Source organism: Tinamus guttatus, unplaced genomic scaffold, assembly GCF_059628265.1.
Source record: "Tinamus guttatus ecotype Peru unplaced genomic scaffold, ASM5962826v1 Tinamus_guttatus_pri_ptg001318l, whole genome shotgun sequence".
NCBI lineage: Eukaryota > Metazoa > Chordata > Aves > Tinamiformes > Tinamidae > Tinamus > Tinamus guttatus.
Window position 1 is genome coordinate 1 of NW_028289852.1, and position 139416 is coordinate 139416.

The 139416-nt window shown below is 63.0% G+C and overlaps 9 protein-coding genes and 2 non-coding genes across 11 annotated transcripts; 4 read left to right on the forward strand and 7 right to left on the reverse strand.

Moving 5' to 3' along the window:
• Positions 1-485: 485 nt before the first annotated feature.
• LOC148590469 (multifunctional procollagen lysine hydroxylase and glycosyltransferase LH3-like) lies at positions 486-23962 on the forward strand (the record flags this gene model as incomplete). The annotated part of the gene is made up of 14 exons (XM_088539008.1): positions 486-549; positions 2622-2719; positions 5200-5301; positions 8557-8679; positions 9914-10035; positions 11181-11285; positions 13412-13537; positions 14626-14767; positions 16873-16986; positions 17688-17753; positions 18361-18462; positions 20520-20642; positions 21737-21850; positions 23701-23962. Coding segments are annotated over 14 exons (1557 nt in total), but the record flags the coding sequence as incomplete, so codon positions are not given.
• Positions 23963-28876: 4914 nt separating this feature from the next.
• LOC148590470 (vesicle-associated membrane protein 1-like) lies at positions 28877-33736 on the reverse strand. The gene is given in 6 exon segments (XM_088538998.1): positions 28877-28924; positions 29598-29649; positions 30703-30861; positions 31833-31901; positions 31903-31957; positions 33657-33736. Coding segments are annotated over 6 exon segments (354 nt in total). The 5' UTR covers positions 33659-33736; the 3' UTR covers positions 28877-28907.
• A 3490-nt stretch (positions 33737-37226) lies between these two features.
• Positions 37227-47317, reverse strand: LOC104576827 (aurora kinase C-like). Its single transcript, XM_088538999.1, is given in 9 exon segments — positions 37227-37394; positions 38378-38552; positions 40079-40227; positions 42042-42180; positions 44064-44255; positions 44801-44858; positions 46108-46228; positions 46339-46387; positions 47238-47317. Coding segments are annotated over 9 exon segments (1131 nt in total).
• On the reverse strand, positions 47258-47382 carry LOC148590471 (U8 small nucleolar RNA). Its single transcript, XR_015914301.1, has one exon. It is a non-coding gene; the product is annotated as a U8 small nucleolar RNA (small nucleolar RNA).
• Positions 47383-48449: 1067 nt separating this feature from the next.
• On the reverse strand, positions 48450-54320 carry LOC104569626 (transmembrane protein 107-like). The gene is made up of 6 exons (XM_088539006.1): positions 54267-54320; positions 53525-53612; positions 52273-52340; positions 50268-50368; positions 48627-48723; positions 48450-48519 (listed from the first exon to the last, which is right to left on the reverse strand). The coding sequence occupies exons 2-6, from the start codon at positions 53609-53611 to the stop codon at positions 48450-48452; spliced, it is 423 nt and encodes a 140-aa protein (XP_088395132.1). The 5' UTR covers position 53612; positions 54267-54320.
• A 14305-nt stretch (positions 54321-68625) lies between these two features.
• On the reverse strand, positions 68626-69384 carry MBLAC1 (metallo-beta-lactamase domain containing 1). Its single transcript, XM_088539002.1, has one exon. It carries the CDS (start codon positions 69358-69360, stop codon positions 68626-68628), a length of 735 nt encoding a protein of 244 aa, XP_088395128.1. The 5' UTR covers positions 69361-69384.
• Positions 69385-73708: 4324 nt separating this feature from the next.
• TAF6 (TATA-box binding protein associated factor 6) lies at positions 73709-91300 on the forward strand. Its single transcript, XM_088539000.1, has 14 exons — positions 73709-73870; positions 75309-75395; positions 78204-78357; positions 79663-79719; positions 80729-80845; positions 82545-82687; positions 85039-85116; positions 85196-85297; positions 85385-85567; positions 86575-86649; positions 86841-86966; positions 87700-87873; positions 88811-89017; positions 90974-91300. Exons 1-14 carry the CDS (start codon positions 73715-73717, stop codon positions 91289-91291), a joined length of 1977 nt encoding a protein of 658 aa, XP_088395126.1. The 5' UTR covers positions 73709-73714; the 3' UTR covers positions 91292-91300.
• A 1995-nt stretch (positions 91301-93295) lies between these two features.
• TRNAT-AGU (transfer RNA threonine (anticodon AGU)) lies at positions 93296-93369 on the reverse strand. Its single transcript has one exon. It is a non-coding gene; the product is annotated as a tRNA-Thr (tRNA).
• A 3302-nt stretch (positions 93370-96671) lies between these two features.
• On the forward strand, positions 96672-101335 carry VGF (VGF nerve growth factor inducible). The gene is given in 5 exon segments (XM_088539003.1): positions 96672-96682; positions 98731-98867; positions 98870-98933; positions 100310-101316; positions 101319-101335. Coding segments are annotated over 5 exon segments (1236 nt in total).
• A 1073-nt stretch (positions 101336-102408) lies between these two features.
• Positions 102409-109702, reverse strand: AP1S1 (adaptor related protein complex 1 subunit sigma 1). Its single transcript, XM_088539007.1, has 5 exons — positions 109556-109702; positions 107781-107959; positions 105805-105913; positions 103760-103897; positions 102409-102464 (listed from the first exon to the last, which is right to left on the reverse strand). The coding sequence occupies exons 1-5, from the start codon at positions 109556-109558 to the stop codon at positions 102417-102419; spliced, it is 477 nt and encodes a 158-aa protein (XP_088395133.1). The 5' UTR covers positions 109559-109702; the 3' UTR covers positions 102409-102416.
• A 17038-nt stretch (positions 109703-126740) lies between these two features.
• LOC104567724 (mucin-17-like) lies at positions 126741-129106 on the forward strand. Its single transcript, XM_088539001.1, has 9 exons — positions 126741-126848; positions 126976-127034; positions 127449-127594; positions 127713-127778; positions 128185-128347; positions 128454-128619; positions 128699-128795; positions 128940-128995; positions 129071-129106. Exons 1-9 carry the CDS (start codon positions 126753-126755, stop codon positions 129104-129106), a joined length of 885 nt encoding a protein of 294 aa, XP_088395127.1. The 5' UTR covers positions 126741-126752.
• The last annotated feature ends 10310 nt before the right edge of the window (positions 129107-139416 follow it).

Genomic DNA, 139416 nt, shown 5'->3' on the forward strand with positions numbered 1-139416 from the left:
AACATGTTGAGCGTCACCCAACGCGTGAGCGTCACCCAGCGTCTTGAGCATCACCCAGTGTGTAGAGCATCACCCAATGCATTGAGTGTTGCCCAACGCGTTGAGCGTCACCCAACGTGTAGACCATCACCCAATGCATTGAGTGACACCCAAAATGTTGACAGTCACCCAACGTGTTGAGCATCACCCAACGTGTTGAGTGACACCCAGCGTGTTGAGCGTCACCCAATGCATTGAGTGTTGCCCAATACACTGACTGTTTCCCAATGCGTTGAGCGTCACCCAATGCGTTGAGTGACACCCAAAACGTTGAGAGTCACCCAATGTGTAGAGCGTCACCCAATGCGTTGAGTGTCGCCCAACGTGTTGAGCGTCACCCACCATGTTGAATGTCACCCAATGCTATGGGGAGCACCCAAATCCTGCTGACTCATTGGGGGGCGCCCTGGAGACCCCCCCTCAAATATTCCTGACCCCCCCCCCAGGCAGAGCTGGGCCTGGCCCTGGATCACGGCTCCCAGATCTTCCAGAACCTCAACGGGGCCATCGGTGAGGGGGGTCCCCAAGGTGGGGGGGACATTGGGGGCCCCCAAGGTGAGGGAGGGACATTGGGGGTCCCCAAGTTGGGGGGGGACATGGGGGTCCCTAAGTTGGGGGGGACATTGTCCCCAAGTTGGGGGGGACATTGGGGTCCCCGAGTTGAGGGGGACATTGGGGGTCCCCAAGGTGGGGGAGGGACATTGGGGGTCCCCAAGTGGGGAGACATTGGGGGTCCCGAGTTGAGGGGGACATTGGGGTCCCCAAGTTGGGGGAGGACATTGGGGGTCCCCAAGGTGGGGGGGGACATGGGGGTCCCTAAGTTGGGGGGGACATTGTCCCCAAGTTGGGAGGGACATTGGGGGTCCCCGAGTTGAGGGGGACATTGGGGGTCCCCAAGGTGGGGGAGGGAGATGGGGGTCCCCAAGTGGGGAGACATTGGGGGTCCCCGAGTTGAGGGGGACATTGGGGGTCCCCAAGGTGAGGGAGGGACATTGGGGGTCCCCAAGTTGGGGGAGGGCATGGGGGTCCCTAAGTTGGGGGGACATTGTCCCCAAGTTGGGAGGGACATTGGGGTCCCCGAGTTGAGGGGGACATTGGGGGTCCCCAAGGTGGGGGGACATTGAGGGTCCCCAAGGTGGGGGGGTCATTGGGCATCCCCAAGGTGGGGGAGGGACATGGAGGTCCCCAAGTGGGGAGACATTGGGGGTCCCCGAGTTGAGGGGGACATTGGGGGCCCCCAAGGTGAGGAGGGACATTGGGGGTCCCCAAGATGGGGGGGGGCATGGGGGGTCCCTAAGTTGGGGGGGACATTGTCCCCAAGTTGGGGGGGACATTGGGGGTCCCCAAGGTGAGGGAGGGACATGGGGGTCCCCAAGTTGGGGGGGACATTGGGGGGTCCCTGAGTCGAGGGGGACATTGGGGATCCCCGAGTTGAAGGGGACATTGGGGGTCCCCAAGTTGGGAGGGACATGGGGGTCCCCAAGTTGGGGGAGGACATTGGGGGTCCCCAAGGTGGGGGAGGGACATTGGGGGTCCCCAAGTTGGGGGGGGACATGGGGGTCCCTAAGTTGGGGGGGACATTGTCCCCAAGTTGGGAGGGACATTGGGGTCCCCAAGTTGGGGGGGACATTGGGGGTCTCCAAGGTGAGGGAGGGACATGGGGGTCCCCAAGTTGGGGGGGACATTGGGGGGTCCCTGAGTCGAGGGGGACATTGGGGATCCCCAAGTTGAGGGGGACATTGGGGGTCCCCAAGTTGGGAGGGACATGGGGGTCCCCAAGTTGAGGGGGACATTGGGTCCCCAAGTTGGGGGAGGACATTGGGGGTCCCCAAGGTGGGGGAGGGACATTGGGGGTCCCGAGTTGAGGGGGACATTGGGGGGTCCCCAAGGTGGGGGAGGGAGATGGGGGTCCCCAAGTGGGAGACATTGGGGGTCCCCGAGTTGAGGGGGATATTGGGGGTCCCCAAGGTGAGGGAGGGACATTGGGGGTCCCCAAGTTGGGGGGGACATTGGGGGTCCCTGAGTCGAGGGGGACATTGGGGATCCCCGAGTTGAGGGGGACATTGGGGGTCCCCAAGTTGGGAGGGACATGGGGGTCCCCAAGTTGAGGGGGACATTGGGGTCCCCAAGTTGGGGGAGGACATTGGGGGTCCCCAAGGTGGGGGAGGGACATTGGGGGTCCCCAAGTTGGGAGACATTGGGGGTCCCCGAGTTGAGGGGGACATTGGGGGACACGGTGACATCATCGTGTTGGAGGGGGACATTAGGGGACACCTTGAAATGGGGGGGGCCATTAGGGGCCATTTAGGGGACAAGTGGGGGGAGGGTCTTCGTGCTGGGAGGACCCAGAATCGGGGGGGGGGGGGGGTGGTGACAGAGGAGGGGACATTGGGGGACATGGGGGGGGACCTTGAATTGGGGGGGGGAAAGGAGGGGACATTGGGGACCTGGTGGCATCTGGGTGCTGGGGGAAGAACATTGGGGGGGTGGGGACAGCAGAGGGGACATGGGGGGGGGGTGACCGTGTTGAGGGAGGGGGAGGGGACGTGTTGGGGACACCCGTGTCACCCCCCCCCCCCCAGATGAGGTGGTGCTGAAGTTCGAGCCGGGCCGCGTGCGGGCCCGAAACGTGGCCTACGACACCCTGCCCGTGGTGCTGCACGGCAACGGGCCCACCAAGGTACCCCCTGCACCCATGGGACCCCCCAGAACCCTCCCGGGACCCATGGGACCCCCCTGCACCCATGGGACCCCCAGAACCCCCTGGGACTCCCTGCACCCATGGGACCCCCCCCACACCCTGCCCGTGGTTGCTGCATGGCAACGGGCCCACCAAGGTACCCCCTGCACCCATGGGACCCCCCAGAACCCCCCCGGGACCCATGGGACCCCCCCTGCACCCATGGGATCCCCTCAGAACCCATGGGACCCCCCCCACACCCTGCCCGTGGTGCTGCACGGCAACGGGCCCACCAAGGTACCCGTGGGACCCCCAGAACCCCCCCGGGACCCATGGGACCCCCCAGAACCCCCTGGGACCCCCAGCACCCATGGGACCCCCTGGGACCCATGGGATCCCCCTGCACCCATGGGAACCCCTCAGAACCCCCCCGGGACTCCCTGCACCCATGGGAGCCCCCTGCACCCGTGGGACCCCCCAGAACCCCCCCGGGGCCCCCAGCACCCGTGGGACCCCCCCACACCCTGCCCATGGTGCTGCACGGCAACGGGCCCACCAAGGTACCCGTGGGACCCCCCTGCACCCGTGGGACCCCCCCAGAACCCCCCTGGGACTCCCGGCACCCATGGGACCCCCCTGCACCCATGGGACCCCCCCACACCCTGCCCGTGGTGCTGCACGGCAACGGGCCCACCAAGGTACCCCCGGCACCCATGGGACCCCCCCAGAACCCCCCCGGGACCCATGGGACCCCCCTGCACCCATGGGATCCCCTCAGCACCCATGGAACCCCCCCCACACCCTGCCCGTGGTGCTGCACGGCAACGGGCCCACCAAGGTACCCCCTGCACCGATGGGACCCCCCAGAACCCCTCCGGGACCCATGGGACCCCCCAGAACCCCCTGGGACCCCCAGCACCCATGGGACCCCCTGGGACCCATGGGATCCCCCTGCACCCATGGGAACCCCCCAGAACCCCCTGGGACTCCCTGCACCCATGGGACCCCCCTGCAACCCATGGGACCCCCCCCCACACCCTGCCCATGGTGCTGCACGGCTACGGGCCCACCAAGGTACCCGTGGGACCCCCCTGCACCCGTGGGACCCCCTGCACCCATGGGACCCCCCAGAACCCCCCTGGGACTCCCTGCACCCATGGGACCCCCCAGCACCCATGGGACACCCATGGGACCCCCCCAGAACCTCCCTGGGACTCCCTGCACCTATGGGACACCCCTGCACCCATGGGAGCCCCCTGCACCCATGGGATCCCCTCAGAACCCCCCTGGGACCCCCTGCACCCATGGGACACCCATGGGACCCCCCAGCACCAATGGGACATCTCCCAGTACCCGTGGGACCCCCAGAGCCCCCCGGGCCCCCCCTGCACCCATGGGATCCCCCAACACCCATGGGATCCCCTCAGAACCCCCCCTGGGACCCCCCAGCACCCATGGGACCCCCCAGAGCCCCCTGGGACCCCCCAGCACCCATGGGACACCCTTGGGACCCCCCTGGTACCCATGGGACATCCCCCAGTACCCATGGGACCCCCCAGAGCCCCCTGGGACCCCCTGCACCCATGGGATCCCCTTAGAACCCTCCTCCACCCGTGGGACATCAGGCTGGGAGTCCCTGGAACACTCCGGGACCCCCCTGCACCCATGGGACACCCAAGGGATCCCCCTGTGCCCATGGGACCCCCAAGAACCTTGCAGGAGCCCCCCACCCATGTGACCCCCCCGGGACCCATGGGACTCCCCCAGGACCTGGGGGACCCTCCCCCACCCCTCTGCACCCATGGGACCCCCCCAGCACCCATGAGACCTTCCAGAACCCATGGGGAACCCATGGGGAACCCCCACATCCCCAAACATCCATGGGACCCCCCCCAGCACCCATGGGACACCCCAGGACCTGGAGAACCCCCCCTCACCCCGCAGCACCCATGGGACCCCCCCAGGACCTGGGGGACCCCCCAGCACCCATGGGACCCCCCCAGCACCCATGAGACCCTCCAGAACCCATGGGGAACCCATGGGGAACCCCCACATCCCCAAACATCCATGGGACCCCCCAGCACCCATGGGACACCCCCAGGACCTGGGGGACCCCCCAGCACCCATGGGACCCCCCCAGCACCCATGAGACCTTCCAGAACCCATGGGGAACCCATGGGGAACCCCCACATCCCCAAACATCCATGGGACCCCCCAGCACCCATGGGACACCCCCAGGACCTGGAGAACCCCCCCTCACCCCGCAGCACCCATGGGACCCCCCCAGGACCTGGGGGACCCCCCAGCACCCATGGGACCCCCCCAGCACCCGCCGTCACCCATGTGGGGACAACCCCGGGGGGCCCAGCAGGCGCAGAGGGTCCCAAGGGGGCCATAGGGGGCCTGGGTGGGGGTCCGGACACCCGTGGGTCATGGGTGGGGGGCACCCATGTCCCCAAACACCCCCCATGTTCCCCCAGCTCCATCTCAACTATTTGGGCAACTACATCCCGGCCGGTTGGACCTACGAGGGCGGCTGTGGGGACTGCGACCGCGACCTGCTGCCCCTCGAGGGGCTCCCGGTAGGGCTGGGGGCACCCTGGGGTGCCCGGGGGGGTGGCACGCCATGGGGCGCCCCACGGCGTCCTGTGGGTGCTGCTCCGTAGGGTCTTGGGTTGATCCGTTGGGTGGTGGTTGGGTTGGGGGTGGTTTCTGGGGGTCCCATGGGTGCCCCAGGGTGTCCAGGGTGGCAGTGGGTGCTGGATGTGGGTGGGGGTCCCATGGGTGATGCTCGGGGGTCTATGGGGTGCCCCATGGCGTCCTATGGGTGCTGCTCCGTAGGGTCTTGGGTTGATCCGTTGGGTGGTGGTTGGGTTCGGGGTGGTTTCCGGGGGTCCCATGGGTGCCCCATGGTGTCCAGGGTGGCAGTGGGTGCTGGATGTGGGTGGGGGGTCCCATGGGTGATACTCAGGGGTCTATGGGGCACCCCACAGCGTCCTATGGGTGCTGCTCCGTGGGCTCTTGGGTTGATCCATTGGGTCATGGTTGGGTTGGGGGTGGTTTCTGGGGGTCCCATGGGTGCCCCATGGTGTCCAGGGTGGCAGTGGGTGCTGCACGTGGGTGGGGGGTCCCATGGGTGATGCTCAGGGGGTGTTTGGTGGTCTATAGGGTCTATGGGGCGCCCCATGGCGTCCTATGGGTGCTGCTCGGTAGGGTCTTGGGTTCATCCATTGGGTCTTGGTTGGGTTGGGGGTGGTTTCTGGGGGTCCCATGGGTGCCCCATGGTGTCCAGGGTGGCAGTGGGTGCTGCACGTGGGTGGGGGGTCCCATGGGTGATGCTCAGGGGGTGTTTGGTGGTCTATAGGGTCTATGGGGCGCCCCATGGCGTCCTATGGGTGCTGCTCGGTAGGGTCTTGGGTTCATCCATTGGGTCTTGGTTGGGTTGGGGGTGGTTTCTGGGGGTCCCATGGGTGCCCCATGGTGTCCAGGGTGGCAGTGGGTGCTGCACGTGGGTGGGGGGTCCCATGGGTGATGCTCAGGGGTCTATGGGGCGCCCCACAGCGTCCTATGGGTGCTGCTCCGTAGGGTCTTGGGTTTATCCGTTGGGTTGTGGTTGGGTTGGGGTGTTTTCTGGGGGTCCCATGGGTGCCCCAGGGTGGCAGTGCGTTCTAGATGTGCGTGGGGGGTCCCATGGGTGATGCTCAGGGGTGTTTGGGTGTCTATGGGGCGCCCCACGACGTCCTATGGGTGCTGCTCCGTAGGCTGTTGAGTTGATCCGTTGGGTGGTGGTTGGGTTGTTGGTGGTTTCTGGGGGTCCCATGGGTGCCCCATGGTGGCAGTGGGTGCTGGATGTGGTTGGGGGGTCCCATGGGTGATACCTAGGGGTGTTTGGGGGTCTATGGGGCGCCTCATGGCATCCTATGGGTGCTGCTCCGTAGGCTGTTTTGTTGATCCGTTGGGTGGTGGTTGGGTGTGGGGGGGTTTCTGGGGGTCCCATGGGTGCCCCATGGTGGCAGTGGGTGCTGGATGTGGGTGGGGGTCCCATGGGTGATACCTAGGGGTGTTTGGGTATCTATGGGGCGCCCCATGGCGTCCTATGGGTGCTGCTCCATAGAGTCTTGGGTTGATCCATTGGGTCTTGGTTGGGTTGGGGGTGGTTTCTGGGGGTCCCATGGGTGCCCCAGGGTGTCCTATGGAGTTTTGGGGTGTCCTATGGAGTTCTGGGGTGATCTGTGGGGTTCCGGGTTGTCCCATAGGGTTCCGGGGTGCCCCGTGACATTCCAGGGTGTCCCATGATGTTCCGGGTGCCCCATGACGTCCCGGGATGTCCCACAGGGTTCCAGGATGTTCTACGGGGTTCTGGGATGTCCTGTGATATTCCAGGTGCCCTGTGACGTCCTGGGATGTCCCATGGGTTTCCAGGGTGTCCCACAGGGTTCCAGGGTGCCCCGTGATGTCCTGGGATGTCCCACGGGGTTCCAGGGTGTCCCATGACACCCCAGGATGTCCCAGGGTGTCCCGGGATGTCCTGTGACGCTCCAGGGTGCCCCGTGACGTCCCAGGATGTCCCACGATGTCCCAGGATGTCCCACGGGGTTCCGGGATGTCCCAGGGTGTCCCAGGATGTCCCATGGGGCTCCAGGATGTCCCACGGTGTCCAGGGTGCCCCATGATGTCCCAGATGTCCCACGGGGCTCCAGGATGTCCCGTGATGCTCCAGGGCGCCCCATGACATCCCAGGATGTCCCAGGGGTTCTGGATGTCCCACGGGGCTCCAGGATGTCCCACGATGTCCCAGGATGTCCCACGATGTTCCAGGATGTCCCATGATGTCCCAGGATGTCCCACGGGGTTCCAGGATGTCCCAGGGTGTCCCGGGATGTCCCAAGATGTCCCACGGGGCTCCAGGGTGTCCCATGATGTTCCAGGATGTCCCATGATGTCCCGGGATGTCCCACGGGGCTCCAGGATGTCCCACAGGGTTCCAGGATGTCCCAGGGTGTCCCATGATGTCCCAAGATGTCCCACGGGGCTCCAGGGTGTCCCATGATGTTCCAGGATGTCCCATGATGTCCCAGGATGTCCCACGGGGCTCCAGGATGTCCCAGGGTGTCCCAGGATGTCCCATGATGTTCCAGGATGTCCCATGATGTCCTGGGATGTCCCACGGGGTTCCAGGATGTCCCACAGGGTTCCAGGATGTCCCATGATGTCCCAGGATGTCCCATGATATTCCAGGATGTCCCATGATGTCCCGGGGTGTCCCACAGGGCTCCAGGGTGTCCCATGATGTCCCGGGATGTCCCACGGGGTTCCAGGATGTCCCAGGGTGTCCCGGGATGTCCCAAGATGTCCCACGGGGCTCCAGGGTGTCCCATGATGTTCCGGGATGTCCCACGGGGTTCCAGGATGTCCCACGGGGCTCCAGGGTGTCCCATGATGCTCCAGGATGTCCCATGATGTCCTGGGATGTCCCACGATGTCCCAGGGTGTCCCGGGATGTCCCACGAGGTTCCAGGGTGTCCCACGATGTCCCACGATGTCCCAGGGTGTCCTGGGATGTCCCAAGGGGCCCAGGGTGTCCCGGGATGTCCCACGAGGTTCCAGGATGTCCCACGAGGTTCCAGGGTGTCCCATGATGTCCCGGGATGTCCCAGGGTGTCCCGGGATGTCCCAAGATGTCCCACGAGGTTCCAGGGTGTCCCAGGATGTCCCGGGATGTCCCACGGGGTTCCAGGATGTCCCATGATGTCCCAGGATGTCCCAGGATGTCCCGGGATGTCCCGTGCCGTTCCGGGCCCCCCCGTGACGTCGCACTGTCCCCGCTGTCCCCGCAGCTGCCGCGGCTGCTCCTGGGGGTGTTCGTGGAGCAGCCGACCCCCTTCCTGCCCCAGTTCCTCGAGCGCCTCCTGGCCCTGGACTATCCCCGGGAGCGGATGGGGCTCTTCCTGCACAACGCCGTGAGCCTGACCCCTGACCTTGACCCCTGACCCCACCCCCTGACCTCTGACCCCACCCTCTGACCTTGACCCCTGACCCCGCCCGCTGACCTCGACCCCTGTCCTTGATCCCTGACCTTGGCCCCTCACCTTGATCCCTGACCTCGACCTCTGACCTTGACCCCTGACCTTGGCCCCTGACCCCACCCCCTGACCTTGACCCCTGACCCCGCCCCCTGACCCCGCCCCGACCTCTGACCTCAACCCCTGACCTTGACCCCTGACCTTGATGCCTGACCCCCCATATCTGACCTTGACCCTGATCCCTGACCCACCTAAGCCTTGATCTCTGACCCCTGACCCTCAACCCCGACCTTGACCCCTGACCTCTGACCTCAGCCCCTGACTTCTGACCTTGCACCCTGACCTTGATACCTGACCCCCCCCATCTCTGACCTTGACCCTGATCCCTGACCCCCCTAAGCCTTGATCTCTGACCCCTGACCCTCAACCCCTGACCTCAACCCCTGATCTCTGACCTCAACCCCTGACCTTGACCTCGGACCCCCAGCTCTGACGTTGACCCCTGACCTCTGATCCCTGGCCCCCACCTCTGACCTTGACCCCAACCCCAGATCCCTGACCCCCCCCCAACCCCTTGTTCTCTGACCCTTGATCCCTGACCTCTGACCCCACAGTCTGACCCTGACCTCTGGCCCCCACCTCTGGCCTTGACCCTGTTCCCTGACCCCTGACCTCGATCCCTGACCTTGACCCCTGACCCCAACGTCTGACCTTGACCCTGATCCCTGACCCCTGACCCTAATCCCAACCTCTGACCCACAACCCCCAATCCCTAGCCCTGATCCGTGACCCCTGACCCCAACCCTTGACCCCTGACCCCCAACCCCTGACCCTTCACCCCCAGGTTTGGGGCGGGGGGTGTCCCCTGACCCTTGACCCCTGCCCTGGGACACCCTGATGCCCCTTTGACCCCCTTGTCCCCCAACCAGAGGGGGTCCTGGTTGACCCCTGACCCCCAGGTGCCCCCTTGACCCCAACCGGGGACACTGGGGTGACCCTTGACCCCCAGGAGGTCCCACGTGTCCCCTCGACCCCCCAGCCCATCCATTGGGGGGGGGGGGGGTCCCTTGACCCCCAACCCAAAGAGTGGGGGGACCCCAAGGCGGGGAGGGGGGCTGACCCCTGACCCCATGACCCCCTGACCCCTTGACCCCTGCCCCTTGACCCCCAGGAGGTGTGTCACGAGCCCCACGTGGCAGCCGCCTGGCCCCGGCTGCGCGAGGCCTTCGCGACGCTGCAGCTCGTGGGGCCCGAGGAGGCGCTGGGGCCGGGGGAGGCGCGGGACATGGCCATGTGCGTGGGGACATGGGGACAATGGGGACACAGGGACATGGCCATGTGCGTGGGGACATGGGGGGACATGGGGGGGCATTGGGGACATGGGGGGATATGGGGGGACATGGGGGACATGGGGGGATATGGGGACACAGGGACATGGCCATGTGCGTGGGGACATGGGGGGGATATGGGGACATGGGGGACATGGGGACATGGGGACATGGGGGGATATGGGGGGACATGGGGACATGGGGGGATATGGGGGACATGGGGACATGGGGACATGGGGGGGCATGGGGACATGGGGGACATGGCCATGTGCGTGGGGACATGGGGACGTGGGGGGATATGGGGGGATATGGGGACATGGCCATGTGCGTGGGGACATGGGGACATGGGGGGATATGGGGACATGGGGGTCATGGGGACACAGGGACATGGCCATGTGCGTGGGGACATGGGGACATGGGGGGATATGGGGACATGGGGACATGGCCATGTGCATGGGGACATGGGGACATAGGGGAAAAGGGGGGACATGGGGGACATGGGGACATGGCCATGTACGTGGGGACACAGGGACATGGGAGGATATGGGGACATGGGGACATGGGGACATGGCCATGTGCGTGGGGACATGGGGACATGGGGACATGGGGGACATGGGGACATGGGGACATGGGGGACATGGGGACATGGGATATGGGGACATGGGGACATGGCCATGTGTGTGGGGACATGGGGACACGGGGACATGGGGACATGGGGGGGATATGGGGGGATATGGGGACATGGCCATGTGCATGGGGGGATGGGGGCATGGCTATGTGCGTGGGGGGACACGGGGGACATGGGGGACATGGCGATGTGCGTGGGGACATGGGAGGACACGGGGACGCGGGGGGACATGGGGACATGGGGGGGGTATGGGGCGATTTGGGGACATGAGAAATGGGGGGCGGGGAGACATGGAGGGCCATGGGACAGCGGAGAACATAGGGGGACATTGGGGACATTTTGGTGGTATGAAGAGGACATCATGAGCATATGGGGACATAGGGAGGACATGGAGGGACATGGGGGACACGGAGGGACATGGGGGACATGGAGGGACATGGGGGACACGGAGGGACCCGGGTGACACCGGTCGTGTCCCGCAGGGACGTGTGCCGCCGGGACCCGCGCTGCCAGCTCTACGTGTCCCTGGACGGGGACGTGTCCCTGCGGCACCCGGGGACCCTGCGGGCGCTGCTGCGGCAGAACCGGTGAGGGGGGACGGGGACCCCCCGGGACACCCCTGGGACACCCGTGGGACACCCCCGTCCCCAAGACACCCGTGTGACACCCGTGGGACACCCCCGGGACACCCCCGTCCCCAAGACACCCCTGGGACACCCGTGTGACACCCCGGGACACCCCTGTGACACTCCTGGGACCCCCCAGGACCCCCCCAGGACACCCCTGGGACACCCGTGTGACACCTCTGTGACACCCGTGTGACACCCCTGTCACACCCCTGTCTAGCCCTTCTCTAGCTCTCTCTAGCCATCTCTAGTCCTCACTAGCCCTCACTAGCCCCTCCCCATCCCTCACTAGCCCCTCCCCCTCCCTCCCTAGCCCCTCCCCATCCCTCACTAGCCCCTCCCCATCGCTCCCTAGCCCCTCCCCATCCCTCCCTAGCCCCTCCCCATCCCCCACTAGCCCCTCCCCATCCCTCCCTAGCCCCTCCCCATCCCTCCCTAACCCCTCCCCATCCCTCCCTAGTCCCTCCCCCTCCCTCCCTAGCCCCTCCCCATCCCTCCCTAGCCCCTCCCCATCCCTCCCTAGCCCCTCCCCATCCCCCACTAGCCCCTCCCCATCCCTCCCTAGTCCCTCCCCCTCCCTAGCCCCTCCCCATCCCTCCCTAGTCCCTCCCCATCCCTCACTAGCCCCTCCCCATCCCTCCCTAACCCCTCCCCATCCCTCCCTAGCCCCTCCCCATCCCTCCCTAGCCCCTCCCCATCTTCCCTAGCCCCTCCCCAGCCCTCAGTAGCCCCTCCCCGTTCCTCCTTAGCCCCTCCCCATCCCTCCCTAGCTCCTCCCCATCCCTCACTAGCCCCTCCCCATCCCTCCCTAGCCCCTCCCCATCCCTCCCTAACCCCTCCCCATCCCTCCCTAACCCCTCCCCATCCCTCACTAGCCCCTCCCCATCCCTCCCTAGTCCCTCCCCATCCCTCACTAGCCCCTCCCCATCCCTCCCTAACCCCTCCCCATCCCTCCCTAGCCCCTCCCCATCCCTCCCTAGCCCCTCCCCATCTTCCCTAGCCCCTCCCCAGCCCTCAGTAGCCCCTCCCCGTTCCTCCTTAGCCCCTCCCCATCCCTCCCTAGCCCCTCCCCATCCCTCCCTAGCCCCTCCCCATCCCTCCCTAGCCCCTCCCCATCCCTCCCTAGCCCCTCCCCATCCCTCCCTAACCCCTCCCCATCCCTCACTAGCCCCTCCCCATCCCTCACTAGCCCCTCCCCATCCCTCCCTAACCCCTCCCTATCCCTCACTAGCCCCTCCCCATCCCTCATTAGCCCCTCCCCATCCCTCATTAGCCCCTCCCATCCCTCACTAGCCCCTCCCCATCTTCCCTAGCCCCTCCCCATCCCTCCCTAGCTCCTCCCCATGCCTCCCCTAGCCCCTCCCCCTCCCTCACTAGCCCTTCCCCATCCCTCACTAGCCCCTCCCCATCCCTCACTAGCCCCTCCCCATCCCTCCCTAGCCCCTCCCCATCCCTCCCTAGCCCCCTCCCCATCTTCCCTAGCCCTCCCCAGCCCTCAGTAGCCCCTCCCCGTTCCTCCCTAGCCCCTCCCCATCCCTCCCTAGCCCCTCCCCATCCCTCACTAACCCTTCCACATCCCTCTCTAGCCCCTCCCCATCCCTCCCTAGCCCCTCCCCGTTCCTCCCTAGCCCTCCCCAGCCCTCAGTAGCCCCTCCCCGTTCCTCCCTAGCCCCTCCCCATCCCTCCCTAGCCCCTCCCCATCCCTCACTAACCCTTCCACATCCCTCTCTAGCCCCTCCCCATCCCTCCCTAGCCCCTCCCCATCCCTCCCTAGCCCCTCCCCATCCCTCATTAGCCCCTCCCCATCCCTCCCTAGCCCCTCCCCATCCCTCCCTAGCCCCTCCCCATCCCTCACTAACCCCTCCCCATCCCTCCCTAGCCCCTCCCCATCCCTCCCTAGCCCCTCCCCACCCCTCACTAGCCCCTCCCCATCCCTCCCTAGCCACACCCCACCCCTCACTAGCCCCTCCCCATCCCTCCCTAGCCACGCCCCACCCCTCACTAGCCCCTCCCCACCCCTCACTAGCCCCTCCCCATCCCTCCCTAGCCACGCCCCATCCCTCACTAGCCACGCCCCCTCCCCGCAGGCCCATCCTGGCCCCGCTGCTCTCGCGCCCCGGCAAGCTCTGGTCCAACTTCTGGGGGGCCCTGAGCCCCGAGGGCTACTACGCCCGCTCTGAGGACTACGTGGACATCGTGCAGGGCAAGCGGAGGTGAGCCCCGCCCCCCCGCCCGGGACACGCCCCCTTTCGCGAGGACACGCCCCCTTTGGCGAGGGCACGCCCCTAAATGAGCTCCTCCTCCCCCCCCCCGGCTACTCCGTTCCCTTCCTGGGAGCCGCAGGGCTTTGGAAGCCCCGCCCCCGACCTGACACCCCCCCCCCGACCCTGGACACGCCCCCTTTGGCGAGGGCACGCCCCCTTTGGCGAGGACACGCCCCCAAATGCGCTCTTCCCTCCCCCCTGCCCCGGGCTGCTGCTTCCCCATCCTGGGAGCTGCAGGGGCTTTGGAAGCCCCGCCCCCGTGCCAGGACACGCCCCCGACCAGAGACACGCCCCCTTTGCGAGGACACGCCCCCAAATGAGCTCTTCCCTGCCCCCGGCTGCTCCATTCCCCTCCTGGGAGCTGCAGGGGCTTTGGAAGCCCCGCCCTCTTTTTGCATGAAGCCCGCCCCCAGTGAGGCCCCGCCCCCAGCTGCTCTCTACAGGCCAATGAAGGAGGAGATGGGGCTGGTGTGGATGGGGCGGGGCCTGGTGAAGAGTGGGCGGTGCTAATGACTAGGGGAGGGGCCTGGCAGAGTGGGCGGGGCCTGGTGAAAAGTGGGTGGTGCTAATGAATAGAGGAGGGGCCTCACAGAGTGGGCGGGGCCTGGTAAAGAGTGGGCGGGGTCTGTTGGAGAGTACAGGGGGCGGGGCTAGCAAAGAGGGCGGGACCTGTCAGAAAAGCCGGGGGTGGGGCCTGGCAAAGAGGGGGCGGAGCTAGAGCCGAGTGGGCGTGTTCGTGTGGAGGGGGCGTGGCCCATTGTGGGGGGTAGAGGGGATTGGTGGCAGGGTGGGCCGGGGGGGGCGTGGGTGTGGGCGTGGCTAGCACCGAAGTGGGCGGGCTAACGGCGCGGGGGCGTGGCTAACACCTCAGGGGGCGGGGCCTGCCTAGCCTATTAAGGGGACAGAGCGGGGGGTTAGCGGCAGGGCTGGCCCTAGGGGAGGGTGGCCTTGGGTGTGGGCGGGGCTAACTCCGCTGTGGGCGGAGCTAAGGCCTCGGGGGCGTGTCTAACGCCTCGGTGGGCGGGGCCTCCCCGCAGGGGCGTGTGGAACGTGCCCTACGTGAGCCAGGCCTACGCGGTGCAGGGGGGGACCCTGCGGCGCCAGCTCAGCGCCCGGCGCCTCTTCGCGCTCGAGGACACCGACCCGGACATGGCCTTCTGCCGCAGCGCCCGCGAGCGGGTACGTGTCACCGAGGTGTCCCCAAGGGTCACCTGGTGTCCCCAACGTGTCACCCAGGGTCACCCGGTGTCACCAAGGGTCACCCGGTGTCCCCAAGGTGTCCCCAAGGGTCTGTGACCCCGCTCTTGGGGACCCCGACCCCGACATGGCCTTCTGCCGCAGCGCCCGCGAGCAGGTACGTGTCCCCAAGGGTCACCTGGTGTCACCAGGGGTCACCCGGTGTCACCAAAGTGTTCCCAAGGGTCCCTGACCCTCCTTTTGGGGACCTCAACCTCAACATGGCCTTCTGCCGCAGCGCCCGCGAGCGGGTACGTGTCACCGAGGTGTCCCCAAGGGTCACCAAGGGTCACCTGGTGTCACCAAGGGTCACTCGGTGTCCCCAAGTGTCCCCAAGGTGTCCCCAAAGTGTCCCCAAGGGTCCCTGATCCTCCTTTTGGGGACCTCAACCCCAACATGGCCTTCTGCCGCAGCGCCCGCGAGCGGGTACGTGTCACCAAGGTGTCCCCAAGGGTCACCCAGGGTCACTCGGTGTCCCCAAGTGTCCCCAAGGTGTCCTCAAGGTGTCCCCAAGGGTCCCTGACCCTCCTTTTGGGGACCTCAACATGGCCTCCTGCCGCAGCACCCGCGAGCGGGTACGTGTCACCAAGGTGTCCCCAAGGGTCACCTGGTGTCACCAGGGGTCACCAAGGGTCACCCGGTGTCACCAAAGTGTCCCCAAGGGTCCCTGACTCCCCTTTTGGGGACCTTAATCCCGACATGGCCTTCTGCCGCAGCGCCCGCGAGTGGGTACGTGTCACCAAGGTGTCCCCAAGGGTCACCCAGGGTCACTCGGTGTCCCCAAGTGTCCCCAAGGTGTCCTCAAGGTGTCCCCAAGGGTCCCTGACCCTCCTTTTGGGGACCTCAACCCCAACGTGGCCTTCTGCGGCAGCGCCTGCGAGCAGGTACGTGTCACCGAGGTGTCCCCAAGGGTCACCTGGTGTCCCCAAACTGTCCCCAAGGGTCCCTGACTCCCCTTTTGGGGACCTCAACCCCAACATGGCCTTCTGCCGCAGCGCCCGCGAGCGGGTACGTGTCACCAAGGTGTCACCTGGTGTCACCAGGGGTCACCCGGTGTCCCCAAGGGTCACCTGGTGTCCCCACAGTGTCCCAAAGGGTCCCCAAGTTGTCCCCAAGGGTCCCTGACCCCTCTCTTGGGGACCCTGACCCCGACATGGCCTTCTGCCGCAGCGCCCGCGAGCGGGTACGTGTCCCCAAGGGTCACCTGGTGTCACCAGGGGTCACCAAGGGTCACCCGGTGTCACCAAAGTGTCCCCAAGGGTCCCTGACCCTCCTTTTGGGGACGTCAACCCCAACATGGCCTTCTGCCGCAGCACCCGCGAGCGGGTACGTGTCACCCGGTGTCACCAAGGGTCACCTGGTGTCCCCAAGGTGTCACCCAGGGTCACTCGGTGTCCCCAAGTGTCCCCAAAGTGTCCCCAAGGGTCCCTGACCCTCCTTTTGGGGACCTCAACCCCAACATGGCCTTCTGCCGCAGCGCCCGCGAGCGGGTACATGTCACCCGGTGTCACCAAGGGTCACCTGGTGTCCCCAAGGTGTCACCCAGGGTCACTCGGTGTCCCCAAGTGTCCCCAAAGTGTCCCCAAGGGTCCCTGACGCCCCTCTTGGGGACCCTGATCCTGACATGGCCTTCTGCCGCAGCGCCCATGAGCGGGTACATGTCACCCCATGTCACCAAGGTGTCACCAAGGTGTCACCCGCTGTCCCCAAGTGTCCCCAAGGTGCCCCCAAGGTGTCCCCAAGGGTCCCTGACCCCCCTTTTGGGAACACCGACCCCGACATGGCCTTCTACCGCAGCGCCCACGAGCGCCTGAGTGTCACCTGGTGTCACCAACGCTTACCCTGTGTCACCACAGTGTCCCCAAGGGTTACCCGGTGTCATCACGGTATCCTCAGGGTGTCCCCAAGGGTCCCTGACTCCCCTTTTAGGGACTCCAATCCCGACATGGCCTTCTGCCGCAGTGCCCATGGGCGCCTGAGTGTCACCTGGTGTCACCAAGATGTCCCTAGGCTGTCCCCAACCCCCCCTCACTGTTGTCCCCCCCCAGGGCGTTTTCCTGCATGTCACCAACCGCGAGGACTTTGGGCACTTGGTGGCCACAGCCCAGTACAACGTGTCCCGTCTGCACCCGGACCTGTGGCAGCTGCAGGACAACCCCCTGGTGAGTCCCCGTGTCCCCAAGTGTCCACTGTCACCCCCCTCTGCCACCTCTTCAACCCCCTGGGGAGTCCCCATGTCCCCAAGTGTCCCCTGTCACCTCCCCCTGCCACCTCCCCAACCCCCTGGGGAGTCCCCATGTCCCCAGGTGTCCCCGTCACCTCCCCCTGCCACCTCCTCAACCCCCTGGTGAGTCCCCATGTCCCCAAGTGTCCCTGTCACCTCCTCCTGCCACCTCCTCAACCCCCTGGTGAGTCCCCATGTCCCCAAGTGTCCCCTGTCACCGCTCTCTGCCACCTCCTCAATCCCCTGGTGAGTCCCCGTGTCCCCAAGTGTCCCCGTCACCTCCCCCTGCCACCTCCCCAGGCCCCTGGTGAGTCCCCATGTCCCCTTGTGTCCCCTATTATCACCCGCTGCCACCTCCTCAACCCCTTGGGGAGTCCCCATGTCCCCAAGTGTCCCCTGTCACCACCCTCTGCCACCTCCCCAACCCTCCGGGGTGTCCCCATGTCCACCCGAGTTCCCTGTCACCTTCCTCTGTCACCTCCTCAACCCCTTGGGGAGTCCCAGGATCTCCCAGTAATTCCCAGTAACTCCCAGTGCCCCCCAGTTGTCCCAGTGCCCCCTGGTTGTCCCGGTGTCCCCAATCATCCCAGTGTCCCCCTCAGTCGTCCCGGTGTCCCCAGTGACGATGTCTGTCCCCAGGACTGGGAGGACAAGTATCTCCATGAGAACTACAGCCGCATCTTCGACGAGGATCTCTACGAGGAGGTACCCCTGGGGACAGGGTGACACCTTGGGGACAACCCCCCCCCAAACCTCGGCATGTCCCCAGACCTGGGGGAACGTCCCCAAAAGTCCTTTGGGCCTTGGGGACCTTCCCCAGAGTTGGGATGGACCTTAGGGACCTTCTGGGGACCTTCTGGGGACCCCCTAGTCACAGAGATGGACCCAAGGGACCCCCCCAGATCCAAGGATGGACCTTGGGGACCTTCTGGGGACCTCCAAGACCCAGGGATGGACCCAAGAGACCCCCCCCAGATCCAAGGATGGACCTTGGGGACACCCAAGGGACCCCCCCCCAGATCCAAGGATGGACCTTGGGGACACCCAAGGGACCCCCTAGATCCAAGGATGGACCTTGGGGACCTTCTGGGGACATTCTGGCCCCCCCCCAAGACTCCAAGACGAATCTTGGGGACCCTCAGGACCTCCCCAAATCCAGTGATGGCCCTTGGGGACCTCTGGGGGGACTCAGGAATGGACCCTGAGGACCCAGGCAGGTCCCATAGTCCGTGTCACCCTAGGGGGGGACAGTTGGCATCCCCAAGGTTTCGGTGTCCCCTCCAGCCCTGTGTTGTCCCTTCCTTGTCCCCAGCCCTGCCCAGACGTCTACTGGTTCCCGCTCTTCTCCAAGCACCTGTGTGACGAGTTGGTGGCCGAAGCGGAGCATTATGGGAAGTGGAGCACGGGCAATGAGGTGACGACACACATGGGTGTCCCCCACCCCGGTACCCAAAATATCCTGGAAACCCCCCAAAAACCAGGATGGAACCGGTGGTGGCCCAGGGGTGGATGTGGTGGTGGCCCTGGGTTGGGCATGGTGGTGGCATCAGGATGGACATGGTGGTGGCTTCAGGATGGACATGGTGGTGGCCCCAGGGTGGTGACACCGGGATGGACATAGTGGTGGTGGCCCCAAGGTGGCCATGGTGGTGGCCCCAGGAGGACATGGTGGTGGCCCCAGGGTTGTGACACCAGGATGGACATAGTGGTGGGGGCCCCAGGGTGATCATGACGGTGCTGGCCCCAGGGTGACCATGGTGGTGGCCCCAGGAGGACATGGTGGTGGCCCCAGGGTTGTGACACCAGGATGGACATAGTGGTGGGGGCCCCAGGGTGATCATGACGGTGCTGGCCCCAGGGTGACCATGGTGGTGGCCCCAGGAGGACATGGTGGTGGCCCCAGGGTTGTGACACCAGGATGGACATAGTGGTGGGGGCCCCAGGGTGACCATGACGGTGCTGGCCCCAGGGTGACCATGGTGGTGGCTTCAGGATGGACATGGTCGTGGCCGCAGGGTAGTGACACCAGCATGGACATAGTGCTGGTGGCTTCAGGGTGGCTATGGTGGTGGCCATCTTGGGGTTACCATTATGGTGGTGGCCCCAGGAGGGACATGCTGGTGGCCTCAGGGTGGTGACACTGGGATGGACATAGTGGTGGTGGCTCCAGGGTGGCCATGGTGGTGGTCATCTCAGGGTGACCATGATGGTGGTGGCCCCAGGGTGACCATGGTGGTGGCCTCAGGATGGAGGTGGTGGTGGCCTCAGGGTAGTGACACCAGGATGGGCCTAGTGGTGGTGGCCCCAGGAGGGACATGGTGGTGGCCCCAGGGTGGTGACTCTGGGATGGACACAGTGGTGGGGACCCCAGGGTGACCATGATGGTGCCTTCAGAATGGACATAGTGGTGGTGGCCCCAGGGTGGTGACACCAGGATGGGCCTAGTGCTGGTGGCTCCAGGGTGGCCATGGTGGTGGTCATTTCGGGGTTACCATAATGGTGGTGGCCCCAGGAGGGACATGGTGGTGGCCCCAGGGTGGTGACACCGGGATGGACATAGTGGTGGGGGCCCCAGGGTGACCATGATGGTGGCCCCAGGATGGACATGGTGGTGGCCCCAGGGTAGTGACACCAGGATGGACATGGTGGTGGTGGCTCCAGGGTGGCCATGGTGGTGGTGGCCCCAGGCTGACCATGATGGTGGCCCCAGGATGGACATAGTGGTGGCCCCAGGGTGGTGGCCCCAGGGTGGCCATGATGGTGGCTTCAGAATGGACATAGTGGTGGTGGCCCCAGGGTGGTGGCCCCAGGATGGACATGGTGGTGGCCCCAGGAGGGTCATGGTGGTGGTCCCAGGGTGGCCATGGTGGTGGCCCCAGGGGGGTGGCTCCAGGGTGACCATGGTGGTGGCCCCAGGGTGGTGACACCGGGATGGACATAGTGGTGGGGGCCCCAGGGTGACCATGATGGTGGTGGCCCCAGGGTGACCATGGTGGTGGCTTCAGAATGGACATAGTGGTGGTGGCCCCAGGATGGACATGGTGGTGGCCCCGGGGTGGTGACACCAGGATGGACATAGTGGTGGTGGCTCCAGGGTAGCCATGGTGGTGGCCCCAGGAGGGACATGCTGGTGGCGCCAGGATGGACATGGTGGTGGCCCCAGGGTGGTGGCCCCAGGGTGGCCATGATGGTGGCTTCAGAATGGACATAGTGGTGGTGGCCCCAGGGTGGTGGCCCCAGGATGGACATGGTGGTGGCCCCAGGGTGGTGACACCACAATGGACATAGTGGTGGTGGCCCCAGGGTAGCCATGGTGGTGGCCCCAGGAGGGACATGCTGGTGGCGCCAGGATGGACATGTTGGTGGCCCCAGGGTGGTGGCCCCAGGGTGGCCATGGCGGTGGCCCTGGGCTAGACGAGGTGGCCCTGGGTGCCCCCTTCCCGCCCTGGTGACACTCTGGTGACAACCCAGGGGACACCAGCGGGGGAGACGGTGGCCCTGGGGCTATTGGGGCTGGAGGGCACCTGGCAACGGGCCCTGCGGCGCCACGTGGCCCCCGTGGCCCAGAAGCTCTTCCCGGGCTACCACACCAAGGTGGGCGGGGCCAGGGGGCGGGGCCTGGAGCCGGGGGAGGGGCCTGGTGCTGTGGGCGGGGCCAGGGGGTGGGGTTACATGGAGGGAAAGGGGCTGGCAACTGGGAAGGGGGCGGGGCTACAGGGAAGGGGGCGGGGTGAAGGGGGCGTGGTCTAGGTGTCTGCGGGGCGGGACTAGATGGGGCTGTAGGAAAGAAGGGCTGGAGGGGGGGATTATGGAGAAAGGGGGTGGGGCTATGGGAAGGGGGCGGGGTCAGGGATGGGGCGGGGTGTGAAAAGGGCGGGGCCGAGGGAAGGGGGCGGGGCCAATGGAAGGGGGGCGGGGATCCGCACAGTGAAGGAGGGCGAAAGCTTGGCGTGTGCTTAGCGTGTTCTTGTGTGTGCTGAGCGTGTGCATGGGGGGCATGAGCTTAGCGTGTTCTTAGCATGTTCTGGGCCTGCTCCTGGTGGGTCCTTGTCCCATCCTTGCCATGTCCTTGGCGCATCCTGGCATGTCCTTGGCGTGTCCTTAGCGTGTCCTGAGCACGTGCAGTGCCCAGCACCATGGGGGACATGAGCTTAGCATGTTCTTAGCATGTTCTGGGCCTGCTCCTGGTGGGTCCTTGTCCCATCCTTGCCGTGTCCTTGGTGCATCTTGGCATGTCCTTGGCGTGTCCTGGTCACGTGCAGTGCCCAGCACCATGGGGTCATGAGCTTAGCATGTTCTTAGCATGTTCTGCACCTGCTCCTGGTGGGTCCTTGTCCCATCTTTGCCGTGTCCTTGGCCCATCTTGGCGTGTCCTTAGCGTGTCCTTAGCGTGTCCTGGTCACGTGCAGTGCCCAGCACCATGGGGTCATGAGCTTAGCATGTTCTTAGCATGTTCTGAGCCTGCTCCTGGTGGGTCCTTGTCCCATCTTTGCCATGTCCTTGGTGCATCTTAGCGTGTCCTTGGCATGTCCTTGTCACATGCAGTGCCCAGCACCATGGGGCCATGAGCTTAGCATGTTCTTAGCATGTTCTGTGCCTGCTCCTGGTGGGTCCTTGTCCCATCCTTGCCGTGTCCTTGGCCCATCTTGGCGTGTCCTTAGCGTGTCCTTAGCGTGTCCTCCCCGCAGGGCCGCGTGGTGCTCAGCTCCGTGGTCCGGTACCGACCCGGGGCCCCCCAGGCCCCCCAGGCCCCCCCGGCCGCCACCGTGGCCCTCAGCCTGGCCCTGAATGGGGACTTCCAGGTACGGGGACGGGGGGGGGACGCAGAGGGGACGGGGGGGGACCCAGGGGACAGGGAGGGATGGGGGGGGGGACCCAGGGGTCAGGGGAGACCAAGGGGGGACCCGGAGGGGACAGGGGGGACCCAGGGGACGGGGCGGGGGGGCAAGGGGGAGTTGGGGGGGGACCCAGGGGACAAGGGGGACCAGGAGGGGACCCGGAGGGGACAGGGGGGACCCAGGGGATGGGGGGGACAGGGGGACCTGGAGGGGGAGACCAGGAGGGGACCCAGAGGGAACAGGGGGGACCCAGGGGACAGGTGAGACTGGGGGGTGGCCCAGAGGGGACAGGGGGGGACCCAGGGGATGGGGGGGACAGGGGGAGCTGGGGGGGGACCCAGGGGACAGGTGAGACTGGGGGTGGCCCAGAGGGGACAGGGGGGACCCAGGGGACAGGGGAAGACCCAGGGTCAGGGGGGGACCCAGGGGTCAGGGGGATCCTGGGGGGACCCAGGGGACAGGGGGGACCCAGAGGGGACCCAGGAGATGGTGGGGGCTGGGGGGACCTGGAGGGGACCCAGGGGATGGGGGCGACCTGGGGGGGACCCAGGGGGGACCCAGAGGGGACCCAGGGGATGTGGGGGACCTGGGGAGACCCAGGGGACAGGGGGGACCCGGAGGGGACTGGGGGGGCTGGGGGGACCCATGGGAGACCCAGGGGATGGGAGGGGACCCGGAGGGGACCCAGGGAATTTGGGGGGGGGGATTTGGGGGGAGAGGGGGACCCAGGGGACAGGGGAGGACCCAGGGATGGGGGGGGCGACCTGGGGGGGGACCCAGGGGACAGGGGGGAACCCAGAGGGGACCCAGGGGACAGGGGGGACCTGGAAGGGACACAGGGGACAAGGGGACTTGGCGAGGGGGGGGACCCAGAGGATGGGGGGAGATTTGGGGAAATTGGGAGAGACTGGGTCCACCCACGTCCTCACGGGGCTATATGGGGTCCATACTGGTCTATATGGGTCCATACGGGTCTGTCCTGGTCCCTATGGGACCATACGGGTCCATACGGGACCGTCCGCGTCCACTCGCGGCTATATGGGGGTCCATACTGGTCTATATGGGTCCATACGGGTCTGTCCCGGTCCCTATGGGACCATACGGGTCCATACGGGACCGTGTGGGTCCATCCTGATCCATCTGGTTCCACACGGGGCTATATGGGGTCCATACTGGTCTATATGGGTCCATACGGGTCTGTCCCGGTCCCTATGGGGCCATACGGGTCCATACGGGACCGTCCGCGTCCACTCGCGGCTATATGGGGGTCCATACTGGTCTATATGGGTCCATACGGGTCTGTCCCGGTCCCTATGGGACCATACGGGTCCATACGGGACCGTGTGGGTCCATCCTGATCCATCTGGTTCCACACGGGGCTATATGGGGTCCATACTGGTCTATATGGGTCCATACGGGTCTGTCCCGGGCCCTATGGGGCCATACAGGACCGTCCACGTCCACTCGTGGCTATATGGGGTCCATAGTGGTCTATATGGTTCCATACGGGTCTGTCCCGGTCCCTGTGGGACCATACGGGTCCATACAGGACCATGTGGGTCCATCCTGATCTGTCTGGTTCCACACAGGGCTATATGGGGTCCATACTGGTCTATATGGGTCCATACGGGTCTGTCCCGGGCCCTATGGGACCATACGGGTCCATAAGGGACTGTGCGGGTCCGTTCTGATCTGTCCGCATCCCCACGGGGCTATATGGGGGTCCGTACTGGTCTATATGGGTCCGTATGGGTCTTTCCTGGCCCATATGGGTCCATACGGTCCATATGGATCCATACGGGTCCATCCCGCAGGGCGGCGGGAGCCTCTTCCCGCGTTCCGGCTGCCGCGCGGAGGGCGCCCGGCCCGGCTGGGCCCTGCTGCACCCGGGACGCCTGACCCATCACCCAAGGGTGCTACCCCCGACCACGGGCACCCGCTACGTCCTCGTCACCCTCATGGACCCCTGAGACCCCCCGGGCACCCATGGGTGCTGCTGGATGGGGACACGGCACCCGCTGCGGCCTCGTCACCATCATGGACCCCTGAGACCCCCCGGGCACCCATGGGTGCTGCTGGATGGGGACACGGCACCCGCTGCGGCCTCGTCACCATCATGGACCCCTGAGACCCTCCAGGCACCCATGGGTGTCACCAGCCATGGACTGACCACCCATGGGTGCTACCAACCATGGACACGTCACCTATGGGTGCTACCAACCATGGACCCACCACGTATGGGCACTACCAGCCACGGAATGAGCACCCATGGGTGCTACCAACCATGGACACGTCACCTATGGGTGCTACCAACCATGGACCCACCATGTATGGGCACTACCAGCCACGGAATGGGCACCTATGGGTGCTGCCAACCATGGACACGTCACCTATGGGTGCCTGCAACCTATAGACACGTCACCCATGGGTGCTACCAGCCATGGAGCCACCACATATGGGCACTACCAGCCGTGGAGTGAGCACCTGTGGGTGCTACCAATCATGGACTAAGCACCTATGGGTGCTACCAGCCATGAACACGTCACCCATGGGTGCTACCAGCCATGGAGCCACCACATATGGGCACTACCAGCCACGGAATGAGCACCTATGGGTGCTACCAACCATGGACTAAGCACCTATGGGTGCTACCAGCCATGAACACATCACCTATGGGTGCCTGCAGCCTATAGACATGGCACCCATGGGTACTACCAGCCATGGAGCCACCACATATGGACACTAGCAGCCACGGAATGAGCACCTATGGGTGCTACCAACCATGAACACGTCACCTATGGGTGCCTGCAGCCTATAGACACGGCACCCATGGGTGCTACCAGCTATGGAGCCACCATGTATAGGCACTACCAGCCACGGAATGAGCACCTATGGGTGCTACCAACCATGGAGTGAGCACCTATGGGTGCCGCCAGCCACGGACACGTCATCTATGGGTGCTCTGGGCCAAGGACACGTCACCTATGGGTGCTATCAGCCATGGATACACTACGTTTGGGTGCTCCAACCCATTGACCCACCTCCTATGGGTGCTACAACCCCATGACCCACCTCCTATGGGTGCTCCGTGTCATGGACATCCCACCTACGGGTGCTGTGACCCACGGATCGCCACCCATGGGTGCTCCAAGCCACGGACCCACCACCCATGGGTGCTGTAACCCATAGACTCAGCACCCATGGGTGCTGCAACCTATAGACACGTCACCCATGGGCGCCAGCAGCCGTTGACCCCCCACCCATGGGTGCTGCCGTCCGCGGAGTATTAAGTGCATTAAATTATTGGGGTCCCCCCTTGGGATCCCTATTTTTTACTCAAAAAATGCCTTTTTTACCCCAAAATGTCTCATTTTTCGGTGCGGGGGAGGGGGACGGTCCCGGACGCCTGGGCCCCAGGTTCGTTGTGGACGGGGCGGGGTCAGGGGCGCTTTGACGTCACGTCGCCATGCCCCACCTCCCCCCCGTGACGTCACGAACCCTCCCCCTCCCAGCCCGTTTTTCCACCTCCCCGTTTTGGGGCTGTTTCTCCCAGTTTGGGGTCGCCCCAATTCTCCCCCTTTTGGGGCAGATTCCCGCAATTTTGGGGTTCTCCATTCCCCCCTCCACCCATTTGGGGGATGATTCCCACCCCCCCCCCAATTCCCTCCCCCTCTTTCACCTTCCGGGCCCCATTTTGGGGCAATTTCCGCTGCTTTTGGGGCCAGGCGGCGCACGGGACAACGGCGGTTTTTATTCTACACGTTTCACATCAGGACTCGGGGCCCCCCCCCCCGGGGCCCCCCCAAATTTGGGGACCCCCCCCAAAACCCCCCGGGAGGAGGGGGAAGGGGGAGCCCCCCCCGAACCCCCCGATTTTGGGGACGCTGCCCCAAAACCTCCCCCCTGGAAAGTAACATTTTTGTTAGCGGCGGGGGCGGGGGGGAGCAGAACATCCTCCCCAAAGTGCGGCATTTTTGGGGTGAATCCCCCCAGTTTTGGCTCCAACGACGTCTTCGCCCCCCCCCCCCCCCCGGGGGGAGGGGTCTCGGTCTGGCGCGGATTTTGGGGGGGAAAAATGGGGAAAACGGGGTTTTTGCCCCCCTCCCTGAAACAGGCACACGCACACACACGGCTCCAAGCGGGGGCACCCCAAAAACGGACCCCCCAAGGGGGAAAATTGGGGGGGGGGGCACGAATTTTGGGGGGGATTCGCATCATTTTGGGGGTCCTTCTTTTGGGGGAATTTCCCTCTTTTTGGGGGGCTCCCTAGATCACTTATTGGGGAAAAAAAAATCACCCTTTTAGGGGGTCTCCGTCTTATAGGGGTGATGCCCCCTTTTGGGGGGGGTCCCTCTTTTGGGGCTAATCCCCCTGGTTTTGGGGTCTCCACCCCCTTCTTCCACTCTGAGACTCCCTGTTTTTGGGGGGAATCCCCCCCGTTTCGGGTCAGCCCAAGGGAAATAAAGGGGTGTCGCCCCCCCTCCTTTTGGGGGTATTTCCCCTCATTTTGTTGCCCCCCCACTTTTTGGGGTCCCCCTCTCTTTAGAGACCCCCCCTTAAGGGATTCCCTCATAAAACCCCCAAATTTAGGGTCACTCCCCCAAAAAAGTGTCCCCCAACTTCCCCAAATCCCCCCTTTTTCTCAGATTTCCCCCCATTTTTTACCAATTTCCCCCATTTTTGGGGGGGAAATCTCACTTTTACCCCTCCTCCCGTCAGCATTTGGACACTCCTAAATCTGAGCTTTTGCCCAAATATCGGTTTTTATCCCCCAAATTGCTCCTCTTTCCCCATTTTGGTTCACTCCGAAGGGGGGGCACCCCAAATTGGGAGGATTTCGGGTTCCTTCATATTTCAAGGGAGCCCCTTTTTTGCGGGGGGAGTCCCCAGAATTTCAGGCTTTTGCCCTCAAATCGCTGCTTATCCCCTCAAATTTGTAGCTCAACCCCCTTTTTGGAGACCCCCAGCACCCCAAAACACCAAAATTTAGGGAGTTTGGACCCAAATTTGGAGATTCCCCCACTTTTGAGGGCCATTTCCTCTTATTTTGGGCCGATTCCCCTCTAAATTTCCACCTGCACCAAATCCACCCCCCCCAAAATGGGGGTCCCCCAAAATATCCCAGTTCCCCCCAAAATGGGCCTCCAAAATCTTGTGGCTCCTCCAAAATACTGCAGATTTTGCCCCCCAAAACAAGTTTTTTCCCCCAAATCGTGGTGTTCAATCATTTTCCTGATTCCTCCAAAATCTGGGGGTTTTCCCCCCAATTTGGGGTCCGACCCCCCCGACATCTCCTCTACTGTCCTCCCCCCCCCGAGGGGGAACCCCAAAAAAGGGGGGGGGGGGTCTGGAATGTCTTGGGGGTGCCAAATTGGGGCATTTTCACCCCAAATAATATTTTGGAATGGGGGGGGAAAGGATTTTGGGTGGAAAAAAAGCAATTTTGGGGGCAGGATCCCAAAATAAAGAGGGGGGGGGAAGTGGCTCCTTTTGGGGATCCCAGTTTGGGGGGAACCTCTTTTTTTTTGGGGGGAGACCCCCCTTTGTGCTCAGCTCGGGGTGGGAACCCCAAAAGTCTCCGATTTTTGGGGTGAAAAAAACAAGTTTTGGGATCAGGGTGCAGTGAGGGCCCCCCAAAACCCAGAGGGACCCCCCCCAAAATGTCCCTGTTGGGGGGGGCAGTGACGCTGGGTGGGTTTTAGGGTGCAAGGAAGGATTTGGGGTTGAAATTGGGCAGAATTGGGGACATTTTGGGGGGGGAGTGGAGGAAAAATGGGTTATTTGGGGGTGCAGAGGGAATCCAGTGCATTTTGAGGATAAAAGGGGGGGTTTTGGGATGCAGGGAAAGATTTTGGGGTGCAGTGGGGATCCAGAAATTTGGGGGGGAAAATGAGAATTTGGGGGTTTCAGGGGGTCATTTTGGGATACAGCAGAATAATTTAGGGTGCAGGGAGGTAAATTTGTGATTTTTGAGGAGAAAGCAGAGTATCTGGGGAGATTTTGGGGTGCAAAATGGGATTTTCGGGTCGGGGGGTCTACGTGCAATACAGGGGGCTTTGCGGGGGGCAGGGAGGCGATTTGGGCAGCGTTTTGGGGTGGAATGTTGTGGTTTGGGGTGCAGGGACTCATTTTGGGGTAGAAAGTCTGATTTTGGAGTGCGGGGGACATTTTGAGGTACAATGTTGGGTTTTGGGGTGCAGGGGGGTCCTTTTGCAGTGCAATGATAGATATTAGGGTGCAGGAGGATCATTTTGGGGTGGAATGTCAGATTTTGGGGTGCAGGGGCTCGTTTTGGGGTGGAATATCGGCTTTTGGGGTGCAGGGGCTCGTTTTGGGGTGGAATGTCAGGTTTTGGGGTGCAGGGGCTCGTTTTGGGGTGGAATGTCGACTATTTGGGTGCGGGGGGGGGTGGCATTGCAGGGGGTAACCGGGTGCAATGGGGGGGGTCAATGGGGCTATTCTGGGGGGTCCGGGGACCATTTTGGGGGGGAGGGAACAGCTGGGGGGGGGGGTCCGTCTTGGGGGTGCTGGGGGGGGGACACCCACAAAAAAAAAACAAAAAAAAACTAGTAATAAATCTACAAACTGACAAAATAGAGCTATGTGTAGTGTATAAATAGGGGTATTTACAGCCAGGCACAGCCACACACGCACAACGGCGGGGGGGGGCACCCGGGGGGGGGGTCTTGGGGGGCACCCATGGGTGCTGGGGGGGGGGGGGATGGGGTTTGGGGGGCACCTTTGGGTGCTGGGAGTTGGGGGGGGGCTCCTTGGAGGGGGGGCACCCATGGGGGGGGGGGGGGGCAGCGATGCGTCCGGCGGGGGGGGGGGGGCACCCCTGGGTGCTGGGGGGGGGGGGCAGCGATGGGTCCCGGGGGGGGGGGGTCCCCTGGGGGTTGGGGGGGGGGGACACCGATGGGGGGGGGGTTGGTGGCACCCCGGGGGGGGGAGGGGGCGCCCATGGGTGACGGCTGGGGGGGGGAGGGGAGGGGGGGGGGCGCTCGGCTCCAAGGCCCCCCCGTTAGGTGCTGAAAGACACTGGGGAGAGAGGGGGAGGGGTCAGCGGGGGGCGGGGCCTCCTCCGGCCACGCCCCCGCCCACAGGCCACGCCCTCTATGCCCCCCTCCCCTTTCACCTATCAGCGCCATATATGGGAGCAAGGGGCGTGGCCTACTCCAGGTCGCCCTTTGCATGCCCCACCCCTTCATTGGAATACACCCTGCCCTCATTTGCATGCCCCGCCCTTCATTTGCATGCTCCCCTCCTCACCACCCTGCCCATCTCCACCATTTTGTCGCCCCGCCTCCTAGCAGAATGGCCCGCCCCCTTCATTTGCATGATCGCCGGCATGCCACGCCCCTTCATTTGCATGTCCGCCCCCTCACTGGAGCACATGACCCCTTCATTTGCATACCCGACCCTCCCCAGAGCAGCCAGCCCCGTCCTTTGCATGCCCGTTTATCCTGGCAACGCCCCGCCCCTTCATTTGCATATGCACCCCTCATTGGAGCATGCACTGCCCCTCATTTGCATACTGGTCCCTCATTTGAATGCTTGCTTCCCCTTCATTTACATGGGGGGGGGTCCTCATTGAAGTAACACCCCTCCCGTTCATTTGCATGCAGACCCCTCATTGGAGCTACGGCTTTCATTTGCATGCCCCGCCCTTCATTTGCATGCCACGCCCCCTCATTTGCATGCGGGCACTCACCGATGATGATGATGAGGACGATGACACATATCACCCCCAGGATGATCATCATCTGCGGGGGGGGGACAGGGGTCACTGGGGGGGGGGGACACAGGGTCACCCCCCCCCACATCCCCCCCCCCAAAAAATGGGGCATTTGGGACACTTTAGGGGCTACTTTTGGGTTTATTTCAGGGGATTTTGGGGCTTCCCAGTGCAGCAGATTTGGGCTTTTTGGGAGAGGTCGGATGGGGATCTGGGGCCATTTGGGGCATTTTAGGGGTTCCCGTATGCTGAGCTATGTAGATTTTGGGGGTTCCAGGATGGATTTTAAGGTGAAAATGCAGATTTTTTGGGGGAAAAATAATAAAAAAACGTGGATTTAGGGGCATCAAGGTCAATTTAGGGTTTTGGAAGGGCCGGGGGGGATTTTTGGGGTGCATTTGTGGATTTTGGGGTCATCCTTGTGGATTTTGGAGTCACCAATTTCAAGCTTGAGGTTCCTCAGCTGGATTTGGGGCTCCTAGGTTGGATATTTGGGGTATGATGGAGGATTTTTGGGGACATCGATGTGGATTTTTGGGGTCACCAACATCAATTTTGCTGTTTCGGAGAGGGTTTTGGTAAGTTCCAAGCTGGATTTTTGGGGTGCAGTGATGGAACTTTAGGTCATAATGTGGGTTTGGAGCCACCTATGTCACTCTTGGGGTTTCTGGGCTGAATTTGTGGGTTCCAGGGTGGATTTTGGGCTGTCCAAGCAGAATTTTGGGGTCCCCAATACCAATTTTGAGGTTTCTGGGCCGGATTTGGGGCTTCCAGGATGGATTTTTAGGGTGTGGTGGTGGATTTGGAAGTCAGGAATTTCAATTTTCAGATTTCTTGGCAATTACAGTGGTTCCAGGCTGGATTTGGGGGGGTCAGTGCTACATTTTGGGCTCATCCATGTGGATTTGGGGGTCTCCAACGCCAATCTTGATGTTCCTGGGTTTATTTGCTAGTTCCAGGGTGGATTTTGAGCCGCCAAAATGGAATTTTGGGGTCCCCGATGCCAGTTTGGGGTTTCTGGGTTGCGTTTGGGGCGTTCGGGGCTGCTTTTTGGGGGGATTTTGGGGTGTTTTGGGGGTACCTTGAGGTTCTTCCACCAGTACTTGCGCTTGAGCTTGGCGGCGCTGGTCTCGAACTGGGAGGCGCCGGCCTGGAGCGCGTCGGCCCGGTCGTCCAGCTCCGAGAGCTTCTGGTCCCGCTCCAGCACCTTGTCCACGTTGACCCGCATGATGTCGACCACCTGCGGGCCCAGGCGTCCGGGGACGGGGGTCAGAAAGGGCCCAGGCGTCCGGGGACAGGGAAGGGGGTCAGAAAGGGCCCAGGCGTCCGGGCTGGGGGGGGTCAGAAAGGGCCCAGGTGTCCGGGCTGGGGGGGGGGCAGAAAGGGCCCAGGCGTCCGGGGACGGGGGTCAGAAAGGGCCCAGGCGTCCGGGCTGGGGGGGGGCAGAAAGGGCCCAGGCGTCCGGGGATTGGGGGGTCAGAAAGGGCCCAGGTGTCCGGGCTGGGGGGGGGCAGAAAGGGCCCAGGCGTCCGGGGACGGGGGTCAGAAAGGGCCCAGGCGTCCGGGCTGGGGGGGGCAGAAAGGGCCCAGGCGTCCGGGGATTGGGGGGTCAGAAAGGGCCCAGGCGTCCGGGGACGGGGGGGGGGTCAGAAAGGGCCCAGGCGTCCGGGGATGGGGGGGGGTCAGAAAGGGCCCAGGCGTCCGGGGAGGGGGGGGTCAGAAAGGGCCCAGGCGTCCGGGCTGGGGGGGGGGTCAGAAAGGGCCCAGGCGTCCGGGGATGGGGGTCAGAAAGGGCCCAGGCGCCCGGGGATGGGGGGGGTCAGAAAGGGCCCAGGCGTCCGGGACAGGGGGGTCAGAAAGGGCCCAGGCGTCCGGGCTGGGGGAGGTCAGAAAGGGCCCAGGCGTCCGGGGAAGCAGGGGTGGGGGTCAGAGGGGACCCAGGTGTCTGGGGAGGGGGGGGACCCAGGTGAAAGACCCCCCCCCCAAGGGGGAATGTCACTCAGGCCCCGCCCCCTTTAGCCCCTCCCCATTTCGCCCCGCCCATTCACCCCCCCCCACCTTCCTCTTCCCCCTTTACTCCCCCCAGCACCGCTTGGCTCCACCCCCCCCCCGCCACTAGCCCCGCCCCTGCATATAGCCCCGCCCCCGCGTATAGCCCCGCCCCCGCGTATAGCCCCGCCCCTCCAGGTATAGCCCCGCCCCCTTCGTGACCTCATCCACTTGGGCCTGGGTCTGCTGCAGCCGCCGGTTGCTGGTCAGGTTGGGGGGGGGCGCGGGGGGGGCCCCCCCCCTCGGCGGCAGCCGGGGGGGGCGCGGCGGGGGCGGCGGGGGCCGACCTGGGGGGGGGGTGGAAGGGGGAGGGGTCAGCGCCGCCAGGCTCCGCCCCCCCTCCCGGTCAACCACGCCCCCTCCCCACCAAGCTCCGCCCCTCTCCTCCGGGCTGCAAATAGAGCCTGACACCCCCCCCCCCCCGCCCAAACCCTCCCAGGGGGCCCAGGCGTCCGGCACCCCCCCCCCCCCATCCAGTCCCTTATTGGAGGGGGGGGGGTACGAGGCCACCCAAAGTGACAGAGCCGGGGGGGGGGGGTCACCCGAACGCCTGGGCCCCAACCTACCCCCCCCCCCCCCCACGACCTTCCTGTCCCCTCTAGGCCAGCAGGATTTGGGGGAAGGGGACAGCAGTGGGGGGGGGGGGCACCGGCTGCCCCCCCCTCCTTCCAGAATATCCCCCCACAAGTGCCCCCCCCCCATTCTTTCTATGGCCCCCCCCCCCATTTCAGTCCCATCCTGGGTGTGGCCCCTCCCCCCCATGAAGGTGATGGCGGGGGGGGGGGGGGGCACCCCAGGAAAAGAGCTCCCCCCTCCCCCCAAAAACAACAGCCTCAGCCCCCTGCAAGGGGGGAGCATTGCCCGGGGGGGGGGGTCTGCATGGACACCCCCCCCCCCCCAAATTGCACGAGCCCAGTTTGCCCCGGGGGGGGCCTCGCGGGGGGGGGGGGGGCTCATGCACGGGGCCCTTTCCAACATGGGGAGCATTGCACGGGGGGGGGCGGTCTGCATTTCCCCCCCCCCACACACAGAACGGATCCGTTTTGGGTGTTTTTGGGGGTGACATAAGGGTCACACCCCGGTCCGTTGCACCACGCAGTGTGCACCGAGGGCCCCTCATTGCATGGGCCCGGTAACCCCGGCGGGGAGGGGGGGTCCGCGGTTAGTGCATGGCGGGGGGGGGGGGGGGGGCCAATCCTGGCACGTTCCTGGGGTGTTTTCCAACGCGGGGAGCATTGCAGGGGGGGTGCCGCTTTGCATTGACCCCCCCCCGCATTGCACGGCGCCCGCTTATCCGGCGGCCTCTCAGCGGCTGCGAGTCACCGCAGAGGCCTCGCCCAGTGCCCGCGCCGGGGCCTTTCCAACGCGGGGAGCATTGCACGGGGGGGGCCGCTCTGCATTGACCCCCCCCCGCATTGCACGGGCACCGTTTGGCCCGGGTACACACGAGACACTGCGGGGGCAGCTCCCGGGGCCCTTTGCAACGCGCGGAGCTTTGCACGGGGGGGGTGTCACTCTGCAGGGCTCCCCCCCCCGCCCCTGCATTGCACGGGATCAATTTGCCCGGGGACACTTCAGGGACTGCGGGTGACACCAGGGGCAGCGCCCGGCACCTGGCGCGGGGTCTTTCCAGCGCGGGGGACATTGCACGGGGGGTGTCACTCTGCATCGCGCCCCCCCCCGCATTGCACGGGATCAATTTGCCCCGGGTCACTTCAGAGATTGCGGGTGACCCCCGCGGCAGCGCCCAGCACCTGGCGCGGGGTCTTTCCAACGCGGGGGACATTGCACGGGGGGTGTCACTCTGCATCGCGCCCCCCCCGCATTGCACCGGCTCGCTTCGCCCGCGGGCGGTTTGAGCGGCGGGGGGGGGGGAAGGCCGCGGGGGGGGGCATGCACCCGAGCCTTTCCAACGCGGGGAGCATTGCACGGGGGGTGGGGGGTTGCATTGAGGCGCGGGGGGGGGCGCGGGGGGGGGTCACTCACATGTCGGGGCAGCGGCGGCGGCGGCGGCGCGAGCGGTGCGGAGCTGGCACGGGAAGATGGCGGCCGGGGCGGCTCGTGCATCCGGGCACCGGGAGCGGGGGGGGGGGGAGAGGGGGGGGGCAGGGGCGGGACTTGGGGTGTCATTTTGGGGGGGGGGGGGATGTGGGTGCATTAGGGTGCAAGGGGAGCCCCTCTGGGGGGGGGAAGTGGGGGGCACCCATGGGTGCAAGGGGGGGCACCTTGGGGTGCAATGGGGGGGACCCCAGGGTGCAATAGGGGGGGATATGGGGTGCAAGGGGGGCACCTTGGGGTGCAATGGGGGGGACCCCATGGTGCAATAGGGGGGGATATGGGGTGCAAGGGGGGGGCACCCATGGGTGCAAGGGGGGCACCTTGGGGTGCAATGGGGGGGACCCCAGGGTGCAATAGGGGGGGATAGGGGGTGCAAGGGGGGGGGGCACCCATGGGTGCAAGGGGGGCACCTTGGGGTGCAATGAGGGCTGAGGGGGGCAATGGGGGGGATGTGAAGGGGGCACCTTGGGGTGCAATGGGGGGGGACCCCAGGGTGCAATAGGGGGGATATGGGGTGCAAGGGGGGGCACCCATGGGTGCAAGGGGGGCACCTTGGGGTGCAATGGGAGGGACCCCATGGTGCAATAGGGGGGATATGGGGTGCAAGGGGGGCACCTTGGGGTGCAATGGGGGGGACCCCATGGTGCAATAGGGGGGATATGGGGTGCAAGGGGGGGCACCCATGGGTGCAAGGGGGGCACCTTGGGGTGCAATGTTGGGGACCCCATGGTGCAATAGGGGGGATATGGGGTGCAAGGGGGGGGCACCCATGGGTGCAAGGGGGGCACCTTGGGGTGCAATGGGGGGGACCCCAGGGTGCAATAGGGGGGGATATGGGGTGCAAGGGGGGGCACCCATGGGTGCAAGGGGGGCACCTTGGGGTGCAATGAGGGGGACCCCATGGTGCAATAGGGGGGGATATGGGGTGCAAGGGGGGGCACCCATGGGTGCAAGGGGGGCACCTTGGGGTGCAATGGGGGGGACCCCATGGTGCAATAGGGGGGGATATCGGGTGCAAGGGGGGGCACCCATGGGTGCAAGGGGGGCACCTTGGGGTGCAATGAGGGGGACCCCATGGTGCAATAGGGGGGGATATGGGGTGCAAGGGGGGGCACCCATGGGTGCAAGGGGGGCACCTTGGGGTGCAATGAGGGGGACCCCAGGGTGCAATAGGGGGGATATGGGGTGCAAGGGGGGGGCACCCATGGGTGCAAGGGGGGCACCTTGGGTGCAATGGGGGGGACCCCATGGTGCAATAGGGGGGGATATGGGGTGCAAGGGGGGGGCACCCATGGGTGCAAGGGGGGCACCTTGGGGTGCAATGGGGGGGACCCCATGGTGCAATAGGGGGGGATAGGGGATGCAAGGGGGGGCACCCATGGGTGCAAGGGGGGCACCTTGGGGTGCAATGGGGGGGACCCCATGGTGCAATAGGGGGGATATGGGGTGCAAGGGGGGCACCTTGGGGTGCAATGAGGGGTAAGGGGGGCAATGGGGGGATGTGAAGGGGGCACCTTGGGGTGCAATGGGGGGGACCCCATGGTGCAATAGGGGGGATATGGGGTGCAAGGGGGGCACCTTGGGGTGCAATGAGGGGTAAGGGGGGCAATGGGGGGATGTGAAGGGGGCACCTTGGGGTGCAATGGGGGAGACCCCAGGGTGCAATAGGGGGGGATATCGGGTGCAAGGGGGGGCACCCATGGGTGCAAGGGGGGCACCTTGGGGTGCAATGGGGGAGATATGGGGTGCAAAGTGGGGGGGGCACCCCAGGGTACAGTGGGGGGGGCGATATGGAGGGCACCCCTGGGTGAAATGGGGGGGCACCCTTGGGTGCAATGGGGGATACTGAGGGTGCCTAAGGGCACCCAGGGGTGCACAACCACCCCACCCCCACCACAAAGAAAATCACACGATAATAAATGATAATAATAATAATAAAAACACCAACTTTATTGACAAGTAACATGGGGGCACCCATGGGTGCTGCCCCCGCAAGGAAGGGGACGCGGTTGCAGCAGATGGGGGGGGGGGGCAACACCCAAGACCCGCCCCCCCCCCCCCAAAAAAAAACAGCTTGGGGGGGGGGGGGGTCACCCAGGGACCGCTGTGGGGATGCAGCACCCTGGACCCACATACACATAGGGGGCAGCACCCAAGGGTGCTATGGGGGTCCCTGTGCAAGGGGGCAGCACCCAAGGGTGCTATGGGGGCCCCTATGGGGGGCAGCAGGGGGGCAGCACCTAAGGGTGCTATGGGGGGGTCCCTATGCAGGGGGTGCAGCACCAAGGCCTCCCATACCCATAGGGGGCAGCACCCATGGGTGCTATGGGGGTCCCTATGGGGGGTCCCGCACCCATGCATGGTCTGAGGGAGGTCCCTATGGGGGGCAGCACCCATGGGCACTAGGGGGTCCCCTATGGGGGGTAGCGGGGGAGCAGCACCCATGCGTGGTCCAGGGGGTCCCTATGGGGGGCAGCACCCATGGGTGCTATGGGGGTCCCTTAGTGGGGGGGGCAGCACCCATGCGCGGTCCGGGGGGTCCCTATGGGGAGCAGCACCCATGGGGGCTAGGGGGTCCCTATGCAAGGGGTGCAGCACCCAGGCCCCCCATACCCATAGGGGGCAGCACCCATGGGTGCTATGGGGGTCCCTATGGGGGGTCCCGCACCCATGCATGGTCCGGGGGGAGTCCCTATGGGGGGCAGCACCCATGGGCACTAGGGGGTCCCTATGGGGGGGTTGGAGGGGAGCAGCACCCATGGGCGCTAGGGGGGCACGTAGGTGGGGGGCAGCACCCAGGCCCCCCATACCCATAGGGGGCAGCACCCATGGGTGCTATGGGGGTTCCTTAGTGGGGGGGAGCAGCACCCATGCGCAGTCCGGGGGGGGGGGGTCCCTATGGGGGGCAGCACCCATGGGCGCTAGGGGGGTCCCCTATGGGGGGTAGCAGGGGAGCAGCACCCATGCGTGGTCCAGGGGGTCCCTATGGGGGGCAGCACCCATGGGTGCTATGGGGGTCCCTTAGTGGGGGGGGCAGCACCCATGCGCGGTCCGGGGGGTCCCTATGGGGGGCAGCACCCATGGGCGCTAGGGGGGCACGTAGGCGGGGGGCAGCACCCATGGGTGCTATGGGGGTCCCTATGGGGGGCAGCACCCACGGGCGCTAGGGGGGTCCCTATGGGGGTCCCTATGGGGGTCCCTATGGGGGGCAGCACCCACGGGCGCTAGGGGGGCACGTAGGTGGGGGGGCAGCACCCATGGGTGCTATGGGGGTCCCTATGGGGGTCCCTATGGGGGGCAGCACCCACGGGCGCTAGGGGGGTCCCTATAGGGGGCAGCACCCATGGGTGCTATGGGGGGTCCCTATGGGGGGCAGCACCCACGGGTGCTAGGGGGGTCCCTATGGGGGTCCCTATGGGGGTCCCTATAGGGGGCAGCACCCATGGGTGCTATGGGGGTCCCTATGGGGGTCCCTGTGGGGGGCAGCACCCACGGGCGCTAGGGGGGCACGTAGGCGGGGGGCAGCACCCGGCGGGAGTTGCTCTGCACCCAGGGGTGCTCCATGACCCCCCGCAGCGGCAGCCGCTCGGCCGGGCTGTGACGCAGGAGGCGCCCGATGAGGTCGCGGGCGCCCGCGGGCACCGTGGGCGGGAAGTGCAGGTCAACCTGGGGTGGGGGGGAAGGGACACGTTAGGGGGGCCCAGGCGTCCGGGGGAGGAGGGAGGGGGGGAACCGGGGGCCCACCCGGACGCCTGGGCCCACGGGGTTGGGAGGGGGGCACCGTTGGGGGGCGCTGTGCCCGGATGCCGGGGCCCACAGGGGTGCCCTGGGTGGACACGTGGGTCCCTGGGGGGCACCGTACCCGGACGCCTGGGCCCCTGAGGGCACCGTGCCCGGACACCAGGTCCAACAGGGGCACCATGCCCGGACGCCTGGGCCCCTAGGGATGCCCTGGGTGGACACAGGGGTCCCTGGGGGGCACCGTGCCCGGACGCCTGGGCCCCTGGGGGCGCCCTGGGTGGACACGTGGGTTCCTGGGAGGCACCGTGCCCGGACGCCTGGGCCCCTGGGGGGTGCAGGGTCACCATGCCCGGACGCCTGGGCCCACTGGGGTGCCCTGCCCAGACGCTGGTGCCCTTCAGGGGTGCAGAGGTGCCATCCCTGGACACCAGGACCAACAGGGGTGCCATGCCCGGACGCCTGGGCCCCTGGGGATGCCCTGCCTGGACGCCGGGGCCCACAGGGGTGCCCTGGGTGGACACCTGGGTCCCTGGGGGGCACCGTGCCTGGACACCAGGTCCAACAGGGGCACCATGCCCGGACGCCTGGGCCCCTAGGGATGCCCTGGGTGGACACAGGGGTCCCTGGGGGGCACCGTGCCCGGACGCCTGGGCCCCTGGGGATGCCCTGGGTGGACACAGGGGTCCCTGGGGGGCACCGTGCCTGGACGCCTGGGCCCCTGGGGATGCCGTGCCCGGACGCCTGGGTCCCTGAGGGGCACCGTGCCCGGACGCCTGGGCCCCTGGGGATGCCCTGGGTGGACACATGGGTCCCTGGGGGGCACCGTGCCCAGACACCAGGTCCAACAGGGGTGCACTGCCCGGACGCCGGGGCCCCTGAGGGCACCGTGCCCGGACGCCGGGGCCCACCTTGATGATGCGGCGGTAGGTGTCGGTGTGCGAGGCGCTCTCGAAGGGCGGCTGCCCCACGAGCAGCTCGTAGCACAGGATGCCCAGGCACCACAGGTCGACCTTCTCGTCGTGCGTCCGCCCCTCCACCATCTCCGGGGGCAGGTAGTCCAGGGTGCCGCACATGGTCTTCCGCCTGGGACACGGAGGGGGGACAACCGCCATGGGGACGGGGACCCTCCCCTGGGGACCGGGGACCCGCCTTGGGGACAGGGAAACCCCCTTGGGGACAGGGAACCTTCTATTGGGGAGGAGGAACCTTCCATTGGGGCCCATCTCGGTGTCCCACCAGCTCTGGAGGCACCTTGGGGTGCTGGGGACACCCCTAAGATTTGGGGACACCCCAATGGGGACAAGGACCCTCCCCTGGGGACTGGGGACCCGCCTTGGGGACAGGGAACCTTCCATTGGGGAGGAGGAACTGTCCCCAAGGGCCCATCTTGGTGTCCCACCAGGTTTGGAGGCACCTTGGGGTGCTGAGGACACTTGTAAGATTTGGGGACACCCCGGTGGGGACGGGGACCCTCCCTTGGGGACAGGGAAACCCCCTTGGGAACAGGGAACCTTCGATTGGGGAGGAGGAACCTTCCATTGGGGCCCATCTCAGTGTCCCACCAGCTCTGGAGGCACCTTGGGGTGCTGGGGACACCCCTAAGATTTGGGGCACCCCGGTGGGGATGGGGACCCTCCACTGGGGACCAGGGACCCGCCTTGGGGACAGGGAAACCCCCTGGTGGACAGGGAACCTTCTATTGGGGAGGAGGAACCATCCCCAAGGGCCCATCTTGGTGTCCCACCAGGTTTGGAGGCACCTTGGGGTGCTGGGGACACCCCTAAGATTTGGGGACACCCCGGTGGGGATGGGGACCCTCCCTTGGGGACAGGGAAACCCCCTTGGGGATGAGGAACCTTCCATTGGGGAGGAGGAACCTTCTATTGGGGCCCATCTTGGTGTCCCGCCAGGTCTGGAGGCACCTTGGGGTGCTGGGGACACCCCTAAGATTTGGGGACACCCCAGTGGGGATGGGGACCCACCTTGGGGACAGAGAGCCTTTTATTGGGGAGAAGGAACTTGCAATTGGGGCCCATTTTGGTGTCCCACCAGGTTTGCAGGAGCCCTGAGATTTGGGGACATGCCCTTGGGGACAAGGAACCTTCTGTTGGGGACGAGGAACCTTCTATTGGGGAGGAGGAACTGTCCCCAAGGGCCCATCTTGGTGTCCCACCAGGTTTGGGGGCACCTTGGGGGTCCCCAACCCTGTGACACCCACATGGTCCCCATCACCCCAGGATCTTCTTCAAGAGACCCCATGGGACCCATTGACACCTCTTGGGGTCCAAAGGTGTCCCCAACCCTGTGACACCCACAGAATGCCCTCTGAGGAACCCATCCCCACCTTTTGGGGTCCCTTTGGGTCCTTGGGAGGTCCTTGAGCACCCAAAGGTGTCCCCAACCCAATGACACCCACAGAATGCCCCCTGAGGGACCCATCACCAACTTTTGGGGTCACTTTGGGTCCTTGGGAGGTCAGCAGGGACCCCAAGGTGTCCCCAACCCATGATACCCACAGGATTCCCCTCAAGGGACCCATCAAGACCTTTTGAGGTCCCTCATGGCCCTTGAGGGGTCCCCGAGCACCCAAAGGTGTCCCCAGGACCCACCTGAGTGAGGGCGCGTGCACCGACCACCCGAAGTCGGCGATCTTCAGCTCGCCCTTGAGGCCCATGAGCAGGTTCTCGGGTTTGATGTCGCGGTGGATCACCTTCTTGCTGTGGCAGTAGATGAGCGCGTCCGCCAGCTCCTCCATCACCTGCGCGAGGGTGGCACCCCAAAACTGTCCCCGGGGCACCTCGAGGTCCCCTAAGGTCCCCCCATAGCCCTCCGTGGTCAACATTGGCTCTTCGAGGCGCCCTGTGGTACTCAGGGGCTGGTGATCTTGGTGGAACGTGTCTATGAGGTTCTCTAGATGCACTCCAAAAGTGATGTAAGGTCCCCAATGTCACCCCGAGGTCCCCAATGTCACTATGGGGTCAACATCATCACCCCAAGGCTCCCAATGGGAGCAATGCTGTCAACCCAAGGTACCCAGCAGCACCGAAAGACCCCACATCCTTGGTAGAACAGGTCTACCAGGTTCTCCAGAAGTTCAGTGAGGAGAAATGTGGGGCCAGGAGCACCCTGAAAGTGTCCCCAGTGTCACCCCGAGGTAACTATCATCACCCCAAGGCTCCCAATGGGAGCAATGTTGTCACCCCAAGGTCCCCAATGGCACTCAGTGTCCCATGTCCTGGGTGGAACATGTCTATCAGGCTCCCCAGAACCCCATGGCAAGAGGAAATATGGGGTCAGGAGCACCCCAAGAGTGTCCCCAATGTCACCCTGAGGACCCCAGCGTCACCCTGAGGACCCCAATGTCACCATGAGGTCAATATCATCACCCCAAGGTCCCCAACGGCACTCAGTGTCCCATGTCCTTGGTGGAGCACGTCTACCAGGCTTCCCACAACCCCATGGCAAGAAGAAATATGGGGTCAGGAGCACCCCAGAAGTGTCCCCAATGTCACCCTGAGGACCCCAATGTCACCATGAGGTCAATATCATCACCCCAAGCTCCCCAACGGCACTCGGTGTCCCATGTCCACCAGGCTTCCCAGAACTCCATGACAAGAAGAAATATGGGGTCAGGAGCACCCCAGAAGTGTCCCCAGTGTCTCACTGAGGACCCCAATGTCACCATGAGGTCAATATCATCACCCCAAGGTCCCCAACGGCACTCAGTGTCCCATGTCCTTGGTGGAGCACGTCTACCAGGCTTCCCAGAACCCCATGGCAAGAAGAAATATGGGGTCAGAAGCACCCCAAGTGTCCCCAATGTCATCCTGAGGACCCCAATGTCACCATGAGGTCAATATCATCACCCCAAGGTCCCCAACGGCACTCGGTGTCCCATGTCCACCAGGCTTCCCAGAACCCCATGGCAAGAAGAAATATGGGGTCAGAAGCACCCCAAGAGTGTCCCCAATGTCACCCTGAGGACCCCAATGTCACCATGAGGTCAATATCATCACCCCGAGGTCCCCAATGGCACTCAATGTTCCATGTCCTTGGTGGAACACATCTATCAGGCTTCCCAGAACCCCATGGCAAGAAGAAATATGGGGTCAGGAGCACCCCAAGGTCCCCAATGGCACTCTGTCCTATGTCCTTGGTGGAGCACGTCTACCAGGCTTCCCAGAACCCCATGGCAAGAAGAAATATGGGGTCAGAAGCACCCCAAGAGTGTCCCCAATGTCATCCTGAGGACCCCAATGTCACCATGAGGTCAATATCATCACCCCAAGCTCCCCAACGGCACTCGGTGTCCCATGTCCACCAGGCTTCCCAGAACTCCATGACAAGAAGAAATATGGGGTCAGAAGCACCCCAAGAGTGTCCCCAATGTCATCCTGAGGACCCCAATGTCACCATGAGGTCAATATCATCACCCCAAGCTCCCCAACGGCACCCAAAGGCCCACGTCCTTGGTGGAACATGCCCACCAGGTTCTCCTGGTGGAAGGAACGTGGGCCACGGAGCGGCCCGGCAGTGTCCCCGGTGTCCCCGCGAGGTCCCCGCGCCACTCACCGTGGCGCTGCGCTGCTCGTCAAAGTGGTGGCACTTCTGGAGCTCCTTGTAGAGCTCCCCGCGCGGCGCGTACTCCAGGATCAGGTAGACCCGCTTGCGGTCGTGGAAGTAGTTGTAGAGACGCAGCACGTTGGGGTGCCTGGTGGGGTGTCAGGGTGACGGGGGGCACCCTAAGGACCCCCCCGGGCAGCCATGGGGGGTGCTGAGCACGTGGGACCCCCAGGAGCACCCAGAGACCCTCCTGGGAGGTCACCAGAAGCCTCCTGAGATGCCCCCCAGCACCTCAAGGACACGGGCAGCACCTTGAGCCACCTCACAGGGACCCCTCATGTCATCCCCATGTCCCCAGGGTGTCCCCATGTCCCCAGGGTGTCCCCTCACCTCAGGTGGGACGGGATCTCAATCTCATATTGCAGCTGCTGTCCCCATGTGCCATCTCCACGTCCCACCACCATGTCCCCAGGGTGTCCCCATGTCCCCGGGGTGTCCCCAGCGTGTCCCCTCACCACAGGTGGGACTGGATCTCGAGCTCATATTGCAGCTGCTGTCCCCATGTCCTATCTCCATGTCCCACCACCACCTCCCCACGGTGTCCCCAAGTCCCCAGGGTGTCCCCATGTCCCCAGGTGGGACTGGATCTCGACCTCCCACTGCAGCTGCTGTCCCTGTGTCCCATCTCCACGTCCCACCACCACCTCCCCACAGTGTCCCAGTGTCCCCAGGGTGTCCCCTCACCTCAGGTGGGACTGGATCTCGATCTCATGTTGCAGCTGCCATCCCCATGTCCCATCTCCACATCCCACCACCACATCCCCGGAGTGTCCCCATGTCCCCAAGGTGTCCCCATGTCCTCGGGGTGTCCCCAGCGTGTCCCCTCACCGCAGGTGGGACTGGATCTCGATCTCATGTTGCAGCTGCCATCCCCATGTCCCATCTCCACATCCCACCACCATGTCCCCAGGTGTCCCCATGTCCCCAAGGTGTCCCCAGCGTGTCCCCTCACCACAGGTGGGACTGGATCTCGATGTCCCACCGCAGCTGGTGTCCCCATGTCCCATCTCCACGTCCCTCCACCACATCCCCAGGGTGTCCCCATGTCCCCAGAGCATCCCCATGTCCCCAAGGTGTCCCCATGTCCCATCTCCACGTCCCACCATCATGTCCCCAGGGTGTCCCCATGTCCCCAGGGTGTCCCCAGCGTGTCCCCTCACCGCAGGTGGGACTGGATCTCGATCTCCCTCAGCAGCTGCTGTCCCCATGTCCCATCTCCACGTCCCACCACCATGTCCCCAGAGCGTCCACATGTCCCTAGGGTGTCCCCATGTCCCCAAGGTGTCCCCAGGGTGTCCCCTCACCGCAGGTGGGACTGGATCTCGATCTCCCTCCGCAGCTGGTGTCCCCACATCCCCAGGGTGTCCCCATGTCCCCGAGGTGTCCCCAGAGCGTCCCCATGTCCCCAGGGTGTCCCCATGTCCTCAAGGTGTCCCCAGGGTGTCCCCTCACCTCAGGTGGGACTGGATCTCCATCTCGCGCCGCAGCTGGTGTCCCCATGTCCCATCTCCACGTCCCTCCACCACATCCCCAGGGTGTCCCCATGTCCCCAGAGCATCCCCATGTCCCATCTCCACGTCCCACCACCATATCCCCAGGGTGTCCCCATGTCCCCAGGGTGTCCCCTCACCGCAGGTGGGACTGGATCTCGATCTCCCTCCGCAGCTGGTGTCCCCACATCCCCAGGGTGTCCCCATGTCCCCAAGGTGTCCCCAGAGCATCCCCATGTCCCCAGGGTGTCCCCATGTCCCATCTCCATGTCCCACCACTACGTCCCCAGAGTGTCCCCATGTCCCCAAGGTGTCCCCATGTCGTCCCCTCACCGCAGGTGGGACTGGATCTCGATCTCCCTCCGCAGCTGGTGTCCCCACGTCCCCAGGGTGTCCCCATGTCCCCAAGGTGTCCCCAGAGCGTCCCCACGTCCCCAGGGTGTCCCCATGTCCCCAGGGTGTCCCCATGTCGTCCCCTCACCGCAGGTGGGACTGGATCTCGATCTCCCTCCGCAGCTGGTGCTCCACTCCCTCCTTCTCGATCTGCGACTTGAAGAGCACCTTGAGGGCCACGATGAAGCGCGACGTCCGCTCCCGCGCCAGGTACACGTTGCCGAACTTGCCCTTGCCCAGCGGCCGCCCCACCTCGAAGTCCTCGATGGACAACGTCCTCCTGCGGCCACCGCCGCGCGTCACCCGCGGGGACGGCCCCGGTGACGCGGTGACGCCGACCGGGGTCATCTCCGGGGGGTTCCCGGTGTCCTCCAAGAGGCCATTGGGTGTCCCCTTCCCACCTGGGGGGTCCCGTTGTCACCAGGGTCCCCTTTGGGGCAATTGGCATCAATGGGAATGGGTGTCACCCCCCGCCCAGGTCCTGACACCATCAGTGCGGTGTCACCAAGGCCCTCCTGGGGACACCCGGGCGTCGCTGCTGCCCGTTGTCCCAATGTCACCAGAGTCCCCTCAGGGCCACCGGCAGCACCGCGGGGGGAGGATGGGGCCACCCACTGTCCCCCCAGGAAGTCACCAATGTCCCCTGCCATTAGGGTGACTAGTGTCACCAAGACCCCCCCCAACTGTCACTATGGGGGGGGGGGCAGTGTCACCCAGAGGGTGCCCAGGGGACCCCCCCAATGTCACCAGGGTGTCCCCAAGGGTGACGCGGGTGTCACCAACACCCGATGTCCCCGTCCCCCCCCCCCCGGCGCAGGGACTCACTGTGGGTGCTGGGGGGCCATTTGGGCACTGGGTTCCAGGGGCACCCGCCCCGGGAGGGCTGCGGGGGGGGGGGGGGGGGGGGTGAGGGAGGGGCCCAGGCGTCCGGGACCCCTCCCAAACCCCACCCCGGTACCAGGGACCCCCTTGGACCCCAAACACCCACCCCATGGGGCCCAGGGACCCCTCCCCAAAATAGGACCCAGGGATCCAGGTTCTCCCCCCTCAATAGGACCCAGGGGTACCCCCAGCCCACCCCCCATAGGACCAGGTGACCCCCCCCCATGGGGGGCAGGTGTCCAAGGGGATCCCCCCCCCCCAAAACGGAACCCAGGTTCCCCCCCACAATAGGACCCAGGGGTACCCCCCCCAGTCCCCCCCACAGGTCCCAGGTGCCCCCCAAGAACCGCCCCCAATGGGGTCCAGGCACCCAAGGGACCCCCCCAAAATTGGGAGCCAGGCTCCCCCCAAGGGGCCCAGGCGTCCGGGACCCCCCCCTCCCAAACCCCCCTGGTACCCAGGACGGGGACAACCCCCTTGGACCCCAATATCCCCCCCCAACACCCTCCCAAGGGGCCCAGGCGTCCGGGAACCCCTCCCCAAATGGGACCCAGGGCTCTGGGTACCCCCCAACAGGACCCAGGTGCCCCCCAAAAACCCCTCAATGGGGTCCAGGTACCCAGAGGACCCCCCCAAAATGGGAGCCAGGTTCCCCCCAAGGGGCCCAGGCGTCCGGGACACTCCTCCGGTACCAGGGATGGAGACAACTCCCTTGGACCCCAATATCCCCCCCCCATGGGGTCCAGGCACTCGGGGGACCCCCCCAAAACTGGGAGCCAGGTTCCCCCCAAGGGGCCCAGGCGTCCGGGAACCCCTCCCCAAACGGGACCCAGGGCTCTGGGTACCCCCCCTACATGACCCAGGTGTCCCCCATGTCCCCCCAATGGGGTCCAGGCACCGGGGGGACCCCCCCAAAAAATGGGAGGCAGGTTCCCCCCAAGGGGCCCAGGCGTCCGGGAACCCAACCCCAAATGGGACCCAGGGCTCTGGGTACCCCCCAACAGGACCCAGGTGCCCCCCAAAAACCCCTCAATGGGGTCCAGGTACCCAGAGGACCCCCCCAAAATGGGAGCCAGGTTCCCCCCAAGGGGCCCAGGCGTCCGGGACACTCCTCCGGTACCAGGGATGGGGACAACCCCCTTGGACCCCAATATCCCCCCCCCCATGGGGTCCAGGCACTCGGGGGACCCCCCCAAAACTGGGACCCAGGTTCCCCCCAAGGGGCCCCGGCGTCCGGGCGCCCCCCGTACCCAGCAGGGGGCAGGTCCTGGCCCCCGCTCGCTGCAGCAGGAGGGTGTCCGAGGGGGTCCCGGTGCCGGGGGGGTCCTTGCGCAGCACCCGCTGGGGACCCGGGGGGGGCAGCGCCCCGAACTGGGGACAGATCAGGGGGGGGTGTCACCTGGGGAGTGCCCCCCCAAAAGGGGGTTCTTTGGGGGTGGGTGCCCCTTATGGGGGTATTTGGGGGTATTTTGGGGTGTCACCTTGGCGAAGCTGTAGGCGCTGGGGTTCACGTTCTCCTTGTAGGCCATGCTGGGGTGGGGGGGACACGAGTGTCACCCCAGGGCTCTGCACCCCCCATTTACCCCCCGGCGCCCCCCTCCCCAAGCCTTAATGCCCCTAGAAGCCCCCAGATCCCCCCATTGCCCCCTGCCCCCCCAATACCCGCTGCCCCCAGCCCCTTATTGGCCCCTAGATCCCCCCCATGCCCCTCGCCCCCCAAAAAGCCCCCAGCCCCATAACTGCCCCCGGGGTTCTGAGAGGCCGTTAATGCCCCTTTTAGCACCCCCCGGGCCCCCATAATCACCTTGACCACCCTAATTACCCCAGACCCACCCTAATTACCCCTAATTAAGCCCCCCCCTTTCCCCACTCGGGCCGCGGCCTCACCCGCCGCCTCCACGCGCGCTCTGGGCGCCCGCCCGCCTTCAAATCTGCCCCGCCGCTCTCCCATTGGCCGCCGCTCGCCGCGTTCCGCGCGCCCATTGGCTGCCGCGCCGCGGCGGGGCGGGGCCGAGAGCCTCCACGCTCCTCCTCCCCGCTTGCGTCACGCCGGCGGAGCGCACGCTGGCCGCGCATTGGCTGGCTGCGGAGCCCAGGGCGGCGCTGATTGGCGGCCGCGCCCGCAGGGCGGGGCCAAGCGCGCCGTTTGGGTGGGTGTTTAGAGCGCTGGGGTTTGCAGCCAATCAGAGTGCGGGGCGTGGTGCAGACGGAATCACGTGCGCGACGGCCATTTTGCAGCAGCGCTCTGCCTGGAAACAACGCCCGCCGCCAACCAATGAGGAGGCGGCGCCGTGGCACGAACAGCCAATCCGGCAGCAGGATTACAATCTCGGGCAGCCAATCAGGGCCCTCAGCCCCCCCACCCCGGTGCGGTACAGGCCTGCCCCGCGCGGCTGCGCAGTCAGAGGGAGGCGCGGGCGGTTGCAGCGCCCGCGCCGCGCGACTCTAATCACGCGTCATCACACTCCGCTCATCACGTGCTGCCCGCCGAGGGCGGGGCAGGTCAGGATGTACCGCACTGACGATTGGCGGGAACCGCCGCCGCGCGCGCGCGCCCCTCCGCGCCGCTGCTCCCCACGTCACGGCGAGACCCTCTCCCTCCCCTCCGCGTTCCCGGTTTGGGATCCCCTGAGGCTTCCCGGGAAGCCCCACGGGTCCCGAGTGGGCGCGCAGTCCCGAAGTGCCTGCGGCCCTGCGGATATGCCCGTCGCGGCTCTCCCAGGGTGCCTCGCGCGTCTAATTTGCATAGGGGCGGAGCGCGCCCGCGAGCCGCTCTCTAATGCCGTCGCAGTGCCGTATTGGCGGGAGGAGAGGCGCAGTGCCGTATTGCGGGAGCAGAGGCGCGATACCGTATTGCCTGCAGTAGAGGCACGGTACCGTATTGTCAGGAGTAAAGGGCGATACCGTATTGTGGGGAGCAGAGGCGCACGCGGTTTTTACAGATGTGTGTTCCTACACGGGTGTATCAGCGTCCGATTGTGTCCCAGCAGCACAAGCGACCCCAATGGTGCCTACAAAACCATTTATTTTGAGTACAAAAAAGCTTTCATTGGGCGTGACAGAGGCGTTGCGGTCCCCATGCCCATCCCAGGGCCTTCTGGGAGGAAATACGGACATTTTGGAGTCTCTCCATCTGTCCACATCATTTTGGGGGTGTCACACCGCTTTTGGGTGTCCCCATTTGAGCCTTTTAGGGATGTCAAGGTAGTTTCGGGGTCCCTCATCCATCCCACTCCCCTTGGGAGGAAATCACAGTAATTTGGTGGGTCCTGTCCAGGTCCTTTTGGAAATCATCCAGATTTCAGGGTCCTAATTTTAGGCATTTTTAGGGTGTCACGTAGGTTTTGGGGTCCCCTCGGGGTCCTTCTCAGGGTGTCGCACCGGTTTCAGGGTCCTTCTTGGGGTGTCACACTGATTCTGGGGTCCTTCTCGCAGTGTTACCTGGGTCCCAGGGTCCTTTTTGGGGTTGTCACCCGGTTCCGAGGGCCTTTTTGGGGGTGCCACGCGGTTCCGAGGTCCTTTTTGGGGGTGTTAACCGGTTCCGGGGTCCTTCTCGGGGTGTCCCCCAGTTCGGGTGTCCTTTTCGGGGGTGTCACAGCGCTTTCCTCTTGCACCCCAACACGATGCCCATGATGAGGAGCTCGGTGAGGGCTGGCAGGGCGCTGGGTGGGGGGGGCAGAGAAAACAAGGCAGTTTCAGGGTTTTTGGGGTGTGGGGCAGGTTGGGGTCAAGGGGGGGGATTTGGGGACACGGGGGGGACCGTCCCCACCTGCCGGTGCCCAGGATACCCCAATAGGCGCCGCAGCCCCAGCGCTCGAAGACGAAGAAGCCGAGGGCCAGGCTGGACCCAACGTGAGCTGTCGCCGCTGGGGGGGGCGTCGGGGAAAATAACGAGTTTTGGGGTGTTCCCCCCCCCAAAAAAAATGCAGGGTCCCCCCTAAATTCCCAGGACCCCCAAAGTGATCCCCAAATCCCTAGGAAGGGGTAGGATCCCCCCCCTTCCAAAAAGGCCCCTGAGGATGTGGTGGGATCCCCCCCCAAAAGCCCCAGGGGGGACCCCAACCTCCTCCCGCCCCCAAATGGGGGTGTCCTGGGTCTGGGGGTGTCCTGAGTTTGGGGATGCCCCTGGTTTGGGGTGTCTCAGTTTTTTGGGGGGGGTCCCAGTTTGGGTTATCCCAGTTTCAGGATGTCCCATGTTTGGGGGTCCCCAATTTCAGGGTGTTCCAGTTTGGGCGGGTGTCCCAGGTTTGGGGGATCCTCAGTTTCAGGGTGTCCCCAGTTTGGGGGTGTCCCAGGTTTGGGGGTCTCCAATTTCAGGGTGTTCCAGTTTGGGGGGTGTCCCAGGTTTGGGGGATCCCCAGTTTCAGGGTGTCCCCAGTTTGGGGGTGTCCCAGGTTTGGGGGTCCCCAATTTCAGGGTGTTCCAGTTTGGGGGGATCCCCAGTTTCAGGGTGTCCCCAGTTTGGGGGTGTCCCAGGTTCAGGGTATCTTGATTCAGGGTGTTCCCAGTTTGGGGGTGTCCCATGTTTGGGGGGATCCTAAGTTTCAAGGTGTTCCAGTTTGGGGGTGTCCCAGGTTCAGAGTATCCTGTTCCAGGGTGTCCCCGGTTTGGGGTTGTCCCCAGTTTTGGGGGATCCCCAGTTTCAGGGTGTCCCCGGTTCGGGGGTGTCCCAGCTTTGGGGTATCCTGTTTCAAGGTGTCCCCGGTTTGGGGGTGTCCCCAGTTTTGGGGGATCCCCAGTTTCAAGGTGTTCCAGTTTGGGGGTGTCCCAGGTTCAGGGTATCCTGTTTCAGGGTGTCCCTGGTTCGGGGGTGTCCCAGTTTTGGGGTATCCTGTTTCAAGGTGTTCCCAGTTTGGGGGTGTCCCCGGTTTGGGGTTGTCCCCAGTTTTGGGGGATCCTCAGTTTCAGGGTGTCCCCGGTTTGGGGGTGTCCCAGGTTCAGGGTATCCTGTTTCAGGGTGTCCCCGTTTGGGGTTGTCCCCAGTTTTGGGGGATCCCCAGTTTGGGGGTGTCCCCAGTTTGGGGGGATCCCCAGTTTCAGGGTGTCCCCGGTTTGGGGGTGTCCCAGGTTCGGGGTATCCTGTTTCAGGGTGTCCCCAGTTTGGGGGTCCCCAGTTTCAGGGTGTCCCTGGTTTGGGGGTGTCCTCAGTTTGGGGGGATCCCCAGTTTCAGGGTGTCCCCAGTTTGGGGAGATCCCTAGTTTCAGGGTGTCCCCAGTTTTGGGGTATCCTGTTTCAGGGTGTCCCCGGTTTGGAGTATCCTGTTTCGGGGTGTCCCCGGTTTGGGGGTGTCCCCGGTTTGGTGTTGTCCCCAGTTTTGGGGTATCCTGTTTCAGGGTGTCCCCGGTTTGGAGTATCCTGTTTCGGGGTGTCCCCGGTTCGGGGGTCCCCCCGGTTTGGGGGTTCGGATACAGAGCAGGGCCTGGGGCCGGTGGAACATGGAGAGCCCCGAGAAGAAGCCCCCAAGCTCCAGGGCCAGCAGCCCCAGCGTCACCCCCAGCGCCACCAACAGCCTGCGGGGACACGGTGACGTCACGGGGGGGACGGGGACACCGAGGGGAACGGGGGGACGGGGACATCGGGGGGACGGGGACATCGAGAGGGGACGGGGACACGGTGACGTCACGGGGGGGACGGGGACACCGAGGGCAACGGGGGGACAGGGACATCGGGGGGGACGGGGACATCGAGGGGGGACGGGGACACGGTGACGTCACGGGGGGGACGGGGACACCGAGGGCATCGGGGGGACGGGGACATTGAGGGGAATGGGGACATCGAGAGGGGAATGGGGACCCAGGAGGGAACAGGGACATCGAGAGGGGAACGGGGACCTGGGGACATCGGGGGGGACAGGGACATCGAGGGGAATGGGGACATCGAGGGGGGAACGGGGACCTGGGGACATCGGCAGGGACGGGGACATAGAGGGGAATGGGGACATCGAGGGGAACGGGGACCCGGGAGGGAACAGGGACATCGAGAGAGGAACAGGGACCCGGGGACATCGGCGGGGACGGGGACATTGAGGGGAATGGGGACATTGAGGGGAATGGGGACATTGAGAGGGGAACAGGGAGCTGGGAACATCGGGGCGGGGGGGACATCAAGGGGAACGGGGACATCGAGGGGGGAACGGGGCCCTGGGGACATTGAGGGAGACGGGGACATTGAGGGGAATGGGGACATCGAGGGGAACGGGGACCCAAGAGGGAACAGGGACATCGAGAGGGGAACGGGGACCTGGGGACATCGGGGGGGACGGGGACATTGAGGGGAATGGGGACATCGAGAGGGGAACAGGGACCCAGGAGGGAACAGGGACATCGAGAGGGGAACGGGGACCTGGGGACATTGGAGGGGACGGGGACACCAAAGAGAACGGGGACATGGGGACATCAGGGGGCACAGGGACATGGCGGGGACGGGGACATGGGGACACTGCGGGGGACACACAAGGGGATGGGGGCTCAATGAGGGGACATGGGGACCCGTGGGGACCCTGGGAGACATGGTGGGGGGGGCAGGTGACATGGGGGGACGCAGGGGGACATGGGGGGCCCTAGGGGCTGGATTTGGGGTCCCCGCTGGCTGGGGAGGGTCCCATGGGTGGGTTTGGGGTCCCGGGGGGTGTCAGGGTCCCATAGGTGCCCCTGGCGGGGGCGGGGGGCTGGTTCAGGGTCCCATGGGTGGGTTTGGAGTCCCGGGGGTGGGTCCCATGGGTGGGGGGCAGGTTCAGGGTCCCATGGGTGGGTTTGGGGTCCCGGGGGGGGTCCCGTGGGTGGGGGGCAGGTTCAGGATCCCATGGGTGGGTTTGGGGTCCCGGGGGGGTCCCACGGGTGCCCCTGGGTGGGGGGCAGGTTCGGGGTCCTGTGGGTGGGTTTGGGGTCCCGGGGGGGGTCCCGTGGGTGGGGGGCAGGTTCAGGGTCCCATGGGTGGGTTTGGGGTCCTGGGGGGGTCCCATGGGTGCCCCTGGGTGGGGGGAGGTCCAGGTTTGGGGTCCCATAGGTGGGTTTGGGGTCCCGGGGGGTGTCAGGGTCCCATGGGTGCCCCTGGGTGGGGGGCAGGTTCAGGATCCCATGGGTGGGTTTGGGGTCCTGGGGGGGTCCCATGGGTGCCCCTGGGTGGGGGGCAGGTTCAGGGTGCCATGGGTGGGTTTGGGGTCCTGGGGGGGTCCCACGGGTGCCCCTGGGTGGGGGGCAGGTTCAGGGTCCCATGGGTGGGTTTGGGGTCCCGGGGGGGGTCCCATGGGTGGGGGGCAGGTTCAGGGTCCCGTGGGTGGGTTTGGGGTCCCGGGGGGTGTCAGGGTCCCATAGGTGCCCCCTTGGGGGGGGAGGTCAAGGTTCGGGGTCCCGTGGGTGTTTTTGGGGTCCCGGGGGGTCCCACGGGTGCCCGGGGGGTCCCGGGGGGGTCTCACTCCGTGTCCACGCGCTCGTACTCCTCCGGCGAGAACTCGAGCGGCAGCGACGCCAGGACGTGCGGCTCCTGCGGGACGGGGCCCAGGCGTCCGGGGGATGCTCCGGGTATCCCCCCTTGGCGTGTACTTGGCGTGTGCTCGGTGTGTGCTTGGCGTGTGCTTCCTGCACACTTGGCATGTGCTTGGCGTGTTCCCCATGTGTGTTTCCCCATGCTCTGTGTGTGCTCCCCGTGTTCTTGGCGTGTTCTCCACGCGTGTTGCCCCACATGCTGTGTGTGCTCCACGTGTTCTTGGCGTGTTCCTCATGTGTTGCCCTCATGCTCTGTGTGTGCTCCCCATGTTCTTGGCATGTTCTTGGCGTGTTCCCCAAGCGTGTTGCCCCATGCTCTGTGTGTGCTCCCCATGTTCTTGGCGTGTTCTTGGCGTGTTCTTGGCATGTTCCCCACGCGTGTTGCCCCACATATTGTGTGTGTGCTCCCCGTGTTCTTGGCGTGTTCTTGGCATATTCCTCACACGCGTTGCCCTGTGCTCTGTGTGTGCTCCCTGTGTTCTTGGGGTGTTCCTCATGTGTTGCCCTCACGCTCTGTGTGTGCTCCCCATGTTCTTGGCATGTTCTTGGCGTGTTCCCCAAGCGTGTTGCCCCATGCTCTGTGTGTGCTCCCCATGTTCTTGGTGTGTTCTTGGCGTGTTCTTGGCGTGTTCCCCAAGTGTGTTGCCCCATGCTCTGTGTGTGCTCCCCGTGTTCTTGGCGTGTTCTTGGCATGTTCCCCATGTGTGTTTCCCCATGCTCTGTGTGTGCTCCCCATGTTTTTCACATGTTCTTGGCATGTTCCCCACGCGTGTTGCCCCATGCTCTGTGTGTGCTCCCCATGTTCTTGGTGTGTTCTTGGCATGTTCTTGGCATGTTCCCCACGCGTGTTGCCCTCATGCTCTGTGTGTGCTCCCCATGTTCTTGGCATGTGCTTGGCGTGTTCCCCAAGCGTGTTGCCCCATGCTCTGTGTGTGCTCCCCATGTTTTTCACATGTTCTTGGCATGTTCCCCACGCGTGTTGCCCCATGCTTTGTGTGTCCTGTGTTCTTGGCATGTTCTTGGCATGTTCCCCACGTGTGTTACCCCATGCTCTGTGTGTGCTCCCCATGTCCTTAGCATATTCTTGCCGTGTTTCCCACATGTGTTGCCCCACGCTCTGCGTGTGCTCCCCACGTCCTTGCCGTGTCCTTGGCGTGTCCCCACGCGCGTCCCCGCGCTCACCCGCGCCCACAGGACCGTGAGGACGATGACGAGATGGGCCGTGAGGGCCAGGAACCGGGCGGGCACCAGCACCCCCAGCGACGACATCCTGCGTTGGGGGGGGACAGAGGGTCACGTGGGGACGGTGACACCCCCATGGGGTCCCTCCCCCGGCCCTGCTCCCCCCAGGGCCCCCTGACCCTTCCCCCCTCCCCAATGTCCTTCCAGGAACCCCCCAATGATCCCCGAGGACCCCCCCGTACCCCCCTCCATTGTCACCCCCAATGATCTCCGAGGACCCCCCCGTGCCCCCCTCCATTGTCACCCCCAATGATCTCCGAGGACCCCCCCGTACCCCCCTCCATTGTCACCCCCAATGATCCCCGAGGACCCTCCCGTACCCCCCTCCATTGTCACCCCCAATGATCCCCGAGGACCCCCCCGTGCCCCCCTCCATTGTCACCCCCAATGATCTCCGAGGACCCTCCCGTACCCCCCTCCATTGTCACCCCCAATGATCTCCGAGGACCCCCCCGTACCCCCCTCCATTGTCACCCCCAATGATCCCCGAGGACCCCCCCCGTGCCCCCCTCCATTGTCACCCCCAATGATCCCCGAGGACCCCCCCGTACCCCCCTCCATTGTCACCCCCAATGACCCCCCCCCTCCTGGACCTCAGTCCCCTCTCCCGGGACCCCCCCCCCAGCCCCAGGGACCCCCTCCAATCCCCTCCCCTCCATGTCCTGCCCCCGGCCCCGCGCACCCCCCGCCGGCTCCGCAGGCTCGGGCGGCCGCGCTAGGCCGCGCGTCGCCGGGGCAACGGGCCTGGCCCCGCCCCCCGGCGGCCACTGCGCGTGCGCGGCGGCGAGGGGCGGGGCAACGGGCGGGAGGGGCGGGGCGAGGGGCGGGGCAACGGGCGGGAGGGGCGGGGCGAGAGGGACTCCCTAGAACCCCCCTGTAGGGCCACCCTGCCCCATAGGGACGCCCTTGGGGACATTCTGCCCCGCAGGGACATCCTGCCCCATAGGGACCCCATAGATCCCCCCCCATAGGGACATCCTGCCCCGTACGAACTCCCATGGAGCGCCCCCCTTGGGACATCCTGCTCCATAGGGACATCCTGCCCCACAGGGACCCCGTAGAGCCCCCCCATAGGGACATCCTGTCCTGTACGAACCCCCATGGAGCCCCCCCTTGGGACATCCTGCCCCACAGGGACATTCTGCCCCATAGGGACCCCATAGAGCCGCCCCATAGGGACATCCTGCCCCGTACGAACCCCCCCATGGAGCCCCCCTTTGGGACATCCTGCCCCACAGGGACATTCTGCCCCATAGGGACCCCATAGAGCCCCCCCATAGGGACATCCTGCCCCGTACGAACCCCCCCATGGAGCCCCCCTTTGGGACATCCTGCCCCATAGGGACATCCTGCCCCACAGGGACCCCGTAGAGTCCCCCCATAGGGACATCCTGTCCTGTACGAACCCCCATGGAGCCCCCCCTTGGGACATCCTGCCCCACAGGGACATTCTGCCCCATAGGGACCCCATAGAGCCCCCCCATAGGGACATCCTGCCCCGTACGAACCCCCCCATGGAGCCCCCCTTTGGGACATCCTGCCCCATAGGGACATTCTGCCCCACAGGGACCCCGTAGAGTCCCCCCATAGGGACATCCTGTCCTGTACGAACTCCCATGGAGCCCCCCCTTGGGACATCCTGCCCCACAGGGACATTCTGCCCCCTAGGGACCCCATAGAGCCCCCCCATAGGGACATCCTGTCCTGTACGAACTCCCATGGAGCCCCCCCTTGGGACATCCTGCCCCACAGGGACATTCTGCCCCCTAGGGACCCCATAGAGCCGCCCCATAGGGAGATCCTGCCCCGTACGAACCCCCATGGAGCCCCCCCTTGGGACATCCTGCCCCACAGGGACATTCTGCCCCATAGGGACCCCATAGAGCCCCCCCATAGGGACATCCTGCCCCGTACGAACCCCCCCATGGAGCCCCCCTTTGGGACATCCTGCCCCATAGGGACATCCTGCCCCACAGGGACCCCGTAGAGTCCCCCCATAGGGACATCCTGTCCTGTACGAACCCCCATGGAGCCCCCCCTTGGGACATCCTGCCCCACAGGGACATTCTGCCCCATAGGGACCCCATAGAGCCCCCCCATAGGGACATCCTGCCCCGTACGAACCCCCCCATGGAGCCCCCCTTTGGGACATCCTGCCCCATAGGGACATTCTGCCCCACAGGGACCCCGTAGAGTCCCCCCATAGGGACATCCTGTCCTGTACGAACTCCCATGGAGCCCCCCCTTGGGACATCCTGCCCCACAGGGACATTCTGCCCCCTAGGGACCCCATAGAGCCGCCCCATAGGGAGATCCTGCCCCGTACGAACCCCCATGGAGCCCCCCCTTGGGACATCCTGCCCCATAGGGACATTCTGCCCCATAGGGACCCCATAGAGCCGCCCCATAGGGACATCTTGTCCTGTACGAACTCCCATGGAGCCCCCCCCTTGGGACATTCTGCTCCATAGGGACCCCGTAGAGTCCCCCCATTAGGGACATCCTGCCCCATACGAACCCCCATGGAGCCCCCCTTTGGGACATCCTGCCCCATAGGGACCCCCATAGAGTCCCCCTCATAGGAACATTCGAATACTTCAAATTCTGTATTTAAATTCAGAGTATTTCTTCTGCAGAAATCCAAGGGAAAAAAAAGGGGGGGACAAAAAATACAAAATATTACAGGAATGGGGTGGGAGGGTGGAAGTTATAATAACAAGTAAACAAAAAAAATATTTCCCATAGACACCCCCCTTTCCACCCCTTTTACCCCCAAATTTTGCAGCAGGGACTGGCTGGGCCCCCAAGGCTTTGCCCATAGCAGGGAAAAAAAAAGTGTTAATGGAACCCCAAAATTCCCTTTTTTCATCCCAAAGCCAACCCCAGGAGCCCCCAGCCACCCCCATGATCCACCCCCCTCCCCAGAGCCCTTCCCAGTTCTCCCAATTCCCAACCGGGACCGGGATCCCCCTCAGGGAGGGAGAAACCTCCAGGATAGGAGGAATCCGGGGCAGCGTTTTGAGGAAAAAAACCCCATTTGGAAAATCTGAATTTATGCCAGGTCTGGGGTGAAATAAGGGCAGCTCCGGAGTGGGAAAATCCCTCATCCTCCCAGGATGCCAGTAAGAAATATCCCATTTTCCCACTAGATTAGTTAAAATGGGGTCATTCTCCCAGTAGTCCAATTAAAAAGTGTCTTTTTCCCAACAGGCCACTAAAAAAGGCCCATTCTCCCAGCTGACCAGTTCAAAGTCCCCAATTTCCCAGTATACGGGTAAAAAAGGGTCTTTTTCCCGCTAATCCAGCTCAAATTTCCCCTTCTCCCCATAGACCAGTTCAAAGCCCCAAATCTCCCAGGATCTCCCAGTAAAAAAGGGCCCGTTCTCCCCTGGGACCCCTTTGAGGTCCGTGTTTTCCCCCGGACCAGTTGGAGCCTCCGATGCCCCCATTCCGCCTCCCGCCCCGTCCCCGTGCCCAGGGGTCAGGGCCAGGGTCTCCAGACGCTCCGGGGTGGCCCCGGCAGCCCCCCGGCCCCGGCCTGGCCCGCTTTGGCGCACCCCGAGTCCTCCTGGCCAACGTGGCCGTCATGGCCGACGCGGGTGTCATGGCCGACGCTGTGGTCGGGCCCGAGACTAGGCCCAAAACTAGGCCTCAGGTTAGGCCTCGCGCTAGGCCTCAGACTAGGCCCCAGGCCAGGCCCGTAACCATGGCAGGCAGGGTACATGGGGGCGTCTCCAGGGCAACCAGGGCTGTTGCCTGGGCAACCCGGGCTGTCGCCGGGGCAACCGGGGCCGTCACGGGGGCTGTTGCCACTGTCAGGCCTGTGAGCAGGCCCGAGAGCCGGCTGGTAACCAAGGTAACTGGGGCCGTCGCCAGGGCAACTGAGGCTGTCTCCAAGGTAACCGGGGCTGTCGCCGGGGCAACGGGGGCTGTAGTTGTTGTCAGGCCTGTGAGCCAGGCCGAGACTAGGCCGGTAACCAGGGTAAGCAGGGCAAGCTGGGCCGTCTCCAGGGCAACCGGGGCTGTCTCTAGGGCACTGGGGGCTGTTGCCGGGGTAACCAGGGCCGTCTCCAGGGCGACCGGCGCCATCTCCAGGGCGCCGGGGGTTGTCGCTGGGGCAACGGGGGCCATCCCCGCAGCCGGGGCCGCCATTGGGCCTAGGCCCCGGGGTAGGCCGGTAACCAGGGTAACCAGGCCCGTAACCCGGGTAACCGGGGGACGCGGAACAGACGGAGCCGGCCCGCAACAACGGGGCCGTTCCGTGGCGGGCCGGGGGCGAGCGGGGGCTGCCGGGGGCGTCCGTGGGGCCGGCGTCCGTGGGGCCGGCGGCCTGTAGGAAGCGGGCGGCGCGGGCCAGGCACTCCCGGTAGCCGCTGCGGTGGTAGCGCCGCAGGAACAGCTCCGCCGCGGCCGACGGCTCTGTGGCGGAGAAGAGACACCGTGAGGGCCCGCGCCGCCCCGCGCCCCCCTGCACAGCCCCATAGCGGCCACCCGAGGAGCCCCACCAGGCCCAGGGGTGCCCCATGGAAGGGTGTAGGGCAGGACACAGTCCCTGCACAGCCCCATAGCGGCCACTTGAGAAGCCTCATGGGGCCCTGGGTGCCCCACAGGGCAGGATGTGACCCCTGCACAGCTCCATAGAGGCCACCTGAGAAGCCCCACGGGGCCCTGGGTGCCCCATGGAGGGGTGTAGGGGAGGATGTGACCCCTGCACAGCCCCATAGTGGCCACTCGAGAAGCCTCATGGGGCCCTGGGTGCCCCACAGGGCAGGATAGGGGCCCTGCACAACCCCACAGCAGCCACCAGAGAAGCCCCATGGGGCCCTGGGTGTCCCATGGGGCAGGACATGGCCCCTGCACAGCCCCATAGAAGCCACCCGAGAAGCCCCAGGAGGCCCTGGGTGCTCCATGGAGCATGACATGGCCCCTACACAGCCCCATAGAAGCCATCTGAGAAGCCCCACAGGGTCCTGGCTGCCCCATGGGGCAGGATAGGGGCCCTGCACAGCCTCATAGAAACCACCCGAGAAGCCCCACCAGGCCCGTGGGTGCCCCATGGAAGGCTGTAGGGTAGGACATGGCCGCTGCACAGCCCCATAGAAGCCACCCAAGAAGCCCCACGGGGCCCTGGGTGCCCCATGGAGGGGTGTAGGGCAGGATGTGACCCCTGCACAGCCCCATAGAAGCCACCAGAGAAGCCCTATGGGGCCCTGGGTGTCCCACGGGGCAGGATAGGGGCCCTGCACAACCCCATAGCAGCCACCAGAGAAGCCCCATGGGGCCCTGGGTGCCCCATGGAAGGATGTAGGGCAGGACATGGTCCCTGCACAGCCCCATAGAAGCCACCTGAGAAGCCCCATGGGGCCCTGGGTGTCCCACGGGGCAGGACATGGCCCCTGCACAACCCCATAGAAGCCACCCAAGAAGCCCCACGGGGCCCTGGGTGCCCCATGGAGGGGTGTAGGGCAGGATGTGACCCCTGCACAGCCCCATAGAAGCCACCAGAGAAGCCCCATGGGGCCCTGGGTGTCCCACGGGGCAGGACATGGCCCCTGCACAACCCCATAGAAGCCACCTGAGAAGCCCCACGGGCCCCTGGGTGCCCCATGGAGGGGTGTAGGGCAGGACGTGGCCCCTGCACAGCCCCATAGAAGCCACCTGAGAAGCCCCATGGGGCCCTGGGTGTCCCACGGGGCAGGATAGGGGCCCTGCACAACCCCATAGCAGCCACCAGAGAAGCCCCATGGGGCCCTGGGTGCCCCATGGAAGGATGTAGGGCAGGACATGGCCCCTGCACAGCCCCATAGAAGCCACCCGAGAAGCCCCATGGGGCCCTGGGTGTCCCACAGGGCAGGACATGGCCCCTGCACAGCCCCATAGAAGCCACCCGAGAAGCCCACCCCGGGCACCCACCTGGCAGGGGCTGCTCCCGCAGGAATTGCACCGTCTTCTGCAGGATCTCGGCCTTCTCCACCTTGGGGTTTCGGAGGCGCTGGGTTGGGGGGTCGGGGGGGAAGCGAGAGAGAGGCGGGGGGGACACATGTAACACCGCGATAGTGCGGGGCGGGCGGCGGTATCGCGATAGTGTCGCGATAGGGCCCCGATAGGGCTGCGATAGTGCCGCGATAGGGTTGTGATACAGCTGCGATATTGCCACGATAGGGCCCCCGATAGGGTTGCGATACAGCCGCGATAAGGTTGTGATACAGCCGCGATAGTGCTGCGATAGCGTCACCATCGGGCTGCGATAGCGTCGTGATAGTGTCGTGATAGGGCCCTGAGAGCATTGTGATAGTGTCGTGACGGGGCTGCGATATGGCCACGATAGGGGCTTTGAAGGGGAGGATAAAAGCGCGGCGTGACAACAAGGAAGCCTAAACGGGAGGCAACAGGCTGGATAACGAGGCGCTCACGGCGACTGACCCCCGATAGTGTCGCGATAGTGTCGCGATAGGGCTTCGAGGGGGGAAAAGTGGCCATAGAAGCGCGGTGAGACACCAAGAAAGCCTCAAGGGGAGGCGACGGGCGCGATGACGAGGCGCTAACGGCGACGGAGCCCCCGGCGGCACCGCGACATTGACGACAGTACCGCGACATCGACGCTGGGAGGCGACAGCGACCACAGAGTTGTCGCAATGGGATGGGAACAGCCCAAGGGAGGAGCCGGCGGGTGGGACAAAGAGGCGCTGCCGGCCGCGGAGCCGCGACAGAAGCCCGATAGCGGCGATAGAGCCGCGACAGAGCCGCGATAGAGCCGCGATAGTGGCGATAAAGCCGCGATAGACCCGCGATAGTGGCGACAGAGCCGCGATAGTGGCGATAGAGCCTCACCTCGTCGCGGGTAGCCGAGAGCAGCAGCAGCCGCAGCCGGTCCAGGCTGCGGTTCATGCGGTCGCGGCGCCGTTTCTCCATGAGCGGCTTCAGGAGCTGCCCGGGATGAAGGAGGAGGAGGGACAGAGCCGGGGGGTGGCATTCAGAGCCGGACCGGGGCACAACCGAACCGAAGCGGGTCACGTGGGGCTAAACTGGGTCAGCATGGGGCGAAACTGGGCTCAACTGGGCCCAGGTTGGGATGGGGCTCAACCAATGGGTTGGGGTTGAAGCAAGTTGAACTGGGCTGGGGATAAAGGGGACCGGGATGGGGCCAAAGTGGGCCAAGTTGGGTCAAATGGGCCAAATGATTGAGAGGGGGGTGAACTGGAGTCAACCGGGCTGATTGGGCCTAAACTGGGTCAAACTGGGACAGGTTGTGTTGGGTTCGGATTGGGTCAGCCTGAACCAGTTGAACCAACCCTGGGCCAAATGGGGAAAATTCCAGAGCAAACTGGGGTAAACTGGGCCAAAGTGGATCAAACCAGTTTGACCTGGGCCAAACTGGGCTGAACTAGTTCAAACTGATCTAAAACAGGTTGAACTGGGTCAAAACAGGCCCAAGAGGGCCAAACTGGGCTGATCCAGGCTGAACCTGGATAGGACCAGGGTCAGGGCTGAATTGGGCCAAACTGGGTTCAGTCTGGGTTGATTCAGACCAAACCTGATCCAGGTCAAACTGCACTGGACTGGAACGAGGCTGATCTGGGTCAAACCCAGACTGAACTGGTCCAAACTGCCTCAAACTGGGCAGAACCGGACCAAGGCTGATCCAGGCCTTGGATCAAACTGGACCAAGGATGAACTGGGCCAAACTGGGCTGAACCAGAGCAAGCTGGATCGGGACCGAAATGGGCCAAATGGACCAAGGCTGATCCAGACCAAAGTGGGTCATAGTAGACCAAGCCTAATGTGGGCCAAACCGGGCCAGGATTGATCCAGGCTGAACCAGACCAGGGCTGATCCAGGCCAAAGCGGGTCAAACCACACCAAGCCTAATCTGGGCCAAACCGGGCCAGGATTGATCCGGGCTGAACCGGGCCAAGGCTGATCCGGAGCGATCCCGTGGGGCGCGGGGGGGTGGCCATTACCTTCCTGTCGCCGTGGGGCTCGGCGGCGCTGCTCATGGTGCTGATCCGGGCGGATCCGGGCCGAGCCGGGCCGAGCCGGAACGGGTCTGAGCCCCCCGCCCGGCGCTGCCGCTTTATGGAGCCGGGAGGCTCCGCCCACCCGGGCAGGGGGCGGGGCTATGGAGCCGGGAGGCTCCGCCCACCCGGGCAGGGGGCTCGGACGCCTGGGCCCGCTGTGGGGGGGGTGGGAGAGATGGGGGGGATTGGGAGAACCGGGAGGAATGGAGGGAATTGGGAGGAATGGGGGGGTCTTGGGAGAACTGCGGGAATTGGAGGGACTGGGGAGAGTGGGAAAGACCGGGAAAGACCGGTGGGAATTGGGAAAATCCATGAGGGACTGGGAAAGACTGGGAAAGACTGGTGGGAATTGGGAAAATCCGGGAGGGACTGGAAAAGACTGGTGGGAATTGGGAAAATCCGGGAGGGACTGGAAAAGACTGGTGGGAATTGGGAAAATCCAGGAGGGACTGGGAAAGATTGGGAAAGACTGGTGGGAATTGGGAAAATCCATGAGGGACTGGAAAAGACTGGTGGGAATTGGGAAAATCCAGGAGGGACTGGGAAAGACTGGGAAAGACTGGTGGGAATTGGGAAAATCCATGAGGGACTGGAAAAGACTGGTGGGAATTGGGAAAATCCAGGAGGGACTGGGAAAGACTGGGAAAGACTGGTGGGAATTGGGAAAATCCGGGAGGGACTGGGAAAGACTGGTGGGAATTGGGAAAATCCATGAGGGACTGGAAAAGACTGGTGGGAATTGGGAAAATCCAGGAGGGACTGGGAAAGACTGGGAAAGACTGGTGGGAATTGGGAAAATCCATGAGGGACTGGAAAAGACTGGTGGGAATTGGGAAAATCCAGGAGGGACTGGGAAAGACTGGGAAAGACTGGTGGGAATTGGGAAAATCCGGGAGGGACTGGGAAAGACTGGTGGGAATTGGGAAAATCCATGAGGGACTGGAAAAGACTGGTGGGAATTGGGAAAATCCAGGAGGGACTGGGAAAGACTGGTGGGAATTGGGAAAATCTGGGAGGGACTGGGAAAGACTGGTGGGAATTGGGAAAATCCATGAGGGACTGGAAAAGACTGGTGGGAATTGGGAAAATCCAGGAGGGACTGGGAAAGACTGGGAAAGATTGGTGGGAATTGGGAAAAAAAACAGGGACTGGGAAAGACTGGTGGGAATTGGGAAAATCCATGAGGGATTGGAAAAGACTGGGAAAGACTGGTGGGAATTGGGAAAATTTGTGAGGGACTGGAAAAGACTGGTGGGAATTGGGAAAATCCTTGAGGGACTGGAAAAGATTGGGAAAGACTGGTGGGAATTGGAAAAATCCATGAGGGACTGGGAAAGACTGGGAAAGATTGGTGGGAATTGGGAAAAAAACAGGGACTGGGAAAGACTGGTGGGAAATGGGAAAATCCATGAGGGACTGGAAAAGACTGGGAAAGATTGGTGGGAATTGGGAAAAAAAAATCAGGGACTGGGAAAGACTGGGAAAGACTGGTGGGAATTGGGAAAATCCGTGAGGGACTGGGAAAGACTGGTGGGAATTGGGAAAATTTCTGAGGGGCTGGAAAAGACTGGTGGGAAATGGGAAAATCCGTGAGGGATTGAAAAAGACTGGGAAAGACTGGTGGGAATTGGGAAAAAAATTCAGGGACTGGGAAAGACTGGTGGGAATTGGGAAAATTTGTGAGGGACTGGAAAAGACTGGTGGGAATTGGGAAGAAACATGAGGGACTGGGAAAGACTGGGAAAAAATGGTGGGAATTGGGAAAATCCATGAGGGATGGGCGGATTGGGGAAAACTGGGAGGAATTGGAAGGATGTGGAAGAGCTGGAGGGACTGGGAAAGGCTGCAGGGAACAGGGATGGACTGGGAGGAACTGGGGGGAATTAGGAGGAACTGGGGGAAACTGGTGGGAATTTGGGGGAATGGGAAAGACTGAGGAGGAACTGGGAGGATCTAGGGGGAATTGGAGGAAATGGGGGAAAATGGGAGGAACTGGGAAAAACTGGGGGGATCTGGTGGGGCTGGAAGGGATGGGAGGAAATGGGGGAACTAGAGGGACTGGGAAAGGCTGGGGGGATCTGGGAAAAATTGGGGGAACTGGAAGGATCTGGAGGGATTGGGAAAGACTGGGGGGATCCGGGAGAAACGGGGGGAACTGGAAGGATCTGGAGGGATTGGGAAAGACTGGGGGGATTCGGGAGAAACTGGGGGAACTGGAAGGATCTGGAGGGACTGGGAAAGACTGGGGGGATCCGGGATAAATTGGGGGAACTGGAAGGATCTGGAGGGACTGGGAAAGACTGGGGGGATCCGGGAGAAACGGGGGGAAACTGGAAGGATCTGGAGGGATTGGGAAAGACTGGGGGGATTCGGGAGAAACTGGGGGAACTGGAAGGATCTGGAGGGATTGGGAAAGATGGGGGGATCCGGGAGAAATGGGGGGGATCCAGGAGAAACGGGGGGAACTGGAAGGATCTGGAGGGACTGGGAAAGATGGGAGGATCCGGGATAAATTGGGGGAACTGGAAGGATCTGGAGGGACTGGGAAAGACTGGGGGGATCCGGGAGAAACGGGGGGAAACTGGAAGGATCTGGAGGGATTGGGAAAGACTGGGGGGATTCGGGAGAAACTGAGGGAACTGGAAGGATCTGGAGGGACTGGGAAAGACTGGGGGGATCCGGGAGAAATGGGAACTGGAAGGATCTGGAGGGACTGGGAAAGATGGGGGGATCCGGGAGAAATGGGGGGGATCCAGGAGAAACAGGGGGAACTGGAAGGATCTGGAGGGACTGGGAAAGATTGGGGGGATCCGGGAGAAACGGGGGGAACTGGAAGGATCTGGAGGGACTGGGAAAGATGGGGGGATCCGGGAGAAACGGGGGGGATCTGGGAGAAACTGGGGGAACTGGAGAGATTTGTAGGACCTGGGGGCACCGGGAAAGATTGGGAGAGAACTGGGAAAGGCTGGGAAAACTGGGAGGACCTGGGAAAACTGGGGGGCGCTTGGGGGATATTGGGGACACTGGGGGAGTAAAGGATAATGGGAGCACTGGGGACACTGGGGACATTGGGGACACCGGGACGGGAGCAGCCCGGACGCCTGGGTCCCCTGCGGGCTGGGGGAGGGGGGGGGGGGAGGGCACACGCGGGGCCTCCCGGACGCCTGGGCCCCCCGCGGCCCCCTTTGATCCCGCACGTGTCCGGCACCCGCCGGACGCCTGGGCCCCTTCCCCGTGGGAAAGGCGGCGGGCGCCGGGGGGAGGGGGAGCCTGGGAACCCGGACGCCTGGGCCCCTCGCGGCCTTGGGAAGGGGGTGCGAAGCGGCGGGGGGGCCCCTGGGAGCCCGGACGCCGGGGCTCTCCCACCGGGAGGGGAGGGGCGGCCTTTTGGGCTCGTTTCACGGCAATTTGGGGCTGCCGGGAGCCTCCCCCCCTCCCCCGGACGCCTGGGCCCCCGGTGCAATGTGGCCATGGGACCCCCCCCTCCAAACCCACTCGGACGCCTGGGCCCCCGGTACAATGTGGCCATGGGACCCCCCCCTCCAAACCCACTCGGACGCCTGGGCCCCTGGTGCAATGGGGGTGTTGCCCCCCCCCCCCCAAACCCACTCGGACGCCTGGGCCCCCAGTACAATGTGGCCATGGGACCCCCCCCCTCCAAACCCACTCGGACGCCTGGGCCCCTGGTGCAATGGGGGTGTTGCCCCCCCCCCCCAAACCCACTCGGACGCCTGGGCCCCCGGTGCAACGTGGCCATGGGAACCCCCCCTCCAAACCCACTCGGACACCTGGGCCCCTGGTGCAATGGGGGTGTTCCCCCCCCCCCCCAAAACCCACTCGGACGCCTGGGCCCCCGGTGCAACGTGGCCATGGGACCCCCCCCCTCCAAACCCACTCGGACGCCTGGGCCCCCGGTACAATGTGGCCATGGGACCCCCCCCTCCAAACCCACTCGGACACCTGGGCCCCCAGTACAATGGGGGTGTTTTGCCCCCCCCCCCCAAAATCCCACTCTGATTCCTGGATCCCTTATGGAATTCTGGGAGGGAGGGGGGGGATATGACTCATTATGCAATAGGGCCCCCTCACCCCGAGTTCCCCCCGGACTCCTGGGCCCCTTTGGTGGGGGGGGGGGGCAGCGTTGACCCCCCCCCCCAACCTCAAAAGACCCATTTGGACACCTGCCCCCCACCCCCGGACGCCTGGGCCCCCAGTACAATGTGGCCATGGGACCCCCCCCCCCCCCAACCCCACTCGGACGCCTGGGCCCCAGGTGAATGTTGTGGGGGGGGGGGGAGGGATGTTCCCCCCCTCCCCCCCCGGACGCCTGGGCCCCGCTGGGGGGCGGGAGGTGCCAAATGGCCCCGGGGCGGGGGGGGGAGGGGGGGAAGGTGACAAACGGGCCGGAGGTGGCGAGGGGGGGAGGGTCGAGGTGTCACCTGTGCCTGGGGCCACGTGTCCCGCCCGGACGCCTGGGCCCCCCGGGGGCGGGAATGGAGAGAATGGGGGGGAAATAGGGGGAATCCGGAGGGAATGGGGGGATCGGGGGCCAAAGGGCCTCAGTGTCCCCGTGTCCCCCGTGTCCCCCGGGGCTGGTTGTGCCCTGGGAGGCCCCAGTCCTGCCTGCGGGTGCCTAAAGCAAAGCTCCGTTTTGCGGCAGGATGCAGCCCTAAAAAGGGTGTTTTTATTGGATTTTTCACTAAAACAGGGTTCTGAAAGGTCCCTTGGGACATTCCCGGGGTTCTGCCATCCCACGGGGGCCCTTGGGGACACCCCGGGCTCTGTCCCCTCTTTAGGGGATGTCTCTGTCCTTTCCCTCCGAGGACGCCTCCGTCCTCCCTGCCTTGGAGACATCTTTGGGAAGGGGGAAAAATCCCTCTGTCCCATCCCTTGGGGACATCCCTGGGCTCTTCGGGATGTTCCTGGGTCTCTCCCATCCCTTAGGGACATCCCTGAGCCCCTCCAGGACGTCCCCGAGCCTCCCCCATTCCTTGGGGACACCCCGGAGCCGCTCTGGGATGTCCCCAGGTCTCCCCCATCCCTGGGGACATCCCTGGGCTCTTTGGGATGTCCCTGGGTCTCTCCCAATCCCTTGGGACATCCTGGGGGCCTTCTGGGATGTTCCTGTGTTTCTCCCATCCCTTGGGGACATCCTTGAGCCGCTCTGGGATGTCCCTGGGTCTCCCCCATCCCTTGGGGACATTCCTGAGCCTCCCTGGGCGTCCCCGGATTTCTCCCATCCCTTGGGAACATCCCTGAGCCCCTCCAGGACGTTCCCAAGCCTCTCCCATCCCTTGGGGACATCCCTGGGCTCTTTGGGATGTCCCTGGGTCTCTCCCAATCCCTTGGGGGTATCTGCGGGTCCCTTGGGGACGTCCCTGGGTCTCTCCCATCCCTTCGGAACATCCCTGAGCCCCTCCGGAATGTCCCTGGATCTCTCCCATCCCTTGGGGACATCCCTGGGTTCTTTGGGATGTCCCTGGGTCTCCCCCATTCCTTGGGGACATCCCTGAGCCCCTCCGGGCATCCCTGGATTTCTCCCATTCCTTGGGGACATCCCCGAGCCCCCCTGGGATGTCCCTGCACGTCTCCCATCCCTTGGGGACATCCTTGAGCCCCTCTGGGATGTCCCCGGATCTCTCTCATTCCTTGGGGACATCCCTGAGCCCCTCCGCGATGTCCCTGGGTCTCCCCCATCCCTTGGGGACATCCCTGAGCCCTTCTGGGCATCCCTGGATTTCTCCCATTCCTTGGGGACATCCCTGAGCCCCCCTGGGATGTCCCTGCGCCTCTCCCATCCCTTGGGGACATCCCTGGGTTCTTTGGGATGTCCCTGGGTCTCCCCCATCCCTTGGGGACATCCCTGAGCCTCTCTGGGCATCCCTGGATTTCTCCCATTCCTTGGGGACATCCCTGAGCCCCCTGAGATGTCCCTGCGCCTCTCCCATCCCTTGGGGACATCCCTGGGTTCTTTGGGATGTCCCTGGGTCTCCCCCATCCCTTGGGGACATCCCTGAGCCCTTCCAGGATGTCCCCGAGCCTCCCCCATCCCTTGGGAACATCCCTGGGCTCTTTGGGATGTCCCTGGGTCTCTCCCAATCCCTTGGGGGTATCCACGGGTCCCTTGGGGACGTCCCTGGGTCTCTCCCATCCCTTCGGAACATCCCTGAGCCCCTCTGGGATGTCCCTGGATTTCTCCCATCCCTTGGGGACATCCCTGAGCCCTTCTGGGCATCCCTGGATTTCTCCCATTCCTTGGGGACATCCCCGAGCCCCCCTGGGATGTCCCTGGGTCTCCCCCATCCCCTGGGGACATCCCTGGGTTCTTTGGGATGTCCCTGGGTCTCCCCCATCCCTTGGGGACATCCCTGAGCCCTTCCAGGATGTCCCCGAGCCTCCCCCATCCCTTGGGAACATCCCTGGGCTCTTTGGGATGTCCCTGGGTCTCTCCCAATCCCTTCGGAACATCCCTGAGCCCCTCTGGGATGTCCCTGGATTTCTCCCATCCCTTGGGGACATCCCTGGGTTCTTTGGGATGTCCCTGGGTCTCCCCCATCCCTTGGGGACATCCCTGAGCCTCTCTGGGCATCCCTGGATTTCTCCCATCCCTTGGGGACATCCCTGAGCCCCTCCGGAATGTCCCTGGATCTCTCCCATCCCTTGGGGACATCCCCGAGCCCCTCTGGGATGTTCCCGAGCTTCTCCCATCCCTTGGGGACATCCCTGAGCCCTCCGGAATGTCCCTGGGTCTCCCCCATTCCTTGGGGACATCCCTGAGCCCTTCTGGGCATCCCTGGATTTCTCCCATTCCTTGGGGACATCCCCGAGCCCCCCTGGGATGTCCCTGCGCCTCTCCCATCCCTTGGGAACATCCCTGAGCCCCTCCGGGATGTCCCCAAGCCTCTCCCATTCCTTGGGGACATCCCCGAGCCCGCCCCCCCCCCTTCCTTGGGGACATCCCCAGGACCCTCGTGTCCCCGCTCCGTGACGTCCCCACATCCCCCCCTCTCCCCAATCCCATCCCTAGGGCTCCCCCCTCTCCGCTCCCTCGTCCCCTCGGTCCCCATCGCCCCCCTCCGTCCCCTCCCCGGGGTCCCTCCCGTCCCCACGCGCCCACTCCCGGAGGACGCGGAAGGGCGGCCCGTGCCCGGGCACGACGACGTCGGCGGCCTCCAGGACGCGGCGCCGCGCGGCCTCCTGCCGCGCCGGGTCCTCGCTGAGCGGCCTCCACGCGTCGCCGTCGTCGCGCCGCTCGAAGAGGTCCCCGGCCACCACCACGGTGCCCAGCGCGGTGCCGCGCACGGCCACGCTCACGTGGGCGCCCACGTGGCCCGGCGTGGGCAGCACCTCCAGCAGCCCGGGCTCCAGCGCGTAGGGGAGGCCGCGCGCCAGCTCGTGGGGCAGGTAGAGGCCGGCCCCGCGGCTCAGGTCGAAGCCCACCAGCAACGTGGCCTCGGGGAAGAGGTTGAGGTTGCCCACGTGGTCCGAGTGGCCGTGGGTGCAGAGGACGTGGGTGACGTCGGCCGGGCGCAGCCCTTGGGCCGCCAGCAGCTCCAGGAGGCGCCGGCGGCCCCAGGGTCCCCCCGTGTCCACGAGGGCCGTCACGTGAGGACCCCGCACCAGGGTGATGGAGCCGTCGGCGCGTACGTGGCCTCCCGGCAGGGCCTCGCTGTAGCCCTCCTGCAGCACCCGCACGCTGTATGGGCGGCCCGGGACCTCCGCGGCGTCGAGCGGCGCCGTGCGCACGCCCGGCAGCATGGCGGCCGCCCCGCCCGGCAAGATGGCGGACGGCGTTGGAAGACGGAGGTTGGTCTTGGAAGATGGCAATTGGCCTTGGAAGATGGCGCTTGGCCTTGGAAGGTGGCGGTTGGTCTTGAAAGATGACAGTTGACCTTAGAAAATGACAGTTGACCCTACAGGACAGCGCTTGACCCTTGAAGATGGTGGTTGACCCTACAAGATGACAGTTGACCTTAGAAAATGGCAGTTGACCCTACAGGACGGCGGTTGATCCTTCAAGACGGTGGTTGACCCTACAAGATGACAGTTGACCTTACAAAATGGCGGTTGATCGTACAAGATGGCGGTTGACCCTACAAGATGGTGGTTGATCCTACAAGATGGTGCTTGGCCTTAGAAGATGATGGGTGATCTTAGGAGATGATGGTCGGTCTCGGAAGACGGCAGTTGGCCTTGGAAGATGATGGTTGATCTTAGAAGATGATGGTTGACCTTAGAAGACGGCGGTTGACCTTAGGAGATGATGGTCGATCTTAGGAGATGATGGTCGGCCTTGGAAGATGGCAGTTGACCTTGGAAGATGGCGGTTGACCTTGGAAGATGGCAGTTGACCTTGGAAGATGGCGGTTGACCTTGGAAGATGGCGGTTGACCTTGGAAGATAACTATTGATCTTGGAAGGAGAGAACCCCAATGGTCTCCCCCATTTCTTCCATCATTCCCAATGTTTTCCCCCCATTATCCCAAATGGTGTCCCCAAATTCCCCCCCATTAACCCCAATGGTCTCAGTGTTTCCCCCCCATTATCCGCAATGGGCTCCCATAAATCCCCCCCCATTAACTCCAATGGTCTCCCCCATTTCTTCCATTATTCCCCGTGTTTCCCCCCCATTATTCCAAATGGTGTCCCCAAATTCCCCCCCATTAACCCCAATGGTCTCCCCCATTTCTCCCAATATTCCCAGGGTTTCATCCCATTAACCCCAATGTCCTCCCCCAGGGCCTCCTCCCTTAGCCCCAGTGGTCTCTCCCAACCCCTCCCATTATTCCCGGTGTTTCCCTCCCGTTATTCCCAATGGTCTCCCCCGTCTCCCTCTCCTTCGTGGTTCCGTCCCGCGCCCCCCCGGTACCATTCGGTGGTTCCGTCCTCAAGACGCCCCCCGCCCCCCCAGGACAGGTTCGTGTGCATCTGCCCCGGAAAAGGGGCGGGCCTTCCGCCGGAAAGCGGCGGCAGCGCGCCGCCATCTTTAAAATGAGGCGCTGTGGGCGCCGCCATGCTGGGGAGGGGAAGGGGGGAGCGCGACGGATGGGAGGCGGCGAGGGACAAGAAGGAGAAACGGGCGTTTTTCACAGAGCTTTCACAGTATTATATACACAGGTTCCTATAGCCCTATACATTCCATAGGTGGCCAGCAGGGGGAAGCAGCGCAGCGCCTGGCCCTTTAAAAGGGGGGGGGGGGGGAGGGTAGAAACACGAGGGGAAATCTCCTTCGCGCATGCGCACTGGGCGCGCGCGCAGGGGGCGTGCAACGCGCATGCGCCTTGCCCCCGGTGAGGGAGACCCACGGCGACGCGCATGCGCAATGCACGGCCGCGCAGGTCCTGGCAGGGCGGTAGTGAAGGCGGCGCAGGCCGCGGGAGACGCTGCTGGGAGCGGAGCCAGCGCCGCCCCGTTAAATCCACCGTATTTTATTCCTCGGCTTCGCTGCGGCGGAAAGGGGCGAAGAGCCCTCCGGGGGTGACGCCCCGCGGCGTCCAGAGCGCAGCGGGCAGGACCTGCGGCGGCGGCGGCGCGGGGCGGTGCGAAGATGGCGGCCAACGGCGGGGAGGCGGCGTGAGAGGTGGGAGGGGGGACCGGGGGCTCGGGGTCCCGCTCCCTCCCCCCCACCCCGTCCGGTTACACTGCGGGGGGGGGTCCCTTTTTTGTGCATCCGCTTCCCCGGGTCACGGTTCATCCCCTCCTTTAGGGTTCCGTCTTGTTTCGGGGTCCCCCTTGTGCCTCGGTGCCCGCGCAAATGGGGACCCCCCTGGGCGGGGCGACCGGGTCGGTGGTTCCGCCCTATGCCCCCCCCCCGCCACTGTGTTATTTTAGGGAGAAATCTATAGGAACAGGGCAACTATATGGGGCGGGTAATCTTAGCAAAGGGGTCGTCTTATGGGGTGGGCCGTTCTATGGGGTGGGGGACTCTATGGAGAAGGTGACTATGGAGGGGGTGACCCTGTGGAGAGGGGGTCCCTATGGAGAAAGCGACCATATGGGGTGAGTAGGGCTATGGGGTGGGCAACCCTATGGAAAGACTGACCCTATGGGATGGATGACCTTATGGAGAGAGTGTCCCTAAGGAGAGAATGAGTGTGTGGGGTGAATAGCCCTATGGAGTGGGCAACCCTATGGAGGGGGTGACCCTATGGAGGGAATGACTCTATGGTGAAAGTGAACCTATAGGGTGGGTGGCTTTATGGAGAAGGTGACTGTGGAGGGCGTGATCCTATGGGGTGGGTGACCCTATGGACAGAACGACCCTATGAAGAAGGTGATCTTATGGGATGGGTGGTTTTATGGAGGAGATGACTATGGAGGCGGTGATCCTATAGGGTGGGGGACCCTATGGAGAAGGTGACTATGGAGGGGTTGACCCTATGCAGAAGGTGACGTTATGGGCTGGGGGACCCTATGGAGAAGGGGACCCTGTGGAGAAGGTGATTGTATGGGGTGGATGATGACCCTATGGAGAGAATGACTCTATGGAGCAGGTGACTCTGAAGGGGGTGAATCTATGGAGAGAACGACTGTGTGGAGAAGGTGACCCTGTGGGGTGGGTGGTTCTATGGAGAAGATGACTATGGAGGCGGTGATCCTATAGAATGGGGGACCCTATGGAGAAGGTGACTATAGAGAAGTTGACTCTATGGAGAAGGTGAGCCTATGGGGTGGGTGGTACTATGGAGAAGACGACTATGGAGGCAGTGATCCTATAGGGTGCCTATAGGATGGAGGACCCTATGGAGAAGATGACTATGGAGGGGTTGACCCTATGCAGAAGGTGACGATGTGGGCCGGGGGACCCTATGGAGAAGGTGACTGTATGGGGTGGGTGATGACCCTATGGAGAGAACGACCCTATGGAGCAGGTGACTCTGGAGAGGGTGAATCTATGGAGAGAACGGCTGTGTGGAGAATGTGACCCTATGGGGTGGGTGGCCTTATGGAGGAGGTGACTATGGAGGCGGTGATCCTATAGGGTGGGGGACCCTATGGAGAAGGTGACTATGGAGGGGTTGACCCTATGCAGAAGGTGACGTTATGGGCTGGGGGACTCTATGGAGAAGGTGACTCTATGGAGAAGGTGACTCTATGGAGAAGGTGACTGTATGGGGTGGGTGATGACCCTATGGAGAGAATGAGTCTATGGAGAAGGTGATTCTGAAGGGGGTGAATCTATGGAGAGAACGACTGTGTGGAGAACGTGACCCTGTGGGGTGGGTGGCCTTATGGAGGAGGTGACTATGGAGGCGGTGATCCTATAGGGTGGGGGACCCTATGGAGAAGGTGACTATGGAGGGGTTGACCTTATGCAGAAGGTGACGATGTGGGCCGGGGGACTCTATGGAGAAGGTGACTCTATGGAGAAGGTGACTCTATGGAGAAGGTGACTCTATGGGGTGGGTGATGACCCTATGGAGAGAACGACCCTATGGAGAAGGTGACTCTGAATGGGGTGAATCTATGGAGAGAACGACTGTGTGGAGGAGGTGACCCTATGGGGTGGGTGGCTTTATGGAGGAGATGACTATGGAGGCGGTGATCCTGTAGGGTGGGGGACCCTATGGAGAAGGTGACTGTGGAGAAGGTGACTTTATGTAGAGGGTGACTGTATGGGGTGGGTGATGACCCTATGGAGAGAATGACGCTATGGAGAGAATGACCCTATGGAGCAGGTGACTCTGGAGAGGGTGAATCTATGGAGAGAACGACTTTGGGGAGTAGATGACCCTATAGAGTGGGTGGCTTTATGGAAGAGGTGACTATGGAGGTGGTGATGCTATAACGTGGATGATCCTATGGAGAAAATGGTTGTGGAAAAGAGGATTTTATGGAGAGAGTGACTATAGGGGGTGGGTAGCCCTGTGGGGTGGGCAACCTTATGGAAAAAGTGATTATGGAGGAGATAACTCTGTAGGGTGGGAGACCCTATGGAGAAGGTAACCGTATAGATCTATGGAGGAAAGGGTTACACCATAGAAAAGAAGTGTTTCCGTAGTGTTCCTGTTAGTTATATATGTTTTGCTTTAACGTTTCCATTTCGTGTCCCCGCGTAGCTCCGTCCGGGGTCCCCTATGGGCTCCCTATAGGTCCCTATAGGAGGAGGAAGATGGCGGAGGAGAAGAAGCTCAAGCTGAGCCACACGCTGCTGCCGGCCGAGTCCATGAAGGGGATGGCCGAGGCCATGGGGCTGGCGCAGGTGGCCGAGGAGAGCTGCCAGCTGCTGGCCGACGAGGCCAGCTACCGCCTCAAGGAGATCGCCCAGGTGGGGGGGACGGGGGGGACACGGGGGGACAGGGGGACACGGGGACAGGGGGACACGGGGGGGACATGGGGACACGGGGGTATGGGGGGGACATGGTGGGGACACGGGGACAGGGGGGACACACGGGGATGGGGGACACATGGGGATGGGAGGGGACATGGGGACATGGGGGGGACATGGGGACACGGGGGGACATGGGGACACGGGGGTATGGGGGGGACATGGGGGGGACATGGGGATGTGAGGGGGACACGGGGACATGGGGACACGGGGGGGACATGGGGACACGGGGGGACACACGGGGATGGGGGACACATGGGGATGGGAGGGGACATGGGGACACGGGGGGACATGGGGACACGGGGGTATGGGGGTGAACATGGGGGGGACATGGGGATGGGATGGGGGGGACATGGGGATGTGAGGGGGACATGGGGACATGGGGGGGACATGGGGACACGGGGGGACATGGGGACACGGGGGTATGGGGGTGAACATGGGGGGGACATGGGGATGGGATGGGGGGACATGGGGATGTGAGGGGGACACGGGGACATGGGGACACGGGGGGGACACGGGGGGACATGGGGACACAGGGGTATGGGGGGGACATGGCAGGGACACGGGGACAGGGGGGGACACACGGGCATGGGAGGGGACATGGGGACATGGGGGGGACATGGGGACACGGGGGTATGGGGGTGAACATGGGGGGGACATGGGGATGGGATGGGGGGGACATGGGGATGTGAGGGGGACATGGGGACATGGGGGGGACATGGGGACACGGGGGACATGGGGACATGGGGGTATGGGGACGAGCATGGGGGGGACATGGGGATGGGATGGGGGGGACATGGGGATGTGAGGGGGACATGGGGACGTGGGGGGGGACACGGGGATGTGGAGGGGAACATGGGGATATGGGGGGACACGGGGACATGGGGAGGACACGGGTGACACGGGGATGGGGGGACATGGGGATATGGGGGGACATGGGGGGTACACGGGGACGTGAGGGGAAACATGGGGACAGGGGGACGCGGGGATATGGGGGACACAGGGACATGGGGACACGGGGATGTGGGGGGGACACAGGGATATGGGGGACACGGGGGGGACACGGGGATATGGAGGACACGTGGACAGTGGGACATGGGGGCACATGGGGGGGTCACGGGGATGGGGGGGACATGGAGGGACACAGGGATATGTGGGGTGGGGGTACAGGGACGTGGTGGGGGGGGCATGGGAACATGGGGGGCACATGGGGACATGGGGACATGGGGGTGGGACATGGTCCCCACCGCAAAGGGACCCCCCGGCCCCACGTCCCTCGTTTCCCCCCGCGCCCTGCGGTGTCCCCTGCCCTGGGGGGTGACACGGGGGTGTCCCCGCCGCGCCGACCCCCCCCCGGTGTCATTGTCCCCAACCCCAGGACGCGCTCAAGTTCATGCACATGGGCAAGAGGCGGCGCCTGACGACCGGGGACGTCGACTTCGCCCTCAAGCTGAAGAACGTGGAGGTGACACCAGGGGAGGGGACATCGCGGGGGGGACATGGGGGGGGACTGGGGACATGGGGGAGGGGACAAGGATGCCCTGGGGGGGGGGCTGCAAGACTTGAAGGGGGGGGGCGGTTTTGGGGGACTGGAGATGGGGAGGGGATATAGGGATGTGGGGGGGACGTGGGGACATTGGGGGGGTCACGGGGATGTGGGGGGGTCACAGGGACATGGAAGGGACACAGGGATGTGGGGGGGTGTGTGGGGATGGGTGCGAGGGATATGGGGGTGTAGGGGGGGATATAGGGATGTGGGGAGGGGGATACGGGGATATGGGGGGGGCATGGGGACGTGGAGGGGACATGGGGACATGGGGGGGGACAGGGGGTAGTGTGGGGGGAGCACGGGGGGATACGAGGATGTGGGGGGGGATACAGGGACGGGGGGACGTGGGGGTGTCGTGGGGATGTGTGGGGGGGATACAGGGACATGGGGAGGACATGGGGACATGGAGAGGGACATGGGGAAGTGTGGGGGGAGTACGGGGGGGATACGAGGATGTGGGGGGGATACAGGGATGTGGGGGGGATCATGGGGATGTGGGGGACATAGTGGGGACATGGGAATGTGGACAAGGGGGGCTTAGGGACATGAGGGGGATATGGGGAAGTGGAAGAGCGGAATACAGGGACATGAGGGGGACATGGGGACATGGAGAGGGACATGGGGAAGCGGGGGGGAAACATGGGAAGGATATAAGGATGTGGGGGGCGATGCAGGGATGTGGGGGACACGGGGGACATGGGGACGTGAACGAGGAGGAATACAGGGACATGAGAGGGACATGGGGACGGGGGAAACACGAGGATGTGCAAGAGGGGGAATATAGGGACGTGGTGGGGACATGGGGACATGAGGGGGACATGGGGATGTGGACGAGGGGGATACAGGGAGGTAGCAGGGACACGGTGGGGACATGGGGACATGGGGACATGGAGGGGGACACGGGGATGTGGACGAGGGGGATACAGGGACATGAGAGGGACGTGGGGACGGGGGGGACACGGGGATGTGCAAGAGGGGGAATATAGGGACGTGATGGGGACATGGGAGGGGACATGGGGATGTGGACGAGGGGGATACAGGGACGTAGGGGGGGCACGGGGACGTCGTGGGGGGACATGGGGAAGTGGGGGAGCACGGGGGGGATACAGGGATGTGGGGGAGGGATACAGGGATGTGGGGGACAGTGGGGACATGGGGATGTGGACGAGGGGGAATATAGGGACATGGTGGGGACATGAGGACATGGGGGGGACACGGAGATGTGGACGAGGGGGAATACAGGAACGTGGTGGGGACATGGGGGGGACATGGGGATGTGGACGGGGGGGATACAGGGACGTAGGGGGGACATGGGGACACGGTGGGGGGGACATGGGGAAGTGGGGGAGCACGGCGGGGATACAGGGATGTGGGGGGGGATAGAGGGATGTGGGGGACACAGGGGGGACACGGAGGTGTGGATGAGGGAATATAGGGATGTGATGGGGACATGGAGGGGGACACGGGGATGTGGACGAGGAGGAATACAGGGATGTAGAGGGGACATGGGGGACACGGGGATGTGGACGAGGGGGATACAGGAACATGAGAGGGACATAGGGACGGGGGGGACACAGGGATGTGCAAGAGGGGGAATATAGGGACGTGATGGGGACATGGGGGGGGACATGGGGATGTGGACGAGGGGGATACAGGGAGGTGGGGGGACACGGGGACATCGTGGGGGGACATGGGGAAGTGGAGGAGCACGGGGGGGATACAGGGATGTGGGGGGGGATACAGGGATGTGGGGGACAGCGGGGACACGGAGGTGTGGACGAGGGAATATAGGGATGCGATGGGGACATGGGGACATGGAGGGGGACACGGGGACGTGGACGAGGGGGATACAGGGACGTAGGGGGGGCATGGGGACATGGTGGGGGGACATGGGGAAGTGTAGAGAGGGGATACAGGGATGTGAGGGGGGATACAGGGATGTGGGGGTCACAGCGGGGACATGGGGATGTGGATGAGGGGGATACAGGGACGTAGGGGGGACAGGGTGGGGACATGGGGACGTGGACGAGGAGGAATACAGGAACGTGATGGGGACATGAAGACATGGAGGGGGACATGGGGGTGTGGACGAGGAGAAATACAGGGATGTAGAGGGGACATAGAGGGGGACACGGGGATGTGGATGAGGGGGATACAGGGACATAGGGGGGACACGGGGACGTCGTGGGGGGACATAGGGAAGTGGGGGAGCACGGGGGGGATACAGGGATGTGGGGGACACAGCCGGGACACGGGGACGTGGACAAGAAGAAATACAGGGATGTGGGGACATGGTGGGGACATGGGGAGGTGGATGAGGGGAATACAAGGACATGGGGACATGGGGGGGACATGGGGATGTGGACGAGGGGAATACGGGGACATGGGGACATGGGACGGACATGGGGACGTGGACGAGAAGGAATACAGGGATGTAGAGGGGACATTGGGGGGGACACAGGGGCATGGATGAAGGGGATAGAGGGACATAAGAGGGACATGGGGACATGGATGAGGGGGATACAGGGACATGGGGACATGGAGGTGACATGGGGATGTGGATGAGGAGGAATACAGGGATGTAGAGGGGACATGGGGGGGGCACAGGGGCATGGACGAGGGGGATACAGGGACATGGGGACACGGGGACGTCACGGGGGGACGCGTAGGGGTGCAGAGGGGGGGTCGGGGCTGTCCCCCCCCATAACGCCCCCCCCCCCCCAGCCGCTCTACGGCTTCCACGCTCCCGAGTTCCTGCCGTTCCGCTTCGCCAGCGGCGGGGGCCGGGAGCTCTACTTCTACGAGGAGCCGGAGCTGGAGCTGAGCGACATCATCAACACCCCCCTGCCCCGCGTGCCGCTCGACGTGTGCCTCAAGGGTGCGCGGGGGGGACGGGGGACGTGGGGACACATGGGGGACACGCGGGGACACCCGTCTGCGGGGGGGTCCCGGTGCTGGGGGTCACTGAACAGCTACCCCCCCCCCCCCCGGGAGCATCCCAGGGCCCTGTCGGGACCTGTGACCCCCCCCCACCCCCAGCATCCGTGACCCCCCACAGGATCCATGACCCCCCCAGAGCATCCCGGACCCCTATCGGCACCTATAGCCCCCCCTGCATCCATGACCCCCCCCCTCCAGAGCATCTGTGTCCCCCCCCTCCAGAGCATCGCGGACCCCTATTGGGACCTATAGCATCCATGACCCGCCCCCCCAGAGCTTCCCAGACCCCTGTCGGGACCTATAGCCCCCCCCCCCGGAGCATCCCGGACTCCTATTGGGGGGATCCCCCATATAGCCCTCTTCTATAGCCCCCCCCAGCATCCGTGACCCCCCCAGAGCATCTCGGGCCCCTATCAGGACCTGTAGCCTCCCCCCACCATCCGTGACCCCCGCCCCCAACATCCGTGACCCCCCCCCCCCCCAGAGCATCTGTGACCCCCCCCAGAGCATCCTAGACCCCTATCGGGACCTATAGCCCCCCCCAGCATCTGTGACCCCCCCCAGAGCATCCCAGACCCCTATCGGGACCTATAGCCGCACTCAGCATCTGTGACCCCCCCCACCCCAAGCATCCCAAACCCCTATTGGGACCTATAGACCCCCCAGCATCCGTGACCCCCCCCCCACAGGATCCATGACCCCCCCCCAGAGCATCCCAGACCCCTATTGGGGGGGATCCCCCATATAGCCCCCTCCTATAGCCCCCCCCAGCATCCATGACCCCCCCCCCATCCGTGACCCCCCCCCAGAGCATCCGTGACCCCCCTAGAGCATCCCAGACCCCTATAGGGACCTATAGCCCCCCACCCCGAGCATCCCAGACCCCTATTGGGGGGATCCCCCATATAGCCCCCTCCTATAGCCCCACCCCCCCCCAGCATCCGTGACCCCCCCAGAGCATCCTGGACCCCCCCCCAGAGCATCCCGGACCCCTATCAGGACCTATAGCCCCCCCCCCCCCAGCATCCGTGACCCCCCCAGAGTATCCCAGACCCCTATGGGGACCTATAGCCCCCCAGCATCCGTGACCCCCCCCCCCTAGAGCTTCCCAGACCCCTATGGGGACCTGCAGCCCCCCATCAGCATCCGTGACCCCCCCAGGGCATCAGTGATGATTTTGGGGCCAAAGAGGGTTTTTTTTTTAACTCATTTTAACCATTTCCTCCCTTTTTTGTGACCCCAGCGCACTGGCTCAGCATCGAGGGGGTGCAGCCGGCCATCCCCGAGAACCCCCCCCCGGGTGAGTGAGAATGCCCCCCCTGGGGCAAATCCACCCCCCCAGTGCACAATTGCCCCCCCAGCAGCCCGAATTTGCCCCCCATTGTAGTTCCAACCCCACCAACTCAGATCTAAGTCCCCCCCATGCAGTTTTGCCCCCCCTCCATGCAGATCTGCCCCTCTTCATGCGGTTTTGCCCCCTCTCAGTGCAATTTCCCCCCCACCAGTGTAGTACTACCCCCCCCATACAGTTTTGCCCCCTCTTGGTGCAGATCTGCCCCCTCCATCTAGTTTTGCCCCCCAGCTCAAATCCAAGTTCCCCCTCAGTGTATTTTTGCCCCCCCCCAGGTGCAGATCTGCCCCCCCCATGCAATTTTGCCCCCCCAGTGCAGATCTGCCCCCTCCATCTAGTTTTGCCCCCCCAGCTCAAATCCAAGGCCCTCCTTGGTGCAATTTTGCCCCCCCCTGCCAGTACAGATCTGCCCCCCCCCATACAGTTTTGCCCCTTACTCAATGCAGTTTTGCCCCCCCTCCCCATGCAGTTTTGCCCCCCTGGTGCAGATCTGCCCCCCCCACATGCAGTTTTGCCCCCCCCCCGGTGCAGATCTGCCCCCCATGCAATTTTGCCCCCTCCCATGCAGTTTTGCCCCCTCCCATGCAATTTTGCCCCCCCAGTGCAGACCTGCCCCCCCATGCAGTTTTGCCCCCCACTGGTGCAGTTTTGCCCCCCCCGTGCAGATCTGCCCCCCCCATGCAGTTTTGCCCCCCCATGCAGTTTTGCCCCCCCCACTGGTGCAGTTTTGCCCCCCCCCGTGCAGATCTGCCCCCCCCATGCAGTTTTGCCCCCCCCATGCAATTTTGCCCCCCCAGTGCAGACCTGCCCCCCCATGCAGTTTTGCCCCCCACTGGTGCAGTTTTGCCCCCCCCACTGGTGCAGTTTTGCCCCCCCAGTGCAGATCTGTCCCCCCCATGCAGTTTTGCCCCCCGCCCCGTGCAGTTTTGCCCCCCCCGACGCTGTCCCCCCCCTGCAGCCCCCAAGGAGCAGCAGAAGGCCGAGGCCACGGAGCCCCTCAAGGCCACCAAGCCGGGCCAGGAGGACGAGGGTCCCCCCAAGGGGAAGGGGCCGAGCGGCGCCGCCGACGCCAAAGGTGGGTCTGGCCCTGGGGGGGCGGGGGGCTCCGTGGGGTGTTCGTGGGGCTCCGTGGGGTGTTCGTGGGGCTCCATGGGGTGTTTTGGGGGCTCTGTGGGGTGTCCAGGATGCTCCGTGGGGTGTTTTTGGGGCTCCGTGGGGTGTTCATGGGGCTCTGTAGGGTGTTCGTGGGGCTCTGTGGGCTGTCCAGGGTGCTCCGTGGGTTGTTTGTGGCCTCCATGGGGTGTTTGTGGGGCTCTATGGGCAGTCCAGGACGCTCCGTGGGGTGTTTTTGGGGCTCCGTGGGATGCCCAGGGCGCTCCGTGGGGCTCTGTGGGTCTCCGTGGGGTGTTTGTAGGGCTCCATGGGGTGTTTTGGGGGCTCTGTGGGGTGTCCAGGACGCTCCGTGGGGTGTTTGTAGGGCTCCGTGGAGTGTTTGTGGGGCTCTGTGGGGTGTCCAGGATGCTCCGTGGGGTGTTTGTGGGGCTCTGTGGGGTGTTCGTGGGGCTTTGTGGGGCTCCGTGGGGTGTCCAGGATGCTCCGTGGGGTGTTTGTGGGGCTCCGTGGGGTGTTTGAGGAACCCTGTGGGGTGTTTGTGAGGCTCCGTGGGGTGTCCAGGACGCTCCATGGGGTGTTTGTGGGGCTCAGTGGGGTGTTTGTGGGGCTCCGTGGGGTGTTCTTGGGGCTCTGTGAGGTGTTTGTGGGGCTCTGTGGGGTATCCAGGATGCTCCATGGGGTGTTTGTGGGGTTCAGTGGGCTGTTTGTGGGGCTCTGTGGGGTGTCCAGGATGCTCTATGGGGTGTTGGTGGAGCTCCGTGGGGTGTTGGTGGAGCTTCGTGGGGTGTTCGTGTTGCTTCGTGGGGTGTTTGTAAAGCAACATGGAGATTTGTGGAGCTCTGTGGGGTGTTCGTGGAGCAACATGGACATTTGTGGAGCTCCGTGGGGTGTTCATGGAGCTCCGTGGACGTTTATGGAGCCATGTGGGGTGTTCATGGAGCTGCATGGACATTTGTGGAGCTCCATGGGGTGTTCGTGGAGCTCTATGGGGCATTGCAGAAGCTCCACGGGGCACTCAGGGGCTCCATGGAGATTTGCAGAGCTCCGTGGGGTGTTCATGGAGCTCCGTGGGGTGTTTGTGGAGCTCTGTGGGGCGTTGCAGAAGCTCCACGGGGCGCTCAGGGGCTCCATGGACATTTGTGGAGCTCTGTGTGGTGTTCGTGGAGCTCCGTGGGGTGTTCGTGAAGGTCCATGGACATTTGTGGAGCTCCGTGGGGTGTTCATGGAGCTCCGTGGGGTGTTCGTGGAGGTCCATGGGGTGCTGGTGGAGCTCTGTGGGGCGTTGGTGGAGCAACATGGACATTTGTGGAGCTCCATAGGGTGTTCATGGAGCTCCGTGGAGATTTGTGGAGCTCCGTGGGGTGTTGGTGGAGCTCTGAGGGGTGTTCATGGAGCTCCGTGGAGTGTTCGTGGAGCTCCATGGAGCGTTGCAGAAGCTCCATGGGGCACTCAAGCACTCCATGGACAATTGTGGAGCTCTGTGGACATTTCTGGAGCTCTGTGGGGTGTTCGTGGAGCTCTGTGGGGATTTGGGGAGCTCCGTGGGACCTTCAGGAGGCTCTGATGGGGCAAGTTATGGAGCCCTGTGGGGCTCAGGATGGGACGGCCGCCCCCATGGAGCGTCCCCGTGTCCCCCTGAGCGCCCCCGTGTCCCCGCGCAGGGAAGGACAAGAAGGGGCCGCTGCTGGAGGGGGCCCCGCTGCGGCTCAAGCCGCGCAGCGTCCACGAGCTCTCCGTGGAGCAGCAGCTCTACTACAAGGAGATCACGGAGGCCTGCGTGGGCTCCTGCGAGGCCAAGCGGGCCGTGAGTGTCCCCCGGGGTGTCCCCGTGGCCCCCGTGGTGTCCCCGTGGCCCCTGTGGTGTCCCCATGTCCCCAGCACCCTCCCCAGGGGTGTTCTGCTGTCCTGAGGAACATCTTGATGACCCCAAGTTCTCCTCAAGGGTGTCCCTGTGTCCCCAGTGCCCTCCTCAGGGATGTCTTGCTGTCCTGAGGAACATCTCAATGACCCCAGGTTGTCCTCAAGGATGTCCCCATGTCCCTAGGCCCTCCTCAGGGATGTCCTGATTCCCTGAGGAACATCTCAATGACCCCAAGTTCTCCTCAAGGGTGTCCCTATGTCCCCAGTGTCCTCCTCAGGGATGTCCTGCTGTCCTGAGGAACATCTCAATGACCCAGGTTCTCCACAAGGGTGTCCCCGTGTCCCTAGGCCCTTCTCAGGGATGTCCCGCTGTCCTGAGGAACATCTCGATGACCCCAGGTTCTCCACAAGGGTGTCCCCGTGTCCCCAGGCCCTCCCCAGGGATGTCACGCTGTCCTGAGGAACATCTCAATGACCCTGGGTTCTCCTCAAGGGTGTCCCCGTGTCCCCAGCGCCCTCCCCAGGCATGTCTTGCTGTCCTGAGGGACGTCTCGATGACCCCAGGTTCTTGTCAAGGATGTCCCCATGTCCCCAGGCCCTTCCCAGGGATGTCCTCTTGTCCTGAGGGGCATCTCAATGACCCCAGGGATGTCCCACTGTCCTCACAGCCCAACCAGGGACATCCCTGTGTCCCCAGCGCTCTCCCCAGGGATGTCCTGTTGTCCTGAGGGACATCTCGATGACGCCAGGTTGTCCTCAAGGGTGTCCCCATGTCCCCAGCGCCCTCCCCGGGGATGTCCTGCTGTCCTGAGGGACGTCTGGATGACCCCAGGTTCTCCTCAAGGGTCCCCCCGTGTCCCCAGCTCCCTCTCCAGGGAGCTCCTGCTGTCCTGAGGGACATCTTGATGACCCCAGGTTGTCCTCAAGGGTGTCCCCGTGTCCCCAGCGCCCTCCCCAGGGATGTCCTGCTGTCCTGAGGGACGTCTCGATGACGCCAGGGATGTCCCACTGTCCCACTGCCATGGACATCTCTGTGTCCCCAGCGCTCTCCTCCAGGAATGTTCCTATGTCCTTAAGTCCCAGCACCTTCCCTATGGACATCTTGCTGTCCCCAGGTTCTCCTCACGGGTGTCCCAGGGATGTCTTGCTGTCCTGAGGGATGTCTCAATGACCCCAGGTTCTCCCCAGCGATGTTCCACTGTCCTCACAACCCAACCAGGGACATCCCTGTGTCCCCAACGCCCTCCTCCAGGGATGTCCCCATGTTCCTAAGCCCCTAGCACCTTCCCTATGGACATCTCGCTGTCCCCAGGTTGTCCTCAAGGGTGTTCCCGTGTCCTCAGCGCCCTCCCCAGGGATGTCCTGCTGTCCTGAGGGACATCTCAATGACCCCAGGTTCTCCTCAAGGGTGTCCCCATGTCCCTAGGCCTTCCTCAGGGATGTCCCGCTGTCCTGAGGGACGTCTCGATGACCCCAGGTTCTCAAGGGTGTCCCCGTGTCCCCAGTGCCCTCCCCAGGGATGTCTTGCTGTCCTGAGGAACATCTCAATGACCCCAGGTTCTTCTCAAGGGGTGTCCCCAGGCCCTCCCCAGGGATGTCCCGCTGTCCTGAGGAACATTTCAATGACCCTGGGTTTTCCTCTAGGGTATCCCTGTGTCCCCAGCGCCCTCCCCAGGGATGTCCTGCTGTCCTGAGGAACATCTCAATGACCCTGGGTTCTCCTCAAGGGTGTCCCCGTGTCCCCAGCGCCCTCCCCAGGGATGTCGTGCTGTCCTGAGGGACGTCTCGATGACCCCAGGTTCTTGTCAAGGATGTCCCCATGTCCCCAGGCCCTCCCCAGGGATGTCCTCTTGTCCTGAGGGGCATCTCAATGACCCCAGGGATGTCCCACTGTCCTCACAGCCCAACCAGGGACATCCCTGTGTCCCCAGCGCTCTCCCCAGGGATGTCCTGTTGTCCTGAGGGACATCTCGATGACCCCAGGTTGTCCTCAAGGGTGTCCCCTTGTCCCCAGCGCCCTCCCCGGGGATGTCCTGCTGTCCTGAGGGATGTCTGGATGAACCCAGGTTCTCCTCAAGGGTGTCCTCCTGGTCCCAGCGCCCTCCTCAGGGATGTCCTGCTGTCCTGAGGGACGTCTGGATGACCCCAGGTTCTCCTCAAGGGTGTCCTCCTGGTCCCAGTGCCCACCCAGGGATGTCCTACTGGGTGTTCCGCTGTCCCCAGCGTCCTCCCCAAGGGCGTCCCCACATCCCCTGTGTCCCCACGTGTCCCGGTGACGTCCCCGTGTCCTCCTAGGAGGCCCTGCAGAGCATCGCCACTGACCCCGGCCTGTACCAGATGCTGCCGCGTTTCAGCACCTTCATCTCCGAGGGGGTGAGCATGAGGGGACACCACGACCCCTGCCACCACGGGTGGCCCCGTGGTGACCGCGCTGTCCCCAAACGTCCCCCAGGTGCGCGTGAACGTGGTGCAGAACAACCTGGCGCTGCTCATCTACCTCATGCGCATGGTGAAGGCCCTCATGGACAACCCCACGCTCTACCTGGAGAAATACGTGAGCGCGTCCCCCACCCCGTCCCCTCCCCCGCGTTGTCCCCGTCCGTCCCGGTGGCCAACGCCGACGTCCCCGCGTGTCCCGCAGCTCCACGAGCTCATCCCGGCCGTCATGACGTGCATCGTGAGCCGGCAGCTCTGCCTGCGGCCCGACGTGGACAACCACTGGGCCCTGCGCGACTTCGCCGCCCGCCTGGTGGCCCAGGTCTGCAAGAACTTCAGCACCACCACCAACAACATCCAGTCCCGCATCACCAAGACCTTCACCAAGGTGGGAGCGCGTGGCCGTGCCCCACGGCTGCGTGGGGGGACGGGGTGGTGCCCCACGGTTGGGTTTGGGTCAAGGACAGGGCCATGGGGTAGGGATGGAGCCCTGCAGTTGGGTGTGGGGCTGGGATGGTGCCCCATGGTTGGGTTTGGGGCTGGAACGGTGCCCCATGGCTGGGTCTGGGACATGGTTGATGCCCCATGGTTGGGTTTGGGACGTGGTTGATGGCCCACGGTCGGGTTTAGGGATGAGGTGGTGCCCCAGAGTTGGGTTTGGGGACAGGGTGGTGACCCATGGTTGGGTTTGGGACAAGAACAGGGCCATGGGGTAGGGATGGAGCCCTGCAGTTGGGTGTGGGGCTGGGATGGTGCCCCATGGTTGGGCTTGGGGCTGGGACGGTGCCCCATGGCCAGGTTTGGGACATGGTTGATGCCCCATGGTTGGGTTTAGGGATGAGGTGGTGCCCCACTGTTGGGTTTGGGGACAGGGTGGTGCCCCATAGTTGGATTTGGTGCAAGAACGGGGCCATGGGGTAGGGGTGGTGCCCCATGGTTGGGTTTGGGGCATGGTTGATGCCCCACGATTGGGTTTAGGGACAAGGTGGTGCCCCACGGTTGGGTTTGGGGACAGGGTGGTGCCCCATAGTTGGATTTGGTGCAAGAACGGGGCCATGGGGTAGGGATGGAGCCCCATGGTTGGGTATGGAGACAGGGTTGGTGCCCCTAGTTGGGTTTGAGACATGGTTGATGCCCCACGGTTGGGTTTGGGGACAGGGTGGTGCCCCATGGTTGAGGCGGTGCAAGAACAGGGCCATGGGGCAAGGACAAGGACAAGAATTTGGGGGCAGAACTGGGAGATGGGGTTGGGATGGAGAGATTGGGGGCAGAACTGGGGCTATGGGGCAGGAATTGGGACAGAAATGGAGAGTTGGGGCAGGGTTGGGGACAGGAATGGGGATTTGGGGACAGAGAGGGGGATTTGGGGCCCATCTCCCCCTTCTTCTGCCCCAGAGCTGGGTGGACGAGAAGACGCCCTGGACCACGCGCTACGGCTCCATCGCGGGGCTGGCCGAGCTGGGCCATGACGTGAGTGTCCCCACTGTCCCCCCGCCCATGGCACCGTGTCCCCATCGTGTCCCCCCACGTCCCTGCCGTGTGTCCCCCCCATCACACTGCCCTGTGGGTCCCCGTTGTCCTCACAGCGCTGGGTTCTTGCCCCTGCCATGTCCCTCCTGTTCTCCTCCCGAGGTCCCCCTGATGTCCCTCGGTGTCCCCAGGTCATCAAGACGCTGATCCTGCCCCGGCTGCAAGTGGAGGGCGAGCGGGTGCGGAGCATCCTGGAGGGCCCCGTCGTCAGCAACATCGACAAGATCGGGGCCGACCACGTCCAGACCCTGCTGCTGGTGGGACTTGGGGACACGGGGACATGGGGAAGGGGGACACGGGAGCACCCTGTGGTCAGCAGCATTGACCAGATGGAGACCGTCCATCTTCTGATGGGACTTGGGGACACGGGGACATGGGGACATGGGGAAGGGGGACACGGGAGCGCCCTGTGGTCAGCAGCATTGACCAGATGGAGACTGTCCATCTTCTGATGGGACTTGGGGACACGAGGACATGGGGAAGGGGGACACGGGAGCGCCCTGTGGTCAGCAGCATTGACCGGATGGAGACTGTCCATCTTCTGATGGGACTTGGGGACACGGGGACATGAGGTGAGGGACACAGAGTCAGCAACCAGATAGAGACCGGCCATGTCCAGACCCTGCTCCTGGTGGGATTTAGGGACACGGAGACCCTGAGGACACATGGGAGATACGTGGGGGACATGTTGGCACTCCATGGTCAACGACATTGGCGAAATTGAGGTCAACCACATCCAGATGCTGCTGCTGGTGGGACTTGGGGACGCAGAGGGTGACATGGGGACAACGGAGGGGGACATGGGCAGGACAAGAGGTCATCCCGGTGTTGGCAACATGACGAACTCAGGTCCAACCATCTTCAGATGCTGCTGCTGGTGGGACACAAGGGCTTCGGCAACACAGGGCATGGATTCTTGTCCCCAGCCGCCGCGTGCCCGTGTCCCCTGTGTCCCCCCACACTGATGGCACCATGGCCGTGTCCCTACAGAAACACTGCGCCCCGGTGCTGGCCAAGATCCGTCCGCCCCCGGACAACCAGGACTCCTACAAGAGCGACTTCGGCTACCTGGGCGCCCTGCTCTGCACCCACGTGGTGAAGGCCCGGGCCCAGGCCGCCATGCAGGCCCAGCAGGTCAACCGCACCACGCTGACCATCACCCAGGTGGGCCTGGGGACACGCGGGGACACGTGGGGACATGGGGTGGACGTGTTGGGGGACATAGAGTGAGGTCCTGTTGCTCTGCACCCATGTGGTGATGGCCAACAGGTCAACCGCACCATGCTGACCATCACCCAGGTGGGCGTGGGGACACATGGGGACATGGGGTGGGCACATTGGGGGACATAGAGTGAGGACCTGCTGCTCTGCACCCAACGTGGTGATGGCCAGCAAGTCAACCCCATTGTGCTGAGCGTCCCCTGGGGAGCTTGAGGACACATTAGGGACATGGAGAGTCATGTTGTAAAGGCCAGCAGGTCAACCGCACCACACTGACCATCACCTGAGGGGCTTGGGGACACAGTGGGGACATGAGGACCCACATGGTGATGGCCAGCAGGTCAACTGCACTGTGTTGACCATCACCTGGAGGGCTTGGGGACACATGAGGGACACGAGGACCCACATGGGGATGGCCAGCAGGTCAACCGCACCATGCTGACCATCACCTGGAGGGATTGGGGACACAGTGGGGACATGGAGAGCCACATGGTGATGGCCAGCAGGTCAACTGCACCATGCTGACCATCACCTGGAGGGCTTGGGGACATGGTGGTGACATGGGGAACATCATGGGGATGGCCAGTAGGTCAACCACACCATGCTGACCATCACCTGAGGGGCTTGGGGACACGGTGGGGACATGGAGAGCCACATGGTGATGGCAAGCAGGTCAACCACACCATGCTGACCATCTTGGTGGGATGTGGGACATGGGGGGACACAGGGACATGGGGGGTGACACAGGCCTGAGAGCCATGTCACAGGGAGAGCCTGGGACACCTGGCGCTGGGTGGACATGGGGACAGCAGAAGATGGTTTGGGGGGGACAAGTGTCACCCCATGGTCATCGTCCCCGTCCCTTGTGTCCCCCCCGCAGCCGCGCCCCACGTTGACGCTGTCACAGGCGCCCCAGGGCCAGGCGGGTCCCCCGCGTCCCCCCAGCATCATCAAGGTGCCCAGCGCCATCACGCTGCCCGTGCAGACCCTGGTGTCGGGGCGCCCGGGGACCCCCACGCAGCCCTCGCCGCCCCCCACCAAGTTCATCGTCATGTCCTCGGCCTCGGGGACCAGCGCGTCCCAGCAGGTACCGCGCGGGGACGGGGGGCGGCTGGTGGCACCGGTTGGGGGGGGACACATGGAGACACCTTTGGGGTTGTCTTGTTGGCACCGCTCTTCTCTCTGGGGTCTCCTTGCCATCTGTTTCAGTCTCCTGGGGACATCATGGTGACCCCCCTTGGGTGGCCTGGTGTCCCTTGGGTTGTGGCATGGCCACCCCTGCCCCCACACCGAGCCCTTGTCCCCATCGTGGTGTTCCTTGTGGTCCCGTGTCCCCTTGTCCCCATCCCCGTGCTCCTGGATGTCTCCATGCCCTCGTCCCCGTGCCCTTGATGGTCCCCACACGCCTGTCCCTGTGTCCCGATGGTCCCCATGTCCCCATGTCCCCATGTCCCCATCCCCTGAGGGTCCCCATGTCCCCATCCCCTGAGATTCCCATTGTTCTTGATGTGTCTCGTGTTCCCTGATGGTCCCCGTGCTCCTGTGTCCCCATGTCCCCATGGCCGTGCCCCCAATACCTCCCCTTTCCTCATGCCCTGTTGGTCCCTGTGTCCCCAAGGCCATACCTTGATGGTCCCCATGTCCCTCTCCCCCTTCCCTGATGGTCCTTGTGTCCCCATGCCCCCGATAGTTCCCATGTCCCCGTGCCCTCATGGTCCCCATGTCCCCAAGGCCATACCTTGATGGTCCCCATGTCCCTCTCCCCCTTCCCTGATGGTCCTTGTGTCCCCATGCCCCCGATAGTTCCCATGTCCCCGTGCCCTCATGGTCCCCATGTCCCCAAGGCCATACCTTGATGGTCCCCATGTCCCTCTCCCCCTTCCCTGATGGTCCCCATGACCATTCCCCCGATAGCTCCCATGTCCTTGTGCCCTCATGGTCCCCATGTCCCCAGGGCCATGCCCTGATGCTCTCTGTATCTCCAGGCCCTGAGGCCCTTGATCCCTGTGTCCCCATGTCCCCATGACCTTGATGGTCCCTGTGTCCTCACAGTCATGGCCCTGAGGGTCCCCATGTCCCCATGCCCCTCATGGTCCCCATGTCCCCAAGGCCATGCCCTGATCCTCTCTGTATCTCCAGGCCCCGAAGCCCTTCATGATCCCTGTGTCCCCATGTCCCGGTGGTCCCTGTGTCCTCACAGTCACGGCCCTGAGGGTCCCCATGTCCCTCATGGTCGCCATGTCCCCAAGGCCATGCCTTGATGCTCTCTGTGTCTCCAGGCCCCAAAGCCCTTGATCCCTGTGTCCCCATGTCCCCGTGTCCCAGTGGTCCTTGTGTCCTCACAGTCACAGCCCTGAGGGTCCCCATGTCCCTCATGGTCGCCATGTCCCCAAGGCCATGCCTTGATGCTCTCTGTGTCTCCAGGCCCCAAAGCCCTTGATCCCTGTGTCCCCATGTCCCCGTGTCCCAGTGGTCCTTGTGTCCTCACAGTCACAGCCCTGAGGGTCCCCATGTCCCTCATGGTCGCCATGTCCCCAAGGCCATGCCTTGATGCTCTCTGTGTCTCCAGGCCCCAAAGCCCTTGATCCCTGTGTCCCCATGTCCCCATGTCCCAGTGGTCCCTGTGTCCTCACAGTGACAGCCCTGAGGGTCCCCATGTCCCCATGCCCCTCATGGTCCCCATGTCCCCAAGGCCATGCCCTGATGCTCTCTGTATCTCCAGGCCCCAAAGCCCTTGATCCCTGTGTCCCCATGTCCCCGTGTCCCAGTGGTCCTTGTGTCCTCACAGTCACAGCCCTGAGGGTCCCCATGTCCCTCATGGTCCCCATGTCCCCAAGGCCATGCCCTGATGCTCTCCGTGTCTCCAGGCCCCAAAACCCTTGATGATCCCTGTGTCCCTCTGTCCCCATGACCTGGTGGTCCCTGTGTCCTCACAGTCACGGCCCTGAGGGTCCCCATGTCCCCATGCCCCTCATGGTCCCCACGTTCTAGATGACCCCGGTGTCCCCGTGTCCCCTGACGTCCCCCGTGTCCCCCCGCGCAGGTGATCACGTTCAGCACCAGCCCGGCGCCCACGGCCACGTCCCCGGTGACGAGCACGGTGGCCAGCGCGCAGCCCGTGGTGAAGCTGGTGTCGGCGGCGCCCACGGCGCCCAGCGCCACCGTCACCGGCAGCGTCCAGAAGTACATCGTGGTGTCCCTGCCGCCCGCCGGTGACACCAAGGCCGCCGCCGCCGCCCCCCAGCTGTCCCCGTCGGCCACTGCTGCCACCAAGCCCGAGGACAGTCCCCAGGCGACCTCGGCGCCCTTCGGCAAGGCCAACGGGGCCACCGTGCCCCAGTCCCCCCAGGCCACCCAGTGACACCCTGTGGGGCCCTCGATGTCCCCAAAGGACCTGGGATGTCTCTGTGGGGACATGGGTGACCCAAGTGTTCCCCGATGTCCCCAAAGGACCTGGGGTGTCTCTGTGGGGACATGGGGGGGTGACCCAAGTGTTCCCCGATGTCCCCAAAGGACCTGGGATGTCTCTGTGGGGACACGGGGGGGTGACCCAAGTGTTCGCTGATGTCCCCAAAAGACCTGGGACGTCTCTGTGGGGACACAGGGGTTGACCCAAGTGTTCCCTGATGTCCCCAAAGGACCCGGGACCTCTCTGTGGGGACACAAGGTGTGGCCTGGGGTCCCCCAGTGTCCCCAAGGGTCCTAGGACCCCTCTGCAGTGACAGAGGGGTTGACCCAGGTGTCCCCTGATGTCCCCAAGGGTTCTGGGATCCCTCTGCAGGGACAGAGGGAGGGACCTGGCTGTCCCACCCTATCCCAATGTGTCCTAGGACCCCTCTGTGGGGACACAAGGGGTGACCCGAGTGTCCCTTCATGTCCCCAAGGGACCTGGGATCTCTGCAGGGACACAAGGGGTGACCTGAGCATCCCCTGATGTCCCCAAGGCTTCCAGGATCCCTTTGGAAATTCTGGTGCCGGGTGTCACCGTGGGGACAGGGACTGTCCCCCTGTAAATAGCTGTACTTCTCCCGCTGTAAATATCCCCAATAAACGCCGTTGTCCAGTTGTTCCCAGCATCTCCCAGTTCATCCTAGTGCCCGGACGCCTGGGCCCCGTCCGGTTGTTTGCACCATCCCCAGCCTTGCACGAGTGTTTGCACAACCGCCAGAGGTTGCACAGGCGTTTGCACAAGTGCCGGGTGTTACATGGGCGTTTGCACAAGTCTAGACCTTGCACGGGCATTTGCACAACCCCTGGGCATTGAGGTTGTGCAGATGGGTGTTTGCACGAGCCCCGGGTGTTGCACGGGTGTTTGCACGAGCCCAGACATTGCACAGATGTTTGCACAAGCCCCAGATGTTATATGGGTGTTTGCACAAGTGCAAACGTTGCACAGGCGCTTGCACAACCCCCGGATGTTGCACAACTACCACCCGCCTGGAATCCTGGCCCCCCTGGGGGGACCCTAGAGGAGGTGGGAGGTTTTGGGGGGCATTTCCAGAGAGTTTTGGGGTCCCTGGAGGACTTGGTTCCCCTTAAGGGCAAGGGGGGAAGGAGATTGCCCTCGGGAGGGGATTTTGGGGGCAAGGGCCATGCAGAGCTCGGACTGCAGGAACCTCAGGAACATCTGGGTTCTCCTTGGGGTGTTTTGCTATAGTCTTTTTTTTGGGGGGGGTCACCCCAAAGGTACTAAGGGGGGGGATTAGGAGCATCCCGGACACTTGGGCCCCTTGTGGGGGGTACCTGGGGCTAGGAGGTCTCAGGTGGGGAGGGCAGGGGTTGGTTCAGACACTCGAGTCCCCAAGGAGGACTCTCCAAATGGGTGAATTGGCAAGGGGCAGGGGCGTCGAGGTGGGGGGCCCGGACACCCGGACCGTCACCCGAACACCTTGGCCCTATGGGGGTTCTCCAGTGTCTCGTATTTTCCCCTCAATAAAGCAGCTCACATGGAAATTTGGGGTGGGGGGGGTCCTGGATGAGCTTTTGGGTGCTGAGGAGGGGGTTGGGGAGGGGGTGCAAACTTGGGAATGGGGTGTTGGGGGAGGGTGGTCCCTGGCTGGCGTTTTGGGGGTAGAAGGGGCATTTGGGGGGGCGGGACTGGGGGGACGGGATTTGGGGAGGTCCCGGATGGGGGTCGCTTCAAGGGTGAGGTTGTCCTTTGGAGGAGGGGCTGTTCCTGGCTCATGCCCCCCCCAATTGCACCCAGAACCCCCCACACCCCAAAAAACCCACACATGATTTCCCCAACCTTCCGAGCAACAACACCCCCCTTTTGCACAATCTAACCCCCATAACCACCCTTCCTACCCTGAAGACACCCCCGCCAACACCCCACGCGCGGTTGTAGGGCGCCCCCCGGTAAAAGAGGCACCGCTGGGATTCGAACCCAGGATCTCCTGTTTACTAGACAGGCGCTTTAACCAACTAAGCCACGGCGCCCGCTGCCCGCGCCCGCGCGCGCCGCCCGCAAGCGTGGCCGCGCCGCGCACCGCGCATGCGCGTCCGGGGGGGGGGGGGCGGGCGATATGAGGGGCTGTGCAATATAGGGAGGCTGTGCAATATAGGGGGGCTATGCAATGGGATGGGAGGGCTGTGCAATATTGGGGGGCTGTGCAATATTGGGGGGCTGGGCAATAGAGGGGGACTGTTAAATGTGATGGGGGGCTGTGCAATAAAGGGGGGCTGTGCAATATAGGGAGGCTGTGCAATATAGGGAGGCTGTGCAATGGGGTGGGGGGCTGTGCAATATAGGGGGGGCTGTGCAATATAGGGAGGCTGTGCAATGGGATGGGAGGGCTGTGCAATATAGGGAGGCTGTGCAATGGGGTGGGGGGCTGGGCATGGGATGGGGGGCTGTGCAATATTGGGGGGCTGTGCAATATTGGGGGGCTGGGCAATAGAGGGGGACTGTTAAATGTGATAGGGGGCTGTGCAATAAAGGGGGGCTGTGCAATATAGGGGGACCGTGCAATAAAGGGGGGCTGTGCATTGGGATGGGGGGGCCGGGCAATAGAGGGGGGCTGTGCAATATAGGGGTGCTGTGCAATATAGGGGGACTCTGCATGGGATGGGAGGGCTGTGCAATATAGGGGGGCTGTGCAATAAAGGGGGGCTGTGCATTGGGATGGGGAGCTGTGCAAAATAGGGGGGGGCTGTGCAAAATAGGGGGACTGTGAAATGCGATGGGAGGCTGTGCAATAAAGGGGGGCTGTGCAATGGGATGGGGGTTGTGCAGTATAGGGGAGGCTGTGCAATGGGATGGGGTGTCTCTGCAATAAAGAGGGGTTGTGCAATAAAGGGGGGGGTTGTGCAATATAGGGGGGCTGTACAGTGGGATGGGGTGTCTCTGCAATAAAGTGCCACGGGATGGGGGGATCTGTACAATATAGGGGGGCTGTGCAAAATAGGGGGCTGTGGAATGGGATGGGGGAGCTGTGCAATAGAGGGGGACTGTGCATGGGGTGTGAGGTTGTGCAATAAAGGGCGACCTGTGCAATATAGGGGGCTGTGCAATAAAGGGGGAGCTGTGCAATGGGATGGGGGGATCTGTGCAGTATAGGGGGGGCTGTGCAATAAAGGGGGGGGGGGGCTGTGCAATAAAGGGGGAGGTGTTTGCAATGGGTGTGCAGTACCTGTGTGTTCATTTTACAGCCTGTCCCCTGGTGCACAACGGTGTGCGCGTGTTGCACAGTGCGGGTGTATGTGCAATGCACAGTCTGCCTCCTGGTGCACAACAGGGTGCAGGTGTTGCCGGGGGATTGCAGGGGGTAACCTGGATTCTGGGCCCCTTCCCAGCTCTACATTTGCTGGAGGAGGGAGAAGGGTGCCCAACGCGCCGCTGGTCTCCATAGCAACGGCTGCCATAGCAACAGGGCCCGGTGATGCCGGTAACCCCTCAACGGCTGCCATGGCGACGGCTGCGGAGAGGGTGGCGGGGGGGGGGAAGCGGCACCACAGCGACCACTGCCATAACCCATAGCAACCAGGGCAGGGATGCTGCACCATAGCAACAGTTACCATAGCAACTGGGGGGGGGGGTCATGCACCCCTCCTGCTTTTTGCACGGGGCCATCCCAGTCTTGCACAGGTATGTGCAGGGTACAGCCGGCCATTGCATGTGCACACACACGGTGCACGACGGGGTGAAGTTGGCCTGGGGGGTGACCTCACAGGGTGCAACAGCCCCCTCCGTGTGTGCAAATTGAGGCAAGGGGTGCCCAGCACCGACCCTTATACACCACCGTTCCTCGTGCAACACCATTCCTTGTGCAACAGCAGCCCACGTGCAACACTGGCCCTTGTGCAACACCGTTCCTCATGCAACACTGTTCCGCGTGCACCGCCATCCCCTGTGCACCGCCGTCCCACCTGAACCACTGTTCCTTGTGCAACACCCTTCCTTGTGTAACCCCATCCCTCGTGCAACGCTGTTGCACGCGCACCACCGTCCTGTGCGCACCACCATCCCTCACGCAACACCGCTCCGCATGAAACAACATCCCTTATTCAACACCGTTCCTCGTGCAACACCAGCCCCGGGGGCGGTTCCCAACACCAAAGGACCTGGGGACTCCCCATCCCCAATGACTCAAGGGGCCCAGGCGTCCGGGAAGGCATCGTGGGGGGGGGGGGGGCGGGGAGCTGCAGCCCCCCCTCTCCCTTCGACCCCCACCTCGGGGCTGGGGGCCCAGGAGTCCGGGACGGGGTGGGGGAGGGGGGGGGGTTAATCCGCCCTCTGCGGTAGGAGACCCCCCCACACGTGATCCCGCGGTGACGTCACCGCCGCCCCTCCCCCCCTCCCCCCCGCGCACCTCCCGGGGCGGGGGAGGGGGCGCCGCTGCCGCAGGGTGAATCATCCACGGGAGGGGGGAGGGGAGGTGCTGCCGAGACCCCCCCCGGGCACCTATGGAGCCCCCCAGGACCTATAGAGCCCTCCCAGCATTTATACAACCCCCCTGGGACCTACAACCCCCCCCTCAGCACCTATGCAACCCCCCCAGCCCCTATACATCACCCTCCCTGGACCTATATAACCCCTAAAACCCCCGTAGAACCCTCTGGCACCTATACAGCACCCCAGCACCTATATAACCCCTTTAATATCTACATAGCCCCCCAGCACCTATATAACTTCCTCAGTCCCATATACCCGCCCCCACCCCTCCAGGCACCTATACAATTCCTCCAGCACCTACATAAACTTCCAGCACCTATATAGCCTCCAGCACCTATACAGCCCCCCAGTACCTGTGCAAACCCCTCAGCATCTATATAACCCCCCCAGCACCTATACAGCCCCCCCAGTATCTCCACAGCGCATCCAGCACCTGTACACCCGCCTCGGCACCTATATAACAACCCCAGCACCTACATAACCCCCTCAGCCCCTATACAGCCCCCCAGCATCTATCCCTTCCGCCCCGCAGACCTGTACAACCCCTATATAAGCTCCAACACCTACACAGACCCCCAGTACCTACACAACCACACAGCACCTATACCCCCAACCTGTACAGCCTCCCCAACTCCTATATAACTCCCAGCACTTATACAGTTCCTCAGCAGCTAGCTATACAGCTCCCCAGCACATATAGAACCCCTCCAGCACCTATACAGCCCCCACAGATCCTATTCAGCCCCCTCCCAGATATCTGCAACTCCCTGAACATATGGAGCATCCCTTTCCCTCCCCTCCCCTGCACTTATACAGCCCCCACAGACCTATAGCGTCCCCTACCCCCATGACGTCCCTGTAGGGCCTCTATAGCCCTCCGGGCCCTACACAAATCCCCCAGCCCCTATATGGTTGCCCTCCTGCCTCTGCATCCCTCCGGCTCCCTGCATCAGCCCTATAGGGCCATGCAGCCTCCTCTGGCCCCTATAGAGTCCTCCTAGGCCCTATATGCTCCACCTTTACTTATGTCCCCCAGCCCCTTTGCCCTCATTAACCCCCTCTTGTCCCTATACATCCTACATGCAGTCCCCTCGTTGTCCCCTAGGCAACCCCAAAGGCCACATACAGCCCCCACCTGCCCCTATAGACACCCCCAGAGTCCCGCATGGCTCTATAGAGCCCCCTCCCGACTCTTATTGAGCCCCCCATGGTCCCTATATGCACCCATACACCACCCCAGCGCCCTGCACAGTCCCCTTGTCCCTAGACAGGCAGCAAGCTATATAGACCCCCCTTGCCCTATACATCCTCCCTCGCCTTCACCTGGCACTCATGTCCTCCCCCAGTCCCCTTGCCCCTATACAGCCCTCCTGCAGGGCCCTTGTGTCCATACATCCCTACATAGCCCCACACATCCTCCATGTAGCCCATACACCCCCAAATAGTGCATTGTGCCCCTTTACACTCCTGTTACATCTCCATTTAGCCCCATATACATCCCTAGAGCTCCATACACACCCCTATATAGCCCAATACATATCCATATAGCCCCATACACCCCTATAGCCCCATACATTCCCACACAGCGCTATATGCTACCATACATCCCCACACAGCCCCCTACATCCCCCCTACACTCCATACAGCCCCATACATCCCCATATAGCCCCATACATCACCATACCTGCCCCTACAGCCCCATACATCACCAGATGTGCCCATACATCCCGCCAGAGCCGTGACAGGGGGATGGGGGGGAGGGGGGGCACAGAGCAACCGGCTGCGACAATTAGTGACTCATTCCCACCCCCCCCCCCTCTTCCGCCTCCCCCCCCGGCCCAAGGTGCCCGGAGGGGGGGGTCCTTGGCGGGAGGGGATGCGGCGGGGGGGGATGTCGCGCTATTTATAGGGGTGTGTGTGTGTGTGTGTGTGTGTCCGTGTCCCGGGCACGCGCACACACACACACACACGCACACACACACTCACACCCGCACTCCTGCATTGTTGAGTCACCCTCGTCCTGCAGTGCTGGGCACGGTGGGGGAAAGGCGGGGGGGGCGGGGGGGGGCGTGCCTGTACATACACCATACACCGCACACCCAACACTCACAAAGAGGGTGACACCCCCACCCCGAAACCCCCGTGCCCCCCCCCCCCCAATATGTGCAGCTAGGTCGTGTCCTGGTTGGGGGTGGGGAGGGCGTCTCGGAGTGTGTGTATGTGTGGCTGTGCATTTGCAGGTGTGCTTTTGTAGCAGATTGTAGTGCACGTGTGTGTGTCCTTGCGAGAGGCACGTGTGTCCTTGCAAAGGGTTGGGGGGGGGTTCTCAAGAAGTGGTGGGGATAGAGGAGGAGTGTGTGTGTGTGTGTGTGTAGGGGGTACAAGGGTGTGTGTAAGAGGTGTGTGTGTGTAAAGGAGACAGGTGGGTGTGTGGAAGGGGTATGCGGGAGAGTGTGTCTGAGTGTTAGGGGGTGTGTAGCGTGTGTATGTAAGGGCTCCAGGTGTGTGTGTAGGGGGCACAGGGGTGTGTGTGTAAGGGGTAAAGGGGTGTGTGTGTGTGTGAATATATACACGTGTAGGGCATACAAATGTGTGTGTGTGTGTAAGGGGCATGGGTGTGTAGTCTGTTGTGGAAGGGTATAGGTGTGTGTTAGGGGTAAGGGTGTGTAAGGGGTGTGTGTCTGCGTGTGTGTGTGTAAGGGGTACGTGTGTGTAGGGGATACAAGTGTGTGTAAGGGGTGTGTGTGCACGCGCGTGTGTAAGACCCCGGCTGCCCCCCGCACCCTCCATGCCTCCCCCCCTCCCCTTCATTCACTCGTTCATTCATTCATCACGGCGGAGCCCCCCCGGCCTCCCTCCCCCCCCGCCCCGCGCCCCATTCATCCCCCCGCGTTCATTCATGCCAGGGCGGCTCCCGGGCGGGGGGGGGGGAGCAGTGCGCATGCGCGCCGCGCGCCTCGCTCCCCCCGCCCCCCCCCGGCCGGATTTTATGAATGGGCCATTGACGTCAATGGAGACCCCCCACGTGGGCCCGCCCGCCTCTATAAATGGCGCTGTCCGGGGTGCTGAACGGCGAGACAGCGGCGGGCGACACCGCGACGCGACACCCGCAACCGGGAAGCGACACCGGCAACCGGGGCCGGGAACCGGCAACCGACACCCGCAGGAGACCGGGCAGGGGATAGGGGGGGGTTGCGACACCTCAGAGCTCTAAAGCCCCCCCCCCGAGAGCCGGTAAATACCCTTGACAACCCCCTCCCCCGGGAGGGTAAGGAGAAGGGGGAGATGCTGTAGTTGGGGAGGGGGTGTGTGTGTGTGGGGGGGGTAGCGACACCCCAGCGCTGTACCGCACGGAGGGCGGTAAATACCCCTTGAGACCCCCCTCCCCAATCCCCAGGAGGAGGGTGACGGGGGAGGGGTGATGCTCTAGCCGGGGGGAGGGGGCAGCTCATTGTGCGAACCCCCGCGAAGGGAGGGGGTCGAGGGGTGCGGGGGGGGCAGGAAAGGGCTGGTTGGGGGGGCAAAGGGAATCGGGGGGACCCCGGGGACAGGGTGAGGATGGGGGGGGGGTTGTGATGGTGCGGAAAGGGGGGGCTGTTAGTTACCCTCGGGGGATTGTTGTGTATGTGCAGTGTGCGGGGGTGCTCCCCCGAGGCTGTGCTTTGTGCGCGGTGGTGCGTGTGCGCCTGTGCCCGCTGGTGCCAGTGGGTGTGCGCGGGGTGTGCACGCTGTGCTTGGGTTGTGTGGGTGCCTTTGGGTGGGTATCGCGGTGGATGCGCCTGTTTGCATGTGCCGGGTGTTGGTGTGTGTGTATGTGGGGGGGGGGGGTCTTGCCTTGTTGCGAGATGTGGTGCCCGTGGGGTGTTGCCTGTGTGTGCGTGTACTCACTGCACCATGAGCACGGGCTGTGCGTGGCCCTGCGGTGTTGGCAGGTGTTGCCTGTTCTCGCTGGTGCGTGTGTGTCAGCGTGTGGCTGCCGGCTGTACGTGCACATGCGTGGGTGCTGCGGGTGCTGCATGAGCCGCGCGTGCATCATGGGCAATAGGGGTGTAAGTACTCCGTGCCCGTGTGTGTGTGCGTTCGGTGGGGTGTTCCCTGGGACAGGGGAATGCATGGGGGGGATCCTCGGAGGGGGGTACAGGGTCCCATTGTGGGGGTGTGTGTAAGGGGGGAGCACACAGGATGTGGGGCAAAAGTGGTGTAAAATGACCGCAGAAGGGTGTCTTCTGAGAACGGGTGGTCTGTTGGGAAGGGTGTTCCATGGGAAGGTCCCTTGGGAAGGGGGCCCCTTGGAGAGGGTGTTCCTTGGAAGGGGTGTTCCATGGGAAGGGGGTTTCTTGGGATGGGTGTTCCTTGGGGAAGGTTGTTCCTTGTGAAGGGTGTCCCTTGGGAAGAGTGTTCCTCGTGAAGGGTGTTCCTCCTGAGGGGTGTTCCTCGGGCAATCTCTTGGTGAGGGTGTCCCCTGTTGGGGGGGGGTCCTCACAGTGTCCCCCCCCCCGCAACAGGCGCCATGGCGGCCCCCCAGCGCCCGCTGCGCAGTGCCGCCCTCCTGCTCTCGCTGAGCCTCCTGGCGCAGAGCCGCCCCCAGGCCACCCCGCGGCCCCCGCCGGCCCCCCCGCAGGGCGACCAGCAACACCCGGCGGCGGCGGCGGTGACAACAGCAGCGGCGGGGGTCGCCGAGCCCTTCCCCGCGGCGGTGTCGGTGTCGAAGCGAGCGGCGCCGGCGGAGCACAACGAGGTGCTCAAGGACCTCGAGGAGCTGGGGAGGCTGCGAGCGGAGGCCAAGCGGGACCGGGCGCACGGGGACAGGGACGGGGACGGGGACAGCCCCAGCTGGCGGCAGCTGCGGCGGCAGCAGAGCCTCGAGCGGCGCCTGTTGGAGCGGCGCTACGAGGAGCTGGCGGCGAGCCGGCGTCAGGCGGCGGCGGCGCGACGGGTGGCCGCGGCCCAGGAGCGCCTGGCCGACCTGGCCTCCGACCTGCTCTTGCGCTACCTGTTGCGCGGGGGACCGCGTGGCGGCGAGGACAAGCGCTCCGAGGAGAGCAACGACATCCCCGAAGGCGACGACGGCAACGACGACAACAACGAGGTGGACAACAACGTCCCGGAGGAGGACGGTGACGACGACCTGGACCCCGGCACCATCGACGAGCTCATCGAGCTGTCCAGCAAGTTGCACCTACCGGCGGACGACGTGGTGGACATCATCCACGACGTGGAGCGCAAGCGCAAGGGTGACGCAGCTACAGCCGCCGCGCTGGCCCAGGGAGCCTCCGAGGGGGTGTTGCGGGTGCCGCCTGTCGCGCCGCCGCCGCCGCAGCAACCCCGGAGGCCCGGCCCGCCGCCGCCTGTTGTCTCCAACCGCATCTCGGCGCGGACTTTCCGGCCGCCGCGTCGCCGCCCGCCGCCGCCTGTGCCGCTGCCGCCTGTACCGCCGGTGCCGGAGGAGGACGAGGAGCTGCAGAACTACCTGGAGAGGGTCCTGTCGGGGCCCCCCGGGGCTACCCGTGACGTCATCGCTGTCGTCCCCCCCCCAGATCCATCCTGCCTGCTCGGACCCCCCCTCCCCGGTTATACCCCCCCATCCCCGTTGTCCCAGTTTCCCCCCAGTCTCAGATCCGTTTCCCCCCCCCGCCAGTGCGTGTCCCCCCACCCCGAACAACCGTATGGAGACCCCCCCCGCCCCCCCAAACTTCGGGCCTGGTGTAAATAGCCCCGGAATCACTTACTTTTGCTAACGAATAAAAGCGACTATTTTAGTACGAGTTATCCTGGGGGGTTTGCGGTGCCCCCTCCCCCCCCCACCTCGAGGAAGGGCCCAGGCGTCCTGGTAACCCCCCCCAACACACATTGTAAGCACAAGAACCCCCTCTCTTGTGTCCCCAAGGCTTGAAGGGGCCCAGGCGTCCGGCCCGCCCCCCATCAGACACTGGGATGGGGGGCAAAGAACTGCCCCCCCCTCAGTGCTTGCCCCACTGTCCCCCCCACCAAAAAAGGGCAATTGTGGGGACAATTTGCCCCCCCCGCCATGGAGGGGCAGGGAGGGGGGTCCTCCTCTTGCCCCCCCACTCAAATGTCCCCCCAAAATGTGTCCCCCCCAAGGACCAGGCGCGGGACGAGTCTCCGCACACTTTATTCCAAAGGGTGGGGGGGGGGGGATGGTCCCATGGGGGGAAGTGGGGGGGGTCCCCCCAGCCCCCCCCCCCAAAATGATGTGAAGGGGGTGGGGGGAACACCCCAAAACCGGGGCTGTGTGACCCCCCCCCCCCCACCACTCTGACCCCCCATCTGGTGGGGGGGGGATGGAGGGACACGCAGCCCCCCCACGCATATATATATATATATATTTACAATTTGGGGGGGGGAGGGGGTCTGTCCATGTCCCCCCACACCCCGTGCGGTTCCAGTTGGTCCCTTGTGGCCCCCCCTGCCCCAGGGTGGGGGGTCTCTGCCCCCTCCCCCCCAAACCTTTTCTATCTCTCTCCAGTGATGTTGGGGGGTGGGTCCCAACTCTGCCCCCAGCCCCCCCAGTGATGATGATGATGATGACGATGATGATGATGATGAAGATGATGATGATGGTGGGGGGGGGCTACGCCAGCCCCATCTCCTCCAAGACGCTGCGGGGTGACTCATCCTCCTGTCAGGTGGGGGGGGAACACACAAAAAACAGGGTCAGAAATGCCACCAACATCCCCCGCAATGTCACCGAGGTGGGTGGCAGCACCAGGGACCCCCCCCACAGGGGTGGGGACACGCAGTTGTCACCCCCCCCAACCAGGGCACAGGGTGGGTGAGGAGGGTCCGTTGTGTTGTGTGTCCCCCACCGCCATGGGGCTGTTGGCGGTGGGGGCTGATTCGCAACAGCGTGACCGGGTTGCGGGGGGGGCATCACCCACACGCCACGATGGGGGTTGCGGTTGTTGGGGGAGGGTGGCGGGGGGGACACGACACGGGGACAGGCGGAGCTCTGCAGAGCCGGTGACTCATTTCCCTGCACCAACAGCCCCGGCCATGAGACAACACCTGCAGTGCGTGTGTGTGTACATGTGTGTGTGTGTCCCCCGCACCACCGTGTGACCCACTGCAGGCCTGGGGGGGTGGCAGATCTGGAGGCCCAGGGGGGGTCCTTAGGGTGGTTTTGGGGTGGGGGGGTCCTACAAGGTGTTGGTGGGTCTGAGAGGGTGTTGTGGGGGGCAGTGTAGGGTGCAGGGTGCATATGGGGCTGTAGGGGGCAGCCAGGAGGTGTTTGTGGGGCTGTGGTGAGAGCATGGGCGAACCTAGAGGGTGTTGGGGGCCCACAGGGTATCTGTGGGGTTGTAGGGAGTCCACAGGTGAACCTAGGGGGTGTTGGGGGGCTCCTGTAGGCAGGGATGAGGGGTCTGTAGAGGAACCTGGAGAGTGTTGGAGGTCCAGGGGGTGCTGAGGACCCTCGGGGCGTCTGTGAGGGTAGGGGGAACAGGGAATAGAGCCCTGAGGGTGTTGGGGGTCCAAGGGGTGTTTCTAGGAGGTCTAGGGAGTCCACAAGGCAACCTAGGGGTGTTGGGGGCCCATGGGGTGTTTGGAGGGCGGATCAGGGGTCCGTGAGGGGGTATAAGCGGTAGTTTGGAGAGCGTTGGATCTCTAGGGGGTGTTGGGAGCTCTTGGGGTGCTTAGGAGTTCATAGAGGAGCCCAGAGGGTGTGGGAGGTCCGAGGGGTGTTTCTAGGAGGTTTAGGGGGTCTACAGGGCAACCCAGGGGTGTTGGGGTTCAATGGGGTGTTTGGGGGTAATCCGGGGTCCACAGATGTATGCAAGGGGCAGCCTGGAGAGTGTTGGAGGTCCAGGGGGTGTTTCTAGGAGGTCTAGGTGACCCACGGGGCAACCCAAGGGTCGCCCAGGGGTGCCGAGGGCCCACGGGGGGGTCTGGGGGGTGTTTTGGGGAAGGGTCCCCCACCTCCTGCAGCAGGTCGGCCTGCTCGATGGCCTTGAGGACGCTCTTCTTGGACGTGTCCTGGATCTCGCCGCCCATGACGAACTCGTCCAGGATGAAGTAGGCCTTCTCGAAGTTGAAGATGATGTCGAGCTCACACACCTGCACGAGGGACCGCGGGGGACGTCAGCCTCGCGGGGCCCCGGCGTCCGGGAGCTTCCCCCTCACCGCCTCCCTCCGCTTCCCGTTCCTAGCCGGATAATCCCGGCTAAGCGGCTCCCGGCGGGATTAGGGCGGCCAAGCCGAGGGATCAGCCGCGATTAAGGCGCCCTGGGGTGGCCCGTGGCCAGGTCTGATCCCCCCTCTCACCATGGGTGGCCCTGGCGAGGGGGGTGGCAGCCACTAAAGAGCCACAAAGTGGCTCTTTATGGGGGGGGGTGGCACCTACAAAGGTGGCTTTGGGGTGGCACAGCACCCATGACATAGCCCCAGGGTGGTCTAGATTGGCCCTATGGTGGCCCAGCACCCATCATGTAGCCCCAGGGTGGTCTAGATTGGCCCTAGGGTGGCCCAGCGCCCATAACGTAGCCCCAGGATGGCCCTAGGGTGGCCCAGCACCCATCATGTAGCCTCAGGGTGGTCTAGATTGGCCCTAGGGTGGCCCAGCACCCACGACATAGCCTCAGGATGGTCTAGATTGGCCCTAGGGTGATCCAGCGCCCGTAATGTAGCCCCAGGGTGGCCCTATGGTGGCCCAGCACCCATAATGTAGCCCCAGGGTGGTCTAGATTGGCCCTAGGGTGGCCCAGCGCCCGTAATGTAGCCCTAAGGTGGCCCGGGATGGCCCAGCACCCATGATGTAGGTGGCCCTAGGGTGGCCTGGCACCCATGACATCGGCCCAGGCTGATCTAGAGTGGTCCTAGGGTAGCCCAGCACTCATAATGTAGCCCTAAAGTGGCCCGGGATGGCCCAGCACCCATCACGTAGTCTCAGGGTGGCCCTAGGGTGGCCTGGCACCCATGACATTGACCCAGGCTGGTTCTGGGACCTGCTGGGTGCTAAAACCTGGTGGTTCTGGGTTCTGCTGGTACCTGGGGTGGCCTAGCACCTATGACATCGTCCCAGGGTGGTCCAGAGTGGCCCTAGGGTGACCCATGACATAGTCCTAGGGTGGCCCTAGGGTGGCCTAGCACCCATGACATTGTCCCAGGCCGGCCCAGAGTGGCCCTAGGGTGACCCATGACACAGGCCTAGGGTGGCCTTGGGGTGGCCTAGCACCCATGACATTGTCCCAGGCCGGCCCAGAGTGGCCCTAGGGTGACCCATGACATAGTCCTAGGGTGGCCCTAGGGTGGCCTAGCACCCATGACATTGTCCCAGGCCGGTCCAGAGTGGCCGTAGGGTGACCCATGATATAGTCCTAGGATGGCCCTGGGGTGGCCTAGCACCCATGACATTGTCCCAGGGTGGGCCAGAGTGGCCCTAGGGTGACCCATGACATAGTCCTAGGGTGGCCCTGGGGTGGCCTAGCACCCATGACATTGTCCCAGGGTGGGCCAGAGTGGCCCTAAGGTGACCCATGACATAGGCCTAGGGTGGCCCTGGGGTGGCCTAGCACCTATGACATCGTCTCAGGCTGGTCCAGAGTGGCCCTAGGGTGACCCATGATATAGTCCTAGGGTGGCCCTAGGGTGGCCTAGCACCCATGACATTGTCCCAGGCTGGTCCAGAGTGGCCCTAGGGTGACCCATGATATAGTCCTAGGGTGGCCCTAGGGTGGCCTAGCACCCATGACATTGTCCCAGGCCGGTCCACAGTGGCCCTAGGGTGACCCATGACATAGTCCTAGGGTGGCTCAGCACCCGTGACACCTCAAGGTGTCTCCAGGGTGACCCAACACCCGCAGGCTACCTGTGGGGTGGCCCGGCACCCCCTGACGTGTCCCCAGAGCCACCAGCACCACCCCGAGGTGGCTCCGGGCTGGCCGGACGCGGCACCGGGGTGACACCGGTGACTGCGGCACGTCCTTGTCCCCTCCCTGCGGGCCCCGTCGCAGCGGGTGACTCACGCTGCCGAAATACTTGTCCAGGAGCTCCACGTAGCGGTGAATCAGCTCCAGCGTGATGAGCTCGTTGTCCTGCCCCTCGATGGCGCAGCAGAAGTAGAGACTGGCGTACCTGGGGGGGACACGGGGACAAGGACAGGGGTGTCCCCGTCGCCCTCCACCCCCAAAAAGAGCAACCCCGGGGCCAAAAAGCCATCAGGGAAGCGTGGTGGTGGCAGTGGGACAAGGCCACCATGGCTGTGGGACACAGCAGGGAGAGGTGATGGGCATGGGACATGTCCTTGAGGATCACCACGGCCATGGGACATAGCAGGGAAAGGTAACGGGGATGGGACATGTCCTTGCAGGCTACCATGGCCATAGGACATAGATGGGAAAGGTAATGGGGATGGGACATGTGGGACATAGTAGGGAAAGGTAACGGGGATGGGACATGTCCTTGCAGGCTACCATGGCCATGGGACATAGATGGGAAAGGTAATGGGGACGGGACATGTCCTTGTAGGCCACCATGGCCATGGGACATAGTAGGGAAACGTGATGGGGATGGGACATGTCCTTGAGGGCCACCATGGATATGGGACATAGGAGGGAAATGTGATGGGGACAAGACACACCCTTGAAGGCCACCATGGCCATGGGACATAGTAGGGAAAGGTGATGGGGATGGGACATGTCCTTGTAGGCCACCATGGCCATGGGACATAGGAGGAAAGGTAACGGGGATGGGACATGTCTTTGTAGGACACCGTGGCCATTGGACATAGTAGGGAAACGTGATGGGGATGGGACAAGTCCCTGAGGGCCACCATGGCCATGGGACATAAGAGGGAAAGGTAAAAGGGACGGGACAAGTCCTTGAGGACCACCATGGATATGGGACATAGGAGGGAAATGTGATGGGGATGGGACAAGTCCTTGAGGGCCACCATGGCCATAGGACATAGATAAAAAGGTGATGGGGATGGGACATGTCCTTGAAGGCCACCATGGCCATGGGACATAGTAGGGAAACGTGATGGCGATGGGACAAGTCCTTGAGGGCCACCATGGATATGGGACATAGGAGGGAAAGGTGATGGGGACAAGACACGCCCTTGAAGGCCACCATGGCCATGGGACACAGAAGGGAAAGGTGATGAGGATGGGACATGTCCTTGAAGGCCACCATGGTCATGGGACATAGGAGGAAACGTGATGGGGATGGGACATGTCCTTGCAGGCCACCATGGCCATGGGACATAGTAGGGAAAGGTGATGGGGATGGGACATGTCCTTGTAGGCCACCATGGCCATGGGACATAGGAGGAAACGTGATGGGGATGGGACATGTCCTTGAAGGCCACCATGGCCATGGGACATAGTAGGGAAAGGTGATGGGAATAGGACAAGTCCTTGAGGGCCACCATGGATATGGGACATAGTAGGGAAACGTGATGGGGATGGGACAAGTTCTTGAAGGCCACCATGGCCATGGGACATAGATAAAAAAGGTGATGGGGATGGGACATGTCCTTGAAGGCCACCATGGCCATGGGACATAGAAGGGAAAGGTGATGGGGACGGGACATGTCCTTGAAGGCCACCATGGCCATAAGACATAGATAGGAAAGGTGATGGGGACAAGACATGCCCTTGAAGGTCACCATGGCCATGGGGACATAGATGGGAAGGGTGATGGGGACAGGACAAGTCTTGGAGGGCCATCATGGATATGGGACATAGCAGGGAAAGGTGATGGGGACGGGACAAGTCCTTGAAGGCCACCATGGCCATGGGACATAGATGGGAAAGGTAATGGGGATGGGACATGTCCTTGAAGGCCACCATGGCCATGGGACATGTCCTTGAGGGCCACCATGGCCATAGACCCCGTCATGCCGACGCGATGGCACCGGCGATGCCACACGCCCCTGAGAGCCACCACGGCCACGGGCGTTCGGCAGGTGACTGTGGCCATCGTGGAGGGGACGGGTCACCTCTTGTAGACGACCTTGAGGTCCCGCCACTCGAGGAAGCTGCACATCTTGGGCTTGCGGGCCAGCACCACCTGCATGAGCTCGCGCACCATCTTCTTCTTGTCCTTGTCGGCCGTGGCCAGGTACCACTTCTGCAGGCGCAGCTTGCCCTGGCGGCTGAAGAGCAGCATGAAGCGCATCTGGGGACACGGGGACACGGGGACAGGCGTCAGCGCGGGCATGGGGACACCCCGTGTTGGGGACGGTGGCCGGGAGGGACAGGGGACTGGGGTGGAGTGAGGGAGGGGGCGAGGACAAGGGGCTGGTGGGGACATGGGGACAGGGCGCCGTGGTCAGCGTGGGGACGGGAGGGACAAGGGGACACGATATGGGGACAGGAGATATGTGGGGACGGGCCACGGGGTCAGTGTGGGGGCATGGGGACAGGACAAAGGGGTCAGCATGGGGACAAAGGGTCATCAGGGATGACAAGGACAGGACATGGGAGCCAGCGGGGGGGACATGGGGACAGCCCATGGGGGTCAGCATGGGGACAGGGTTGGGGACAGGCCGCAGAGGACAGGGGGACGTGGGGACAGAGCACAGGGGTCAGTGTGGGGACAGAAGGGACTTGGGGACAAGCCATGGGGGGTCAGTGCAGGGACAGGGGGACAGGTCATGGGGATTGGGGGGACACGGGGACAAGACACCAGGCTCAATGGGGGGCCATGGGGACCAAGGGGACACAGGAACAGGGTCAATGTGGGGCTGTGGGGACAGGGGGGACACAGGGACAGGGTCAATGGGGAGCCATGGGGGACACAGGGACAGGCCATGGGGGCAGGGGGACATGGGGACAAGGGGGACAGGGTCAATGTGGGGCCATGGGGACAAGGGGGACACAGGGACTGGCCACGGGGGCAGGGGGACATGGGGACAAGGGGGACACAGGGACAGGGTCAATGTGGGGCCATGGGGACAGAGGGGACACAGGGACATGGGGACAAGGGGAACAGGGTCAATGTGGGGCTGTGGGGACAAGGGGGACACAGGGACAGGGTCAATGGGGAGCCATGGGGGACACAGGGACAGGCCATGGGGGCAGGGGGACATGGGGACAAGGGGGACAGGGTCAATGTGGGGCTATGGGGACAAGGGGGACACAGGGACAGGGTCAATGTGGGGCCATGGGGGACACAGGGACAGGCCATGGGGGCAGGGGGACATGGGGACAGGGGGGACAGGGTCAATGTGGGGCCGTGGGGACAAGGGGGACACAGGGACAGGGTCAATGTGGGGCCGTGGGGACAAGGGGGACACAGGGACAGGCCATGGGGGCAGGGGGACATGGGGACAAGGGGACAGGGTCAATGTGGGGCTGTGGGGACATGGGGACAAGGGGAACAGGGTCAATGTGGGGCCGTGGGGACAAGGGGGACACAGGGACAGGGTCAATGTGGGGCCATGGGGACAGAGGGGACAACGGGGACAGCGTGGGGGGGGGGAGGGGACACAGAGGCCCCGGGGTCCGCAGGGCGGTTTGGGGGCGCTCAGGGGTCAGGGGTCACCCTTGGGGACAGACCCCGGGGTCAGGGGTCATGGCGGTGGGGAGGGAGGAGGAACCGGAGCCGGGCCCCGCCCCCCGATAATGAGCACGTGACCCGCCGTCCCGGCGCCACGTGACGCGCCCCCGCCCCCACGTGACCCTCGCAGGACACGTGACTCGCCCCCTCCTCCCCCCCCAACCGGCCCCGGTGCGGTCCGTTCCTCCTCCCTTCCCCCCGCCCCGCGCTCACCATGGCGCCGCGGTCCCGCTTCCGGGCTCCGGGCGCCGGGTTCCGGTTCCGGTTCCCGGTCCGCTCCGGCGCTCGCCGCCTCGCCCTGGGCAGGTGCCGAGCCGGGCCCGGGCGCGCTGCGCATGCGCCGCGCCGCTTCCGGCAGGGGCGGGGCCGGCTGCCATGGCAACGGGGCGAGGCTTCGCCGCGGGAGGCGTGAGGGGGGAGGTTGCCCTGGCGACGGGGAGGGGCGGGGCCGGCTGCCAAGGCAACGGGGCGGGGCTTCCTGGGGGGGGCGAGGGGAGGGGTCGGTTGTCCTGGCGACAGGGTGGGGCTGGGGGGAGTGGTCTCCATAGCAACCAGGGGGTTGGGCTGTTCTCCATGGCAACCGGGGGAGGTTTCTATCACCATGGTAACGGGCTGCCCTCCTCCCCCCTCAAGCGGCAACAGGCACATCTCCATGGCAACGGGGCAACAGGTTGATGTGACAACACCCGGCAGCGGGGCGGGACACTCATTTCCTTGGCGATGGGAGTGGTAACCAGGGCTGGTCTCCCTGGTAACAGGGGTTTGGAGGGTCCCGATGGGTGATGGGGGTGTAGTTTGGGGGTCCTAGATACCCCCTGACTTGGGCTACAGCATCCCCCAAAGCTCTTTATTCCCTATGGACACCCTTGCGGTGGGGTGACCTCAACACCAGGACTGCAGGTGACGCCAACACCGCAACGTGGGGTGACACCAATACTGTGACATCAGCGCTGACCCCAACACCGCATCAGTCAAACCCTGTCACCAATGTCACCCACGGGACAGCAGGACCTTGGGTGACCACCCCATCATCGGCGTCACCCCACAGATCTATTAATCTCCCAATAAATTACACTGTTTCCAACCCTCCAGACTCCTGTCCATGGGGCCCAGGTGTCTGGGCACGAGGGGCTCAGGTGTCCAGGGACAAGGGGCCTGGGTGTCCCTCATGTCCCCCTGCACATGTCCTGTGGTCCCCCCATGACCTCACATGTCCCCTCATGTCCCCTCGTGTCCCCACATATCTCCCATGTCCTCTCATGTCCCCCATTGTGTCCCATATTCCTGCCAGGTCTCTGATGGAGACCCCCGTGTCCCCTCCATGTCCCCATGTGTCCCCATGTGTCTCCATGTGTCCGCCTCCATGTCGCAACCCCCCTTTGCCTCTATAGACCCCCCCCAATGTCCCATGGACCCTCTAATACCTGGTAACCCCCATAAATACGTCAGTGCCCTATAGATTGCCCATACACTCCCCCAAAGCCCCCTTTACCCCCCCCTAGTGTCCCACTGACCCCTCAATACTTAGCAGACCCTCCATAGACCCTCCCCATGTGCTATAGATCCCCCTATACATCCCCTATAGCCTTTGTAGACCCTCAGTGCCCCATGGACACCTCCGTGCCCTATAGATCCTCCATATACCCCCCCAAAACCCCTCAATGTCCTGTAGACCCTCCAGTTCCTGGAGGACCCTCCATAGATACTTCAGTGCCCCATAGACATCCCTGTGCCCCACAGATCCTCCATACACCCTCGATAGTCTCCATAGACCCTCAGTGCCCCATAAGTCCCCCCCTTAGTGCCCCATAGACTTCCCCAGCACCCTATAGATCCTCCAAAGTCTCCATAAGCTGCCAGTGTCCCATGGATTCCCTATAGATCCTCCAGAGCCTATTGATCTCCTATGGACCTTCAGTGCCCCAGAGGTTCCCTGTAGACCGCGGGTAACCCACAGATTGTCCCCAGGACCCTATAGATCCCCTATAGCTTCCATGGACCCCTCCGTGCCCCATAGATTTGGGTGTCACCCCGGGGGGGGTCATGCTGTCCCCCTCCTCATAATAGGGCCACCCAATATCACTGTCACCCCGGCCTTGCTGCTACCCAACAGCTCCGTCCAGGGCTGCCACCATGTGGCGCTGCCACCCCACGGCAGTGTCACCTTCCCCCTCGCCCCCCCATGGCAAGGCCACCCCATGGCCGTGCCCCCACCTCCCTCCCAATGTCCCTGGGAGGCCACCAGGTCCTTTCTGTGTCCCCAGAAGGGGCGAGCTGTGAGGGGCACTTTCTGTCCCCACCCCAAGTCCCCAGTACTGTCCCCAGTGCCCCCCCATGTCCCCCACATCCACAGCCGGACCCCATATCCCTGTCCCCTGTCCCCACCCTTGGCTCCATCCTGTGTCCGCATCCCTGGTCCCCCTCCCATGTCCCCAGTCTCTGTCCCAGCTTCTCATCATCGTGTCCCTCATCCGTGTCCCATGTCCCCGTCTCCATCCCCATCGTATGTCCCCATCCCCCTCCCACTTCTCCTAACTCTTGTCCCCAATGGTCCCAAGGGTCTGGAGGACCTGCAGTGGGGACAAACCGCTTCCAGGGACCTGGGGACAGAATGGGGTCCCCTGATGACACACGAGAAGGTGCCTCGAGGTTGAAGCCCCTTGGGGAGGATGTTGGACACCCTCTGTCACCTGTCACCTACCCAGTGGCTTCCAGAAAGCTGTAGGGACATCATCTCTGCCGGGAAAAGGGTGTTGGTGACCGTGAGACGGAGCGGGTGGCTTTGCTCCCTGTCACCTGCGGCTCAGGTTTCATCCCTCCCACCTCTTCCCCGAGACCAAAGGTCCCGGCGGCACCCGTGCGGGGACCCAGTTTCACTTCGTCAGCGCCCGGGGTGGCCTCGTCCCAGCCCCGCATCACCCATTGAAGAGGGTACCTACACCAAGGGCGTCTACCCAAGACATGGGCACCCACTGGCTGGGTGCCCTGGTTCTACTTGGCCTCTGCTCCTTGGCCACCATGACAGGTGGGTGCTGCCCGAAGTGGCCCTTGTCCCCTTTTTCCCCTACTGGGGCACACTGAGGATCCTCCTTGAAGTTGGGAGTCTCAACCATGGAGTTGGCCCAAGGCTCCATCCTCTGGGGACCTTGGGTTCTTGGGGACCTGGGGCATCAACAGCTCTTTGGAGACTCAACTGGGCCACCTTGGGGGATGAGGGACAGGTCTTTGACGGGTTGGGGGACTTTGGGAGGGTGAAGGTTTTTAGTGACGTTGAGTTGGGGACTTTGGAGGGACAAAGGGCTCTAGGGATTTGGCTCGACGGTCTTGAGGGACATATGGGCCTTTGGGAGTCCAGCTAGGTGTCTTGGGGGACATTGGGACTCTGGGGTCTTTGGGGTCCCTGGGACTCTGGGGACATTGGGGGTCTTGGAGGGGAAGTGGCTGTTTGGGAGGGCTGACACATGGGGCACAGTGTAAAGGAGGTGGTTACACGGGTTCCATCAAGTAGGACTGTCCCCAAATAACCCCCAACTTGCTTGGGGTGGCAGATGGCGCCACCAGTCTTGGAGAGAGGTGGCAGTGGGGAAGTAGATGTCCTCAGTGTCCCTAATCCTTACCTGGGGAAGTGACCGAGACCTGGAGCGCTCTGATGGCCACCAAGGCCACCATGGCCATGGGGTCCTCAGAGGGAGGGATCCTAGTAGGTGGACTGGGGGACGGGTGACCACATAGGAGACATGGTCTCCATGGTCCAGGGGGCACCTGCCATTCCTGAGTGACACATGGGGTGGCACCCAGGCAGGGTGTCACAGGGACGGAGCAAAGAAGGGGGACCAGAGAGGTGGGTGGGAGGAGGAAACGGGGTTGGGTGAAAAGCACCTGAAAACAGTGAAAAGAGAAAGACTCCAATGGGATTATTGCCAACAATCTCTAAAATAAACGGCACTTTCCAATGTCTCTGAACTGTTGGGGACAACCGAACTATCAACATAAGGGAGCGCATTCAGCACCACCACTACTCCAATTATCTGTGTGAGTATAACCAGCACTACCATAACCACCGGGCCAACAACCTCTGAGAGCACACCCGGCACTACTATCACCACCGGGACAACAACCTCTGCGAGCACACCCGGCACTACCATCACCACCGGACCAACAACCTCTGCGAGCACACCCAGCACTACCATCACCACTGGGCGAACAACCTCTGCGAGCACACCCGGCACTACTATCACCACCAGGCCAACAACCTCTGCGAGCACACCTGGCACTACCATCACCACCGGGCCAACCACCTCTGCGAGCACAACCGGCACTATCATCACCACCGGACCAACAACCTCTGTGAGCACAGCCGGCACTACCATCACCACCGGCCCGACTACCTCTGCGAGCACACCCGGCACTATCATCACCACCAGTCCAACAACCTCCGCGAGCACAGCCACCACTCTAATCCCCTATGGTCTGATTACCTCTACAAGCATGCTGGGCACGACCACCACTACCGGTCCTACTACCTCTATGAGCACAACCAGCACTTCAGACATCATCATTCCAATTATCTGTGAAAGCATACCCGGCACTACCACCACCATTCCAATCACCTCCGCGAACATGCCCAGCATTACCATCACCACCAGACCTGCGATGTCTGTGGGCACACCTGGCACTACCATCACCACCAGACCTGCGACGTCTGTGGGCACACCTGGCACTACCATCACCACCAGGCCCGCAATCTCTGCGAGCACACCCGGCACTACTATCACCACCGGTCTGACTACCCCTGCAAGCATATCTGGCACTACCATCACCACCGGGCCAACAACCTCTGTGGGCACACCCGGCACTACCATCACCACCGGGCCAACAACCTCTGTGATCACACCCGGCACTACCATCACCACTGGGCCAGCCACCTCTGCGAGTACACCCAGCACTACCATCAGCACTGGGCCAACCAACTCTGCGAGCACACCCGGCACTACCATCACCACCGGTCCAACAACCCCTGCTAGCACACCCGGCACTACAATCACCACCGGGCCAACCACTTCTGCGAGCACACCTGGCACTACCATCACCACCGGTCCAACAACCTCAGTGAGCACACCCGGCACTACCATCACCACTGGTCCAACCACCTCTGCGAGCACACCCGGCACTACCATCACCACCGGTCCGACTACCCCTGCTAGCACACCCGGCACTACCATCACCACTGGGCCAACAACCTCTGTGATCACACCCGGCACTACCATCACCACCAGGCCCGCAACCTCTGCGAGCACACCCGGCACTACCATCACCACCGGTCTGACTACCCCTGCAAGCACATCCGGTACTACCATCACCACCGGGCCAACAACCTCAGGGAGCACAACCGGCACTACCATCACCACCGGCCCGACTACCGCTGCGAGCACACCCGGCACTACCATCACCACCGGTCCAACAACCTCAGTGAGCACACCCGGCACTACCATCACCACTGGTCCAACCACCTCTGCGAGCACACCCGGCACTACCATCACCACCGGTCCGACTACCCCTGCTAGCACACCCGGCACTACCATCACCACTGGGCCAGCCACCTCTGCGAGTACACCCAGCACTACCATCAGCACTGGGCCAACCAACTCTGCGAGCACACCCGGCACTACCATCACCACCGGTCCAACAACCCCTGCTAGCACACCCGGCACTACAATCACCACCGGGCCAACCACTTCTGCGAGCACACCTGGCACTACCATCACCACCGGTCCGACTACCCCTGCGAGCACACCCGGCACTACCATCACTATCGGTCCCACAACCTCTGCGAGCACACCCAGCTCTACCATCACCACCGGCCCGACTACGCCTGCGAGCACACCTGGCACTACCATCACCACTGGTCCAACCACTTCTGCGAGCACACCCGGCACTACCATCACCACTGGGCCAACAAACTCTGCGAGCACACCCGGCACTACCATCACCACAGGCCCGACTACCCCTGCGAGCACACCCGGCACTACCATCACCACTGGGCCCACCACGTCTCCGAGCACACCCGGCAATACCATAAACACCAGTCCGACTAGCCCTGCGAGCACACCCGGCACTACCATCACCACCGGGCCAACCACTTCTGCGAGCACACTCGGCACTACCATAACCAGCAGTCCAACCACTTCTGCGAGCACACCCGGCAGTACCATCACCACCGGTCCGACTACCCCTGCGAGCACATCCAGTACTACCATCACCACCGGGCCAACAACCTCAGTGAGCACACCAGGCAGTACCATCACTACCGGTCCCACAACCTCTGCGAGCACACCCGGCACTACCATCAGCACCGGCCCGACTACCCCTGCGAGCACACCCGGCACTACCATCACCACTGGGCCAACCACCTCTGCGAGCACACCTGGCACTACCATCACCACTGGCCCGACTACCCCTGCGAGCACACCCGGCACTACCATCACCACTGGGCCAACAACCTCTGCGAGCACACCCGGCAGTACCATCACCACCGGTCCAACTACCCCTGCGAGCACACCCGGCACTACCATCACCACCCGCCCGACTACCCCTGTGAGTACACCCGGCACTACCATCACCACCGGTCCGACTACCCCTGCGAGCACACCTGGCACTACCATCACCACCCGCCCGACTACCCCTGTGAGTACACCCGGCACTACCATCACCAGTGGGCCAACAACCTCTGCGAGCACACCCGGCACTACCATCACCACTGGACCAACAACCTCTGCGAGCACACCCGGCACTACCATAAACACCAGTCCGACTAGCCCTGCGAGCACACCCGGCACTACCATCACCACCGGTCCCACAACCTCTGCGAGCACACCCGGCACTACCATCACCACCGGCCCGATTACCTCTGCGAGCACATCCGGCACTACCATCACCACCGGGCCAACCACTTCCGCGAGCACACTCGGCACTACCATAACCACCGGTCCAACCACCTCTGCGAGCACACCTGGAACTACCATCACCACCGGCCCGACTACCCCTGCGAGCACACCCGGCACTACCATCACTACCGGCCTGACTACCCCTGTGAGTACACCCGGCACTACCATCACCACCGGGCCAACAACCTCTGCGAGCACACCCGGCACTACCATCACCACCGGTCCAACTACCCCTGAGAGCACACCCGGCACTACCATCACCACCGGCCTAACCACCTCTGTGAGCACACCTGGCACTGCCATCACCACGGGTCTGAATACCCCTGCGAGCACACCCGGCACTACCATCACCACTGCGCCAACCACCTCTGCGAGTACACCCAGTACTACCATCACCCCCGGTCTGACTACCCCTGCGAGCACACCTGGCACTACCATCACCACCGGCCCGACTACCCCTGTGAGCACACCCGGCACTACCATCACCACCGGGCCAACCACATCTGCAAGTACACCCAGTACTACCATCACCCCCGGTCTGACTACCCCTGCGAGCACACCTGGAACTACCATCACCACCGGCCCGACTACACCTGCGAGCACACCCGGCACTACCATCACCACTGGCCTGACTACCCCTGTGAGTACACCCGGCACTACCATCACCACCGGGCCAACAACTTCTGCGAGCACACCCGGCACTACCATCACCACCGGTCCGACTACCCCTGCGAGCACACCTGGCACTACCATCACCACCGGTCCAAACACTTCTGCGAGCACACCCGGCACTACCATCACCACTGGTCTGACTACCCCTGTGAGCACACCTGGCACTACCATCACCACCGGGCCAACAACCTCTGCGAGCACACCCGGCACTACGATCACTACCGGTCCGACTACCCCTGCGAGCACACCCGGCACTACCATCACCACCGGCCCGACTACCTCTGCGAGCACACCCGGCACTACCATCACCACCGGTCCAACTACCCCTGCGAGCACACCTGGCACTACCATCACCACCGGTCCAACCACCTCTGCGAGCACACCTGGCACTCCCATCACCACCGGCCCGACTACCCCTGCGAGCACACCCGGCACTACCATCACCACTGGCCTGACTACCCCTGTGAGTACACCCGGCACTACCATCACCACCGGGCCAACAACTTCTGCGAGCACACCCGGCACTACCATCACCACCGGTCCGACTACCCCTGCGAGCACACCTGGCACTACCATCACCACCGGTCCAAACACTTCTGCGAGCACACCCGGCACTACCATCACCACTGGTCTGACTACCCCTGTGAGCACACCTGGCACTACCATCACCACCGGGCCAACAACCTCTGCGAGCACACCCGGCACTACGATCACTACCGGTCCGACTACCCCTGCGAGCACACCCGGCACTACCATCACCACCGGCCCGACTACCTCTGCGAGCACACCCGGCACTACCATCACCACCGGTCCAACTACCCCTGCGAGCACACCTGGCACTACCATCACCACCGGTCCAACCACCTCTGCGAGCACACCTGGCACTCCCATCACCACCGGCCCGACTACCCCTGCGAGCACACCGGGCACTACCATCACCACCGGGCCAACCACCTCTGCGAGTACACCCAGTACTACCATCACCCCCGGTCTGACTACCCCTGCGAGCACACCTGGCAGTACCATCACCACCGGCCCGACTACCCCTGTGAGCACACCTGGCACTACCATCACCACCGGTCCAACCACCTCTGCGAGCACACCTGGCACTCCCATCACCACCGGCCCGACTACCCCTGCGAGCACACCGGGCACTACCATCACCACCGGGCCAACCACCTCTGCGAGTACACCCAGTACTACCATCACCCCCGGTCTGACTACCCCTGCGAGCACACCTGGCAGTACCATCACCACCGGCCCGACTACCCCTGTGAGCACACCCGGCACTACCATCACCACCGGGCCAACAACCTCTGCGAATACACCCAGTACTACCATCACCACCGGTCTGACTACCCCTGCGAGCACAACTGGAACTACCATCACCACCGGCCCGACTACGCCTGTGAGTACACCCGGCACTACCATCACCACCGGGCCAACAACTTCTGCGAGCACACCCGGCACTACCATCACCACCGGTCTGACTAACCCTGCGAGCACACCTGGCACTACCATCACCACCGGGCCAACAACCTCTGCGAGCACACCCGGCAGTACCATCACTACCGGTCCGACTACACCTGCGAGCACACCCGGCACTACCATCACCACCGGCCCGAATACCTCTGCGAGCACACCCGGCACTACCATCACCACCGGTCTGACTAACCCTGCGAGCACACCTGGCACTACCATCACCACCGGGCCAACAACCTCTGCGAGCACACCCGGCAGTACCATCACTACCGGTCCGACTACCCCTGCGAGCACACCCGGCACTACCATCACCACCGGCCCGACTACCTCTGCGAGCACACCCGGCACTACCATCACCACCGGGCCTACTACCCCTGCGAGCACACCCGGCACTACCATCAGCACTGGGCCAACTACCCCTGCGAGCACACCCGGCAGTACCATCACCACCGGCCCGATTACCCCTGCGAGCACACCCGGCACTACCATCAGCACTGGGCCAACTACCCCTGCAAGCACACCAGGCAGTACCATAACCACCGGTCCGACTACCCCTGCGAGCACACCCGGCACTACCATCACCACTGGGCCAACAACCTCTGCTAGCACACCCGGCAGTACCATCACCACTGGTCCGACTACCCCTGGGAGCACACCCGGCACTACCATCACCACCGGTCCAACAACCCCTGCTAGCACATCCGGCACTACCATCACCACTGGGCCAACAACCTCTGCGAGTACACCCGGCACTACCATCACCACTGGGCCAACAACCTCTGCGAGCACACCTGGCACTACCATCACCACGGGTCTGACTACCCCTGCGAGCACACCTGGAACTACCATCACCACCGGCCCGACTACACCTGCAAGCACACCCGGCACTACCATCACCACCGGTCCGACTACCCCTGCGAGCACACCTGGAACTACCATCACCACCGGCCCGACTACACCTGCAAGCACACCCGGCACTACCATCACCACCGGTCCGACTACCCCTGCGAGAACACCTGGAACTACCATCACCACCGGCCCGACTACACCTGCAAGCACACCCGGCACTACCATCACCACCGGTCCGACTACCCCTGTGAGCACACCCGGCACTACCATCACCACCGGGCCAACCACTTCTGCGAGCACACCCGGCACTACCATCACCACGGGTCTGACTACCCCTGCGAGCACACCTGGAACTACCATCACCACCGGCCCGACTACACCTGCGAGCACACCCGGCACTACCATCACCACCGGTCCAACCACCTCTGCGAGCACACCTGGCACTCCCATCACCACCGGCCCGACTACCCCTGCGAGCACACCCGGCACTACCATCACCACTGCGCCAACCACCTCTGCGAGTACACCCAGTACTACCATCACCCCCGGTCTGACTACCCCTGCGAGCACACTTGGCACTACCATCACCACCGGCCCGACTACCCCTGTGAGCACACCCGGCACTACCATCACCACCAGGCCAACCACATCTGCGAGTACACCCAGTACTACCATCAACACCGGTCTGACTACCCCTGCGAGCACACCTGGAACTACCATCACCACCGGCCCGACTACACCTGCGAGCACACCCGGCACTACCATCACCACTGGCCTGACTACCCCTGTGAGTACACCTGGCACTACCATCACCACCGGGCCAACAACTTCTGCGAGCACACCCGGCAGTACCATCACCACCGGTCCGACTAGCCCTGCGAGCACACCCGGCACTACCATCACCACCGGCCCGACTACCCCTGCAAGCACACCCGGCACTACCATCACCACCGGTCCGACTACCCCTGCGAGCACACCCGGCACTACCATCACCACGGGTCTGACTACCCCTGCGAGCACACCTGGAACTACCATCACCACCGGCCCGACTACACCTGCGAGCACACCCGGCACTACCATCACCACCGGTCCGACTACCCCTGCGAGCACACCCGGCACTACCATCACCACCGGGCCAACAACTTCTGCGAGCACACCCGGCACTACCATCACCACCGGTCTGACTAACGCTGCGAGCACACCCGGCACTACCATCACCACCGGTCCGACTACCCCTGTGAGCACACCCGGCACTACCATCACCACTGGGCCAACCACCGCTGCGAGTACACCCAGCACTACCATCACCACCGGTCTGACTACCCTTGCGAGCACACCCGGCACTACCATCAGCACTGGGCCAACAACCTCTGCGAGCACACCCGGCACTACCATCACCACGGGTCTGACTACCCCTGCGAGCACACCTGGAACTACCATCACCACCGGCCTGACTACACCTGCGAGCACACCCGGCACTACCATCACCACCGGCCCGACTACGCCTCTGAGTACACCCGGCACTACCATCTCCACTGGGCCAACCACTTTTGCGAGCACACCCGGCACTACCATCACCACGGGTCTGACTACCCGTGCGAGCACACCTGGAACTACCATCACCACCGGCCCGACTACCCCTGCGAGCACACCCGGTACTACCATCACCACCGGCCCGACTACGCCTGTGAGTACACCCGGCACTACCATCTCCACCAGGCCAACAACTTCTGCGAGCACACCCGGCACTACCATCACCACCGGCCAGACTACCCCTGCGAGCACACCCGGCACTACCATCACCACCGGCCAGACTACCTCTGCGAGCACACCCGGCACTACCATCACCACCGGGCCAACTACCCCTGCGAACACACCCGGCACTACCATCAGCACTGGGCCAACTACCCCTGCGAGCACACCCGGCACTACCATCACCACCGGTCCAACAACCCCTGCTAGCACATCCGGCACTACCATCACCACCGGGCCAACAACCTCTGCGAGCATACCCGGCAGTACCATCACTACCGGTCCGACTACCCCTGCGAGCACACCCGGCACTACCATCACCACCGGCCCGACTACCCCTGCGAGCACACCCGGCACTACCATCACCACCGGCCAGACTACCTCTGCGAGCACACCCGGCACTACCATCACCACCGGGCCAACTACCCCTGCGAACACACCCGGCACTACCATCAGCACTGGGCCAACTACCCCTGCAAGCACACCAGGCAGTACCATCACCACCGGTCCGACTACCCCTGCGAGCACACCCGGCACTACCATCACCACCGGTCCAACAACCCCTGCTAGCACACCCGGCACTACCATCACCACTGGGCCAACAACCTCTGCGAGTACACCCGGCACTACCATCACCACTGGGTCAACAACCTCTGCGAGCACACCTGGCACTACCATCACCACCGGGCCCACCACTTCTGCGAGCACACCCAGTACTACCATCACCACCGGTCTGACTACCCCTGCGAGCACACCTGGAACTACCATCACCACCGGCCCGACTACACCTGCGAGCACACCCGGCACTACCATCACCACCGGTCCGACTACCCCTGCGAGCGCACTCGGCACTACCATCACCACCGGGCTAACCATTTCTGCGAGCACACCCGGCACTACCATCACCACGGGTCTGACTACTCCTGCGAGCACACCCGGCACTACCATCACCACCGGTCCGACTACCCCTGCGAGCACACCCGGCACTACCATCACCACCGGGCCAACAACTTCTGCGAGCACACCCGGCACTACCATCACCACTGGTCTGCCTACCCCTGCGAGCACACCTGGCACTACCATCACCACGGGTCTGACTACCCCTGCGAGCACACCTGGAACTACCATCACCACCGGCCCGACTACGCCTGTGAGTACACCCGGCACTACCATCTCCACCGGGCCAACTACCCCTGCGAGCACACCCGGCACTACCATCACCACTGGTCCAACCACCTCTGCGAGCACACCCGGCACTACCATCACCACCGGTCCGACTACCCCTGCAAGCACACCCGGCACTACCATCACCACTGGGCCAACCACCGCTGCGAGTACACCCAGCACTACCATCACCACCGGTCTGACTACCCCTGCGAGCACACCCGGCACTACCATCAGCACTGGGCCAACAACCTCTGCGAGCACACCCGGCACTCCCATCACCACCGGCCCGACTACCTCTGCGAGCACACCCGGCACTACCATCACCACTGGTCCAACCACCTCTGCGAGCACACCCGGCACTACCATCACCACTGGGCCAACAACCTCTGCGAGCACACCCGGCACTACCATCACCACTGGTCCAACCACCTCTGCGAGCACACCCGGCACTACCATCACCACCGGTCTTACTACCCCTGCGAGCACACCCGGCACTACCATCAGCACTGGGCCAACAACCTCTGCGAGCACACCCGGCAGTACCATCACCACCGGCCCGACTACACCTGCGAGCACACCCGGCACTACCATCACCACTGGGCCAACCACTTCTGCGAGCACACCCGGCACTACCATCACCACCGGGCCAACAACCTCTGCGAGTACACCCAGCACTACCATCACCACCGGCCCGACTACACCTGCGAGCACACCTGGCACTACCATCGCCACCGGGCCCACCACTTCTGCGAGCACACCCGGCACTACCATCACCACGGGTCTGACTACCGCTGCGAGCACACCTGGAACTACCATCACCACCGGCCCGACTACACCTGCGAGCACACCCGGCACTACCATAACCACCGGCCCGACTACCCCTGCGAGCACACCCGGCACTACCATCTCCACCGGGCCAACCACTTTTGCGAGCACACCCGGCACTACCATCACCACCGGGCCAACAAACTCTGCGAGCACACCCGGCACTACCATCACCACCGGTCCGACTACCCCTGCGAGCACACCCGGCACTACCATCACCACTGGTCCAACCACCTCTGCGAGCACACCTGGCACTACCATCACCACCGGCCCGACTACCCCTGTGAGCACATCCGGCACTACCATCACCACCGGGCCAACCACATCTGCGAGCACACCTGGCACTACCATCACCACGGGTCTGACTACCCCTGCGAGCACACCTGGAACTACCATCACCACCGGCCCGACTACGCCTGTGAGTACACCCGGCACTACCATCTCCACCGGGCCAACTACCCCTGCGAGCACACCCGGCACTACCATCACCACTGGTCCAACCACCTCTGCGAGCACACCCGGCACTACCATCACCACCGGTCCGACTACCCCTGCAAGCACACCCGGCACTACCATCACCACTGGGCCAACCACCGCTGCGAGTACACCCAGCACTACCATCACCACCGGTCTGACTACCCCTGCGAGCACACCCGGCACTACCATCAGCACTGGGCCAACAACCTCTGCGAGCACACCCGGCACTCCCATCACCACCGGCCCGACTACCTCTGCGAGCACACCCGGCACTACCATCACCACTGGTCCAACCACCTCTGCGAGCACACCCGGCACTACCATCACCACTGGGCCAACAACCTCTGCGAGCACACCCGGCACTACCATCACCACTGGTCCAACCACCTCTGCGAGCACACCCGGCACTACCATCACCACCGGTCTTACTACCCCTGCGAGCACACCCGGCACTACCATCAGCACTGGGCCAACAACCTCTGCGAGCACACCCGGCAGTACCATCACCACCGGCCCGACTACACCTGCGAGCACACCCGGCACTACCATCACCACTGGGCCAACCACTTCTGCGAGCACACCCGGCACTACCATCACCACCGGGCCAACAACCTCTGCGAGTACACCCAGCACTACCATCACCACCGGCCCGACTACACCTGCGAGCACACCTGGCACTACCATCGCCACCGGGCCCACCACTTCTGCGAGCACACCCGGCACTACCATCACCACGGGTCTGACTACCGCTGCGAGCACACCTGGAACTACCATCACCACCGGCCCGACTACACCTGCGAGCACACCCGGCACTACCATAACCACCGGCCCGACTACCCCTGCGAGCACACCCGGCACTACCATCTCCACCGGGCCAACCACTTTTGCGAGCACACCCGGCACTACCATCACCACCGGGCCAACAAACTCTGCGAGCACACCCGGCACTACCATCACCACCGGTCCGACTACCCCTGCGAGCACACCCGGCACTACCATCACCACTGGTCCAACCACCTCTGCGAGCACACCTGGCACTACCATCACCACCGGCCCGACTACCCCTGTGAGCACATCCGGCACTACCATCACCACCGGGCCAACCACATCTGCGAGCACACCTGGCACTACCATCACCACGGGTCTGACTACCCCTGCGAGCACACCTGGAACTACCATCACCACCGGCCCGACTACGCCTGTGAGTACACCCGGCACTACCATCTCCACCGGGCCAACTACCCCTGCGAGCACACCCGGCACTACCATCACCACTGGTCCAACCACCTCTGCGAGCACACCCGGCACTACCATCACCACCGGTCCGACTACCCCTGCGAGCACACCCGGCACTACCATCAGCACTGGGCCAACAACCTCTGCGAGCACACCCGGCACTACCATCACCACCGGTCCGACTACCCCTGCGAGCACACCCGGCACTACCATCAGCACTGGGCCAACAACCTCTGCGAGCACACCCGGCAGTACCATCACCACCGGCCCGATTACCCCTGTGAGCACACCCGGCACTACCATCACCACTGGGCCAACAACCTCTGCGAGTACACCCAGCACTACCATCACCACCGGCCCGACTACACCTGCGAGCACACCCGGCGCTACCATCACCACGGGTCTGACTACCCCTGCGAGCACACCTGGAACTACCATCACCACCGGCCCGACTACACCTGCGAGTACACCCGGCACTACCATCACCACCGGCCCGACTACGCCTGTGAGTACACCCGGCACTACCATCTCCACCGGGCCATCCACTTTTGCGAGCACACCCGGCACTACCATCACCACCGGTCTGACTACCCCTGCGAGCACACCTGGAACTACCATCACCACCGGCCCGACTACACCTGCGAGCACACCCGGCACTACCATTACCACCGGCCCGACTACGCCTGTGAGTACACCCGGCACTACCATCTCCACCGGGCCATCCACTTTTGCGAGCACACCCGGCACTACCATCACCACCGGTCTGACTACCCCTGCGAGCACACCTGGCACTACTATCACCACCGGGCCAACAAACTCTGCGAGCACACCCGGCACTACCATCACCACCGGTCCGACTACCCCTGCGAGCACACCCGGCACTACCATCACCACCGGCCTGACTACCCCTGTGAGTACACCCGGCACTACCATCACCACCGGGCCAACAACTTCTGCGAGCACACCCGGCAGTACCATCACCACCGGTCCGACTACCCCTGCGAGCACACCTGTCACTACCATCACCACCGGGCCAACCACCTCTGCAAGCACACCAGGCAGTACCATCACCACGGGTCTGACTACCCCTGCGAGCACACCCGGGACTACCATCACCACGGGTCTGACTACCCCTGCTAGCACAGCCGGTACTACCATCACCACCAGGACAACTACCCCTGCGAGCACACCCGGCACTACCACCACCACCACCAAACCTACTACCACTCCTGTGATCACCACAACTTCCTTATTACCAGGTATTTTTCCTTTCCCCTCGGTATTTTCCATCCTGGTCTCTGATTCCCACCTTCCTCCTGCCTTGAATGATCCCTATGAGGCTTTGGGCAGCCTTGGGGACATCCTCGGGGTCTCCTTTGTGTCCTGTTGTGGCCCTGACACACTGCATCCTCTTCCAGAGACCTGTCTGAACGGAGGCACCTGGGACGGAAACAAGTGCATCTGCGTTGACGGGTTCTACGGTAGCTTGTGCGAGTACCCCATCTGCCAGAACGGTGGTACCTGGGAAGGCGGCCTTTGCTACTGCCTCCCCAACTTCCAGGGCAACGAGTGCCAGTTGGTCAAGGAGAACATTCAGATCAATGGTAGGGATTGAGAACGATGGTAGGGAACCATCCAGGTGTTGGGGTTCATGGGTTGAGCTTGGAATGGGCCCTGGGTTATTGTGGAGGGACCAACTCCGGCCTGGGAGTGGGGGCCACCATAGAGGGACTGACTGGGCTGAGACCAGGGTGACTATGGTGGCACCAACCCAAACCTAAGGTGGGCTTCCAGTGCCAGGGTGGCCATGGAGGGACCGACTTGGGGACAACACTGGGGGCTGTTGGGAAGGGACTGAGTGGGGCCACTTGGAAGGACTGAGGTGGCCTCCCTGGTGAAGGGACATGGGACACCAGGGGCGGGATGAGGCCTCCTGGCAGGCGGTGAACCAGTGCTCACAGGACTTCTTCTGGCCCGATGAAGTGGTGGTGAACGCAACAGTGGAAATGAAGGCGAAGGTCACCAACCAGATTTTCACAGAAGACCTCCGAAATCGATCCTCCCCTGCTTTCCAGGCCTTCGAGGAGAAATTTAAGGATCAGGTCAGAGCATAGCAATGCTACTGTGGCTGGGGATACCCCATGCCAGGACAGCACCCACCAAGGGGGCATTAAGGGTGAGACAGGGCTGTCCCTCAACTGTGCCTGTGGTCTCTCTTTGCCTTTCCAGATGAACCGGCTTTACGAGAATATACTTGGTTACCAAGGGGTGGTGGTCCTCAACCTAACGTGAGTGGGGTTGTGAGGGGCCGGGTGGCATGTCCCAGTGTGTCCCCACCTCTCCTTGACCTCCAGCAAGTGGATTTTGGGTGCAAGGCATCTGTGAGGGGTGATTTGGGGTGATGCTTTCTGAGGATGGGGTATCCCACTGCTCTGAGGGCAGCGTAACCCCAGTTCAGTGTCATGATGTCCACACTGGGGAACCCAAACTGACCCAGGTCTCCAGCTGGGGTCCCCCCAGGCATGGGTATCGGAGGGCATCTTTCTCCTCATTCCTTCGTCTCACCATGGGGATCGCACTCCATGCACGAGTGTCTCTTGGGGATGGATGTGTCCTCCAGTAGGACCTGTCCCAGCCTGGGGTTGTCCTGGGGTGGTGTCAGCCCAGCTCTGTCAAGCCATCGGTGCCCTTTCTCCCTTCAGCGAAGGCAGCATTGTCGTGGACTACAAGGTCATCCTGAAGATCCCTGTCACCAGCACCCTCAACAGCACGACCGAGAGCATCGTCAAAGATCTGGTCTCTATTATCAACACGTCTGATACCTGCTGCGAGACCGACCCCTCATTATGTGAGTGACCATGGTGGACCTTGGGGATGGCTCCTACCTGGCCCTTGACGTCAGGGTACTTGGGGCTCCTTTGGCTGAGCCTGGACACATTGATCAACCTCTGCTCTCTCTGATGCAGGTAGTTTCTGTTTCAACTCCACCTTCACCAACGTCACTAGCTACACAGTTGACGACGTTGATGAGGGTGAGTCATGTCATGCTTGTGGGTCTTCCAGCCTGGGTGAGCAGGACTCAGCAGGACTCAAGCTGTCCAAGCACCGTCCCCATCCTCCATCCCTTTAGCCTCTCCTTGTGCTCCCAGGTCCCCAACCCCATGCCCATAGGTCCCTGGCCCCATGCCTATGTGTTCTTCATCTCCATGGCCCCCATCCTCATGGGTCCCCAACCCCATGCCCATGGGTCTCTAGGCCCATGCCTATGTGTTCTTCATCTCCGTGGCCTCCATTCCCATGGGTCCCCATCCCCATGCCTATGGGTTCCTCACCTCTGTGCCCCCCATCCACATCCCCCTGGAGTCCCCCAGCCCCATTCCCCCCATTCCCATCTCCATGAATCTTGGCTCCCTCAAACCCTGTTGCCTTTGCCCTCAGACCTGTGCGCTGACCAAGTCCCGGAGGAATTCAAGGATCAGTACTCTGCCGTCTTCACAAGAGAGGGTGTCATCTGCGCCACCAGATGCGACCAGAGAGTCGCCAACCCCTACACCTGCACCCACGGCACGTGTTACGTGGACCGCAGCGGACCCCTGTGCGAGTAAGCACCCCACATTGATAATCTGATGCCACCCGTGTTTGGGGACTTGGTGCCTCCTGAGGAGGACAACGATGGCTCCTCTCTAACCACCTGGTCTCTCTTCTAGATGTTCAGACCAGGCAGCGTTTTGGTACATGGACAAGACCTGCTCTTCCCGTCTCAGCAAGGTAGGGGTGGCTGTAGGAGTGCCCGTGGCAGTGCTGGTCATTGCCACCACCGTCTTCACCATCTTCCTGATAAGGACACAGAGGAAGAACACGGAGTACAGGCAAGTGCAGAGTGGGGAGCACGAGAAGGGTCCCGGACACCTGGGTCCAGCAGAGGCTCTGAGCCACGTCCGTGCACAGGGAGAAGCTGTCGTCCCGCTCGGAGCTGTACGATGATGAGGACGAGAACTGGAGCAGCCCCCACGGTTTCGGTACCAGCAACCGAGCAGCCAGTTGGGAAGGTGAGACAGGGCACCACGAGTGCCAAGCCAAAGGGGTTGGTGAAGGGGGCTACAGCTTTTTGCCCCATCCTGGGAGCCAGTGGCTTCCAGCAAACCCCTCAGGGAGTGTGTACAACCCTCAACCATGCTCTCCTCCCATCTCAGGCTCAGAAACCCCCAACGTCTACATCAGCCTGGAGAACGTGGACACCTCGCGGCAGGTGGGTCTGGCATCTCGAGGACCTTCGTGGGCGCCATGGAGATCGCCAAGCTCACACCCTCCTCCTCCTCAACAGATTCGCATCCAGAAGCCCTCCAGCATCCTGCCCTGAGCCGAACCCATGGCCAGCGAACGGAGTCACTCGGGGATGGGATGGTGACACCCCACACCTCACCTCCAACAGCCACTGAAGAAAAAAATGAGCCAGCAGGGGAAAAAATGAGCCAGTTCCTTACTCCCCAAGCTGCTCAGCACTGCCAGGACAGGAGGACAGCGCTGCACCCGCATGACGGCAGTGCCGAGCCCCTGGCACCCTTTGCACTGTTGTTTATAGGCACCTGGCTTCCCGCCAGCTGTTGTTCTTTCACCTCTGGACCTTTTATAGACTAATAAAACTCTTATTTTATTGACGGACACCTCATTTCCTCATACCTGTTCAGCTCAGTGTGGGCTGGATGTTTCCCTAGTGCGTCATGCTCACCCTCCTTGTGATCACAAAGGATGTCACCTCCCTTTGCCACCGTGCCCCAAGGTGGATTTGCCTATGCTTTCTGAAGAACTGGTTTCCCAATATCTGGATGGGACAGTCCCACATCCCCCTCCCTTGACAGAGGCTCTGGGAATGCATCACGCAGCAGCCACATGGAAAAGGTGACACTGGTGAAACCCACGGCAGCCCCTTGTCCCCGTGCTATCCGCCATGCCCTGCACGTGAACAGAGCCGGGATGAGGAACCGAGCGTTCCCGGAGCGTGTCAGGATCGCTTTTACTGCCAGGGAAAAGCAATTAAGCCGCGCTATCGAAGGTGCAAGTCCAAAGCGTGACGCATGCACCCAACTATCCCCGTCCTGCTGTGCACCGGCCCCATCCTCCCATGCAACCACAGCTCCTCCCTGGGGCAAGGGTGGATTCAGCCCTTCCCAGGATCAACTCCTTCCCAATATCCTTGCAGAGTTTTCTCCCCAAATTTCCCGCCTGCCCACCCCCATCTCCGCCCCATGCAAAGAGGAAGGGGAGTAAAGAAGGGCTGCTCCTTGCTGCAAGAAGGGATTTGCAAGGCGGATGGCTCTGGTCCAACAAAGTGGGGCAAAGAAGGGCTGCTCCTTGCTGCAAGAAGGGATTTGCAAGGCGGATGGCTCTGGTCCAACCGCTGTTCCCATCCCAGGGTCAAGGAGCACCTTTCCTCTTTACAGCATGCTAAAATTAGAAACATTTCCGCCTCAAACAGGTGTTAAAAGCCACAGGAGAAGGTGGCATGCAAGGCATGTTGGGCGGCAGCACTTCCTCTTTCCCTGAGGGATCAATGTCCAAATGCTTGGGAAAATAACCCAAAAGGGGCGGTTCCTGCAGACTCATTCCTGCCTTGCATCAGGATTGGGGGTTACCTTTGGCTGCCAGATGATGGTGCTGGGGGAAAAGGGATGTGGGGTGACGGATGGAGAATTGGGTGGGTGACAAAAGGAGGTCCCCAACACCCACAGTTTTATCAGGGGAACATGGGAAGGTCTTCCTGGAGGGATAAGGAGTTGGCTGTGTCCCATGGGACCTGTTCATGTCCCCATGTCCCAGGAGAGCCCGTGGCACCCCGGGGGTCCCCCTTGCTCCCGGTGGGGTCTCCCGTGGGGAATATTCATGTCCCCGTGTCTCACCAGAGCCGGTGGCACCCGGGAGTCCCCTTGTTCCCAGCACAACGTGGAGTTTTGCTCCACCTCCTGGCACAGGATGAGGCACCGAGTCCAAAGCAAACAAACAACCAAAAAAAGAGAGGGAAATAAGAGGCACCGGATGAGCAATGTCCAGCCCAAATTCCATTCAACATCTTCCAACCGTCACGCATTTGTTCATGGGGCTCTGGCTCTACAGAATGGGGACATCCTGGCCAAACTGAGCCCTGAGATTTGCATTCTAGAAGGGGAGGTCTCTACCCCACGGGCTCCCTGCAGTCTCTGTGCCCTGCTCTGTGTCCTGTTGCCCACAGAAGGGCTGGCAAAGACGCCTGTCACCTACCTGTAGGTGACAAAGATGACTGTCACTGGGTGCTGCAGATGGCCAGTGGAGAGCCCAAGTTTTCCTGTTGGCCCAATCCCTCTTTTTTTTGTCGGGAAACTCGCCCACCTGAGTAAGGCTGATGGGAACCGTCAGGTTGCCCTGACAATGGTGTCCCCAGGGCACGTAAAGAGATGCAACGTGAGGTCAAGGTCTCCCTCCGCAGCAGGGTTGTATCCCTGGAAATGGGATCAATACCCTGGAAAATGCCAATGGAAGTGGAGTCACAACCCTCCAAAGTGCGGTCATGGCCTGGAAATGCTGATAGAAGCTGAGTCAAGACCCTGGAAGTGGGGTCAAGACCCCAGAAATGCCTACAGAATCCGGGTCACAAGCATGGAAGTGGCATAGGTATTGGAACCATGATCCTGGAAGCAGGGGCAACACCCCAAAATGTCAATAAAAGCGGGGTCATAGCCCTCCAAACAGCCCCATGAAGAGGCCTGGGGCTCTCCCGTAGACCCTTGCTCTGGCATCACCGGACAGCAATGCCCAAGAGGGGAAATGTCCGGTCCCGATGTCCCTCCATGGGTCACAGCCGTGTGAGGATGCTCTCTGGCCTCTGGATATGGATCTGCCAAAAGGAGGGAAGCAGGGAGAGAAACAGGGAGGCCGTGAGCAGAAACAGGACAATTCCCCTACCCCTGCATCTTCAGGGTGGGAAGGGACACCGGACCCCCAGACCCACTTGTGTCGATGTATCCACGGACTCCAGGTCAACCCGAGTGTCCTTTGGGGTGGGACCTGCAGGGATGAGGTTGGAAGAGGGCTCAGGGTTTGGAGCAGAGCGAACCGGCTCCCATCAGCCTGCTGGGACCCTCTGTACCTTTGTTCAGGGAAAAGAAGCTCCCTGATGGGCTCCAGTGCTCGCACGAGTCCTCGTACCAGTTCCTCGTTGCGCTCGCGCTGCCGGAGACAGGGGAAATGCCTATGGAGTCACTTGCAGTGGGTCCTTCCCCTCCCCAGACCCACCAGCTCCTCCTTTACCCCTTCCCTAAAGGACTCAGGCTCTGCTCCATGGGGGGACAAGCTGAGGGGACCCCCTGGAGCATCTCTGGGCTATTGCCTAGGTCAAGGACCACTTTTCAAAGAAGGTTTCCCCCCAGGAACATCCCCCTCCCCAGAGAGGGGGCCCAGGCATCCGAGCCATCCAAGCCAGCCATTCCCCACAGCTTGATGGCCCATGTCACCTGTCAAACGATTTCGATCTCTGTGCTCTGTAGAGGAGGCCAGCAAGGACCAAGATGACCACGATCAGAATGGCCACGGTCAAGCCCAGCCCCACGGCGATCTTGCTGGTCCGGGTTTTGCAGCGGTTGCCCTGGTACCAGTACATATCGGTCTCACGGCAGCTGTGGGGAGGAATGGTGGAGATGAGTACAAGGCCAGGAGCTCCAGGAGCAGAGACCTCCCCCAGGTCCTATTGGTGGCCACTTCTGCAAACTAAAGTCCCTTTTGGACTAGGATCCTGTGGCTATGGTCCCCGCTCCAACCCCTAGGGCTTTGGCCTGTTCCCACCCTGGGAGATGAAGGGAGTAGAACACGGGAAGGTCCAAGGCCACCATGGAGCTGGCACTGGAGCCCACACCATGGTCAGAAGCAGGTTGGCCAGAAGTGATGGTTTTACTGCACCCCTTACAAGCACTGTGGGCCGCTGCGTGTGACGTGGCACTGCCCGTAGTTGCAGTCGATGGTGCTGAGGGTGTTCACCGTGCAGTTGGACATGCAGAACAACCCCGAGCTTGTCAGGTTGGGGAAGTAAAAATCCTGGTAGCCCTGGGGGGTGATCTGCCGGCAGTACGCTGGAGAGGAAAGAAGATGCTCGTGAGGAGACGATGGTCACCCTGACCCTCTGCAAGGAGTCCACATCCACTCACCCTCCAAGTCCAAGGAAAGCGAACCAGGGTCAACCACGGTAATGGTGGAATTGAAGCACAGCTCATCTGGAAGAGCAAAGGAGAACCAGCCCTAGAGAGCTGCCCCACATCGCACACAGCTCCTGCTGCCCCCCAGCTCCAGGGAGCCCCCCAGGGCAGCAAGGAGGGTTCCCCCTTCACGGTACACATTATCCATGTGCGTCCCATCTACTCCCAAGCCCTCGCTGGGATGCTCACCGCTGTCCTCTGAGCAGTTCTGCAGCGCCGTCATTGTCTGTATCTCTTCCTGCAGGATCACGGAGATGTTGTGGAGCTGGTCCTGGGCTTGGGATGTCACCATCAGGGAGATGATCACATTGTGATCTACCAGGATGCTGCCATCTCTGGAGGGACACAGAAGCCACCCTTCAGCCCAGATGACACAGGATTTTCCTTCTGGGTGAACTGGAAAAATCACTGGCTGGGACTGCAGGAGCAGTGGGTCATACTGTAACTTGCCCTTTCCCCAGGGGAAGGCTTCAGCCCCTCCAGAAGCCTTTTAACTGCCTCCACTGCAGCACCCCAACATCTTCCCATACCTGGGGTCCCCAGTACTCACGTTAAACGCAGGATTTCGATGCCCCGGTATCCAGCAATTCCCTTGTAAACATTGTCCATCTGGAAGAGAAGAGGGCTCCACGCTCAGTGTCCCAGTCCCGTTCCATTCACCCTCCTCCTGGCTTTCCCTCACTATCGTGAGGAGTTCTTCCTCCCCATCTTTGTCCCCTTCCCTCAAAACATGCCAGTATCTCCAGCAAGGAGCAGCCAGAGAAGCTTCCAGTGGATGGAAAGAGGAAACACCTTCAGGATGCAGTTTAGGTGACAACCAGCAAAGCTGGATACTTTCTTCTAGGGCATGTAGAAAAAGAAACCCAGGTACTTGGAGCATCCCAAACACCTCTGCAGGCAGGATCATCCCTTTTCCCATGTCCCACCTGCTCTGTGAACTTCTGGACAAAGGCAAGATATGCTGAAGAGCTGTTGTCCTGGAGGTCACTGGTGAAATTCCGGTTGGTGACCCGCACCTCCAGGCGCACGGTCCCATTTACCTCTTTGGGGAGGGATGATAGAGAGAAGGACAAGTCAGGATCAGATAGTAGAAAATAAACAACTTCCTTGCAGGAGATACACAGGTTTCCTCCCTCAACACCCACAGCTTTAGAACTTGCTGCAAAGGAGCAAATGAGACATATTCTCCAGCATTTAACAACCAAACTCGAGCTTATTCAGGAGCCCATCTATTGTCCCAGGTAAAGACAGGCCCTCTACAACAAGATTCTTCATCCCCAGCATAAACTACACATCCTCAACACATACAGCTTAGTTTAAACTCATCAGGACCCAGGAACCACTAGCAAGGCTTAAATACCCTGATTGGCCTCACCTGGGACCCCATTAGCCTGAGAGCTGCACTTAAGCTCAGCTCATTGCACCCAGAGCTTCTCTGTGTTGAATCTCTCTCTGTATTTGATCCTATCTCCTGGATATAAGGTGGGCTTATGTTGTTCTCCTGTCTCCTTCTTAGGCTCTAGTTCTGATTCATGGTCTTGCCTCATTTGTAATAGTCAGCAGATCCTCGTATCACCACCAGCCCTGTTCTTCCAGCCCTTTTGGGTGTCCCAGGACTGTGTCCTGGCTGGGAAAGGCATTGCCTGGGCTATTGTCACCCCCAGCTTGTCCTCCCTCATAAAGTAACTCCATATTTGCTCCGTGCTGACAGATTTTTGGCCAGACCTGGTAGAACCAAATCAGAGGAGATCTCTCACCAATTCTAGCAAAAAAGGTATCCTCAGCAAATTCACATCTATCACCCGTGACACCTGGGGGGCACTGACAGTGGTTGTTGACCCAGATATATCCATCCTCGCAAACACCTGAAAAAAACCAAGGCAAGAGAGTGAGAAAAAAAGTTTTTCTGTGACAGGAAGAATAATAAAAAAAAAAGGCTGGGTAAATACCTGGATTGGTGCTAGGCTGGATGCTGGTGGTCCGAGCGGTGCTGGTGGTAGGGTTAGCTGCGGTGGTGCGTGTAGGTGTGTAAGTAACAACAGGAGGCGCTGATGTATTTCTGGTGGTGACAGAGGTGCCCAGGGAACCGGAGGAGGCGATCGGGGTTGCGGAGGAGGCCATGGGAGTTTCCCAAGTGTCACCGGAGGTGGCAGAGTTGAGCGTGCTGGCTGTGTCGGGGCTCTTGTTTGTGACCGAGGGGGCTGTGGAGACGTGTGTGTTAGTGGAAGTTGGAGAAGTGTCTGTGTTTATTGCCAAGGAGGTGGTGGGGGATTCTGAGGTGTCCGTGGATGTCTTGGAGGAGGCCGTGGTGGTGGTAGAGGTGTCTGTAGAGAAGGGTGTGAGCATGGAGGTGCGCGGTGTTCCTGTGTTGGTTGCTGCGGAGTCCGTAGGCATCTTGGTGGTTGATGTCCAGGCTGTTAAGGTGGTTGTGGTAGAGACGTCCATGTCCGTGGTGGGATGTGAGGTTTCTCCAATGGTTGCAGACGTACCCAAGGTGGCCGAGGAGGCTCCTGGTGTTGTAGGGGTGTTGATGGGAGTTTCCCAAGTGCCCGTATTGATGGTGGTGGAGAAGGCTGCTGAGGTTGGCGTGGTGCCTGTGGTGACTTGGGAGGTTCCTGTGGTGCTTGTGGAGGTGGTGGAGAGGCTGTGGGAGGTGATGTCTGATGCAGCTGTGCTTGCCATGTTCTGTGTGGGAGCTGAGCTGGAGCTGGTGGAGCGTGAGGTGTCTGTGAGGGCAGTGCTGGCCAAGGTGGTGGTGACGGTGTCTGCATAGATGGCGGTTGTAGGTGCTGAGGTGTGTGCTGTGGTTTGCCAGGGGCCACCGGTGTCATCAGTGGAGGTGGAGGAGATGCCCATGGAGGAGGTATAAGTGTGAGGAGAGGTGTCCACGGTGATTGTGGAGGTCACGTCAGGGTTGTTGTTTGTGGCTGAGGTGTCTGTAGAGGCTTGTGTGTCCATGGAAGTTGCAGAGGTGTGTGTGGTGGTTGTTGAGAAGGTGGTGGGAGGTTCCGAGGTGTCTGTGGATGTCTTGGAGGAGGGCGTGGTGGTGGTAGAGGTGTCTGTAGAGAAGGGTGTGAGCATGGAGGTGTGCAGTGTTCCTGTGTTGGTTGCTGCAGAGTCTGTGGACATCTCAGTGGTTGATGTCCTTGCTGTTAAGGTGGTTGCCGTAGAGATGTCCATGTGCATGGTGGGATGTGAGGTTTCTCCAATGGTTGCAGAGGTGCCCAGAGTGGCCGAGGAGCCTCCTGGTGTTGTAGGGGTGTTGGTGGGATTTGGCCATGTGCTACTGGTGGTGCTGGAGGTGTGAGTGGAGGACGAAGAGGTGTCCGTGGTGGAGGTGAAAGTGTCTGTGAAGGTGGCGATGGTCTTCATGGTCGTTTCCCAGTTGGCCGAGAGGATGTTTGAGGAGTGCGATGAGGTTGGAGAGGTGCTTGTGTGGTCTGGAGAGGTGTTGGTGGTGGAGGGGGTGTTTTCCGACACCTTGGCATAGGTTGTACTGGAGGTTGCCACAGAAGCCAAGCTCTCTGTAGAGTGTAGAGTGGGTTGTGTGGTGGTGGTCTGTGAGTTGTCCATGATGGATGTGAGGGGGCTGCTGTAGGTGCTCGAAGTCCTGGTGATGGTCTGAGCAGACATGGTGGTTGTAGGTGCTGAGGTGTGTGCTGTGGTTTGCTCAGTGCCACTGCTGGTGGTGTGGGAGGTGCCTGTGGAGGTGGAGGTGATGCCCAAGGTTGCGGTGTAAGTGTGAGGAGAGGTGTCCATGGTGGTTGTGGTGGTTGTTTCAGTGCTGGTTGTGACTGCGGTGTCTGTAGAGACTTGTGTGTTCATGGAAGTTGCAGAGGTGTGTGTGGTGGTTGTTGAGAAGGTGGTGGGAGGTTCTGTGGTGTCTGTGGATGTTTTGGAGGAGGCCGTGGTGGTGGTTGGGGCGTCTGTGGACAGAGGTGTGAGCATGGAGGTGTGCGGTGTTCCTGTGTTGTTTGCTGCGGAGTCCGTGGACATCTCAGTGATTGATGTCCTGGCTGTTAAGGTGGTTGCGGTAGAGATGTCCATGTTCACAGTGGTAACTGAGGTTTCTCCGGTGTTTGCAGAGGTGCCCAGAGTGGCCGAGGAGGCTCCTGGGGTTGTAGCTGTGTTGGTGGGAGTTTCCCAAGTGCCCGTATTGGTGGTGGTGGAGAAGGCTGCTGATGTTGGCGTGGTGCCTGTGGTGACTTGGGAGGTTCCTGTGGTGCTTGTGGAGGTGGTGGAGAGGCTGTAGGAGGTGACGTCCAGTGCAGCTGTGCTTGCCATGCTCTGTGTGGGAGCTGAGCTGGAGCTGGTGGAGCGTGAGGTGTCTGTGAGGGCAGTGCTGGCCAAGGCGGTGGTGTTCACATCAGCATAGATGGTGGTCGTAGGTGCTGAGGTGTGTGCTGTGGTTTGCCAGGAGCCACCGGTGTTGTCAGTGGAGGTGGAGATCGTGCCCGTGGAGGAGGTATAAGTGTGACGAGAGGTTTCCATGGTGATTGTGGACGTCACGTCAGGGTTGTTGTTTGAGGCCGACGTGTCTGTAGAGATGTGTGTGTCCATGGAAGTTGCAGAGGTGTGTGTGGTGGTTGTTGAGAAGGTGGTGGGAGGTTCCGAGGTGTCTGTGGATGTTTTGGAGGAGGCCGTGGTGGTGGTGGAGGTGTCTGTAGAGAAGGGTACGTGCGTTGGGGTGTGCAGTGTTCCTGTGTTGGTTGTTGCAGAGTCCGTGGGCATCTTGGTGGTTGGTGCCATGGCTGTTAAGGTGGTTGCGGTAGAGATGTCCATGGTGGGATGTGAGGTTTCTCCAATGGTTGCAGACGTACCCAAGGTGGCCGAGGAGGCTCCTGGGGTTGTAGGGGTGTTGGTGGGAGTTTCCCATGTGCCCGTATTGGTGGTGGTGGAGAAGGCTGCTGAGGTTGGCGTGGTGCCTGTGGTGACTTGGGAGGTTCCTGTGGTGCTTGTGGAGGTGGTGGAGAGGCTTTGGGAGGTGTTGTCCGATGCAGCTGCGCTTGCCATGCTCTGTGTGGGAGCTGAGCTGGAGCTGGTGGAGCGTGAGGTGTCTGTGAGGGCAGTGCTGGCCAAGGCGGTGGTGGTCGCATCTGCATAGATGGTGGTTGTAGGTGCTGAGGTGTGTGCTGTGGTTTGCCAGGGGCCACTGGTGTCATCAGTGTAGGTAGAGATCGTGCCCATGGAGGAGGTGTAAGTGTGAGGAGAGGTGTCCATGGTGATTGTGGAGGTCACGTCAGGGCTGTTGTTTGTGTCCGATGTGTCTGTAGAGACGTGTGTGTCCATGGAAGTTGCAGAGGTGTGTGTGGTGGTTGTTGAGAAGGTGGTGGGAGGTGCCGAGGTGTCTGTGGATGTTTTGGAGGAGGCTGTGGTGGTGGTGGAAGTGTCTGTAGAGAAGGGTGTGTGCGTTGGGGTGTGCAGTGTTCCTGTGTTGGTTGCTGCAGAGTCCGTGGGCATCTCAGTGGTTGATGTCGTGGCTGTTAAGGTAGTTGTGGTAGAGACGTCCATGTCCATGGTGGGATGTGAGGTTTCTCCAATGGTTGCAGAGGTGCCCAAGGTGGCCGAGGAGGCTCCTGCGGTTGTAGGGGTGTTGATGGGAGTTTCCCATGTGCCCGTATTCGTGGTGGTGGAGAAGGCTGCTGAGGTTGGCGTGGTGCCTGTGGTGACTTGGGAGGTTCCTGTGGTGCTTGTGGAGGTGGTGGAGAGGCTGTGGGAGGTGATGTCCGATGCAGCTGTGCTTGCCATGCTCTGTGTGGGAGCTGAGCTGGAGCTGGTGGAGCGTGAGGTGTCTGTGAGGGCAGTGCTGGCAGATGTGTGTGTGGTGGTTGTTGAGAAGGTGATGGGAGGTTCTGAGGTGCCTGTGGATGTTCTGGAGGAGGCCGTGATGGTGGCTGGAGCATCTGTGGAGATAGGAGTGAGCACAGGAGTGTGCGGTGTTCCTGTGTTTACTGCAGTGGTTTGCCGTGTGCTGCTGGTGGTGCTGGGAGTGTGAGTGGAGGACGAAGAGGTGTCCATGGTGGAGGTGAAAGTGTCTGTGAAGGTGACGATGGTCTTCATGGTCGTTTCCCAGTTGGCCGAGAGGGTGTTTGAGGAGTGCGATGAGGTTGGAGAGGTGCTTGTGTGGTCTGGAGAGATGTTGGTGGTGGAGGGGGCATTTTCCGACACTGTGGCGTAGGTTGTACTGGAGGTTGCCACAGAAGCCAAGCTCTCTGTAGAGTGTAGAGTGGGTTGTGTGGTGGTGGTCTGTGAGTTGTCCATGATGGATGTGAGGGGGCTGCTGTTGATGCTTGGGGTCCTGGTGATGGTGTGAGCAGAGGTTTTGGTTGTAGACGCTGAGGTGTGTGCTGTGGTTTGCCAAGTGCCACTGGTGGTGGTGTGGGAGGTGTCTGTGGAGGTGGAGGTGATGCCCAAGGTTGCGGTGTAAGTGTGAGGAGAGGTGTCCATGGTG

Coding starts and splice junctions, on each gene's coding strand:
- LOC104569626 (XM_088539006.1), bottom strand. CDS start 53,611: ATGTCGTCGCTGGGGGTGCTGGTGCCCGCCCGGTTCCTGGCCCTCACG. Junction 52,341..53,524: donor TCACGGTCCTGTGGGCGCGG/GTGAGCGCGGGG, acceptor CCCGTCCCGCAG/GAGCCGCACGTCCTGGCGTC. Junction 48,520..48,626: donor GGTATCCTGGGCACCGGCAG/GTGGGGACGGTC, acceptor CCCCCCACCCAG/CGCCCTGCCAGCCCTCACCG.
- MBLAC1 (XM_088539002.1), bottom strand. CDS start 69,360: ATGCTGCCGGGCGTGCGCACGGCGCCGCTCGACGCCGCGGAGGTCCCG.
- TAF6 (XM_088539000.1), top strand. CDS start 73,715: ATGGCGGAGGAGAAGAAGCTCAAGCTGAGCCACACGCTGCTGCCGGCC. Junction 85,568..86,574: donor TCACCAAGACCTTCACCAAG/GTGGGAGCGCGT, acceptor CTTCTGCCCCAG/AGCTGGGTGGACGAGAAGAC. Junction 89,018..90,973: donor GGACCAGCGCGTCCCAGCAG/GTACCGCGCGGG, acceptor CCCCCCGCGCAG/GTGATCACGTTCAGCACCAG.
- AP1S1 (XM_088539007.1), bottom strand. Junction 103,898..105,804: donor TGGACAAGTATTTCGGCAGC/GTGAGTCACCCG, acceptor TCCCTCGTGCAG/GTGTGTGAGCTCGACATCAT. Junction 102,465..103,759: donor AGGCCGACCTGCTGCAGGAG/GTGGGGGACCCT, acceptor CCCACCTGACAG/GAGGATGAGTCACCCCGCAG.
- LOC104567724 (XM_088539001.1), top strand. CDS start 126,753: ATGAAGGCGAAGGTCACCAACCAGATTTTCACAGAAGACCTCCGAAAT. Junction 128,620..128,698: donor AGAACACGGAGTACAGGCAA/GTGCAGAGTGGG, acceptor GTGCACAGGGAG/AAGCTGTCGTCCCGCTCGGA. Junction 128,996..129,070: donor ACGTGGACACCTCGCGGCAG/GTGGGTCTGGCA, acceptor CCTCCTCAACAG/ATTCGCATCCAGAAGCCCTC.